At 45.7% G+C, this 144,179-nt stretch overlaps 5 protein-coding genes and 1 pseudogene across 5 annotated transcripts; 1 reads left to right on the forward strand and 5 right to left on the reverse strand.

Moving 5' to 3' along the window:
* Window positions 1–10,996: 10,996 nt before the first annotated feature.
* On the forward strand, window positions 10,997–36,461 carry LOC115332544 (annotated as a pseudogene).
* A 13,899-nt stretch (window positions 36,462–50,360) lies between these two features.
* On the reverse strand, window positions 50,361–51,512 carry LOC8050911 (prostaglandin reductase 3-like). Its single transcript, XM_002434956.5, has one exon. The coding sequence runs from the start codon at window positions 51,477–51,479 to the stop codon at window positions 50,433–50,435; it is 1,047 nt and encodes a 348-aa protein (XP_002435001.3). The 5' UTR covers window positions 51,480–51,512; the 3' UTR covers window positions 50,361–50,432.
* A 10,456-nt stretch (window positions 51,513–61,968) lies between these two features.
* On the reverse strand, window positions 61,969–63,487 carry LOC8050910 (prostaglandin reductase 3). Its single transcript, XM_002434955.4, has one exon. The coding sequence runs from the start codon at window positions 63,376–63,378 to the stop codon at window positions 62,341–62,343; it is 1,038 nt and encodes a 345-aa protein (XP_002435000.3). The 5' UTR covers window positions 63,379–63,487; the 3' UTR covers window positions 61,969–62,340.
* A 21,141-nt stretch (window positions 63,488–84,628) lies between these two features.
* On the reverse strand, window positions 84,629–87,320 carry LOC121838486. Its single transcript, XM_042294762.1, has 3 exons — window positions 86,915–87,320; window positions 84,768–86,221; window positions 84,629–84,661 (listed from the first exon to the last, which is right to left on the reverse strand). The coding sequence occupies exons 1-3, from the start codon at window positions 87,318–87,320 to the stop codon at window positions 84,629–84,631; spliced, it is 1,893 nt and encodes a 630-aa protein (XP_042150696.1).
* Window positions 87,321–87,831: 511 nt separating this feature from the next.
* LOC115328914 lies at window positions 87,832–89,510 on the reverse strand. The gene has a single exon (XM_029990366.2). The coding sequence runs from the start codon at window positions 89,275–89,277 to the stop codon at window positions 87,862–87,864; it is 1,416 nt and encodes a 471-aa protein (XP_029846226.2). The 5' UTR covers window positions 89,278–89,510; the 3' UTR covers window positions 87,832–87,861.
* A 16,830-nt stretch (window positions 89,511–106,340) lies between these two features.
* On the reverse strand, window positions 106,341–107,955 carry LOC115333180 (prostaglandin reductase 3). Its single transcript, XM_029995803.3, has one exon. The coding sequence runs from the start codon at window positions 107,731–107,733 to the stop codon at window positions 106,696–106,698; it is 1,038 nt and encodes a 345-aa protein (XP_029851663.2). The 5' UTR covers window positions 107,734–107,955; the 3' UTR covers window positions 106,341–106,695.
* Window positions 107,956–144,179: the final 36,224 nt, after the last annotated feature.

Raw genomic sequence — 144,179 nt, forward strand, 5'->3', positions numbered from 1 at the left:
ATACGAATCAGCGCACACTAAGCTCATGAAGAGAGAAATTATTGCCCGTTCCTTGAGCGATGCACTAGAAAAGTCTTGCGACATAGCAAGGGTGATTTTCAACAATCAAATACAAGATCTTACATACGTTCGCACCCCATGTAATAAACTTTGTTGAGAGTTGAAATAATGTACTCGTCTGTGTTTCGCCCTCTCTCTGTTTTATACTTTCTGTTATCTAGAAGATTTTAGAGCTTCAGGATACCCAACATCAGACATGACCAACGTTGTCGAGAGGATGTTGAAAACATGTAAATAAATAAATTGAAAACAAAGAAGGATCCGATCTGTTATGATTCACTAAGTTCACCGAGTGCCGCACAAATCAAAACAAGCAGCCGCAAAATTGGACGCCCCAATTCTACTTACAGCACTATACAATCTTAGGCGATAATGTCCCGAGATCAATAAACAACAGGACGGTCATGACCAGTCTAAGATGAACAATTGACGAAAGTTCATTGGCTGTCGCAGCGGCATCATATGCGAAATACTATTATCCTGTGGGGCCGTGTAAGTGGAAAAGTCTAGGATATGCATTAATATAAAATACAGGAGCATACGCACTGTCCCTTAAATCATAACAGGCACGGGTCCTCTAGAAAAAAAAAAACATGCGAGAGACTGAGGTTTCACCCCACATTTGCCGACACAAAGTACCAAAGCAGTTTAGAGACCAAAAACTAGAGATCTATGAAGATAAAGTAACATCATCTGTACGGAAAACTTGCATAAGTTCATCATCAATATCTTTGTCGGCGAAAGAACTAAAATTGTTTATTTTTTGTCGCTGAACTACCTTCATCTTCCGTTTCATTTAGCGTAAATATTGTACCCTGAATTTCCTTCATTTTTATATTTATATTTTGAATGCAGCCTGTCATTTATGTCAATCAGTATATTCGTGAGTCTATTAAAGTTAATGAACATGCTAAAAAATACTGTACTTAATTTTACATTTCTATCATTACAATGAAATTAAATATAACCTTAACATATTTCTACTCTTTCACACCTCTTTAATTTAACGTTATTTTTAAGTATAGCGCGTCTCCTGTCCCTGTCTTTTCCTTTTCCTTGTCCTTGGTACTTCATTGTTTATGAGGGTCAGTAGAAAATTACATTCCTTAGGTATCATCACAGGCTACAGGCCCTAAAACACAGCCTAATGCGCGCTAACACGTTACCCGGGAAAGAAAACAAAGCACGCCTGATGCGAATGAACGCTGCTAATTTCACAGGCCAGAACGCAGTTTTCTGAACGGTCTATATAGCACGACGCAGACGCATTGAGACTGGAATTGTATCGAACCCACTTGATTTCCAAGTCCGGATATAGAGCGTCTTCACAGACGTCTAGTCTATATGTGTCTCCTTTATCAAGCTCAGCACTCTTGGAAAACGAAACTCGAAATGTCAGATATGTCGGAAAATTACGCTATTTTTGGTACAGAGAACCGCACACTTCGAAGACTGTTCGAACGAGGAATGGTCCATCTGCTATGCTAATTCGGGGCACTTCAAATAGAATCTTTTTTTTTTTGTACGAGCAGGACTTAAGCTGTATTTTTTTTTTTTCAATTCGTATTTCTTGCCACTGTTTGCCTCTTGTTTCGTAACCACATTACTCTGAGATAAATGAGCTGTCGGTTTGAGCAAATGCCACAGCAAATTACACAACGCCTTTTGTCCGGCAAGAACACGAGCCTTTACGGATACGCAAAGCAGAATATTTCTTTTTGTTTCGGTTTACACCATTCTAGGCTCATTGCGTACATTTTGTGACTACAATAAAAGAAATATCCACTTTATCTTAGCGATGGATACCCACAACTCAGTGAAGTAACCAAAAGGACGGGCCCTGATTTTGCAACCTCAGCTGGGGGTATTGTTCATCATTAATCCATACCAGCTTGGTTGTCGCATTACATTATCTTCACTTCATCTTGGCCGTTCCCCTGAGTTCCCTCTAAAGAAGCGATCTTTTAGGGGGTTGTTTGATTTTCCAGTGAGAATCTCGCTCATTTAATTTTCTTGTTTTTATATGCTACTTCTGTTCTTAATATTAATACCGAGGTTTCTTTTTGTTTACTTTCCCGGACAAGCTTCACTTCCTTATGGAAATGACGCAATTGCGGAAAGACACGCGTCCATAGATCTGGCAGCACTGCATCATATAAAAGCTCCAGAAAACATTATATATATATATATATATATATATATATATATATATATATATATATATATATATATATATATATATATATATATATATATATATATATATATATATATATATATATATATATATGAGAAGAAAAAAACCCTTAGTGAAAAACAGCAACAACGGACGATTCAATCTTCAAGGTTTCGGCCGGAGTCCGGCCTTCGTCAGGAGGACCTCATATATATATATATATATATATATATATATATATATATTTTTTTCTTCTTTTTTTTCAGTGGGATAGAAGCATCAGTTTGCATCACTTTCCGCAACCTATATTCTAAACTTTCTAAACGGTTCGGAACACTCTTGATGTATACTATGACAGGTATTGATAAACAAAGAAAACATCAAGCTGATTTTTAAGCAAAGAAAAAAAATATTTGCTCTATAATTCAACGCCAGACGATTCCCCGTATTTGCTGACACTTCTCGGCTCTCTTGCGTTCTAAAGAAATCAAAATTCGTGTGTCAAATAAACTTATGTCAGCCTTACAACCTTCCCTGATACCATCGTTCCCGTTGTTTAAAAAGTTATTCAAAATATTAAAAGATCAGTCGGCACGCATGTCAGGCGTCCATTGTGCTTCTAAATAAAATTATCAAAAGATTTTTTTTTAGAGCGCAAAAGAAGGCACTCGTTTAAAGTTTACGTGGGTGGAACTAAAAAAGAGAAAACATTTTCGTTCAAAACTTTAATTGGTGTTCGATGTGTTCGAACGCCCTTTAGCCCGTTGCCTTGAATGCATAGTCACTGAAAGTCACTGAAAAAAACTAGCGCCTGTCCTGTTTACTTCTTGTCCTTGTTTCTGTTGCGCTATTTTATATGTTTTACTAAGACGAACCAACTAGCCCAACAACGTACCTTACTCACTGAAAGTTGTTCACGAGAATAGTACCCTTGCGCAAGGTGCCTCCTTTTGAAATACGCGGTTGCATCTTTAAAAATTACAGGAACATCCATTGGTGGATTCTTAGGGAATTCATTAAATTATCCATGTGAAACGTCACACACGTCCGGCTTTGGGAGTCGCTAACGCTGACCCCTTCATTTTTTGGGGGGCTTTCTCTTTTGCTTACTCTGTATCGGTTGTCTATTTTAGCCTCGATACGTAGTCAGTGTTTGCGTTTTCCAAAGGGGGTGTGTGTGGCGGTTCCCAGGGGTCATACTAACGCATTCCTAAAAAGTCCACCAATAGAACTTCCTGTCATTTTTTTTTTTATCCCTTTTCCGTACTTTTCCTGTCTGAGCATGTCGACCCACTTGGATACGGTTGTTCATGTCACTCGTGGAAGGAACCACATTCCTACCAATCGTGGAAGCAACCGAGCCCCGTGATCTCTCCTAACATTTAATTTTCCGGCCCGCCATATTTCTTTTCGCCTCGATCACAACTGCAAATTGGAACCCATTTTTGTTTAAAAACCAACACATTTAAACGCTCTCTCCTTGCATTATTCATTCATTCATTCGTTTATTTTCTGTTCTCATGAACAGCTTGACGCCTTGGTAATGATGCACCACAAATGTGCATAGGTTAGTTACAAGAGTCTTAAAAGCTGCGAAGTTTGGGTTAAAAGCATCAATATCTGTTTCCTTGAGGGTATTGTAGAGGTGTTGAATACGGGTGATGGGACTGTTTTGGATGATATGTTTAACATGGAAAGTCGGAGAAACCCGCAAAACTTGACTCGAAACGTGAATATTAATAGAAGATGTGAGATCTGGGCATTCAAGTAATCCATTAATATATTTGTACAGGAAAAAAAAAAAGATTACGCTCGCGTCGGCTGGAACTCAAAGTAGGACATTTGCATCGTTCCATCAGTCTCGCATAAGAATAACAAACAGTAAGACCAATGTAACGATCGTAAACAATTAAAAAAAACACTTTTGAACATTTTAATCATCTCTCGGCTCGTAGAACTAACACAATTCCAGACTGCAGAGGAGAACTCCAGCTTGGTCCGGATTAACGAGAAATATAACCGTAGAATACAGGTTGATGTGGAGAACTCACGCGTGATTGTAGACATTACTCCCAGCTTACGCAACGAGTCATTTATAAGGTTGTTAACATGCAAAGTATAACGAAGCATCTATGTATACACCAAGATCACGCGTGCACTCGGCTTTTCGCAGAGGATCATTGCCAATCTGGTAACAAAAAGTTTATTTTTTCTACCTTTCTACACGAAGACATAATAACGGTTTTAGAAGGATTGAGCGTTAGCATGTTCTGACAACACCAATTGCACGTACGCCTAACATTTTCAATAAGAATTTCACGGTCTTCCAAGCATATGATCTGTCTAAACAACTTGACATCATCTGCATATTGCAAGATGATCAAATTGTGAACAATTGAGCTTAAATCATTAATAAAAACATCGAAAAAGATTAGCGCAAGTATGGAGCCTTGGGGAACACCCGAACAAGAAACATAAGGCCGGGAGTGATGTCCAAGAACACGAAAAACATTGTGTCTATTAGAAAAATAATCTAGAAACAGGGAACAAAGGGAGGTACTCACGCCATAGGATTCTATTTTGTGTACAAGGAGCGAATGGTTTACCATATCAAAAACTTGCATATTATGCATATCAGATTGTAATACCTGCCCTCAAGCTTGGTAACTAATAGTTACAAATGTTTTTCGAACAAGACTTTTAATATGTTCAAACACTGCTTACATAATGATGTTTCCTAATTCTTTCTTTCCCTTTTTTTCGCACTGTAGTTTAAAATACGGTAAATCAAATTTGACACCTCTTTTCATGTAATGCCTTCCTCAAGAGGCCCTTAATGTGATAAAATGAAATGAATTGAAACATCACTCGTGGAGGGAACCGCATTCATCTTTTTAACTACGCATACATCACAGCCCACGCACCGCCACTACTGAAACGCAGAGCGATGAACAACCGGCGACGTTAGAGCGGTAACTGAGCGCGCCCGCATTCAACCGTGCCGCGGCGCTTCCTCTTTGGCTACGAGCCAGCTGTGCGCGTGACTTAGACGAAAACGAAATGGCTCATTTTGATGAGAACCCGGCGGTGTCTGTCAGTTTGCCAGCGCCCGGGAGAGAGGGAGACGTTGACGCGTGCTGACGACAGCGCTTCTGACTGGGAGAGCGCCTTTATAGCGCGCGACCCTAGAGCACTGAAGTTAGAGCGCGCGACACGAGGGCGCTGCGAGAGTAGCGCGCTTGACACTAGAGCTCATGTCACGAGAGCGCATGACCAGTTGAGCGCGCACACGAGAGCTCACTCCAGTTGAGCGAACATCGCCGAATGGGTTATGTACCCGCGGCTCCACAGGCAGAACAAAGTTGTACGACTTATCGGAACGGAGCATTAGTCATTTTTCATTGATTGAATGTGCATTTAATTTTTTAAAAAAAGATAAAACGGGTACGACTCTTTCTGGCCAATTGTTTACTGACATCGAAGAGAAAAGGGGGCGGGGGGGTAGAGCATATAAGTACCAGGAATGTCTGCAGTTGGGTGAAGCAGCGAGTGTAAGCTTTCTTCACGGTGCTGCGGTGCGCCTCTCTGATATATAATACAGAGTTTACCTTTTGCTACATATGGTTCATTCCTGACAGATATTTGACTCCGACAAACATGGAGGCTATTTGAACGTCCCGCACATAAGTTTAAGTCGTACTGTCACGTGCATGACCATAAGGAGGAAAGTTCCTCGCTAAAAGGTATCAGTAAAAAAAAGTCATCGAAGGAATGTTCACCGCATATTTGTCAAATGCAGAGCATTTAAGCCTTTTGAAGGATACGAAAAAGCCTCCCCTGCAAATTTGTAAAATATATTTGAGATTTTTTTTTCCAAAATCTTAATTCGTTGAGACGTCGGGCACGTTGAGGACGTGTCAACAACACAAGGGGCTTCTGTTGTTGATTGAAAACAACATTAAAGGTACACTAACAGGGTATTTAAGCTCGCTAAGATTTTTATTTCTAGATAACATATGAGAACCCAACTACCCAGAACACAATTGGTGGCTCAAAATTCGTTTTCTTTTCTCCCGAAAACCACCGATCGAGAACAGGCCAGTTTGAGTCGCGCTCACTCTCTTCCTCGTGGTCACGTGCCGTTTCAATTGTTTAGACACAACCACCGAAGATAATCAAAGTCGTAGGCCATCGAAGGCTCACACTCAGTACTAAAAATAGACAGAAAATATTACACCTATTTTTCTTTCTGTACCATGGCCGGCGTACGGAGAGTATTTTGCTGTGGCGTAGGCAGTTACTAACAACTTCACCGAAGGAAACGGCATTCTGTTGCCTCAACGCCTACCTGGCAATCGAAGACCTGTTCCTGCGACACAACACAGCAGTCCCATCCAGCGCGCCAGATGAGCGCCTGTTCAGCAGGGGCACGGACCTGTTCCTTATCAAACAAGGGAAACTTCCAGACACTCATTTCGAGAAGCAACTGCTGCTAAGTTACAATATAAATAAGAAGCATACTTTTTAATTTTATGCAATAGATGTTGGTGAAAAGCGTTTTCTAGTTTTTGATAAATTTTTTTTTGTTATAAAAAAGTAACTGAAAAGTAACGTCGTTACTTTTTTAAACGTAACCGTAACTATAACGAGTAACTCTTTTGTTGCGGTAACTGTAACAGTAACTTCCCTACTTTTTTGTGAAAGTAACTGTAACTGTAACGAATTACTTTTTTTTTAAGTAACTTACCTAAGACTGCATATATCCCTGTGTCGTCATTATCAAGTCCATTAGGCCAAAAGAAAATCGAAGTGTCACAGACGTCGGCGCATTCCGGCATCCTTTGTACACTCAACCGCAATGTTTCGAGATAGCGAGTGTGAGGAAAGATAAAGGTTGTTCAGCTGATTCGGGATTCCTTTCAAGAGACATTTAATATATTTGGTTCCTTTCTGTTCTCTTTCATAGCCCAACGAGCAGCGCCTTGGCAAACCATAATTAAAACAAAACAAAAAAAAAAACATAAAAGTTTAAGCAGAAAAAAGTTGTTTTGCGTCTTCATTCAAGTTTTTCGGCCCTATCTGCCTCTGGTGTTGCAACCACATCCCGCTTTGATAAATGAGGTGTCCGTTGAAACAGAGGTGGCCAGCAATTACACAACGTCTTTTGCCCGGCAACAGCACGGGTCTTCGCAGATGCGCAAAGCAGAATATATATCTTTATTTAGTTGACACCATTCCTGGATCACTACCTACATATTTCGAGTACAATAAAAGCAAGCTTCACTTTATGTTAGCGATGGATATCCACAATTCGATCAGGTAACCAATGGGCCGGGCCTTTATATTGCAAACTCGGTCTCGGGTATTGTTCAGCATAGTAAGAAGAATAGTATAGAATAGTATAAAGAATAGCAGCATAGTATAAAGAATGAAGTAACAGATCTCGAGTGTCTTTTTAGCCAGTTTTCAATTAAATTCAATATAATTATGTTTACCGAGACATGGTATACTGAGCAAGAAGATGTTTTTAGGCTGCCATCTTATAACCACTACTGTTTAAATCGTGTTTCTAATCGTGGCGGAGGTGTATGTTTGTTGATAGAAGAAAGCATCAAAACCGAATTATTATCTACTTTTTGTACTATGACAAAGGATTATGAAGTGTTATCTTTGGTGGCAGAAAATATGCTTATATCTGTGGTTTACCGTCCACCGGATGGCAATATTAATACTTTTCTTGCATATTTTTAGGGGCTTTTGGGATTCGGTAGTGATAATAACTTGAAGGTAATCATTGGAGGAGATTTAAATATTAATATGCTACTTGATACTACGCCTAGAACTGAATTTGAAATATTACTTACAACGTATGGATATGCTAACATAATAACTCTACCAACAAGAATTACAGTGCACACGAAAACTCTTATTGACCTTTTTATTACAAACATTGATCACGTATGTCTGAAAGCTGGTATAGTTACCAACCATATAAGCGATCACCTACCTATATTCCTATGCGTAAATGATAGTCTTTCTCACAAAAAAATGCAGTCATTTAGGCACTTTCAGCATATCACCCCTTATAATCTGGACATGTTTCGTAATGATATTGAAAATGCTGACTGGAACAATGTTTTTGCTGCAACAGACCCTGATGTAGCCTACGACACGTTCCTAGAGAGTTTTAAACGCCTCTATATAAAAAATTTTCCTTACAAAAAAACGAAAAAATCACGTAGAATTTGGAAACCATGGATTACACCAAGTCTTTTATTGAAAATTAATGAAAAAAACAAGTTATTGCAAAGATTTAACAAATCAAGAAATCAAGATGATTTGACAAAGTTTAAAGCTTATCGCAACCAGTTAACGAAGGAACTAAGAACCGCTAGGGAACGGTATTATCACAATAGTTTTAGATCGTCAGCTGGACGTATTGATGTTATTTGGAAAAAAGTAAACTCAATTAGAAAAAATAATCAGAACCATGACAACATAGATAGATTGCATATTAACGGCGAAGAAGTTAAAGGTACTGCTTTAGCTAATGTATTTAATGATTACTTTGTAAATCTAGTTTCTCTAGCTCACGACAATAAGGCTTGCGAGTATATTAAATATAGAAACTTAAATTCCATATTCTTAGATCCCGTTAGCGATTCCGAGGTCTTTAATGTATTTATGAACTTAAATAATACATGCAGTAGAGATGCAGATGATATTCAAATTAGACCCGTAAAATATGTATTAGACTTAGTCGTGCATTGTTTAACTCATATATTTAACTTGTGTTTATCTGCAGGTATATTTCCAAAACGTATGCAGATTGCCAAAGTTTCTGTACTGCATAAGAAAGGTGATAAGAATGACATTAATAACTATAGACCTGTTTCAATACTTCCCGTGTTTTCAAAAGGGCTTGAAAAACTTATTCATGTCAGATTGTCAATTTTTTTCGAAAAGTATGAACTGATTACAAGGTCGCAGTTTGGATTCCAAAAACATTGTTATACGGAACTTGCCTTACTTGAAGAAAAAGAATTTATCTTACGCAACTTAGAGGACAAGAAACTTGTTTTAGGGGTTTATATTGATTTTACTAAAGCTTTCGATTATTTAAACCACGAATTGTTATTACAAAAACTCGAATTTTATGGTGTTCGGGGGCAAGCCTTGCATCTACTACGGTCCTATCTCGAAAATCGGAAACAATATGTGTGTTGCGGTAACTTTTGTTCTAATGTAAAACAAATTTCCTCAGGGGTACCACAGGGAAGTATTTTAGGTCCATTTCTTTTTAATGTCTATGTAAATGATATAGTAAATATTGACCAGTCTATTAAAATTGTAATGTATGCAGACGATATAACACTTCTCTATGCTTCTGATAATGCAGAAGAGCTCGTGTCAAAAATTAATTTAGTATTTGATAAAATATCATCATGGACCAACAGGAACGCTCTAAAAATAAATACTAGCAAAACTAAAGCTGTTATATTTCGGACAAAACATAAAGTTATTCCATCAATATGTAGGATAACCTTAAACTCAGTAGACATCGAATTGGTAGAGAATTTTAAAACACTTGGTGTAGTATTTTCTCATAATATGACCTGGGACCATCATATTGCGTATCTAAATAAAAAGCTATCTAAGGTTGTAGGGCTGATATGCAGGCACCGGTATATACTTCCAACATCGATTAAACTTTTGTTATATAAATCGTTATTCTATTCTCATTTGAATTACTGTTCTTTAGTCTGGAGCACAACTACAATAACAAACTTGGAGAAAGTACACTTAATTCAAAAAAGAATACTAAGAACTATTGCAAACGCACCCTATTTGTCGCATACAGAAAACTTATTCAAAATTTATAATATACTTAGTATCAAAAATATGTATAGCTATAGACTATCCACAAGCCTTAAAAACGAATTGCAACATAACACCTCTTCCTTGGTAACATTGTCAAATTTACAAAAACATGTTTTAACGTATCAAACTCGTAACCCCGATTATTGGCAAATACCAACGTGTCGATTGAATGTTGGCAAAGAAATGTTAGCCTACCGAGTCCCAAGACTTCTCAATTCACTAATTTTACACAATATTGATATAGATAAATTGAGTTTAAATGCATTACGTTCTGTCATGTATACCTTTGATGTAGTCTACTGATATTTGGTTTTGTATATCTTCGATGTTGTATCTCTCTGTTCTCGGTAAGTTGTTAATAATTCCCTTCATGTCCATGTATTTGTATTTATTATGTAAACGTAGATTTTGTACATTGATATGCTTTAAGGATTAACTAGGTAATTGATATCCGTTAAATGTGCTTATTCTTTGATTGAATGCCTTTGTATTTTATTTTGTTCCCTCTGACTGCTGCTGAATGTAACTGGGGCCGAGAGCTTGTCAAGCCGTCTATCGCGGCTTTTATTCTCGGCCCCATCATTACCTGTAATGGGAAATGAGAAATAAAGCTTATTATTATTATTATGAATCCGTACGAGCTTGACTGCCACTGGACTTTAGCTTTAGATCATCTCGGCTGTTCGCTTGACTTCTTTCTAGAAGAGGCGATCTGTTTCGTGATTGTTTTGCTTTCAAATGGGAACTGCTCGAGCGTTGCATTTACTTCTTTTGGTTGCAGCTTTCGTTCTAAGTATTAAATGTATATTAAACCAAAATTTCGAGCTCTAGCGATAGGTAGCAAGCTACAAACCCCAAATTATCACTCATACCGGCAAGATGGAACGCTCACCCCTTCTACTGTTCCAGGTGCTGCTCTCTTTCGCCACGCCAGGCGACCACATCACGCTTGGCGCCAACGGAACGGCCTCTTCTTCCCTCGCTTTCTTCACCACCGTCACGACAACACAACAGCCAGTTCTGGACCAATGGATAACCCTGCCCTGGCAACCTGGATCGTCTTCAACCGGCGGGACCCTATATAAGGAAGCCGGCAACGATTTCTTCTCGGGGCATGACACCGGCAAGATGGAACGCTCACCCCTTCTACTGTTCCAGGTGATGCTCTCTTTCGGCATGTCAGGCGACCACATCACGCTTGGCGCCAACGGAACGGCCTCTTCTTCCCTCGCTTTCTTCACCACCGTCACGACAACACAACAACCATTGCTGGACCAATGGATAACCCTGCTCTGGCAACCTGAATCGTCTTCAACCGGCGGGACCCTATATAAGAAAGCCGTCAACGATTTCTTCTCGGGGCATGACACCGGCAAGGTGGAACGCTCACCCCTTCTACTGTTCCAGGTTAGTTATATGAACACGCGCTTTTGTAACCGTTCCTCCGTAGTGACGGTGTCATGCCCCTTCGACACTCTAGGTTTTTGTAAGCGTGTCCGCTTGTTGTTTGAATCATTCTTCGCCTCTTGCTTGTCTCGTTCCCGACTGCTGGTAGCAGGCGACGTTGCATCCAACCCTGGCCCCTGGCCCGGTGATTCTGAGAATTTACAAACGCAAATACTTGATACCGTTAACAGAATAGAGGAAGGGCAAAAGGGAATTCTTTCAGATATGAAAGCCGTGAAAGAACAGCAGAAGAACGCGGACGAACAGATAAAACAGATATCTGCAAAAGTGACCGCGCTGGAGGCCGAACTTACAAAATACAGATCCTTGCGCAAAGACTCCTCCTCCAGCGAAAATTCGGTCAAGTTATCAGAAAAATTAAATGGTATGGCATCTAAATGCGACGGCGCCGAAAACCGATCTCGCCGTTCTAACCTGCTGTTTTATGGAATCATAGACGAACCAAGCGAAACGTGGGCTGCATCAGAGAGGAAAGTTCTAGAATTCTGTAATCACCAATTTGGCATCAGCATTAACCCCGATAATATTGAAAGAGCCTATCGCTTTGGAAGGCATACCACCGAGAAAAAACGCCCCATAGTTGTAAAGCTTTCTAGATTTAAGGACAAAGATAGTATTTTCTCTCCTCCGGTCTTAAATTGAAAGGCACGCCCTCTTCTGTAGGAGAGGACTTTTCTATACCTGTCCGCAATGCAAGAAGAAAACTAATCGAGAACGCCAAGACAAAAAATGTTCCTTTTAGATTAACCTTCGAAAAACTGAATATTGATAACATTACATATGTCTACCACTCTGAATCGAACTCTGTGATACCATTATCAAGATAGCAAAGGGTAAACAATCCTACAAAACTGCCTTGCAGTATATCGGCCCCTTCTTGCAATGCCACTAACACCCTTTCACTTTCAATATCATTTACAAATATACGAAGTGTAATTCCAAAATGCGATATATTATCATCCTTCCTTTACGATAATGACTCTGATGTCGTCATCCTTACGGAGACATGGCTAAAACCAGAGATTCAAAATAAAGAAGACTGACTAACAGTTCTAACTTTAACTTATACCGTCGCGATAGATTAAACAAAAGAGGAGGTGGAGTGATGATCGCAGTCAAAAAAGAAATTCCATCATACGTCATTCCAATTGATGGCGATATCGAAAGAGCTTAGATTGGTATTTATTACTCGTTCCAAAAGAATATCCTGGGCGTTTGTTATCGCCCTCCTGACAGTACTTCCGAGTTCATTAATATTTTTCATTACCAACTTTGGTCCATACGCAAAGATTTCCCAAATGCAAACGTATTTTTACTTGGCGACTTTAACTTCCCACTAATATATTGGTCCACACTTACTTCACAGGATGGGAAGGAAAGAAACTTTTTGGACGTCTGCCAAAACTTCGACTTAGAACAAATAACTAATAATCCCACAAATGGGGATAACATTTTGGATTTAGTCCTTACATCTACTCCCGAATTCGTAACATCTGTATCTTTTCATAGCGGGTTCAGTGACCACAAACTAATAAACATTGACATCACCGTTCATACCGAGAGAAAACAGTCACGGCCAAGATAATCCGTGACTATAATAAAGCCAACTTTGCTTCAGTAAACGATGCTCTTTCCCTTTTTTATGAATTTTACGTTGATCGCTTTAATACTAGAACAGTCGAGGAAAATTGGCGCCTTTTTAAAACTAAACTATCTCAAATCACTGATAATTTTGTTCCACTAGTTCACATTCGCTCTAACAGTAATCCACCATGGTTTAACAAAACGATAAAGGCATTAGGCAATAAAAAGAAAAGACTATCGCTTTGCAAAAAAATTGCAATGCTCCCATGGCCTGGGTATAGTATGCTCAATGTGAAATTTGAATACAATTCTTCCATTGCCTTAGCTAAGCAAAAGTACTTTGGTTGCGACTTGCCCTCTCTTCTAACAAATAATACAAACAATTTTGGAAAGTAATATCACCACAGGAATCTCAATCATCAACAACCTTATCAGATGAAGCGGGGAAGCCAGTCCGTGATGCCCACTGTCCTACAGTCTTTAACGATTTCTTCACATGTATATTTACTACGGAAGACCTATGCAACATTCAATCTGTAACTAACCTTGATTATTCATATATGTCCCCCATTGTAATCACAAGTCTCGGCATCAATAAACTCATAGATAACCTTAATATCTCTACGTCATCGGGCGCCGACAACATATGTTCAAAGATCTTAAAAAACACCACTGCCATTTCATCTGACATACTGTGCCTATTGTTTCAACAATCATTGTGATCTTGTTGCATTTCCACTGACTGGAAACTTGGGAAGATCGTTCCTATTTTTAAATCTGGCTCAAAATCGTCCGTAACTAACTATCGCCTTATATCCCTAACCAGTGTAGTGTCAAAATTGTTGGAGCGCATAGTATTCTCCCATTCCGTGCCCCATCGTGAAAATAACAACTTTTTTTTATAAATATCAGTATGGATTTCGCAAAGGATACTCGTGTGAGGCGCAGTTACTTGAATTCACCCATGACATTCACACCAATATGGATTCTGGCTCTCAAACCGACGCTATCTTCTTAGACTTTTCAAAGGCATTTGATCGCGTTCCCCACTGTCGCCTAATATCCAAACTCTTCGCTCTTAATTTAGATTCGCTAACACTTTCCTGGATCCGTAACTTTTTAACCAATAGACAACAATTTACCGTAACAGGCGATTTTCGATCTTGTACTACTGATGTAACCTCTGGAGTCCCATAGGGCACAGTTCTCGGGCCCCTTCTTTTTCTTATCTATATTAACGATCTTCCAACCACTGTGTCATCTACCATACGACTTTTTGCTGACGACCGTGTGTTGTACAGAAACATTAACAATTCAAATGACCCTGATGTCCTTCAGAATGATATTAATATAATTTTTGACTGGTGTACCACATGGCAAATGCAATTTAACATTTCTAAATGTAATCTGCTTTCTTTCACTAGAAAGCGTTCAGTCTCGTCTTTCACATATTTCTTAAATAATGTTCCCCTCCCTTCTGTCCTTTCTTACAAGAACCTCGGTGCACATCTTACCTCCAATCTCTCGTGGATCACTCATATTAACACAATTTTTGCTGACTCCTCACGCACTCTTGGCTACTTAAAACCAAACTAAAGGCCGCACCCGCCCATTTACGTCATCTAGCTTATAATACTTACGTTCGCCCTAAACTCGAATACGCCTCGCCTATTTGGAACCCCCATCAGAAGTACCTAATTAATCAACTAGAATCTGTCCAAAACCGTGCCGCTCGGTTTATATCATCATCTTATTCTCGGTTTGTTAGCGTCTCGCTCATTAAACAGCACAAATCTATTCACCCCCTCGAAACTCGCCGCCTAATCTCACTACTTTATCTGCTACATCGGCTGCATTTTAATCCCGGTCAACCAGGCTCATTGCTTCTAGAACCACCGAATAGAGTATCTCATCGTCAAAATAATAGGAAAAACTGCAAACACATCTTTGGCTCCACAGCCGCATTAATAACTCGGCACTTCCTAACGCAATCAAGAACTGGAACGGTCTTCCCGAAGCCATCGTCAACATATCTGATAAAAAGATGTTTCGCGATGCCCTCTGCAATCATTTTCCCCCCATGATCCCCGCTGCATCTTGAATTTTTTTCCGTTTTTTTCTTCTATTTCCTTTTTTACTCTGTCATTTCTGCGTCAAAGTGCATTTTTTGTATTGCAATCGTTTGGAATAATTTAGTTTGAATTATTGCTTTTTTGGGTTCTTGTCGCGCATGCTAGCTTTATAACTTCATTTTCACATCCGTTTTCTTTTATCTACATACTTTCGCTTTGCATTTGCTTTCTTTCTCTGTAATCCAAGAGTTTTTTTTTCCTCGGAACGTGTGTGTGTGTGTGCGTGTGTGTGTCTGTGTGTGTTTTATTTTTTATTTTTTTACTTTGTTGCTATTCTTTTGCTCTGATTGATACTTACCTTGAATGTACCCCCCCTCATGTAATGCCCTTAATTGGGCCTTTGAGGTACCATGAGTAAATGAATAAATAAATAAATAAATTCCCCGAACGGATGGCCGTAATTTCGGAAAATAATTAAGTGCGCCTCTGAGCACGGTTGGCGAGGCCGACGAGCCGTGTGACGAATGATTCTATACCCTCTTCTCTTTGCTTCGTCCAGTCGAGATGGTGAACCGAAGCGAGGAGGAGATGACCAAGGCCGCTTTCCTACATTCTCAACAGCACCAGGGGGATTGTGACGTCATAGCCCTCGCTTGTTTGCGGCCTTTTTTTAAAAACAAAATACGGCCATCCATTTGAGATATTGAGTTATGAGTAATGTTTTGGATTTCCTGACGTCTCGTTCAATGTTTCTGTGGCGTTACTTTCCGAAATTCATATTTCGCTTCAAGCAATTTTTTTTACTCTTTTGGATATAATTCTCTTTTTTATTTTTTTTTTATTTAGCTGACGCTATCGCGGAAAGACATGTTTATAAACACGGAAACGCCCCCTCAAATAAAAGATCCAGAAACAATTGCAGTTTTTTTCCGCAGTAAAAGGAAAGCATTAGTTAGCATCACATTTCCGCAACCTACTTTCTAAAACCTTTATAATCGGCTACTAACTTCATTCAGGTTTTACTGGTGGAAGGTGTTGCTGGACAAATCAAACACCACAATTATTCATGTGGCTAACATAGAAAAAAATGCTCAATGAGCCGACGTTGGCCGATTCCCCAAAATCGCTGGTACTACTCGGGTCTTCTACACACAAGAGATCTCATTTAGCATATGAACGAAGGAGCCTTACAGCCCTTCGTAAAATCCACCTTCGCGAAATCCACCTGAATAGTTTTTTTTAATATAAATTACAACAACAAAAATATGTCCTGTCAGTAAAGGCTATCATCAACTGTACCTTTAAAACAATTTACCAAAAACTTTATTTATTTATTTATTTATTTTTTTTTTGGGGGGGGGGGGGGGGAGGGGGGGGTAGAGAGTAACGGAGTGCACTTGAAGCTCGACGCTGTACTCGTGGACAACTTTATAGTCGGCATTTCAGAAGTGAATAGGGCTGCAGCACATCTCTGATCGGCGTTTAGTGTGCTCGAGCGCAGACTCTTGCCCTCATAGCTCTGACTGCATAGCCCCAGACAGTATTGCGTACGGAAGCAAGTGCAAGCGCTGTGCATTTGCGTTATAGTTGCGTGCTCCGCACGCGCGTCGTCGCTATGCGCCAATCGAAGACTGCAGGTTTGGGCATTGCGCATGCTCAGGGTGAAACACGCAACGATAACGCAAATACACTGCGCTTGCGTTTGCTCGTATTTGCAATACTAAAAGTCAGTATTATTTCACCAATTACCAGCGCCAATGAAACGTGCTGCCGCATTCAGCAGACGTGCAAGCGGGTAGGCGTGCCTTCGAAAAGATAAGGCTGAAAACGGCAAAAGGACGGTGCACAAAAATTAAAAAAGAATGAATATTTCGGGAAGTTTAATAAAAAAACAAAGAAACGAAAAGTGTGTTTTTTTTTATTTCTTCATTTTCTTTTAAACGTATCGTGTCTGTCCACACGTTGCATCCTCCATCTTGAGTTTTAGAAATGTTTAAATTTAACCAGCTCGCCTGCCTCATTAAGTTACCTTCAAATGTTTCTTTTGTATTTTTTTTTTGTTGGGGGCTTTCAGTCCGGAAGGATTGGTGGCAACTTTGGAAGTTTTTCCGATCGTCAAGAGACGCGGAATAAAAAGAAAAAAAAAAGCCTCGTAATTTTACATGGACTTCTCTGATTAGCAACAAGATTTTGTTGATTTTAGAATTTTTATTTTATAATTTGTTATTTAAAAATGCTGTAATTGGCACCAGTGATGATCATTTCCACACTTTTGATTGCCATACTTGTTCGCGCGTTGGAAATAGAATAGTAAGCAACAGATAGTACTAGACGTTGAAAAATTGAATACTAAAATATCTGAATTATTAATGCAGCAATGCGTAATGCGGCAATAATTAATGCGGCAATATAGGCCTCCCAATGGTCTCCACAATCACAAAATACGTTTTTCAGCCATAATAGCTCTTTACGGAAACGTCTCATTTCTTTTTAGCACATGCAGAATTCCGACATTGTTCTCAAGATAGTCCAAGAGTCAAACACTGGATTTAATTCAAAGTACTATGCGTCAAGGGTTGCTTTGAAACAAACAAACAAAAAAAAACATACACGCACACACGCGCGCGCACACACGCGCGCGCACACACGCACGCACGCACACACTCACACACAGATACACACACACACACAGTTCTGCACACAATGATTCTTGGGAGAGTGACGTAGTTGTCCGCGTCACGCAATCACTTGCGTCGTTGGCCCATAAACCAGGTAAATGCTGACGAGAGAGTGACGCCATGGTTAAAACGATGACGTCACTTTATCAAGCGGCCTTGTTACAAGATGGTGCAACGCTCCTTTTGAGAGCAAATTTTAAATTAGGCGAAAGCTGATCGACCCGTATCTCCAGAAACCAATTTATTTTCTCAAATTCTTGATATTGGTATGGCATCCAGTAGTAATTACCGTCAATGCTGTAATTCCAACATAACCTCTTAAACCAATAATAAAAAGGGATTCTTAGATTTTAGTTAATTCGTGAACTTACAATGAGGACCCCTCTCATCTAATATCCTCCGAGTCTGATATATACACGGTGAAGACAGGACTCGTTCAAATCTCACCCCCTATTAAAAGAAACTAAAAATCTGTTCAAATCAAAATTATACTTTCTGAATGCCGGAAGAATATCCCTTCCCGCACACGCCCTCAAAATAAAGAACGGCAAAAACGTCTTTCGATAGTCTGTGTCCCTCTTATCAATGAGTCTAGGGCTCCGTGTTTTCGGATAAATCCGAAAAACTCCGGAAAACACCCGCCCGTAAAATTTTGGTCCATTCCGATTTATCCGATAAACTCCGAGTATTTATGTGTCAGTGCATTTTTTTTACAGTTTTATCAGCACAGTGTCAATGATCCTGGTAAAATTCCACCATAAGTATCTTTCAGATCTCGGACCGTTGTCAGAAAGGGTATTGCCGCTGGTCTCTTCAAGGTTGGTTCAGGGCAACAGGCCGTTCGTTGTACATTCGGGTCACGACAAAAGCCACTTTTTCGGTTTCCGGTTTGGGCCATGCGATTTGTGTTTTAGAGCAAGGAAAGGGTGTGTCCCCGAAGGAAAAATTCATCAATGTAACCCTGTTTGGCAGTCAATGTTTTTTAGTGGACCGCTGACTGTGCCTAACTGTACGTCAAACATGTCTGATTGGCCAACAAGTTACCCTGACCGACAGTCAAACTCCAGTCAGACTCCACTTGTCGGCTTTCTGATGGTTTCCTGGTGGCGGTCGGCCGCCGCGAAATGCCATCAAGATGTCTTGATGGCGATTCTGATTGTACACATCGCGACACTGTTAGCGCCAACACGACATCGGTGCATTTTCGCATTTTACTTCTAAATAGTATTAGCGAGCACGAAATTTTATCGCTTACATTATAGAACTAAATGAGCTCTTTCCGTAGGAATAGCAACTTGGCAGACATTTCTTGGTTTCAAAGAAAAGAACTGGAAAAACCGGAGATCGCTTGTTCGCGCTAACAGTGTCGCGCTCTGTACATCGATTGGCTCTGACTGTACGTCAAAAAGCTTTGACGTGCAGACAGACATTCGGTCAAAGGACGTAAAGTTCGTTCGGATACCACTATTTCGTCAAATCTATGAATACGAAAAATAGTCTATGCACAAGAAAACGATTTCGGGACGTGAGCCCATAAAACCGCTGATGTTAGAGATATGACACACAGCCGACCAACAACCTTGATCAGAAGCCCGCCGAAACGCCGAAAACGCCACTTCGCTGACTTCGGTTCCCCCATAGAGGCTTCGCCGAGCTTTCATGAACGATCGCTCTCGACTCGTTTTGTTCGCCCGCTTGCTCCAACCTGTCGATCCTGCCCGGGCTCTACAGTGTTTTATGTTTTAGTAGAATTTCTACTCGACAAGACCCAGCCAGTTGTGAGTTCCGACGATGTAAGGGACTTCAGCGGTGTAGTTGAAGACGACAAGGTGTACCAGGTCTACTGGGCCGGAGACGTGCGAACAAAACAATCGTTCTACGGCGTGAAAGTACTCTACATGGCAGGTGAGTAGAACTGAAGTACGGCTAGTGATGTACGAGTGCTTTGCATAACATGCTGAAGTCGTAACTGCATTTGCAACTGAAGCATCTCGTATAAAACGGATGGTGAAATCGAGTTCTCTAAGAAACGGCGTAGCATAACGGTTACGGTGTCCGATTTGTACGCAAGTGGTCGCGGGTTCGATCCACAGTAATCCTGTTTTTTTTTTTTTTCTTTTTTTTTTTTCTCTCGAACATTTTGTTTTATCGAGGCATTTGGCGATATTTATGAGTGCGTATAGCTTTACTCTTCTATAAATGCTGCACTTGTTGATGAAATTCCCTTGGCATTGCCAGTTCGACGTCATCTGATGGACCATCAGATGACGTCTGATGGTCCATCACGTTCCACCAAGGCTGCTGACTGGCAATCAGCGTCCCAAATTACGTACCTTGGTGGAATTTTCAATAGGGTTTTAGTAACAGTGAAACCTATGGACCATAGGGATTGTATAAAATTGGGAAGAGGGGCAGTTCAAACAATCTATTACCCCCTTAACCACTCCACCTAACGCGGCCGTGGGCTAGATTGATGAAATAGGATGGGGTGACTACGAGCTTTCTAGCGACTACCTCCGGGAGTTTATTGATTTTAAGGTATCGGCGTTTATCGAAGTGACACTTGTGTGTGACTTTTGTCGTGGATAAACAGCGCTACGTCCCTGTCACTTCTTTGTCTGGTCCTCGTCTTTTCGCACTTTTTTTTAAATACGATGAATAAATTAGTATTGCCAATGGCAATGACACCAAAGCCAAATTCAACTGAAAATATTTCAATTGATACAAGCGCGTCTTCTTTTTTTATCTGGCATACGTTTACATTCGGTTATTATTTATTTATTTATTTTTAATAGGAAACACAGCGAAATTAAACTCCGAATTTCGGAAAATTGGGAATCAAAAAAATATAAACTCCATAAAATCCGAAAAACACCCTCCGAATTTGACGAAAAATAAACTCTGAAAACACGGATCCCTATCAGTGACCCATCTTCCTGGAGACATTTTTTTCTCACTTTCATCTTTCCATAGAGGCTACCATTCACGAATCACCACCCGTTCGACTCAAAATCATCACAAGATAAAACTTCCAAGCTCCGAAAAAACTAAGCGATAAAAAAAACAACTAATAAACGTATGAGGTTTTTCCGAAATCATGGGTTGAGCCTCGCCTCACAGCCAACAAGAGGTGGGGAAAGGAGGGGGGAGATTGGGGAAAGCGTCAGAAGCAGATCGAATAAATCCGGGGATACCACAATCCCAGCGAAGACGGACGAGATCGGAGGAATTCAACGACCGTTTGGAGGGAAGCCAAGGGTCGAAAAGAACTCCGTGAAGTCGTTGGCCTCCTTTAAGCAAACGGATTTGCATTAGGCTGCGTCTGTCATCTCAACGGGACGTACTGCATTTGATCGCTGCTGCGTTGAGGCTTCCCTTTCACCCAAGGATATACTGAAGAATAGGAAGCAAACGAAAACACTGGGTACTCTAGAGTCCCCTCGGAACATGGGTCCCACATCAATTCCTTATCGCGTTTCGGAATGAAGAAACGCTGTCGTCAAGGGAAGGGCATGTAACCTAACATATTCTATTTATTTATGTTACCGGTATTGAAAGCGCGTTTGTTGTTTTTATGCAGTAGAAACAAAATTATGAGGACATTTTTTACAGCGCATAAACTGATCACCAGAGATAAGATATTTTCTAAGTTCACTGACCCGAAGAAAAGTCTTGTTACTTTTTGTACAGAACTTGAAGTAAACTTGCTTTGAACGTAATTAACGTAAGCATATGTGTTCTTTAAAATATGAGCTTTAAAGAAACCTGGATAGGAAAGTACTATTGGTAAGCAAGCCTGGGGCTTTGCTTCGTGAAGTTATGTGAAAAAAAACGACATAAGTTCTTTGGTGTTTATTCATTTCTTTTCAAATATCGTCGTATTTTGAAAATTTCCTTCGGGCGGGTTTTAGAAAATTTTTATTATCGGTGAAAGAAAATCAAATTAAACATTCAGATAATAACTCTTAGAGGAAACGGTTCCAACAAAAACACTCCTGATTAGAGCAGAATGTTTTAGAAATCGGTGTTTTCGGTATTAACCTATTTTGTGTTTTCTTTTTTTTTATTTCAACGGTAGTTTATTTGTGTTTATCGGCTTTACACGGTTTATACATTGAAAATTGAAGTTTTTTTTTTATCGTTTTTTTTATGTAACCGATTTAGATATTTTGACCTTCAATTGCGCAAAGAACTAACCCCCCCCCCCCCCCCCCCCCCCCTTCCCTTTATTTTCCGTTTTGTGCGCTGCTGAAGAAGGGTTTGCGACTCGAGAAATCGCAATGGTGAGAGGTGCCAGTGAGCAAAGTGACCGGGTTTCGGTTGTCTCCGCTTAACATCACACGATTAACAGCGACGCGACTGGGTAACCCCGTTCGAAACGCGTTTCCTTACCTGCCCGGGAGGTTTACTTCTGCAATAAGTGCGGGACGTGAAAAGCTCGTGGCGTGTTTTTATGAGCTACTTCTCTCGCCCCGAAAGCAGTGGCTTGTTCAGATGGACGCTAAACAGCTGACTGCTTTTATTGGAATGACTACCTGCAGGCACTAGGCGTCCGCCAGTAGCCTGTTGTTAATGCCTATCCTAAACTTATGTCAAGTATTTTCGGTCGAAATATGGCAGCGTTCTGTGTAAAGACAAATCGTAAACGTAGCCTCCTCGTTAAGACGTATTGGATTCGATTCGTCCGATTTTGGACCGCCATATTACGGTGCAGACGAGGTAAGAACTTTTCTCTCCTGCCTTTATGAATGAAAATTTCTCCCTTTCCGAAGAAACAGGTTACAAGATCGCTTTCTATTTTAAAGGCACAATGAAGACGATTTTATTTAATTTTTTTTTTAAATGGTGTTTTAACGCTTCTTGGGAACATAGCATGCCGCCCAATTTTTTGTAGACATTTATAACGCGTATTTATGTGCCGACGAAAGAAGTAAAGAAACCGAAACTGAACCATCTCCAGTCTCGTTTCTGGGCCTCCGAAAACGGAGGTGACGTAGGGAGTGACGTCAAGTGTGAATAGTCGGTATCGGTAGTATTTAGGAGATCGAGACTCTGGTTACCGCGGTGGGTTATAGCAGCGCGGTGGCGCGGTCGTTGCGCCGACTCTGTCAACATGGACGAATGCCGCTCTCGCGAGCGAGTTCGAGCTTCCGTTCAGTGACCGAACACCAACGGAACGGGAGTACGTGTGTGGCGGCCTCTGCCATCACCCGACGGAGACCGCCCAGCCGGCAGCGAGCGGCCCGCATGCCGAAGGACGGACGCGGGGGAGAGGCCGAAGGGAAAGCGGCAGCGATCTCGCCGTTCCGGGACCCGGTTCCTCCGCGGACGTCCTCTTTTTGTCGTCAAAGAACACGAACAGCTACCCACACGTGAAAACTAGCGTCGCCCGAACGAATACTGGTCTTCAGTCGACCGTTAGAACAGCCATCTACAGCTACCATTTTGCAAAATCATTCGAGTACCGTGTTCTTTTTTTAATTTTATTTTGTTGGCCCATAGTTGCTCGTCGCCGGTTTCGCGTCCAGCGTAGCAAAGGAAAAAACAATGATGCTGCTTTATTTACGGTTTAGTAATCATTTCCCATCCGATTTATACTTTTGATGGTTATTCAAGCGGAAATTAGAACAGTACTTCTAAAAATCGCGAACTAAAACATGACCGAGGGCACGTTTCTCGTTTCGACCAATCGCTGACGCGTCTCTTGTGACGTCGCGATCCTTGGCCCGGATCGGTCACGTAAACTCCGCTTCTCCTGGCTTCTCCCGCAACTCTTGAGACGTCGCCCCAGTCGATCCCGGTACGATTATTAGCGCGACTGTTTAATTGATTTGCGCGGCACACAAGCGACGGTTTCGGCTGAAATTTTGGCAACGTGGCTGGAGACGTGCCTGGAACCCAGTTCAATCGCCAAAAAGATCTCCGAAATTGCCTTCATTGTCCCTTTAGCGAGGAATATATAAATACACTATTTTTCAAAGAAAGTGGAGTGATTGTCTCCTTTGTTTCAAAGCTTTGGTCTTTATAATAAAGATGATAAAAAATAGGTACAGTAAAACAAAAATTTAAATATCCGGAAAGAATGGACACAAAAGGGGAATAAAGACAGACGCTACACCTGTGGTGTCTGTGTTCCGTCTCCTTTCATATTTATTCGTTCAGGATGTTTAGCTGCACTAAGTTACACGCTCCTTTTCAATGTAGATTTTAGAAGTAGGTTTGAGAAATATCATTAATAAGTGGTGCAAAATTAAACTTTTGCATTTTTCAAATTGTTGCGCTAGCTTTCTCACCGCATATGCAGAAGGGCAAAACCTAGCTGTTAATAAAACATAAAAAAAAAAAAATTTTAACAATTGTTTTGTTAATTCTTTTTTTTTTAGGCTGCGGAACGCAATAATGAAGCGGCTCACTCTGTAAAATGAGGATTGTGGTGTTTTAAGTGACTTTTTATTTAGCCTATCAATTGTAAAATGTTTTTAATTAGTAAAAACATAAATTCCATAATGTAAAAAAATAAATAAACGGTTTGGGATGTTTAGGGTAAACACTCCTCACTGGCCACTAGTTGTAATAAAGGGTTGCAATTACAACATTAACTTGTTTGCCGCCCTCCACGCTAGACGGTTCGTAAGCGAGTGTCGCCGAGAGGTCGATAAGAAACCCGGGTGCTTCGCGCCTCACCCGGGGAAGCGGCGCCATCTGCCAGGCGATATTGTAACGTTTTCTCTTCTTTAAAATGACTATCCTACAGCAAAGTCTCGCGGCGTTCAAGTGAGTGAGCGAGTGTCGTGGGACAAGATTTTTTTAGCGATATAATTTAAAGTGGTCTCACGCTCATATAGTTTCTTCTTACGCCCAAATAAGAACATAGCCACTTTTAGCATTGTCATCCTTAATTCACTCTTATGATAAAATGTTGATCATTAAAAATTAGAAACTATAAATAAACCGGAAGTGTACAGGGGCTACCCAAACGATGGGGCCAATGAGCTTTTTTACCAATCAAAATAGGGCGAATGTATTGAAAAAGTTAGCGCGAACTAATGTCTGAAAGAGGAAAGAAACTTACTCCTCACTCATGCCCTTTTCCTCGAAATCTTTTTGTTTTTTTGTTTTAATTGGGTTGGGCGTGACACGTGGCCGTTACCTTTCATCTGATGAATTGCGTGCAGTGGGAGCAAAAACACAGGCGAGAGCATGGCTTTCATATTGGCTTTCCTATCACGAGTATTCGTGAAAAGAAAGCAAACCTGAAATATGTGCCCGCGCCTAAGCCTACGCCTTTGTTAAACACAACTCCTGAGATAATGAATAGAAAGTTTAAGTAGAGCGTACGCTAAGGATTGCGGCCTTGCGGCCGCGTGCTCAATCCATGTTCAAAGCGACGGCCCAGGCTCCGGCTAGCAACGCCAGTCCTTGTCTCCGATCTACTAAAACTGTTTATTTACATGCGGGAAAAGGTGCCTTACATCATGTACCTGCTGTCACCACTAGCTGCAATAGGCGGGTAACCTAAATACATTTTTGAAGTGCATGTCGATGCCCCAAAAAGCTCGGGACATCATTCGAATTTCTTGTTTTTAATAATCTGCGCTCAGCGGAATCGGGGGAAGCCCATCTTCACACTCGTGCGGCTTACACTGTGCTCGCTTTACTACATTTTCCAATGGAGGCGTCTTCGCGTGCTTTTGAACTCGAAAAAAGGTGCAAACGTGCTAATTTCTTTGCGTTAAAAAACAATGCTGTCTTCATATTAAGAAACAAATATATATATATATATATATATATATATATTTATCCAGTCCTCCGCTTGCAGTACCAAACAATCACGGCCCGGCACGCATGGGCGCGTTTTGCTCTAGCTTTCGGCATATCGATACATTATAGAGCGCTCAACCCGAGATAGAGTTTCCTATTCACTTCCCAAAGCCAGTGAGGCTGTGGTGCCATCCCATGGCGACGTTACGAACTTTGGTTAGTCCAAACCAACGTTACTAAAACATCTCACTCGGGAAACAACCCGAGGATTGTGCTTTCAAAAAATTGCTCCGATCCGTACTCCAGACCGGAACTAGACGCAATTGCAACGCCGCCATTTCTCTGCAGCGGACACTCCGAGAATAGACCGATGTCACCAAGCGAACTGCGCAGGCGCGCGCATTCCGGAAGTGGTGCCGCCGCCATGCTACTTGTAGTCATCCCTTCCCAGCTGCGTATTCGGAGACGCTTCCCGGCCATAGAGTTATTATAATGTACGCTAGAGGTTCAACTGGCGCTAGTGTCTATGCGACTTCCGTGACGCAAATTGAAGCAGACAGCAACCAGTCTACTTTTCCAGTCTTCCTGTGTATTCCTATGGGAAAGCGCGCGTGCATTTTGTCTCTTCGCCGAAAAATAACACGGAACACTTTGGTTATTTGGGTCGTACCGAATAGTATGTACCTTGATTAACACTGTAAAAGTGTAATTGCTTTAGTTAGCGCATTTTTCTTCATCAGTGACCGATGTTTAACTTCGCTACATTTCAGTCCCAAACGTGTGTTTCGCAGCAGGTGTGTAAAAACAAGCGACGATTCGAAGAAAAATTACAATCGAAAGGAATGTAGAGTGTGTTCAAGGCTCGCCAGCAATCCGGTGACGCTTATATATATTGATAATATGCCAGTCCTGTCACTATATAAAAATGACCCCGTCGTGCATGGGCAGATAAAAACATTCAAAACGTAGAGAATAAAGTCCGTGGGCTATAAAGGTTGTCTCTTCGTATTGTTTTCTCTGCCGGGCAGCTTTTATCGGGCACTTGGGCTCAAAGATTTCGAGCGTGCGAGTGATATTTTGAACGTTGAACAGGCAACTTCGCGCAGAGCAAAAAGAATAAAACGGTACTTACTTATTTAAAATAGGAATAGATTACGTGGCCTTCAATTAATTTTGATCGTATATGCACGTGTAGTTACTGATCCGGTGTTACTGCGTAGTTCTTGCCGTCTTTCTTAATTTCCAGATGTTCTTCATTCGTTTGGCACGTATATCCCCCAAGCTGAAAAGCGCCGACGTCGTGTTCGTGCTAACAGTGTCCGACAGTGCACATAAATACACGTACGAAGCTGTTTTAGCACCGTTTTTATTGCGATGAATTTGAGAGAAAAACACCGTAACTGACCAGTTATTTTGTCGGCCTGACTGAGAAATGTTCCAAGCTACCTAGTACGTACGAATTATTCGGGATATTTGCTCTTATGATCAAGCGCAGAGAGAAAATGCACTCACTTTTTCCCATAGAAATGCATTACCGGAAGTCAATTTTCGACTGGTTGCTGTCTGCTTCAATTTGCGTCAGCACACTAGCGCCATTTGAACCTCTAGCGTACATTATAATAACTCTATGTTCCCGGCTACATACGGCTGCGCGTACGTATATCATCATAGATTATCATTTGGCACGCCCCTTGATTCTCTTGCATGTTTTTACTTCATAAGATTTTGTTGTTTGTGATGCCTTACTTTCCACAGCAAGTGCAGAAAAGCAGTTTCAGTCGTCTTATCGCTTTAGAATCGCTTTGTCGTCTGCTTCGTCGTCGTCTGTTTCTTCGCCTTCGTGGACCCACTGCCGTTCACGGGGTAATCCCACTGCGGCCGTGGAAAAAACAAAACAAAAAAACAACGGCGCCACTACTCGAGCATTCCGACTCATCGGACGTCTCAATTACCTTGCAAACGAGTGAACATCTAGTGCAATAGCAAAGAACAAGAAAATTCGAGGGACCATCGGCTCGGTGTAGCACCACGGAACAGCATCAAATGTGATGAAAAACTGATATTGGTGGTGCTCAGTCTTGTGCATAACGTTTAATCAGCCATCAAGTAAGAGGAGTTAAATAGACTTTCTCGGTGAGCGATAGTTTTCTAAAAGTTGTTTCATTCTGGTTGACAGCCTGTGCGACAGAATACAGATGAACAGCGGGAGAAGCCTGCACACAAAGAACTGATCTACAGAAAGACCATGCCTGACGAGCCGTAATAATTGGCATCTATCAAAAAGAAGCAACCATGCCAGATACCTGAAAGATTGGGGTGGAGATGATTTTTCGTGCACAGTTTCTACTCAGTTTTATTTTGTTTGCGCAAGATCCGAACGCTGACAGTCGCCCGACGAGGGAAGCTTTTTTCTGCGGTCTCGACTGGTGCTAATGCAGAATGGATCGGTAACACCAGCTTAATAGACCACCACAAAATGGATGAGGTTCGTTTGTTACATTTTTGGCGGTAAGTACGTGTTGCACTAAATTGCATAATGTAATTTTTGTCGCGTTGGTATGAAAAAAAAAAAAAAAAAAGGCTGCTTCCGAAAAAAAGTTGTTTTGTATCAAGTGGTGCATATCGGGAATCGTTACTCTTTTTTAGTGATTGTCCTGATATTTTGAAGCAGAGTTGTGCTTGAAACATGTCGTCGCAATAACATTTATAACCACCAAAATATACCGAGTAAGAAGTGTATTAAAAACGGCCTCCGCGAAGCAGTGCGGAGGTCCTATTTGAGATAGACCAACGAATAGGCCGCTACAGAGTAAATGGTCAGAGAGATTACAGCTTACGGAACACTTCGGCACGCTCTATGTCTCGTGCCCTGTAATCTTACATATTGTAGCTGACGTGCAATAATTGTATATAAATTATGAAGCAAATCGCGAAACAAATCGTAAAACGCTATTTTCCCTGCCGCTCTGTCCGGCTCTGTCGACCTTTCTTTGCCATGCTTCTTTCTTGCGGGAAGACATAATATCCGAGGCCTTTTTGCCTGGTGCTGTTATTATAGCTCCGTGGCATACAACATGTAAAGCCACCGATCGAAAACCATGAGTCAACGCCTGGCTAAATGTCTCGTCCTAACCCGACGCCGGGCGTACAATGCGCGCCGACGCGGCCGGAAAACTGGGGAGAACTACAGGTACCAGAATGCACCGCGGCAGCGGTGGCGTCGCGCAACTCCTCGTGAGATCGGTCTATTGCACGGCTGCACGACGTACCGGTCCAGTCGAGTCACGCAAGGGCCGGTTGCGCCATCTCGCAGCGCCATCTCGCAATAGCTGCATAAAGCAACTTACGTGTTTCGTACTTGAAAAACCTAGAGCCAAGGAGCTAAAAAAGACAGGAACAACACAGTCTCAGATGTTCTTGTCCTTTTTAGCTCTTTGTCTTTTTTTTTTACTCTGATTCGTTATCAGCTTGCCTGCGTTTTTACTCTTATTCTTTATTACATGTTTCGACTCGCCGCTAAAGGGCGGCACTGTTATCGTATCTAGTTGGGTTTAGGTGGACACGAGCGGTCCGGGTTTCAAATCTGAGTTTCCCAACGTACTGTTCTACTAACGCTGGTTCAAACCAGTCCAAGTTCAGCGCATATGTATCAGGGCACTAATGCTGACGCATTAAAATTGATGCAGAAATTGCTGCTGTCGCTATGCTGATTCAAGACGAAATGCGTTAGCATTTAGCGCAGGGGTTCCGACTCATCGAAAGTTGGAAATTCCAATCTCGCAGCGCTCCTCATATTGTTGTATGAGAACCAAGGCCCAGGCGCCGTTGGTTTCAAATGGACCCACCACAATTTCTCTCGATCGGCGCCTACGGCCTGCATACTGGTTGCCGTGCGTTCGCGAAATGTAGAACTTAAGCTGAATTATGACGAGCAGAAAGATTTTTGAATCTTAGGGCATTGTGTTCTCCGCTTAGATAGGTGTAGTTGCATTATTGTTTTTAAGGGGAGCGCACTTTCAAAGTGGCCGGCGTGAGCTACTGAATGACAAGAAACAGGACGACCAAGCCCGCCCGTGCGCGCTTCCGAGTGATTTGGGAGATGCACGACGGAGCTCGCGCGGGCCTACCAACACATGCGCGGTAAGCCGCGCCTGATGTTGTTGCGTCCGTCTCGTCCCCTGCAAGAGCGAGGGCACGGCAACACGGAAAGTAACAGCACGGCTAAACCCTTGTTGTTCATACAGATGGTGCTGTGGTTTTTCGTCGACTCATCACCGATCATATCAGCCACGCAAGCGCAAGTGAGCAAAGATCCAGGAGTGGCACAACTCGGCTGGGATTGGTCCTTCCACCAACCACGAGCGACGACGTCAACCGAAGATATGCTATTTAAGGACTGGCTAGGCGCTACACCCTTCAGAGGGGACGGCAACACGGAAAACAACAGCATGGCTAAACCCTTGTTGTTCATACAGGTTAGTCCTCTACCATACCTATATTTTTGCAAAAGTGATTTTAGATGTCTGATTATCCTGCCGTGCCCTCAGAAGTCTTCCGAGATTGTTATAGAGTGTTGGACTGTGGTTTTATTGCTGCTTTCGGGCGACATTGAGACCAATGCGGGACCGGACAGTGCACAGGAGGATGATCTTTTGGCAAAAGTATACGCCACCGTACAAAATCTCCAGACCGGACAACACACGATCCTGGGTGCAAAAAAGAACTGAAGAAAAGGCAGAAAAAGACAAACGTATCGAAAGCCTAAAGCAGCGTGATTTAAAACTTCAAAGCTCAACCAGCGCACCAGAAACCAATATCAGCAAACAAGTTTCCACTTTGGAAAATGGATCACACGAACAAGTTTCTACTTTGCAAAATGAAATATCTGGTCTGAAGATAAGATATTGTCACGGGTGGTGACTAATAAACAAGAAATAAACAGGAATAAATAAACGTTTAATGTGGCGAACTTGTGCCAAAAATTAAAGGGTACAAAAGAAAGATAACAACAGAGCGTCGCGGGCTTCGAAGGCGGCGAAGCAGCACCATCAAACGCTGAGGCGAGACTGACTCGACAAGGTCGCGGGCGGACTCAGGTCGCGCAGATCAAATCTTCTGTTTTTCAAAATCAATGACACCGAAAAAAAAACGTGGGCAGAATCCGAGGAACATGTACGAAAGCTTTACCTTGATAGACTAGGGCTGGAAATCCAGTCATCTGAAATCGAACGGGCTCATCGCCTTGGCCGTTTTGGTTCAGATAAGAAACGCCCCATTATTGTGAAATTTTGTTTCTTCAGACAGAAATTAACTGTCTTATCGTAGGCCCATAAGCTAAACGATAGCGGCTTATCTATCAGCGAGGATTATCCACTTGATGTTCGTTTTGCTCGAAGAAGACTTCTGGATATTAGGAAAGGGCAAACACACCGTTTTAAACTACGGTACGATAGGCCGATCATCGGCGACTGGGCTTACGTATATGATACTTCTACTGATAAGGTTAAATTGCTTGACCAACAAGTGAAAACTCAGCTACAAATCCTACATGATGCCAGCTCAAAATATTGAATGTAAATCTAAGAAGCCCTGTGAATAGAACAGAAGATCTTCAGCATATGATACTTCTCGATGGACCGGACATCATCGTACTAACAGAAACATGGTTACACTCTAGCATAATAACTTAAAAACGTATACCAGCCGAATACGTAACCACACGGAAAGACAGGTTGACTAGAGGAGGAGGGGTTACGATTGCTCTAAAGAATAACATATCATGTCTTCAGCTCGACGAGCAGGGGTCAGCAGAAATACTTTGGTGTAAAACAACGATTGATAATACATCCCTTTTAATAAGCGCTGTTAACAAACGCCCTGGCTGTCACTTTTCCTTTTTGGAAGATCGGAAAAGCTATATGGGCGGAGCCATATGCACAGTAACGACAAAATTATACTTGCCGGAGATTTCAACCTCCCCATATAGACTCGAAATGCTTATCGGAAGGATCACCGGACCGTGAAAGCTCGGAGTGTTTATAAGATATTGCGTTTATATTCGACTTAGAAAGGCTCCTTTTATCACCCACAAGAATTCAAGGGGAGTCGGAATCAGTCCTCGATCTTACTTTTGCTAGCCATTAACTTTCGAATTCGTGTGCGGTTTCTATTAAAGAATGAATAAGCGACCACAAAAGCGTACTTCTTACACTTCCATTCAAACCGGTCTCGTATACACCGGCAAATAAACAAAACGTATTTGATTTTGACAAGGCAGATGATAAGTCCATCCTTGACGTTCTCGGGGAAAATTACGAGGGGTTTGTCTCATTCTCCTGTATCTCTCACGCAAATTTAAACACACCATGGGGTAAATTCAAAGACATTGCAGACGAGTGCATTAACCGTTTTGTTCCTGAAAGGTTTATAAACCCAGGCAAGACGAGTCCTTGGATTTCTCGAGAAATGATACAGTTGGGCAGAAAAATTAATAGACTGAGGAAAGCTTCCAAAAAGGCGCACTCAAACCAACCGTCTTACATTCTCCAACGTCTTCTCGTGGAACATAAGGGTAAAATTAAACATGCTAAATTTCATTACCATTGTACAACCCTCGTCAATTTCATAAAAACGCCACCTGCGAAATTCTGAGTCACATTTCGCCAAAACGTGTCTCCCTAAATATCTTTTTCGTCGACGGTATTCTTACTCAGGATAGCAACACGATAGAAGCAGGGTTTAATAGGTACTTTGCTTCCGTCTTTTTGATCAATAATGGTGAAGCTCCTATTATTTTACACTGTAATCATCACGCTGCTCTGAGTGATGTTGTCATATCAGAAGGTGTTTTGAAATTATTAATCAGTCTCGATTGCAATAAAACTCAGGGACCCGATATGCTACGGAATGCATTCTTGAAGCCGTATGCTCCATAAATAGCGAAATATTTGTGTATCATTTTTGAAAAATCTCCCTCAAATGCAGATTTACCAAGTGACTGGAGAATAGCTAAAATACAACCAATTCACAAAAAGGGCAAAGAAACTGATCAGCGAAACTATCGTCCTATTTCAATAACATCTCAGTGCTGCAAAATACTCGAACATATAATTGGAAAACATATCACTAGCTTTCTAGACCAACATCAAATACTAAGTCCGTGCCAACACGGATGTAGAGGGGGCTACTTGACAACCACGCAACTCTTACGTACTGTCCATGATTTTGCTTCCGTGCTCAATAAAAACAAACAGGTTGATGTTATATTTTTAGATCTGACTAAGGCATTTGATGCTGTGTCGCATACTAAGCTATTACAGAACCTTCATACTATTTTAAAAAAATGACCACATCCTAAACTGGCTACACGCATTTCTGAAAAATAGGCTGCAATTTGTTTTCTTTTGCGATTCTGCTTCGAATAAATGCAATGTTACATCCGCTGTACCGCAAGGTTCCAGTCTTTCGATCACCGCTATTATTTTTGCTGTTTATTAACGACTTATGTTCAAATATTGATGCAAATATAAAATTGTTTGCTGATGATTGTATTCTATATATCATTGATTCCCCTGATAACCAGATCAAACTAGGCACGTGTCTTTCAAAAGTTGCCTCCTGGTGCAGGACTTGGCAAACGAATTTGGACCCCTCTAAGTGTGTAACTATGTCCAGAACACTAAAGAAGCACCCTTACCTTTCTAGCTACAGCGTAGACGAAAATACACTTAACAACATCTCAGAGTGCAAGTGTTTGGGAACTACCATTTTGAATAACTTGCCCTGGAGCTCCCACATTGCTTGCTACCTCCTAAGCTACATGCAAACTCTGGCAACTAAAACGCACACTTAATTTCGCAACCACTGAAGTTCAAGTACTAGCATATAAAACGTTAATTAGGCTAATACAGAAGTACGCACAAGTCGTCTGGGACCCCTACACAGTAGCCAATATAGAAAAATTGGAAATGGTGCAGAGAAAGGCCCTGAGATTTATTTTTAATAAATATGGGCGGTGCGATTCGCCGACATTATTCATGAAACAAACAGACCTCACTCCTTTCTCCCAACGCGCGATAATTGACAGGCTGAAAACGTTCGTTCAGATCATCACGGACAGCCTTCTCATCAACACAGACAACATGTTTAGCAATTCTCTACCAGAACTAACACTAGAGCTTCACACCCAAGATACATAAACAATTTCCAGGTCCGTATAAATTGCTTTAAAAATTCGCTTTTCCCCGAGATTGGAATAGCCTTCACCCAATCATCACTAATTCAGATTCACTTTAAAACTTCCTGCACCGGCTGGTTACCTTATAGCGAGGGACTTGCTCATTATGTCGAAATGTGTTCATTTATATATATTAGATGCGGAGCATCCCTTGCTCGGGTTTATGTTCCGCGGCGTCGTAGTCCGCACTCACACTACGCATGTGCAACTCTCCTCCTTCCCTCTCCCCAACAGCTGCGCGTTACTCTCTCCGCTCACTCTCTCTACCAGCTGCGTGCACTTCGCGTGCGTTCGCTTCTACTCACACCGCGCGCATGCGCAACTCTTCTCCTCTAGTCTCCTCTCCTTCAAGTGTGAATATAAGCAGCGGTAGAGCGCTGCGCGCGTTCAGTTCACCGCTGTTGACTCCACTCCGTTCTTCCGATAAGTGTGATGGAAGCAACAGTCCCGTCGGTTACTGGGTTGGCGCAAGCAAGCGTCAGCACCACCCCACAAACTAATAGCAACGCTACGTCCACTGAAGACAAAGCTGCGCAGCGAAGGGCACGCGACGCTGAGCGCAAACGCTTGAAGCGAGCGGCAGACCCTGAACTATACGGCAATGAGAAGCGGCGTCCATTCGTCAACGTCGAGCGGCGGATGGTGAACTACGATAACGTGAAGCAGCGGCGGTTCGAGAACGTCGAGCAGCAGAACCTGAGGTTCGGGACCGTGAAGTTCAAAGTAAACGTACGAAGCGAGCGGCGGAACCCGACCTTCGAGAACGGAAATCCGCGTTGGTTCGTGAACGTCGAGCAGCAGAACCTGAGGTTCGGGACCGTGAAGTTCAACAACGTTACTAACACCGTTAATAACACCATTAATAACGATCCGCGATGCTCCGCATCACCCCATGGTTCCCCTCGGGAAGATGGTGTAATTTTTTTTTTGTAACCCTCTCCTACGACGCCCCTATGTCTGGCGTAGTAGTATTGTGAAATAAATAATAAATTAAATAAATTAAAGTAACGAGGAAACGAATGGAGCTAAGGAGCACGGCGGGAACCACGCCGCTGTCTCGCGAAACCATTTCCGTCCAGTCCAAAGCACGATCGTCCAAACGAAAAACCGCTGCATCCACTAGATCAATAAATGATGACACTTTTAGAGAGGCCATTGAACAGTCAGGAGAATCTTGGATAGGCAAACTCGGTGAATTTACTGTCACTTTTCGGTGTGCTGTCAAGTGCGTGGAAGAACGCACGACACATCTACCAGTGGTTTGCTATACGCGGGATTCACTATTGACAGTGAGTACCGTCAGAACGCAGGACTCCGTGCCTCATTTTGTGTGCACTTCTTGGTTTAATAAAACACTTCGTATATGAAACATCCACGAAAAGTACTATTCAATATGTGTTTTCCCAAGCCAGTGTTTGTCATTTGATTATCATTCGAGAAGAAGAGCGTATATATATTTTTAAACCTTCTTTTCAAAAGAACATGTCACAAACTGAATAGTTGTTTTGTTCTAATTCAAACAGGTTTACTGGATCACTGATTTCCATACAAAAAAAAAAACAAAAAAACATTCCATACTAAGCCTTATCGAAGCCACCCAGAATGAGGTTCTCGTAATCCCTTACAATAAGTTTAATTTTTGGGGGGTTAGCCATTTTTAGAATACTTTGTCGCTTCTTGAACTTCTTCAGTAGGTATGCGTCAGGTTGAGGAAATCAAATGCTACGGCATGGGAACCGAATACCCTGGCGTGCCTAGCAACATCAGACAAAATTTAAAAAAAAATATAATTTGGGAGCAAGGATATTATGTGACGTATATCAGTTCTTCTTTTTGTACATTGTGTGCCTTTTGTTGCTCGTTGAAACGAGTCACCTACGTTTATTTCCCCCAAGCTGTACCAATTATTCGCGCCTTTAGCTGCCCTTTCATTGCTAGTGCCCTGCGCGGTGTCTATGCATACCCCATGATTGGCGTGTCCCTCCTTGCGGTCCGGTGCGCCGTTAACACCCCTTGGAACACTTGCGATCTGTACGAGGGCATCGCCCCATCATCACTATCTTTACTCCGAAGCCAGGTGAAGAGGGCACAGTGAGCCGACCCATGAGACACAAGTGGCTGTCAGCGGCCCCACTTCTCATCTCGTCTAAGCATCCGTCGCACCTCAGGTCACTGACCGACGCAAGTGTTCCATCAAGCACTCTGACATCGCGGGTCAGACGAACGAAGACAGATTAAAAACAAAAAACAAGGAACCCATCTGCCTTCATCTTCGGCTGGTATCTATTTGCACAAAGTATTTGTCGCGTCATATAAGTGAAGCTAGTTTTTTTTTTCTTTTTTTTAATTTTCCAGCATGTGGGATCTGCTCGAAGGAGCTTTCGATCCCGGTTTATTTCTTGGTGGCCTTCGCTTACTCCAGTGTTTCGTTTATACGGCCAGGCGCATCGCTCTCTCTCCAGCAAGAAAATGAAGTTCTGACGGCGGTCAAGGGCCAGTGGAGATCTTTCCTCTTGGGGTCGCTCAACGGTCACGTGACCAGCTGAGAAGGAACGCGAACGGAAGGCGTTATATACACCGTTTCGCATTAAGTCTTACTGCAGCCGACGCTACAATCCAATGAAGCAGCTTCAAAAGTGCGTTGTCCCGGCGCTTATTTTTATGGCTTACTATTATCGGTATAACCCAATCGCGAAGGCAAAAACTTTAGAGATATCGGTGTTTTCGCAATGCGTGACTTATGCAGTCGGTTATAACAAACGCTCAACCTCCAGGAGCGCCGTGTTGATGTACTTTTGTTGCCGTTTGGTCGGCTCGTTCGGGTCAGAACTAAAGGTTAAGGGAGTAGAGGTAGAAGCGTTGAAGCCGGATGCCGGCTTTAACCAAATTAAGATTCCGTTTCGGGTAATGTTTGCAAGTTAAACAGATGGGCTAGCCAGATTTTGACTTTGTTTTCACCACGTTAGAGCCAACCTGAAACAGGGCCGAAAACTATTCGGGACAAATGAAATAGGGTCAATACGCGAGAGGCCGAACTGCTTCAGATCTAGCTTTCATCCTTGGGCAGCCGTTTAAGTGGATAATTAGCGTAACCCTGAATGATTAAAACTGCATTTTAAGGAGCTTTAGTTATGCCAGGGTGTGTCGTGAAAAAAGTATTATACACCCCCTCTGAACGGCCACCAGTCTCAGATTCGATCATCTGGAACACAAACATCGTCGCGGACAAATATCTTTTCGCTGTACTTGAACGCAAAATCATAACTCCTCAAGCTAAGATATTGAGCGACATGAACAGTAATGTAGATGGTTGAACGTGTTGGTTATTAATTTACGATCTGGGAGCTGGCTTGCGCTTCTTTCACCCACCACCCTCCCTCTCTACCTCCCCGACGCCTCCCGTCGAGCTTCAGGAGGCGAAGTCGAGCCAGTAAACGTTTTGTTGAAAGTCGAAAGCCTGTCTTGTCTCTTTGTCTTAAATGTCCCTCTTTCCTTATCGTAAATTAACAGTATATATGTCTCTCTCTCTATATATATAAATATATGGATTATGGGTGTTTTTATTTTCAATCATGTTTTATGTTAGATTTATTTTTGGACTTGAATGTTAGTGCAACCAGCGAACGAGGAAAACTCATTGGCTATCTTCTCCTTGCCGTTTAACCTTTTGTGCAAAGACTATGCGTGTATTTTTTTTTATGTTTTCGTTTTTGTGTTATACCACAGCTATATGGTTATTCGAAGTCCTTCAGAGTTTATTTCCATAAATAATCGACCAATCAGCTTTGGGATCTCGACACTGCACGGGTCCCTCGGCGTAAACTGAATTGCCTGATTTCCAAAGGAGAGCTACAAACAGAGTCCAAGGTGTGGCAGATTTTTTTTCTAGATGATTTCCCAGGAGAGAGAGAGAGACGTTCGTTATAATAAGCTAAGTCTAACGATTGGGGTTATCTTGTTCAATAAATTTATTTACAGCTCAAGCCATTAGCTAATGCAAATGGTGTTTTATACTGTGTCCTTACAGCCGTACATCAGCGGCGGTACAGAACACGTAGAAAACAAGATCTCTTTGAGTGCATTAATAATACAAAACAAGCAAGCTTTTGAGATTTTGTTTGAGCTACGCGAAGCCATGTTTTTTCCTATGCTTTTTTGTTGTCGCTGAGTATCTAAGTTATAAATATCAACCTTCTTTTATTGTTTGGAAAGTTGCGGGCTTTCGTAATCAAGTTATGCCGTCAAAAACGCTCAAGAAGACAGCATAAACCACACAGTACTATCGTCTTTGTTTTCAAACTGCGTGATATTTATAAGTTCTTTGCATTAGCCGAAAACAACCATACCTGTTGCGTTTTCTCATAGAAGTCACTTTACTAATACTATGAACCATTTAGCTTCCATACACACGCTAAAAGAAATGCAATTAGTATTAACACTGATCTGGCAATTAAACTCTTGACATTTATATAAACTGCTTAGAGTTGCAGAAATAGCATTTTGCGTTCACCTTTGATTTGTGCTGCTGAAAGGGGGAATTGAATGTGAACCAGTAATATATAAGGAGAAATTACAAAAAAAAAAAAAAAATCTGAGGATACCTAAGCACTTTTTATGAGTAGTGAATGCGAAAACATGAATGTCGTTCTTCCGCTTCCTTAGTCCGTCTGCGATGTACTGGCGTGGACGGCCACCTTTGCTACTGCTGAGTTTGCGGCTGGCGGCCAAGCGCGCGCTCCCGAGAAAGCGGCCGTCAGTGGCTATCTAAAAGACGTTTTGCTCAGCCAATAAAAAACTAGCGTTTCATTCGCGTTATTTTTACTTTATTTTTCCGGTTACAGACGCCGCCGGCTTCCCTCCATGGTGTCGTGAATTCCTTCGCATTAATAAGATATTTGTAATTTAGAACATAAAAAAAAAATAGCGGAACTCGTGGCACTTTTTTTTTTTCTTTAGTGACGTTGTAATAGGCGGTCCTTGCTAAAGCTTTCTTGCACACGAACGTCGCAACATCCGGAAAAGTGCTACATCCGACGTCCTCGGCATGAATAAATAGCGGGAATTCGGTCTCGACGATTCAAATATTTTATGAGGGTGTTCGCCGCATTTAAGCTTGCGCGGAACACGCACACACACAAACGTACTCGTGTTGTCCTGAGAGATTTCGGCGCTCTTCACGTGGAGGTGAAAGTTAGCACTTCGACGGAAGGAAAGCGAAGTGGAATGCTCTCAACTCCTGCTACATTATGGAGGGAACCAAACGTGGCCGAATTCGGAACGTGAGCACCGTAATCCTTTTTCGGTATCGTCTTCATGCAGCTTTTGGAAAATAAGAAGAAAGCAAAAAATTACAAGCTGCCTTTTGACTTTCGAGACAGGCTGAAATTTGAACTAAAGACTCCTCGTGGGTTCTAGAAATTTCAAGTCATACACCCTTCCTGCACTGATCATACCCATGAAAAGTGTTGAGTCACTGGGGTGTGCACGTATGCGCAGAGTTGTCGTTCTTTTTTTTTTTTTTGTTTTGTTTTTGCCAAGTGGTTTATGGAAGGATTACGATTTGAAGGGATGCTCCTAAACAAATTCCAAAGGTCGTTTTGGCGCTCGCCAGAAGCTTGTTTCTGTAGCACTCGTCTTCAACTGCAATCAGGACGAAGAGAGTTGCTAAACTGTACTTAATACCAGGATGAGAACTGAAGAGAGACCCTTCAGTTTTCCCGTCTCCAGCGCGTGCTTTAAATTTTCAGTAACGCTTCGGTGCCTCATGAACCTCAAGCATGCAGAACGGGCAGCCAAAGCATGACCAAAGGCAACGAGTGAATGTTTGCCACCTGGCGTCCGAAAATGACGTTCTGGCGCGCTCATTCGCTTTCTGGCTTTAGTCATTGTGAAGCAGAGACGACTCCCGACCTCTATTTCGTGTTACTAGTTGCGTGCAGTGCATGGGAGGGCAACAGGCAAGGGTAAAAAATGCCCGCACTAGGAAGGCTGGGAAGGAGGAGAGAAACCTCCTCATTTCTCTAGCTTTCCTAGTCCTCTCCCTTTCTATCCTTGCTCTCCGTTGCACTCCTTCTCGTTCTTCCTCTTTTCGTCTGGTGTTGCCTTTGCCCGCGCTGCATACAACTGGGGGCACGGAGTATGCGTCCGCATTAACCAAAATCTTATCGACCACTATCTGAATTATCCACCCGGAAGCGGCATCAAGGTGGATACGTAACATTCTTCGTCGCGAAGCACGACGGAATTGTCGCTGCTGTGGAACAGGTGCTCCTCGTGAAGGCTGTCAAGCAACTTCGGCTTCTCCGGCTATCGCACCTCGTTCCGTCAAAATGTCTCGTTCGTCCAGTTGGGGTATCCGTACGATGCCAGACGCAAGTCTCGGACGCGTGTGATCACTGCGTTTTCAAATGCGGTCCCTCGATTTTCATCTGATGACGTTATAGAAGCGTCATACTGTTGGCTGCGTGATCCTCGGGATAACACAGCGAAGGATGCCGACCGGAAAGAGACGCCTGTTCTGACGTTGGTCGCAGTGGAGTCAGATTAGTGAGCGGAATCTAAAGCAGACATGTGATGGGACGTCTACTACCGAAAACCTTGTGTCCACTCGTCACTTCTGCCAGGAGGCCTACGACCAACTACAAGGGATGCGATAATCCGACAGCATGAGACGCCGGTTGCTCTAACGCAAATTGTTGCCACATTGGAACCACTTCCGATGGACAATAAACGGAACTGCCATTAGAGAGTTTTAGGGGATTGTGTTTTCACACCCGATACGGTACGATGAGCACTCCGGTACGAACTACAGATATTCGAGCCTTCTGCAGTAGCGCATGTGTAGTGCGCACCGGAGCGCCCATCGTACCGCATCCTATCTGCAAACACCGTTCCCTAAAACTCTATACTAGAGAGTTTTAGGGAACCGCGTAATTCAATACGGTTCGATGAGCCCTCCGTTACGAACTGCGCGCATGGGAGTCGTCTGAGGTTCCGCTTGCGTATTTCATACCGAACGGTCAATGGTACCGTATCGGATGTGCAAAAGCAGTTCCCTAAAACTCCCTAATAAATAGTTTTAGGGAAGTGCCTTTGCGCATCCGATACGGTACAATGGGCGCACCGGTACGAACTGCGCAAATGCGAGTCATCTGGGGTTGCGAATGCGCAGTTCCCACCGGAGGGACCATCGTACCGTATCGGACGTGCGAAAACGGTTCCCTAAAATTCCCTGCAGACACATTCCAAACACCGAAAACATGGTCACTGTGGCTCTGGGGAGATTGCGTGCTGCATGACGAATTTAGGCCCGTTCTCTGAAAGCGCCAGGAAATACACACTACATAAATTCGTAGACGGAACTAAACTGCAGAGTTAGTTTTTACCTCTTCCAATCCCCGGTCAGAGAAGACACGCTATGCAGAAGAATAGAGTATCAATACCATCGATATTTTAGTTGTTTTAATAACTAGCACTAGATCCAGCTTCTCGAGGAACTTCACCTTGCTTGACTCTTGTTCTTAGATCCTGAAAACATCTAGAAGGAAAGACATTACATTTAAAATCCCTTTCTCCTTATGAGAGAGAAATATCTATCCTATTTCTGGTGAGAAACTCCCGGACGCACTAGAGTCGGGTAAGGACGCAAGAAAAGCAGTTGAAGAAAGGAAGAGAAGGAGAGTGGGTTTCGATTTTTAGCTAGAAACAAACAAGTTTGTGCCGCGAGCCTTCAGAACGCTCATACACGGAAGTGCATTTTGTTTCTCAGACGAGTTTATTTTCATACATACAATTTCAAATCTGATAAACAGCGCGATCACTCCACTCTGCAGGACCGGTGGCAAAGCTCTCAGCTCTACCTACGCTTCGTCGTGCAGTTTCACGTACAGCTTCCAGCAGCGATCACAGAAGCCGGTACTCCCCTTCGCGAGGCGCCACTCAAGGAATGTAACGTCCGGAATGTAACGTCACTCCTCTTCTTGCACGAAAGCTTCCCCTACCTCTCCCATGCCAGTCTAACCAACCAAATCAATCGCATCGAAAAAGCAGGTTACCCGCGTGACCTCATTGCAACCACCTTAAATGCCTTAATCTCAAGCTTCCCCCAACCGCAAAAAGCGACCCCGGCAAAAATTAATAAAAACAAAATTGCGGTCACGCCGTATCACCGCAGCACTTCACACCGCCTCAGGGCAGTCGCCAAAAGGTGCGACGTCGATGTCGTATTTTCGTGCCATTTTAAGCGGGGTTCTAAGTGCCGTCATGTTAATTAAAACCCGCCCTCCCAGTCAGGATGTACAAAAAAGCACGGTACTAGCTTCGTTCACTGTGAGGTGGGGAACGTTTACACTATACCATTGTCTTGTGGCGCGGAATATACTTGCCAGACAGGGCGCTCCGTGAATGGATAGAGATGTCGGTGGGAGGGACAGGGAGGCACAACACCCAATTTCCATCAAGAACAGGGCTTGCTCCTAATGTCGCCCTAGGTTCACTTAGGCAAGTATCTTAGGTTCAAACCGAGGTCCCTACGGCCGTGAGGTAATTAAGGCCTAAGCGATAATGCACAGATCCTGAAATGTCTCGGCGCCTTCGCTTGCTCTTTCCATAAAGGAGGCAGCCTGCCACCGCCCGCAGTTGCTGGCATTGACTAGAACCCCGCGGGCCTGGGTCGTCCCGTGACGTCGCTCCAGGCGGATTCGCTTCTTTCCAGCTTTCCTTCCCGCCTTTCGTCTTCAGCGCTAGTTATTTTCCTGTCATTTTCTCGCCATTTTCCACCCCCTACCACCCCTCACCTTTCCTTGTTCCCGCTTTTCGCCCTCCTCCTCTCCGTCTGGGTATCCTGGGCCGGGTGCCGGCGCTTAATACATCTATTTGTGAGGAAAGTCAAAAGATGTGCTGTTTTCTCCTTCCCTATGTCTATCCTTTCGGTTTAAATTAACTTCATCAACGCGCTCACGTCAAACTACATCCAACTACAGTCTTTTTGCACTCTATTTGGGATAATGGTTTGCGACATTTTATTTGTAGAGTACGATGCGCTCTTTGTACATTTAGATGTGGCATGTTAATACGCATCAATATGTATAAATCGATCAGTGCTACCAGGAAAAGTTTTACCTTGGTTCACCCCAACATAACGTGTGTGGTGTACAATGTCCTCCACTAGCGTGACGCCGCGGTCAAGGCTCTTTTGTGTAAAGTCCTGCACACAGTTGAGAGACCCGAACTTTTATCTCAAATACTTTTTATATACAAATCTCAGGTCCCGTTTTTTTTTTTTCTTTTTTGGTAGAAACCGACAGGTCCGGCCGTGGTGAATGAACCGGGATTCATTTAGAAATAATGAAGGCGAAGTGTGTAGGGACCCGAAGCGTTTCTAAAAACACGCACAGCTTCTAATTTTAGACCCCTACTGCCGACCATCTCCTTAGCCCAGTAACATGCTTCTTTCATAGTTTTCTTTTGTCTGTTTTTCTTTCGCTGTTTTTTTTTTTTTTAATTCCTTGCTTTTGGGAAGTTTTCAGAAAGGATTCCTTAGGATTCCATTGACACAAACTTAATTAAGTTTAAATTTGTATCGAGAGCTCTAGATGATTTCCCCGACAAAGACACTTTTGTCGGTAACTGTATTCTGCAATTGAAAAAAAATGTCGCATTAGTGATTTTATAATCGTCGACATCGAAACAAAGGAACCAGTTAGGTTTTGCTCTTTGACGCTTGTTATTGCTGAAGTATTTAACATAATTAAAGCGGGCATCAAGAACATTCCAAAGTTCAATTTTAAAGTAAACGTTATACTACAATGGAAGTGAAATGCTGCACCTTAAATTTAACACTTCAAGAGCAACCCGTCCTGACGGCATTCCTGCTTTGGTTCTTAAAACCGCGCTTCAATACTGCCATGTTTCCGACAGGTTATCTTTACTTTGAGTTTATTCGAGTATAAACTTCCCAATGATTGGAAGGCGGAGCTAGTTCTTCTTTAGACAAGCGGTAGAAAAGATGGCGCCAGTAATTATCGGCCCATCTCATTGACCTATATGGTATGTAAATTTTTTGAGCACGTAGGTTCTAGTGGTGTTGTTGCACGTCTAGTGGCGTATAGTTGCTTCAGCAATGGTCAATACGGTTTTCGGTACTGTGCATCATGCACATCATTGATGGCTGAATTTCATCGTGACATTGAACTTGAAATTGAGCCCGGCAAAGAGGTTGACTGTGTTTTTTCTAGATATGTGCAAGGCTTTTGATAAAATGGATCACTGTCTGTTACTGAAGAAGTTTTGTTTTGAATATTGATCCTGATGTTTTTTTTTCTGGATTGGCCACAACTTTTCTTTGGCAAAACTCCTAATTGAGTTTCTAATGTATTTTTGTACAAAGTGCATTATAAGCTTTATTGAAACTCACTTGTACTTTTTATAAGAGTTGTGATAGAAAACACCTTGTAATTTTGAATGGTCATTTATGAAATACTTTGACCACTACATCTGGAGCTCCGTGAGGCTTAGTCTTGAGTCCGTTTTTTTTTTTTGTTTTTTTTCTGGTGCATATAAATGATGTTCGTTTAAATATTTCTTTGCGTCTTAAACTATTTGCAGACGATGTTGTTCTTTCCAGAACAATCAATAATGATAAACCTTTTTTAAAAACTTCGATTTGATATAAACCAAGTATCAAACTGGTGCAGTGACTGCCGCACGAAACTGAATGCAAGTAAATATAAAAAGGTAAGTGTTTCAAGATAAACAAGTTTACAGAAGACATGCGCTACATTATTAACAACGACCAGATTAACATAATTAATTCAATTCGTTATCTCAATGTTACTTTTTCAAGTCACTTGTCATGAAACAATCTGCCAGTGCGATTGCAAAGAAGCAAACGGCATGTTGGGATTCTTCTTTTGGAATTTCCAGCCCTGCCCTTCAAAACTAATTGAAAGACTGGGTTTTGTTTTTCTTCAGAAGTTCAGTCTTTGAGTATGCGTGCAAAGCCTGGTTCCCAAGAACAAAATGTCTCCCCGATAAACCAGAACGAGTGTAAAGTCGCTGCGCAAGAATTGATCGGTTTTGTGGGAAGCATGAGGTTCCCTCTATCCCTATCCAGGCCTAGCTTCAAGCAGGCCGTGGGAGTCGTCGTCACCAATGGCCTCGGCCTCCCGGATACAAGGAACCACGAGGCCGAATTCCCCGAAGGGGCCGGCTCTTCCTTGCCCATTTTGGTGAACGCGCCTTCGGCACACCCTTGAGAGTTATAATTAGGGTATGTATTTTCCGGTTTTAACCGAAAAACACCGATAAACATCCGTCGGTGACGAAAATACAAAATCGGTTAAAACCGAAAAGCACCGGTGGTTGGATATTTTCGCCTTGGTTAAAACCGAAAAACACCGGTTGTTGCACGTTTCCGACCTAGCGAAACCCTCTCCCCGTAGAGGTTCGTCAAACGTGTTATCTCGTGGATCCTGCATTCTTGCAGCTTGCACGTGGCGTCAGTTCGCCCTCCTTTCTGGGGGCAAAAGCGTCCAGTTAACGCAGTGGAAGCTAAGCTCTCACACGCCTTACCCCCATTGTGTCGCCCCTGGCTCCCTTTTATGGAAAAATTAACGCAGTGGAGGGTACGCTTTCACGTGCCCTTTCTCCATTGTGTCTGGGCAAGTAATGTCGGTGCAAGCCATGTATTCAGAGGTTGCTGTGGTTCCTGGAAGACACTGCCAACATCCGTGTCGTACGGGGCTACTGACCTTTCAGAACTGAGATGCGTTCCTTGTTATCTGTTTAGTTTCCATGGGCTTTTGGGGAAAATGGAAAAAGGGTTTTGTTGGCGGGGGAGTTTTTCGGCTGTATATAAGAGGACCGTTCTGTAAAAAAATTTACAGACGTGTTTGAGAAAGCGCGTCCGTCCCGCGTCTGCGAGTTTTCTCAACGTGAGACTTGCTTCCCTTCGTCGTCACGCGAAGTAGAAGGCCACCAGGATGGGAAGTAAGCGGAAAGCTCAGGATGACTGCGCTACAGATTTCATGGATGAATCGTCGTTCTGGTTCCGCGTGCCAATTTTTAATCCGTGCATAAACGTGGAGCTGCCAGAGGGATTTGTGCCTTATGAAAGTATCTATCGGCTGGTACTCCGACTCGAGAGCTAGCTGACTGACTTAGAATCAGTTTTTTTGTTACCGCCAGTATGATGTGACTAGCACCGTTGATCCAGTGTTATTTAGGAAACTTCATTTACCTGACTGGCCACTACTGTCCCAAGCCTCGCTGGAGATTTTGGGATTTCCTGTGTCCAGCATAAATGTGGAGCGTCCGTTTTCAAAATTACGGGTTGTGAACCGCAAGGAAGGTGCTGCCATGACGGATGCAAGCCTCTTGAAGTATGCTTGCATCTACTATAATAACCAGGTGTGCGAAATATACGCTTCCTTGAGAAGTGTATGAAATATGTGAATAAAATTGGATCTCTCTGTTTGTGATCAATCACATTTTTTTCCACCGATAATCACCGATTTTAGCCACGTCGTGAAATGTTCCACCGAAATACACCGGTGTTTCGAAAATAAATGAACACCGAAAAACATCCGCCGATTTTTCTCACAAATAAACACCGGAAAGTACACACCCTAGTTATAATGGATGCGACTTCTAGCGGCCTCGCCGGGTGCGTCCATTCTCCGAGGCTACATAAGCTGGCCCCGACGGAGTGCCAGGGGCTCTCGTCGGCGGAGGCCCTGGCTCTACTGAGCTCGGTTTTTCTTTGTAGGCCTCCGACTTTCCGTGAATCTGCCTAATGCGGCAGCGCGGTAAACCGACCGGGTGATACTGACAATTGAGCCAGCACCCAGACTTTTCATGTCTAAGAGCGAAGCGTGTTGGCATTTCAGTCAATAAACACGTCTTTATCCGAACCCAAGGGACCTTCTGGGTTTCTAAGTGGTACTCCCACAAAGGGGAATCCCACAGTGTCCAAGCGTGTGAAAGTAGAGAGACGCCGCGCTTATGCGTGCCAAGGAAGCTTTGATCACGCCATGAAACTGGCGAAACTTGCTTTCGACGAGTTCTGCATTTTTCTGCGGCGCTGCCATAAATATTTTTACGTGTTCTCAACGCCAAGTCTCACCGTTTTCACAAAGATGTAGGAAACTTCTTGCAGATGACGATGAGCGAGTTGAATATGTGTCTTCATCTCCCTACGACAGCCCCGGAAACGCTCCAAAAATGCGATTTTGCTGCATACAAGATGATTATCCGGTGACCGCGCTCGCGCTGCAGCGACCGAACGGGGATGCGCGATGCAGGAAATTGGCACATAAAACAGTGCACTACATGTTTATTTAAATTTTCTCTTACTGTTAAGATATTTTCCACTTGCATTGTCAACACTAATTCTTGTCTTCCGTAAACTATAGAGTACAAGAAACAAACATTTCTTAAGGGACTCCTCCATCGAGGAGTTCCTAACGAAATGTTTCCAGTGGCAGAACACGGATGCCGTGCGCAGTTAAATCCATGTACTTGAGCGTTCGGACAAAAATACAGTTTACTGGCCACAGTACAAAAATATTATTTGTTGCTAGCTGCGGTTTTACATTCAGCACTTGCAGTGCAATTAAAAAAAAAAAGGTTTCACCGAAGGCTTCGATCATTGGCATTTATATCACACTTTAGGCACATCCTGCCCTCTCTAGAGAAAAATCTAATAGGTATAATAATTTTTTTTGCACTATAAACGCATGTGATAATAAGATTGCACAAGAGAATACAATTACCTTCTGAAAGATATAAAAACGATGTAAGACTATTGAAAGATGTATGCGCTTATAAGATCTTTTTTCTTCATTTGCGTTTATTGGACAAAAATATTTATGATACATATAAGCGTTTTTACTGGGGCTGGGTGCAAACAATATATTGACATATAAAAGGAATCGGCAACGAGAAAATAATTAAATAGTCGTCCAGTCGTTTTCGGGTAACTATAATGACATACTTATAGAAAAGAAAAACGGACCGCAAATATTCTGAACAAAAGCAAAACGTCTCGCAAAGAAAAAAAAACATTGTACCTGGACACATTTTTGGTCACTAGAGGAAACCACAATCTCACTCAGTGCATATTGCAGTCACAGTTGCGGAGCAGTACGCGAAAATAATTATCTCCCGTCACGTAAAATAAAAAACCTTAGCACCATTTGTCCTAGAAAGGAATGGTTTCATCTTATACCGCCATTACGTACAAATCGGAAAAAAAATGGTACGAGGAGAGAGCTCCTAGCTCGAACTCCAAATGCAATCAACGGAAACTCTACGCAGCCTCTGCAGGTTGCGGCGCGGTCCGCACAGCACTTCCAAATCTACCAAATTTGTCAACCCGAACTAAAAACAAACAAACAGCTGTAGCCTACGTAAACATAGCTAAGCCCCTACACTATCCCACAGCTTAACTAACTTTTCGTTATCCCTATTGTGAAACAAGAAAACCTATTGAATTCTATCTGGATTCCAGGTTTTTCTGAAATTATTCCGTTCCCTGCAATCGGATATCAGTTTTCCAGAAAAAAAGTCATGTTATGTTTTAAATTCCATAATACAGATTGCGAAAGTTTTTATTGGGTTTTGAGGTAGGATACCCGTACCAATCTCCGGTTTACTCCTCACCCTCTCGGTCACTGCACTCTATAGTTGATTGCTGCACCGGTAGTGCTGGATGGCACACCGACGATATACCTCGCAAACTGGGCTGTTCATTAAACATTCAAGAAAAAAGGTTCGGGTGCGGTGGCCCAGTCACACTGCCAGATTTCGGCGCATTTGTCGAAGTTGACAACAAAACCCGTTTCCTATGAAAGAATTAAACAATAATCACTCCCTCGCGCAAGCTGCCTTGGTCAACACAAAAACAGCAAGTTCGTCCGCATATGAAACAAATTTTATTTCGCAAAAGTGGAGACTAAATTGATCACAATGCAAGACAAGCACAGAGCTAAACTCACTTCTGCAACGCGTCACCTAATAAAGTCATACGTGTTGAAAATCCGCACATATTAGTCTCGCGCAGCGCTCGCTCAATGGAAAAATTTGCGTTAATGCCGAGTTGTCCCAACGGCGTGTCCGTTAGAGTAACTCTCCTACCGAACATTGAGGTGTGTACACCCACGCGCGAGCGCGACAATCCGCCGCAATCGGCGCCTGCAAAATCACTGTTCTCTGGTGAAGCCAAGAAAAACTATTCCGTTTACCTTTGGAGTTGAAAAATCACGAAATACCCGAAAGAGAATAGAATGAAAAGTTGCAGATCTAAATAATCTACGTTTGTATTTAAGTATGTCGCAGACCTCCAGCGCCCTGCTAACACCTTATGGGTCCTCTACGCCAAATAATAAACAAACGCGCCCCAAGGTTATCTGCCCGAATTGCCTAGCTCTTTCCTTTGTTCGGAATTTGAGGCACTACTGTGACAGAGGCTGACGAAAATACAATATAGTGAAGCCTAACTCTTACACTTGTTTAGGTATTGGAGACCAAAGGAGCTAGATGGCCACCAAAGTTCAGCGCAGGGGGGCAGACATGGGCCCGCGGGTGCCAAAGAGAAGATAGAAAAACGAGGCAGAGCTTGGGCGGCTAGCTCAAGGACAGGAGTCTCGCACAAAACGGCAAATGGATGAGGCACTACCTTCCCATCGTCCAAATGTGAGACAGAGAATCCCTCCATACCTTGCGTTCTGTGATATTTCTTGTGGCGTTCTGAAGTGAGGCTTGATCGGAAATCCTATGAAGCACGCACCGACAACTAGTATTATTACTTCTTTTTTATTTGCGGGACCATCATTTGCGCAGAAAGTTCGCTTTTCCAATTCATGCACATTCACCATAGGTATTAGTTTTCTTAAAATATTCCAAACACAGTGAATACTAAATAGAGGATATAAAACAATCAAGCTGGATCAACCACCACAAGCGCAGAATATCTTGATTAGTCTCGCAGGCATGAATTAAAAAAACACTGCAGCTCTAATATTCAATGAAGTATACTGCATATAATTTTAGTACCAGTGGGCTTCCTTTCTTGCGTGCGTGTTTATATATGTGCGTCCGGTACTAGAGGGTTTCACCGAATTCCAAGAGAAACAACTGCCATAGGTGTAATCATTGCGAGAAAAATAGAGATATGCCCTAATTTCAAGAGCTCACAAAACGTATACTGTCTGCCGTTTATACCTTTCAGCAGACGAGCACACGCTTCTTTTCAGAGAGGTTACTGACCTTAATACCGCTTGCACAGTCGCTTGTGAAGAAACAATTAAGTCAAATAAAAGTTTAAACTTAAATCGCATCACGCTGTATAGATGTAGATAACGCATACATTCGTGAAAATACTTCAGTATGAAAAATTTCGATTGCACTTCTCATTTTCCATAATATATTTTTGGCCACACCCAAAAAATACCTGAGTTGTTCGCTGAACTGCTGCAGATTCTAAAAAGGACAAAGTTCCATAGCAGGGGTTCCAAAGCCTAGGCTGATTCGTCTATCTTCACGACAACCTTGCCCACGCTCTTTCCGGAGTGAAGATACTCGACACCTCGAACGCAGCCGTCCAGGCCTTTAAACTCGCCTCCGTCTGCGTTGAGCCCGAAGTCCACCTTCGGAACGATCGTGCCATCCTGCAGCATTGTCTGTAGCCTCGCCACATACTTTGAAAACAGATGAGTGTATTGTGGAAGAAAAAATCCGCTCAAACTGGCTGAACGAATCAGCAGCTTTTGAGGCAGGTCCGTGAGGTCTACATCAGGGAAGGCCTTGTCGCTACCCTGGAACCCAGTAATGGCACCCACCACCACGAGTCTTCCCTTGATGCTCAGACGCTCCAGGAGGACTTCGAACGTCTTGCCTCCGATGGTCTCCCAGACTACGTCCACACCATTCGGGTAGCACTTGTCCAGCTCAGCGCCTAGGTCTTGCGTCCTGTAATTGATGACTTTGTCGCAGCCGATGCTCTTTAGGTACAATTCTTTCTCTTGCGAGGAACAAGTGCCGATGACATGGCATTTTGCACCCTTGGCCCACTGCACAGCGAGGTGACCTAGTCCGCCGGCGGCTGCGGTTATCAAGACTGCTTCACCACCTTTTATCCTGCCTTGCTCGTCCAAGCCTATCGCAGCCGTCAATCCGCTTATTAGAAGCGGTATAACTTCGGGCACTGCTCGTGGAATTGGAAACACCTCCGACGCTGGAATGCGTTGATACTCGGAGAAAGCCCCAAACCCTGGGATGTTGATGGTTGCCACCGCACTGCCGATGCTCAGATGCTTGACTCCGTCGCCGACGGCTACCACTTCTGCCACAGATTCGATGCCGACGCTGAAAGGAGGTTTCTCATTCCAGCACCTTGTTGCTGTGGTGTTCACGTCCGAGGCGTTTATACCGGCGTACTTGGTCTTCAGGAAAACTTCATCGCGCTCCAGTTCGGGCATTGGCTCTATAATCACGGACACGGCTTCTCTGAAGCTGGGAGTAGCGCTGACGCAAGCAAGTTTCTTGTACTCTTTCGGAAGACTCATTGGGAGCGCTCTTGCTTTTACCACGTCTACCAAACTTTCTCTACGTGCTGTGAAAATATATTGAGTTGAGGAAACAGCGTAAGGCGGCGGCCCGAAGCACGGCAGCAGCAAAAAAAAGAACAAGCTTTCTAGATCTTGTCCGCCGCCCAGCAGAACTGTCCGCAACCCACTGCGAGCCACGTAACTCTGCAGGCAAGGCGAACGGTGCTCATGCGAAACCACGGATTCGCCGTTGTGGAGAGAGTTGCGATGGAGGAAGACCGGTTCCACGAAACATCTTTATTGACGACTGCAGCGGCGACGCAGCGGAGATATAAAAATAACGCGTTCACGTGTCAGCTTCACGCACGGTTGCGCAAAGGGAAAAATAAAGCAACGTTGGAGGCGGACCGTGAACAATGTAATGGCGACGAGGTCATACAAAGGTAGAAAGACGTAATCATTGCTAGCTGCGGTACAGCCTTTCCCCTTATGATGAGGCACGGCGGAGGCTACGAGCTATCCCAGCCAATCCCACACCCAGTCACTGTCACTTGACTACTGGGAGAGGAGTAACGACCCGCAAAGACCGTAGTCATACTTTCACACAGCTGGATTTACTGGGATGGTTCGTAAACTATAGTGCTTTATCTACTCGTGTATGATACACGCACTGCTGGTGAACCAAGTCCCGCTCGTTTACCTTCCGGCATACCTGACACATATATAGCAAAATATTGCTCTGGAAGTAGAAAACACTCGGCGAATAATAATATCAGGATAAAAAGCGATTCTTCCCGCAAATGCAGTCTGCGCACGCAGCCGCACTGCATGAAGACGCTATCTTTGCTCCTTAGGTCACACCGTCTCTTCTGCTGTTCGTGATGATTGCCTATCCAAGCGTGGAACGGAAAGTAGTTCCAAGTTTTGTTGATAGGCAGTGCTTCTTTACTCGAGCAAATGAATAGAAAATACAACGCTTTATATTACGAAACACATAAAAACAAATTGGCAGCGAGCTTTACCTTCAAAGTGTTTAAGAAATAGTTATTTTATTTTACGAGAAGACTATCTACAGTCTTGTAGAATATAAATCAAGTCACGTCGTGTCACGTGACATCAAGTTTCCCTCTAAATTTAGCGGGGAAACTACAGTGGTGTATGGTTAACCTGACGTCAGGTAACATGACATAAATTTTCCCGCAAAATTTAGCGGAAAAATTTATTTGGCGTATGGGTCACGTGACATCAGATCACGTGACATCAATATCCCCCCCAAACTTGGCGGGGCAACTGAATTGGTGCGTAGGTTATGTTACGTGACTTTTTCCGCTAAATTTAGCGGGGAAATTGAACTCGTGTACAGCTCACATCCCATCGATTGCCCCGCTAAATGTTTGCTGGAAGTCCAGAAGCGGACGGACGGACAGAGAAATGTTCGGGTGGGGGGAGAAGCGTTCTAAACCATTTCATGATTTAAAATCTTCGGCAGTGAACTGGGCTTGGAGACAAGCGCAAATTAAATTTGTGAATGAAGCCTTTCTTTAGATACGTCTAAAATTTGTAGTCACTTTCAGCCTAAGGAACGCAGGCCACGGCGAGTTCGGAGCATCTTAATGTCACTTGGCAGCCAACGACAATAGCCGATAGGAACTCCGAAGAAACCAATGACAGGGCATGAAAGCGTGAGCACAATAGGCCCTACCATGCGTTCCTCAAGCGGTCAGTGACTGCAGACGACACGTTTCCGACACTGATAATGCACCTACTCGCTGTTCAATGTTGGCGCTACTCGCAACGTTTTGTTTCTTCGGTTAATCTGGCATCGCTCAAAGGAGATCATAGAACAAGGGCGATCACCATACATCGGAAATTATGTAGCAAATGTGAGGTCTATACTTTAGTAGAGAGTAGAAACAATAAACGCGGCTTACCATAGCAAAACTTGCGGTATATAATGTCCCGTACCACGGTGATACCGCCTAACACGGGACAACGTGCTTACTCAAAATTTTAAATGATCTTTGTAAAAAAAATTTCTAAAGATTATTGAAGCAATATTGATAGGCAATAAATTCCATTCCTCAGCTGTATATCACAATACAAAACATTACTTGCATTTGTCGTACTATACATATAGCTAATATCGTGTTAATGCGATGAAATGTTTATCTGGCAAAAAAAAATAAAAAAATCGACGTCAACGAGTTTTTTTTTTTTTTTAAACCTGGTGTGCCGGCTCAAAATCTCTGCTAAATTCCCGAGCGCATGGAGAGCCGCTGGCGGTCTGTGGCCGGCTCTAGGATATCCACCGTCCCGATAACAGAAAAAAAACCTTCCTTGACAGATGTTTTTTTTTAATCAATATTTACGCCGTTATACCTAGACTTGGGAAGTAATTCGTTACTTTTTAAAGTAATTTTTAGGTGCCAAGTTACTTTTTGGCGGCAGTTATTTCTAGTGTAATTTCGTTACAAAAGATTGGTAAAGTATTACCTTATTTCCACGTTACTTTTTTTTTTTAACTCGAACATAATAAAAAAAAACTGGAGCAATATGAGCGCGCGATTCAGACGCATAGATATAGCAAGTTCAAACAATTTAAATAAAAACCATCGCGAAGAGGTGAGTAACAGAAAAAAAAAACTAATTTTTGTCTGAACGGTAACCAGAACAACTAGAAAGACATGAAAATACTATGTGAAAAGCAAAGATCAAGAAAACAATGCCGAGTAGTCCTAGCGCCTTTCCATCGCCTTACATCGCATATTTCTTCTGAGAAACCACGTCTTCGTGTTTATTTATTTTTTTACTTTTACAGCACACGAAAGGCCCGTTTCTAATGGGAGCTTTCGCAGATCGGTTTCTTACCTCCGCATCTCCTAGCCGTGGTAGATGCTGCTACTGAGCGTGCGCACCGCTAGCTTGGTCTGCAGAATTCCAGGGATCATTTCCGGTCGCTGTAAGCTAGCGGGATGGCAGGTGGCGGACGAGGACTACCATAATGCGGCTGTATGATAAATAAAAAGTAATGTTGTAGAACATTTTTGAAAGCATCAAAGTTGTTTCTATTGTTTTTCTAGATAAGCATACTGGAAAAGTATAACGTTAAAGTAATTTGTAACGCAACGAGTAAAGTAATCCGTTACTTCTCAGGGAAAGAAATTTGTAAGTGTAATCCATTACATTTAGGGCTTGGTGATTTGTAATTGCAATTCATGACATGTTTGAAGTAACGGGCAAAAGTCTGGTTGTACGCCATTTAGAGGGGGGGGGGGTGGGAATGTTGCCCCTTTATGGGTCATGCTCGGTGCTTGGCTAGCTAGCACTTTTCTTCAGCTCTCATTGATTGGAGAAAAGATTGACCTGTGATATTAGTAAAATTGTTTCGCCATGCCGTAATAGTATTTTTACGACCACTTTTTTATGTTTGACAAGCAAACTGCATCAATAAAGTCAATATTTGTTTTTGTTACACATCACAAGATCGTCTTTTCATTTTTAGTTTGAGACGACAACAAACATGAGAGCCGGCACTTTTGGCGAGCGTTTGACACACTGGTGCATTGTTGAGCTCCCCTGCTCTTAGGTTTTTAGGTGTGAGAGTAATTTCGCGTTCACCGAGGTGTTTAGTGGAAGTTATTCTGAACCGACTAAGTTTGCACCAAGATATCCCTTTAAAGTACACGCCTTTGAAAGTGCGGTGTTGGTGCTTGTTTTCGTAGCGCGACGGGCTTAAGCATTGGGTCCGACGTCAACTACTTTGCTCGATCTAGCTTGATTTGTTCGTTAGCACCTTTAAATGCTGAATTAATGTGTCGCTTTCCGTGACACCTGCTAAGGTACTCTGAGCATCATGCAATGGTTGTGTTTGCGACCAGGGTTTCAGCAGTAAAAGGTAACGTACCCAAGTAAGAATTTGCGAGCCATTTGGCTGAAAGAAATCGGGTGTTCAGCTCGCGTCCGGTTTGTTCAGGACGTGTTTCCTTTATTTTGCTTCGGAAGGCACATGATTTTGAAATGTTTTAGCACTTCACCTGGTTTTCTAAAGTCAATATTTTTAGGTCGTGTTTTAATGAATCGTCATGCAGCTAGCCCAACTTTATCGGCTACGCTATGCAAGAAAACAACAACAAAACAGCTGAAATGACTGCATATTCACTTTGTTAATTTCATTTGTTTATTTCGGTTTCTTTTTACCGCACATCCACAAACACTGGCAGACGCTTGTACTAGACGGTGGCTCGCGAATGAAGGAACGCTATGCGGGACGCAAGTTCGTCTGCTTCTTTTGAGAGGTTTGCGGTGACGTCAGAAAGATGCCGAGCTCTGAATGGCTCTGATTGAAGGACAGTGAGTAGACCTCAAGGCAGCTTGCTTTGACGTCTACCCACTATCCTTCAATCAGAGCCATTTAGAGCTCGGCGTCTTTCTGACGTCACCATAACCTCTGCAAGAGAAACAGACGATCTTGAGCTCCGCGTAACGCCGTTTCATGGTCGCGTCTGGCGATCGTCGGAGACGGGTTTAGACGGGGTGGAAATAGCAGACGGACGCAAGCGACGGCGGACGCGGACGCGCCCCTTTCATGGCCGCCTCTTACGGGAGTTCTATTGTTGGTTGTAGATTGCGTACTAAGAGCACACGACGCCGTATACGCTGCCGCGTGCCTGCCCGCAAGACTAAAGCGTGACCCGCGTGGAACGTTGTTGTGCGCGATTCGCGCGCGTCGGCGGCGACGGGGTGCCATTTCTTTCGTACGCGCGCGCGCTCGGTTTCGTCGACGTGCCTGTTCCCCCCCCCCCCCCCCCCTGCCCCCTCCCCCGGCCCCCCCCCCCCCCCCCCCCCCCCCGTCGGAGGGTCAGAAAAACAAAAACGCCCGCATGGCGCCGACGTCAGAAGTAGGCGTCTGCTATCACCATTGAAATCCGTGTAAACAGTCACGTCATTTTAAGGCGTCCGCTTTTCACGCCTTGTGCAATCATTGTGGCTCTGTTTCTTGGAAATACTTCGCTGGGCATCATGGTGTGCAAGACTGCGTTCAATGTAGTGTTCACTTCCTTTCTGTTTCTTTCGCAAAAATGCTCCAAAAGTCGAAAGACGTGGTAATTATATTACAGACAGACTTGACATAACATAAAAATACAATTTCATGAAAGTTTCGCCTACAATGTGAGAGCATCTTCGTTAAGTACATCAGCAATGTATATCTAGACACAGTCCTATGTATTAGGGGGGGGGGGGGGGGGGGAAGGGGGGCTCATGATGTCTTCTGCTTTCTAATGAACCACGATTCTAGCAGTTTTTAACGACTGTGCCTCTTCTCCTTCGCCGAGGTCGTTGTGGCCGCGAAGTAAAAAAAAAAAAAAAAAGAAATAACTCATTGTCTAAGTGTAGTTTACTAGATGGTCCACCAGCTCAGTTTTCAGGCGCGTCGCGCGTGCTATGCCTAGATGACGTCACGCTTGTGTTCTTTAAATGTGTTGCCCCACAGGACGCACCGAGGTGGCCAATCTTGCATCTGCGCCTGCTTCAGCACATGCATGCTTCGAAGCAAAAGCAACCTTTTCCTCCGCTCCATAAAGAGGCTGCCGCGAGTTGCAAATCACTGGAAAAATCCCAGGCAAAACTGCGAACGAGTCAATGTTAGAACGAGCCAGCTTACTACAGGGTGAAACAAGGAGACGCCAGGCTCTTTAAATCGACCGGAAAATTCGGTTTCTTAACCTATCGCACTACGACTTTGTGCAGCGTTACCAACAGATGGTGCATTTTTTTGTTTTTTTTTGTAAAATTTGCAAAAAGCGAACTTACCTGAGGAAAAAGTAAAGAAAGAAAAAGACCTAGCTCCTATGGAAACGCAGCGACGCCACCGGTCTGCAAACAACACGGCGCCGTTTCGCACGGGAGACAAGAGATGGCGCAAGCGGTCGCGACGCCAACTGCCGCCAGCGAACAAGCAGACGACGCAGATGCGGCCTTTTTGCAGACAAGGAACTGCAGTTCCTTGCTGTTACCGCGCCTGTCTTTTTTGTTTCCGCGACTGCCGCCGCCTGCGGAACGCCCGCCACTTTTGAGTCGAAAAGATCGCCTGCTAGAAAGGCCTGCTCTCGGCGCCGTATGCTCGATCGTTGGCGGCGTTTGTTGCGCCATCTCTTGTCTCCCGTGCGAAACGACACCGTGTTGTTTGCAGACCGGTGGCGTCGCTGCGTTTCTATAGGAGCTAAGCCTTTTTCTTTCTTTACTTTTTCCTCAGGTAAGTTCGCTCTTCGCAATTTTTTCAAAAAAGAAATGCAACATCTGTGGGCAACGCTGCACAAAGTCGTAGCGCGATAGGTTAAGAAACCGAATTTTGCGGTCGATTTGAAGAGCCTGGCGTTTCGTTGTTTTACCCTGTAGAATACTCAGTTGTGAAACTGCCGTAACAGCCTACAATAGAAAGTGACTCCGGTCAGTGCACGAGAACTAAACAAACGCGATCTCAACGCCGCCATTTCTCCCGCAGCTGCCGCTTGGAGAACTGAACGGCTGCACCCATCGTTGGCGACGCTAAAGTATAGCATTTGATACCGTCCGCTGTTACTGTTAACTGTCTGCTAGCGCCACCTGCACCGCCTTCTAAAATGGTGTAGGAAGGACAGCAGTGGATTCTTTGTGGGATATTAAATACCAATGGTGCTGTGAGCTGTCATCAAGTTCGGATGTCTTGTTCTCGCGCTCTGCCCTCGTAACAATTGGTGGCGAGGAAGAGAAGAAAAAAGAATGACAACGTTCGGCCGGATTGAAGCCTTCGGGGGGGGGGGGGGGGGGGGGGGGGGTTTGGCGGGGGCGACGAGTGGCCTGCCTACGGGGAACGACTTCATGAATTTTCCAACGCCAACGACGTCGCTGCTGCGAAAAATTATTCGAGTTTCTTGAGCTGCTGCGGCCAAAGGACGTACAACTTACTTCGTAACCCGGTGAAGCCCCTGACTCCGCAGGACAAGTCACTCACCGAGACTTTACTCGGGAAGCATCACGCTTTTACACCTTCAGCCGTAGTTCAGCGTTTCCAATTCAAGACCAGGGTACCTTCCGAAGCGGAATCTGTAGTAGCCAATAAGCGCCTAGGGCGTAGTGACGTCACTGTATGCCTTATCGATATGTAGTTATCGGCAAGCCAGCCGAGACAAGCAGAATAAACGTGTCAGCACGTACGACTGCTCGCCTGCCTGACTTAGTCATAACAAGTGGCGACGAAGATGGGACGACAAAACTCGACGCACAGGGGCGCTTCCTTCCACGGACGAAGCTTCAGCGATGGCAAAGATGTGGGAATTTGACGCCTTCCTGGAAGATGGGGACGAAGACTTCAATTCCTACGTGGAAAGGTTCGGGCACTACTACTGCCCGGTAGCCAAGGTGGAAGGCGAGGCACTTAAGCAGTCGGCGTTTATCACAGCCACCGGGAAAAAATCCTACAAGACGCTAAAAGAGCTTCCTCTACCTGCGAAACCGGAAGAGACGACGTACGCAGATTTCGTAAAGGTACTCAGCGACCACTACAAGCCGACAAGCCAGATCATAGCGGAACGCTTCAAGTTCAACCGCCGGTACCAGTTGGAAGGAGAGGCAGTCGCTAAGTTTGCGGTGGAGTTGAAGCACATGGCCACAAGGTGCGAGTTTGGAATATTTCTCGTCGACACACTGCGAGACCGTTTTGTCGTAGGGGTGCGGAGCCCGGCCATCCAAACTGGACTACTAAAAAAAAAAAAAAAAACTCACATTCCACTTGGCGTGTGGTTTTGCAAAGGGTGTCTAGCTGCCGAACGAGGATCGCGGGGGTTTCAGCCAACCTCAGCGTCGGACCCTCACATGCACGCTATGAAGAAAGCCAGCGGACGGCCAGCTTCGGTAAGTGAAACGTCAAGCGCACCTAAGAAGAAATGCACTCAATGTGGCGAAGACCATGACGCAGCTTCGTACGGTTTCCGGAGGGCAAAGTGCTATCCGTGCAAGCGGTTCGGGCACCTGGCGCGAGAATGCCGAGCAAAGCAATCGACGGATGGACTGTTCACAACCTGTGTGAGCAAGAAGACAACAATCCGGAACTGCAACTATACAACGTGTACCACATGAGTCCTGAAAATCGGCCATTTGAAGAGGGAAGTACGACTAGAAAAACAAGCGGTGAAGACGCAAGTCGATACCAGAGTGGCTGTCTCATTCATATAAAAAAAGAACTTGTTCAAGCAGCTCGTAAAACCTCCGCCACTCAGAAAATGCGCAGTGAGGCTCAGGGCGTACTGGAGAGCACCACTCCAAGTTCAGGCACAAGCGGAAGTCTCGGTGGAGTTCAACGGGAAGCGCAAGGTACTTCCGATCATCGTGGCAACCGAAAGCGACCCAGCGTTATTAGGAAGAGACTGAATTGACAGCCTTGGCGTCAACTTGACGAAAATCCAGAGAGTTCAGAAAGTGCAGTCAGAGCCCACACCGGAGAGCATCACGAAAATGTACGAGAGCGTGTTTTCTTCAGGTCTGGGGCTAATAAAAGGCCACCAAGCGATGCTCGTTCTAAAAGATGGATGTCTACCAGTGCTTTGCAAGGCATGGTCTGTGCCTTATGCCCTTCGTGAAGCGGTGGAACTTGAGTTAAAGAAGCTAGTAGCTGACGGCGTTTTGGTATCCGTCACGCAGAGCGACTGGGCCACACCATTGGTGGTTGTTCCTAAGCCAGACAACAAGGTCAGACTATGCGGGGATTATAAAGTGACAGTAAATCCATGCACAAAACTGATCACTACCCGCTCTCGACTCTCGATGACTTAATTACAGTACTAGCCGGAGGAATGTTCAACAATTTATGTGTTTTTGAATCAGCTAGAACTAATATGCTTGTGCTTGTTACCTGCTGTATTTTGATTATTGTTTTTTTGTAAAATAAGTTGCAAACCACTCCTACCATGGTGGGAAAACAGCTCAGAAAATACGGGCTAGGAAGAGAAAAAAACACGACAGGCTAATGCTGTGCTCGCAACTGAAGAATTTTAATAAAGGAAACAAAGACAGGATAAAACATATCTGAAACGATTGCACAAAAACAAAGGACGACTCTCGCCACCCGTGAAGCGTGTCAATAAACTACCCGTTTGCTATGTGACTCATTTTTTGCCGCAGGAAGGAAATCTCTTTGGATATAAAGCGCCAATGACGGTTTACTAAAAACTGTCATTTGTGCTATCAGCAAACAAGATTTCCTTCCTGCGGCAACAAATGAGTCACATAGTGAAAGGTAGTTTATTGACACGCTTCACGGGTGGCGAAAGTCGTCCATTGTTTTCATGCAATATTTTATGATACGTCTTTTCTATCTTTGTTTTCTTTATTAAAATTCTTCAGTTGCGAGTACAGCATTGTCCTGTCGTGTTTGTTGCTTTTCGTAGTCCGTGGTTTCTGAGCTGTTTTTCCCACCATGTATAACGTCAACCAACTGGCCCAGTTCACCACCTCATTACAGCCCAACCACGCCTCCTGAAATAAGGAGAGAGAGGAATCAATAACATGAAAAAATAAAAAAAAAATATAACTATCCAATAGTGTTTCTTGAACACTTTACAAATTCTATAGTATTTCCAGAACCTTAATTTGCGAGAAAAGCTATCACCAGTTTTTTTTTTTTTATGGACATTAATGACAAGGGGTAGTCTATGTTACCCTGGTATACAAATATTCTAATAAAATGCCAGGTTCACTGAAAAAAAAAAAAACTGGAACAAAACAGGCAATTTGTCCATCCTTACAGGTTACATTCAAGGAAACATTTATCGCGCATTTATGCTGCATTAAAATGTAATGATGTACAGTGCTAATCACGCTTGTCTATAACGCGCGAGCGTGCGGCTTTCTCCGAGGAGTGCTAAACTGGTGGCATTCGCGGAAACTAAGCCAGTCACGAGGCGGAACGTAGAACGGCCCGCTCGAAGGGTGTCCTGCCCACTCTATCAGCTGGCGGCGAACACGGAAGGCTGCTCGCAGCACGCTTCACGCTCGCTTCTGACCGCTTATCTGACCGTTTAGCACTTATGCGCTGTTATGAGCATATCAACAGTGTTCTTTTTTCCGCATGCGGTCTTTCTTTTTCCAATTCCCCAAGACGTGTTTCGCATCTGCACATACCATATCGTTATTTTGATGGCGACATCGTTCATACACCCTCAAGCTTTAGTTTGTTTATTGTTCGAGCAATGATATTTGCAAAAGCGTGCGAGCAGCCTTCCGCTTTCGCCGCCAGCTGATAGAGCGGCAGGACACCCCTCGAGCGGGCCGTTCCATGTTGCGCCAAGTGACTAGCTGAGTTTCCGCGAATGCCACCAGTCTGCCGCTCCCCAGAGAAAGCCGCACGCTCGCGCGTTATAGGCAAGTCTAATTAGCACTGTAGATTGCATATAGTTCACGTGCGAGAGCCCGTGCGTGTCTGCGTAAATTCATGTCAGAATTGCTTACATGATACTAAGACAAAAACGGTATCCAGCATTAAGGATTTTTGATAAACGAATGATGCCCTTAGATTGTTTTCATAATAACTTCTCTTGTTTACGTAATTAAATAAACCAGCACGCGCTTCACTGCGGAAAAAGTTCGTTGTTCTCGATATTACGACAAAAGAAAAAGACTTAGTGAAATACAATATAAAAAGCACACACTTGAACGTTCATCACTATGCACAAAACTGAACACGACATCAGTTCGTCGTGTTAATAACTATACATTTTTTCAACTGAAGATATGTTTTATGTTGAGTTTCAACTGAAGATATGTTTTATCTTGAGTTAGTGTTGAGTTAGCAAAACCTCGAACCATAGAGACAATCCGGTGTGATGTTGTAATAAAACTGCACGAATTAATCGATCTTCACAACTACCTTGCCGATACTTTTCCCGGAGTGAAGATACTCGACGCCTCGAATGCAGCCTTCAAGCCCCTTTAACTCGCCACCATCATCATTGATCCCAAAGTCCACCTTCGGAACAATCTTGCCAACTTGCAGCATATTGTTCAGCCTCGCCATATACTCCGGATACATATGATAGTAATGCGACATAAAAAATCCGCTCACACTGGCTGAACGAATCAGAAGCCTGGAGGGCAGATCTGTGAGGTCCACATCAGGGAAAGCATTGTCACTGCTCTGGTATCCCGTAATGGCGCCTACTACTACTAGTCTTCCCCTGATGCTCAAATGATTCAAGAGGACTTCGAACGTCTTGCCTCCGATGGTTTCCCAGACGACGTCTACCCCCTTCGGGTAGCTTTTATCCAGCTCCGCCCCTAGGTCGTGAGTCTTGTAATTGATGACTTTGTCGCAACCGATGCTTTTCAGGAACTCCTCCTTGTCTGGAGAAGAGCATGTGGCGATGACGTGGCATTTTGCTGCTTTAGCCCACTGCACGGCGATATGACCTAGCCCGCCTGCGGCGGCGGTGATCAAGACCGTTTCGCCCTCTTTTATTCTGCCTTGTTCGTCCAAGCCGATTGCAGCAGTCAGTCCACTTATAAGAAGAGGTATGCTGTCGGGCACTGCTTGCGGAATCGGAAGAACTTTTGACGCTGGAACACATTGGTACTCCGAGAAAGCTCCAAAACCAGGGAAGTTGATTGTTGCCACTGCACTACCGACGCTGAGGTATGTGACGTCATCGCCGACTGCAACCACTTCGGCCACGGACTCGACGCCGACGTTAAAAGGCGGTGTTGCTGCCCAGTACCTTGCCGCGGTGATGTTCACGTCCGAAGCGTTGATACCGACGTACTTGGTTTTCAGGAAGACTTCATCGCGTTCCAGTTTAGTTGTACGTTCCGTGACGACGGACACGGCTTCTCTGAAGTTGGGAGTTACTTTGACGCAAACCAGCTTTCTGTATTCCCTCGGGAGATTCATTGGGAGACTTGTTGCTTCTACCGCACTCTAACAAATCTCAGCGTTTGTTGGAAGCTGATATGTTGGTTTTGAGCAAAGAGCCAAAGAGCGCGTCAGCAGCTAATGATAACGGGAGCAGCTAGAGGCATAGCCAGAGATATGAGTTGAACGGCGGCTTGTGACAATTTCTCACAGTAGTGCAGCGATGGAAACTGTTGCATGCAGATTATAACCAATAGAGGGGCGCCACGTTAAAACCAACGTACAGCCATATATATGTTTTTTTTTTACATTTGCCCATAGAGCTTTTGGTATTACGCAATAGTTAAACTAGACATTATAAACAATACCCTTGGTCGGGAAATAAATCTGTCTAGCGAGCACACAATAAATTTAAAACGAGCCGTCGTTTTTTTTTTTGCTTTTCTTTCTAATATTTATCAATAAAAATTCTGAAAATTTTCTTTTTTTATCTGCTTCACTCGAAACGAATTCACGATCGCGTTTACATTGTCCGCGCTGGTAGCATCTTTTTTTTTTTTAATTTCTTCAGAATATTTTGCGTCGCTCGGAGGGCTTTACCGCAGGAGTACGATCTATTTGCATAACATTGTAGAAGTAAATAGAAATCTCTTTGCGCCCACACGTATGCAATTCATGAACTTTACAACCAGGGAAAGAGACAGTATATTCTGTCCCATTACACGTGAAAATAAAGAATTGTAACACGCTATAAAATTATCAAAATATTAAAGTCGTTCGTAGAATTGAAACAATATTACTGCGTGAAAGAATCCTATGAACACATTAAAAAAGGCTGACTATCAGTATTTTGTATGCATTTTAAAGTAATTTGTTACATTTTATTTTAATGGTATGCATTGTCTCATGTTATTTATTACACTGTGGCTACCATTACGTCTGGACGGAGCACTGAAACGCGTATACCTAACGCTCCCCCCCACTTTCCTCTTTCTCCCCCGTAAACCTAGAAAAGACGGAGATTTGGACGTAACTTGGTTTAAGTCGAACGTAACGCTAGACACTTCGTATTTTATTAACGCAAGTGTCTTCTCGTCCCTATTATGCTTACACGCAAGGTATAGCTTGCCTAATGCGATCATTGCGGTCACACGCTATAAAATTATTAAAGTATTCAAGTCGTTCATAGGACTGAAACAATATTACTGCGTGGAAGAATCCTATAAAAACATTAGAAAAAGGCTGATTACCAGTATCTTGTAGGCATTTTAAAGTATTTTTTACATCTTATTTTAATGATAGGCATTGTCTCATGTTATTTATTAACGCAATTGTCTTCTGGTCCCCCTTTACGGTTACCACCTTCCCTTATGCGAGCATTGCGGGCCACGCTCAATCTTCGAGAGAAACTTCGCGATTGCGTGACGAATGTGGTACAATTAATTAATGCAACTACATTATGAAACAAGAGAAACAGCGGAGTTATGAAACACCAGGCAGAAAATATATGTCGGGCGTCAGGAAGGTCATACATGTCTGTTGAACATAAATTTTCAATGGTGCACAGCTTTCTCGAGAAAAGGCAGAACTGGCAGGGTTAAGGAAGCTTTTTACTTGTGTTCCCGATGAATAAATAAAATAGGAATAGTATGTGGTATGATAATACTAGTGTGTGTGACAATCATCCGTTCGCAGGTCCAATTGTTTTAAATTGATAATTTGAAGAAATTCAGTACGCGATAAAATCTTTATTGAAAGAATTCGTACCTTCACGACCTTTCATTAACGACCTTCACAACTCTGGCCGCTATGCGTCATGACAATATAAATAAATTTCGTCGGTTCATACAAAGGTTTCTGTGTTTTAATATAAATCAGAGACAAACCCATAAATACCTGCTGGTAAATGTTTCGCAAATTCGGCGGAATACGAAGAGTGACGTAGAGTCCGATATCCGACTCTACCATACTCTCAACAGGCTGCCAAGTCATTCGTTCTTCTTAAATGTCTCTCCAGCATTGGAACACTGACAAGTTCGGTAATGGCGGACGTAATTTCAGGAAAACAGTTAATTGTTGCTGTGTTTGTGTGTTTTATAACGAGAGAAATAAATTAAGGGCTTAGTTTCGCTAGCTTCTATACAATGTCGAAGTTTGAATTCTGCCACCTAAAGTAAGGTGCCTAAAAACGCGTTGTCGACTGGTGCGATTAGCGTCCCTCTCGCCCATACATCGAAGACAGCCCCAAAGTGGCAACAGGTGCCCTCAGAGAACTCAAAGTGTCACGTTGTCGCATATCCCGATTCTTGGGGCTGGTGCTGGAGGTCCCGGAAAAAAAGTAGAAGCGAACACGAGTGTCGCTGTCGTCGCGGCGCCCCAGATTCTAACTGTCAATGTGTCTGTAAACGGTTAAGCGGGGAGCGAGCTGCGGCAGAATAGGCGTCTGGCCCATTCACGACCGCCGGTTTGACACCACCAGGACTATAGCGAACGACAACATCATGACACGTCTATTATATCATCAGATGTAAATCGTGAGACCGCTCTTTACGACGCGGGGATGACATGGTCTAAGGCGCGCCTAAGGAACCATACTTGAGTTTCCTGCAGAGAGAAGGGCGCAGTGTCATGTAGATGCAGCAATTTCGGGGAATTTAAGTTAACATTGTGTTCACACAATGAATGCTTTTTTTTTTTTCTTATACGCTTAAATGTGTCTTTACATATCTTTATAGTTCCTGAAATTGTAGCAATCACGAAACCAATTAATCTGATGAATTCTTAATTTATAAGAATTTGGAACTCAAGCGAAGCGGACCCTGAACAAACAAGATTAAAAAAAAAAATAGAACTGCGAGTAGCTATCTCCAGTTTTCACTCTAATGAGCTCCAGAATACTAAATACGAGTTATTGCATACAAACACACTTGGAATAAATGTTAAAAAAATATATAGATTGTGTCTTGCATTAGGGCATTTACTGAATATCACTGTTGTTAGTCAATGAGACAACTCGCAATATTATTAAAAACGCTTAATACTAGCCCGTACCTTGTGCTTCCGATGGTGTTTCTTTGTAAACAAAACAATTGTCCCCGAAGGAAGCAGACGGATTGCGCGCATGTCAGACTGCAGTGAGGCAACACATACAGCAACCCCCGATCTGTTGAGTAGCGTCCAAGTCCTGTGGCAGGCACTATGCACTGAAGAACATTTTCGACGGAACTATGTTTGGTTGGGGAAAGATTAGGTTTAGACGGAAGAGCTCCAACCAAAATACAGAAGAAACGGTTTAGCCCGACGTTTCAAAACCTGCTCGGTTTCTTCATCAGGGGTGACAAAATCGCGAGGAGTACCAGCTGTTTTTATCTTGTGCTCAGTTGTTTTCCACTCGAAGTTTCTTTGAGTTTAATACAGATGATTTCTTGTTTGTTGCCGTCGTTAGGTGGCGCAATCAATGGGCATACACCGTTGGCAAAGCACCCAGGGATCTGTTTATGTTTCCTGGTACGTGTTGGATGTCCCAAGACTCCGGGAAAAGCCTTTTTCGAAATTGTGACTCAGCTTCAATCACTTGAGCGTCCGCAAAGTCAATTGAATGGTCTTTAGCATCGCTGTGTTCCGCGACAGCGCTGCGCTCGAGGTCGAACTTGAGTACGTCGTTCTTATACTGTGTGATGCGCTGTGAAAAGTTTTTCGTTTCGCCGATGTAAATAGCGGGGCACTTGGCACATGGGATCTTGTAGGCAACTCGCTGTGCTCTTGTTTTTGGGAGGTGATCATTGGGTTGCGGCAAGAATCGTCCTAGTGTGGACACAGGCTTGTGGGACGCCTGGACGCATTCTTTCCTTAGCACTTGCGCCAGGGCTTCGCTGGTCCCGCCTATGGACGCTTTGCAGCAGCTGTGCATGGACGCCGCCATAACTGACCTTCAGTTTTTGTTTCCTATTATTTCGTTTATTTCACTTCCTCATTACCATAGCAGGCTGCAGGTTATTTCCACATTAGATTTAACTGTGTCCTTTTCTAAAGCATCGGCCTTTGTAGAGGATCGTCAACTACCGGTTCAGTTGCTCGGCATCTCGGTAAGACAAGAGAAGGTCAGCAATGGCGGCTGTAATTTGGCGCGTGCGTAAAGCGTCTATACAAAGGGGACGCTGATGCGCGTGATGGGCCGAGGGTGCGTGTGCTGTGATGTCTTTTTGTTTTGGCACGTGTGACCATTGCGACGGGTGATGCGCTCAACAAATCTGTTGCTGTAGCCATTGTTCTTCAGATGAGCAATGATGGTCTGCTTTTCTCTTCTTCTGTCGGTCCCTGATGAGCAGATTGTCATTGCTCAGGATAGAAGTGTGGAGACTAGGGATGCCCTGAACCACCCTAGGTTCGAATTCAAAAGGTTCGATATTTTCGAACCAAACTGATGTTCGATTTCGAAAAGTTTCGATATTTTCGACCGTAGGGAGGTTTGAATTCGAAAAATTCGTAACTTTCCAAAATCGTGGAGTTTCGAATTCGAAAAGGTCAAAGCTTTCACGGTTTCTAAAAGTTCGGGCTTGATTATTTCGAATATTTGTGTACTTTAGGTTTGATAAATCGAAGATTTCGAACTTTCCCAATTTGAAATTCGAGAGATTCGAATGTTTAGAATTTCCTTGGATCTAAAATTCGAAAACTTCGAACGTTTCGAATTTTTGAAAACGTGAGGTTCGATAAATTCGAAGATTTCGAATTTCTTTCTACATAAAGTTCGAAAAGGTCGAAGGTTTCGATTCTCTTTTAATGCTAAATTCGAAAAAAAAAAACTTCGAAGGTTTTCGATTTTTTTGAAGTCCAAGTGCGCAAAGTTCGAAGTCCGGTTTTCATGTTCCGCCACAGTTTCAGTTTCAAATAACGTTTTCAAGCCTCACTGGTTTTCACGAAATCAGGTTTAGAAAAGTTCGGGTGTGATATTTAGACTGCACGAAGTTGGTCAGGCAATTAAATGAGACGACGAGTGCCCCGGATGTGCTGGAATATTTGCCTTTGCAGTGACGTGTAACGTAACAACAGATCAGTAATTGTGATAGCCAGCCCGGGGTGGTCATTAACGTGCATTACGAAGTAGTGATCCTACGAACGCACTGTTTAACGATACTCATCCAGTTCGAAACGGCCAGGGGCAGGCAGGTGGTTGAGGTTCAGAAAAACCTTGAGGTGATCTGGCAAACTGTCCCCCTACCCCCTTGTATGCTGGTAGTAATCCGATCGAACGCCGCCCGAGTGACGCTGGCATATATTAAGTTTAGTTTGTACATGATGCAAAATCCTGAGACTGGGAATGAAATTTAAAAGAAAAAGTGTAAGAAGACAGAAAAAAGGGGACAGGACAACGTCTCAAACTTAGCTCAGGACAACGTCTCAAACTCAACTCAGCTGATAGCTCAGCTCAGGAATAACGTCTCAAACTTAACTGAGTTTGAGACTTTTTCCTGTCCCCTTTTTTCTTTTTTCTTACATTATTTCTTTGGAATTTCATTCCCAGTCTCGGGATTTTGCATCATGATCAAGATACACCAACTCGCCTGCACCTTGACAATTTTTTTGTTTGTAATTGCTTTGGAGGTTTATTTTCTGGGGCGGAAGAAACATCGAGCAAAAAGCACAGAAGCTGACGCAACTTTAGGTCGAAGGGCGTTCTACCATACCAGTGGCGTCGGAAGAGGAAGAGCGGCGGGGGGGGGGGGGGGGGGGGGAGGGAAGGGAAGGGGGGGGAGCTCCAGTCTCTCCCCTGCCCCCCTCCCAGATATTTCGGACTTTAAAGAAAACAATATGGGGAAAAGAGGGCATGGTCGAGCTTATTTTAATCGGAATTTATTTATGCATATATATAGACTGTCGCTCTTCCCTGTATAAAAGATCGCGTAGATGGTGATTGTCAAGGCCGGTTCTCACATGCGGCAAAGCGCTGATGTGACGCTGCTCACGTGGCGTCAGGTACTTATCGTATGCCATGAGCAACAGTGTTGACTGTGCGATACAAAGCTGGTGAACGCTCCCGTCGGCACGTGCTTAGCACGAGGTCAGCGCTATGCTTGTAGCGCTCTGCTGCATGTCTGAACTAGGGTACCTAGTGTGAACAAGCTTTTAGTAACTCGTTGTCAGGAGGCTCTACTCTGCTCGTCACATGCTCGGTGGCTCGAAAGTTCAAAGCTATGTCTTTTCGACCTAAATAACTGTGCCATGGGTAAAAAATAATCAATAAATAAACATAACAATAAATGCAAAAATATATAGCTGGAGAGAAAAAAAAAAGTATCAAGAACCCGCCAAAAGTGTTTTATTCTTGCATATTCAGAGGCCCAGAACTATGAAACAAGTTTCTCCTACCAAAATGTGTACAGGCTAAAAGAAACGCGTTCGAAAAATGCAAAAATAAGAAGAAAAAAAATTTTTTTTTTTATGACGCGCTGAGCTTGAACAATTTTAGAAATCTTCCTTCATGAGTTAATTTATTCCTCAACGTGAAAAAACAATAAATACATTATTTTGTATTCTGCAGATGGTAATGATATGTACTATCTCTGGTGTTAATTTAAATGCGACACCCAAAAAATGTAGGCGAAAAAAATTACCGAGTTTAGGGCATAATTGCCCGTAGGTACATGTTTAGATATTTATTCGAAACTCGTCTTGAACAACAATAATCATATCTTAATACGACACTCACCTAGGCTATATATAGATAATGCTTGAAAAGTTTAATATCTCTACCATAAATAGCTTCGGTTATAGAGCGCTTCAAATATGGCACAAAAGACAATTGTCAATAACCCGCCGCCCTTCCTCGCTCCTTCGGGAATCTATTTTTCTGATACCAAGCATGCCAGATGATTGAAATAAACGGCATTGTCTTTCGCAAGGAATGCGGCACCCCATGTAAAATTGCGAAAAAAGAATTACGACTGTACCTCGCTGCTTGAATCCAAATGAAACCGCCCGCCGGTCTTTCGAAGTTCGACGACTTCGAACTTTTACCCTAAAAGTTCGAAGTTCGTCGAACTTTTCACTTTTCAGGAATCGAGAGTTCGACAATTTTCGGATTTTTTAGATTCATAAGTTCGAAAGTTCGAAATTATCGAATTTCTTAGCGTAGGAAGGTCGAAATTTCGAAAAGCTTCGACCTTTTTAGTGCAAGAAAGTCGAAAGTTCGAAAACCATCGATTTTTTGCTCTATCAAGTTGGAAAGTTCGACAAGCATCACATTTTGCAGCGTAAAAAGTTCGAAAATTCGAAAAGCGTCGAACTTCTTAGTTTAATAAGTTCGAATATTCGACTTCCGTCGAATTTCTCGATTTTGAAAGTGCGAAAGTTCGAAATCTTTCAAACTTTTCGAACCGCTTGATTCGATCATCGAAACTTCGATTCGAAAAAAGTTCGCGGCACCCCTAGTGGAGACCACTGACATCTTGTGACCCTTTGGATGGTTCGAGTCGAACTGAAGGTAGCGCCCGGTGTGTGTTTGTTTCCTATACACAGCGAACTTAAGTCCTTTCCCTTGCTTTTTCACCAATGGATCTAGAGACGGTAACGTGTTATTCCTTTCGCATTCGACGGCGAATTGAAAGGGAGGTTCAATGGAATTGAAAACACACGCAGTTTGAGCAATGTTATTCAATGATTACACGTGATGTCAAATTCTGCACTCCATCTATAGAGGAAATGACTAAGCTATATATCATTCACTCCCAGAAACGACTGCTTAATACCTGTTAAATATATTCGAACTATCGATTCTTGAATACTGCATTTCGTGCATTAGACAACTTTTGAGATGAAGCTTTCTGGCAAGACTGGTTAAATCAGTTTCGCCTGTTTCAATTGGCGGTGAGGCAAAAAAAATTGGAATCGTCTCATTTTTGCCCACAAGCGATCAAATTAATTCATAAAGATACGGTGCATGATTAATAGTCCTGCTTCGTCGCGCGATATTTGGTTGTCGACATTCTTTTTAAATTAACATTTCTGTGCAGTGTGCCTGAAGATTGGTGGACACTTGACTGTACTACACTCCAATGTGTTTCCGTGCTTTAGTTTGAATTCACGGCAGCTCCAATTAAAATCACTCCGTTCTACGAACCACACTTCACGGATATAGAGATCGGAAGTACCATTTTTGACATTAAACACGACATTTTCAACGCGACACTGCAGCACGACGTTACCTGGTGTAATCATAAACTCCATGGAAATCCTCCTAGTAAGAAGGCTGTAAAGCTAAAACCTGTGACGGTCCCGTACCGAAGGCCACCGTTGGCCTTCGGTACGGGACGTCACAGGGACGTCACAGGCACTCCTTCACAGTTGGTGAACGAGTGCTGCCGGAGCTTTCAAGTGGGAATCGTATTTGGTCTGTCAGCAGCACCACAGCCTCCTCTATACTCACAACGCATGGCAATTCGAGGACGGATAACAGATTTCGAGTGCGAGAATCCGGAAGCACAGAGCACCGAGGAGCCATTGCTCGGGAGACCTGGACGTCAGCGCAGAACTTTTGCAGCAGCGAGGATCCGAAACACACTTGTTCGATCTGAAGAAGTGCGTTTCGGCGTCTTGGCGCAGCAAGGAGCAAGCCATATGGCTCTCCTCTCATCCGTTGTCTGCCTCTCCACCTTCTTCATTTCGGCGGCCGCTTCACGCGTCACGAACTGCCTGGCTTTGCCAGTACGTATAGGAGGCTATGGCAGCACTCGTTGGCAATCTTTGCCCTGCAGTGACCTCTGGTGGGTGACGTAAAATGATCTATCGCAAGTGCCTCGCTAATCAGGCGAGGTTGCTCAATGAAACTTGGCTTATATTTGTTTTCAGTGAATGGTCATTTTCTGGCCTCCTCATTTTGCCGTATTCCTCCTAAGCTTGCTGTGATAGGCTCTATGGATGCTCCGTGGGAAAGAAGATGCACTGGTATATTTGGGGGATTTTTCGATGCATTTGAATACGCAGTCTTATCAAACTTCGTTTCAGTTTAAGTACAAACGCAGGCGACAATACGGGCTGATGTCGAAACCGAGCAATCAAGGTGTTTGTCGTATTTTCGTACGTTTTCCCTCATGATAATCAAACGAGGCCCAGAGGCTTGCGCTGTTTAGGCTGCTTGACTCCTCTCGTTAGCTCGTAGCGTTGGCTGCGCTTTGACTTAAGCTGTAACGTAAAAAAGGCATGAGTATCAAACAACACAATGCGTTAGTTACAATCGTAGATAATTCGGAATACGGACTGAATGTCGGCACGCACGCTAAGGACGGATTCGCGTTTCTGGGAGCAGTGGTGGCGACTTCAATTGAGCTATCCTGTAAACACTTTTGTACAGTCATGCTCAAAATGAATGCCAACAACTTAGCTGCGATCAAGTGATTGTTGTGTTGCCGTTACCGGCGAGTGTGAAAACGTTATACGGCGTCCACGTGGTAATGATGTGCGTGTTCACCGTGGCTTGTGTTCTATCAATGCTAATATTTTTATTATATATGACTACCTTCATTGCCTATAAATAAAAGGATGCCGGAAAATAATAATAAAAAAACAGCCAAATATCATCTGCGAGTGCTTCGCACGCCAATTTTACTTTTCGTTCCTTCGTGCTTTTGCTATTCTAAGTTTCCTGAGACCGCATTTTATGAAGTGCGGCAGTTCTAAAATCGCGCCTTCCGCCAATTGGACCCGCGCGGCGTCACGTCTGGTGAGGGACGGAGATAGCCGCGACGATGAAAATCAACCATTATACACTTTTCTCACAAGGGCGCAGCCATCTTGAATGTCGTCACTTCTGGTATAAGGCAGAATGTCGTTTTTACCGCATATATACATACCGCATACATAAACGCATATATACCGCATATTTACCGCACAAATAAAAAGTCGTTTATTTGTGCGGTAAATACCGCATATATACATACCGCAGACATAAACGCATATATACCGCATATTTACCGCACAATAAAAAGCCGCCTTCAGAACCGCTCAAGCCCCATCGTGTTCAGCGCATTCAAGGAGATGGTGGCCGGTGTCGGCTTAATCGCTGCAAGGCCTCGCAGTCGGGGTCCGCGTCCCACCGCATGTTGTGCCTGGGCACCGGAATTATGGCACTGTGGGTCCTGAGATGGTGGATGGCGGCCGCTGTCCGGACTTGTTCCTTGCGCCTCTTCGTCCGTCCGACTTCAGAAGCATCCAGCGAGCGAAAAATACGCCGCAGACGCCCGCGCGACGTCATCATGGACGAAACCGTGACTGTGCTCGAGATTTCTCAACGGCGGCGGGTGCTGCTTGCGGGTTCATGGTTTTCATTAAACGTGCCTACTAAGACTGCGCATGCGTTCGTGAGGTGCACCTGCTCGGTTTTATTAGCTGAAATACCGTACATCAGGGGGGGGGGGGGGGGGTCACGTGACCTTGTGTGTCACGTGACCTCTGAGGGTCACGTGACCTTGGGGTGACCTTGGGGTTGACCTTGGGGAGGTCACGTGACCTCGCGGTTACCCCGACGGCGACGCCGACGCCGCTCAAGCCGGAAACGGGCGCCTAAGAGCTGCGCTCTAAAAATAAGAAATGGCTGCGGTCTGAGCAAGCCGAAAGAGCGTTTAACGAAAGCAAGACGTTGCTGACTCAGGACAGTGTGTTGACCTTCTACGACTCGGCGAAACCGATGGGGATCATAAGCGATGCCTCCCCGTACGGGGTAGGAGCGGTTTTGTTTCACGTGATAAACGGAGAGGAAAAGCCAATCGCGTACGCTTCGCGCACCCTGAGTAAAGCTGAAAGCTCATACGCCCATATAGGAGGTATTCACTGGACGCCATATTTGAGGGCGCTGTTTAGAGCGCATGCTCAGAACGAGCTCACATTAATAGCCTGCTAAGACTGGCAACCTTGATGGTGCTAAATGCACGCTCCAAAAAGGACTGCGGAAGCTCGGCGTCAGCACGAGCTCAGCAGCAGCGCATACGGATATGGGCGCCAGTGAATACTCCCTATAGAGAACGAAGCGGTCTCGATTATCTTCGGAGTAAAACAGTTTCACAAGTACCTCTATGGAAGTGAATCCACGATTTATTCCGACCATCTTCCGCTAGCGGGCCTGCTTGGCCACACGAAGCCCGTACCAGAAATGGCCGCCGCGCGCATGCAACGGAGGATGCAGCTGCTCGCCGCTTATCGCTACAAATGGTTATACAGAAAAGGAGCGCATGTCGCAAACGCTGACGCGCTATCGCCGATTGCCGCTTCCAAACGACGCAGACAGAAGTGACTGTGTGCAGTTCTTCTCAGCAGTGCAAGGAATTCTCTTGTCAGCAGATAAGATTTGCACAGAAACGCGGAAAGACGTTATCTTGTCGAAAGTATTCTGTTTTGTATTGAACGGATGGCCTGCCAAATTGTCGGACGACCAAGCTGGCACAATTTTTTCTGCCTAAAGATGAGCTCTCTGTAGATTGTGATTGCCTCACATGGGGAAACAGAGTAATCGTCCCTGAGTGACTGCAGTCTGTAGTGTTGAACCTCTTGCACGAAGGGCACCCGGGAGCTACACGTATGAAAATGCCATCCAGAAGTCATGCTTCGTGGCCCAAGTTGGGCGAACGTATTGAAGAGGCAGTAACATGCTGCGCAACTTGTCAGCTCACTCCCAGAATACGTTCTCGCGCGCACCATCTTTATCGTGGGGCTGGCCAACCAAACGATGGCAAAGAGTTTATCTAGATTTTGCATACTTCAAGGGAGACTGGTTTTTGGTTCTTGTGGACGCACATTCAAAGTGGATGGATGTCATGCACATGAAGACAACCGCCGCCTCACCGACTGGGGAAGAGTCGCGCACCGTGTTTGCAACTTTTGGCCTTCCGGAGAAAATTGTGACGGACAATGGTCCCTAGTTTATGTCTAGTGAATTCCCAATTTTTCTTCAGGCAAATGCTGTGCAGCACATCAGGACGCCACCCTACCATCCGGCTTCCAATGGCGACGCAGAACGACTTTTCCAGATTGTGAAGCGAAACCTCATCCGCCAGCTTCAAGACGAGCGGCGCACGCGACAGTCTCGAACAGTACAACATCGACTGGACCAGTTCCTGTTTACGTATCGTAACACGCCATGTCCAACCACGGGTGAGACGCCAGCCAAACTCTTCTTGTCATGGCAGCCACGCACACGGTTAAGCATCCTTCATCCAGACTTAGCAAAGCGAGTAGATGCAAGTGTCAGTCAACGGCAACCCCAAGGAAAGAATTCACGGAGAGAATTTGAAGCAGGCGACAAGGTTCGAGTAAAAGGAAACAGACCAGAAGACCCGCTTTGGTTAGAAGGCACCGTTCTACGGCGTGTCAGCCTCTCGACGTATATAGTCAAGGTGCTGGGGCAGAAACGGTTCCTGCATGCAGTCGATATTGCTGTTCACGCAGTTCCCAACGTTATTCCCAGGGCGTTCAGGTTGCTAGAGGAGCCCGCGACGGCTAAGCCACCAGTCCCCAACCCAGCTGGAGCAGAGCCTCAGCCATCATCCCCCAATCAAACAGAAGCAGGACCTCAAGAAACGGGTAGTCCTGATAGCCTGCCCATGACGCCTGCGTCTGAACTTACACCGGCTAGTATCAGCGAAACGGACGACGTTCAAGCAAGCGCTTCAGAACCACAGTTTCGGCGCAGCACACGTACCCGGAATCCACCCAAGAGATGGGGTTATAATAAAAAATAAAAGGGGAGGACTGTAGTAGCCAATAAGCGCCTAGGACGTAGTGACGTCACTATCTGCTTTATCGATATATAGTTATCTGCAAGCCAGCCGAGACAAGCAGAATAAACGTGTCAGCACGTACGACTGCTCGGCTGCAGCGATTTCATTGTAGCGCTGAAAGGCTTATCAGAGAATGCTACGCGACAGAATTGTTTGTGGCAATAACAACGCTACGATTCAGACCCGGCTGCCGGCGAACTCTGCCAAGCTGGTGCAAGATTGTTGTCTACACATAAGGTTGGAGATACAGCCCAAAATACCAGCTGTTATCGCTGCGGAGGCAGAAGCCACCTTGCATTTTATTGCAGACATATTGATTCGACTTGTCATTACTGTAACAAGAAAGGTCACCTGTTGGCGGTGTGAAACTCAGGAAGAACGGGAATCCACCCAAATCAAAGGCTTCGTGGACGCCTCGTTGAGGCCATCAAAGACCGACGTCGTCGGCTCAGTTGAACACAGTCCACGACGAAGGTGACACATCTCAAGACCCAAGTCAGTTCGTGCAAGCGACGGCGTACGACATGTGACACCTTGGAGGATCGACCACGATACCATATTTTGTGATCTCCGTTGAAGTCATCGGGAAATCAATTTTGGTCAGAAGTTTGCAGTCCGCGTTCAACAGTGCAATTGGGAGCCAGGCCCCGGCTCACCAGGGCTTCCCCTTCCTTGGGGAGAATTCGACCAAGCCGGAAGTATGCCGAAAGTCACTGTTCCTCAAAGAAAACCCATAAAACGTCATAAAATAAGCCGCAATAAACAAGCAAAAAGGTCTTAGAAAATTCTGTTTGAAGACCGTCTGGTCCGAGCACCGAGCCTGATTTCATCCGGGGAAGGGCATGTTGAAGCTCCGTCGGGGTAGGGGCACCTTCTAAGGTGGAACCAAAGTTGCCGGGAATTATTGGGAGCTCATAAAGAAATATGTGGCCGATTCGATTTAGGACGCCTCATCTTCTGTTAGCGCGAGAGCCGTGAAGTGGGAGGCGAAGGTTGGAACGTGCGTGTCGAGGGAACAGGGGCCGGGCGCCACAGAAACGCGCTAGAAACAGGCCGCTGAACCCGCCGGGATGCGTCGTTGGACAACGGTTCATCTCAGAAATCGTGGTAGCCGTTGTAATGATGCGGATCAGGTACTGGTAGCGTTGCTGAAATTGTGCAAAGTACGTTTGTATAAGAGAGGTGGCAGCACCACCCAAGGGAAAGTGCGTATGCCGAGAATCGTATTCTGAAGAAGCGCTCGACGGTCCGCTTTAAGATATTGACCCTGCATGGCGCATAAATCCCGCCATCTGGCTGGCCTTGAGATAGTCTCATGGGGCGGGAGTCAGATGCATTCCAACAACAGTCTGTTTTATTAGGTCGGACAGCGTCCTCTTGGCGGATTCATCGGACAAATCTCGAATGTCGAAGACGCCAAGGACACATGCCGCTCTCTTTTGGTAAAGAAAGAGCGACGATTACGGGGCTGTGATCCGACACGCAAAGCGGAGTCGGCAGAAACACCTACTCGGTCTATGACGCCACCAGCGTGCTCAACCGACGCGGCACGCAAACGCTATCTAAGCGGCAGCTGGTCCTGCCGTTGCTTTATGCGGATTGAAAAGTTGCGCTATGAAGGAAAGTCCGCGCATTCTCAAGCTCGAAATGACGCAGCCGTCTCTGCAGTTCCTGTGCATGCAAACTAATCGTCCAGTTCATGGTCTCCGGATGTCGGTCATCTTGTCAAAAACGCAATTAAGATCCCCCATGATGAAGGAAGGACACGCATCGAGTAGATGAACATCAATGTTGTTAAAAAATGCAAAAATGCGTGGTTCACGCGGGCATAAAAGTTAATAGGCCTGTACTTTATGCCCTGAAGAACAAAATCGAAGCGAATCACCCGTCCCTCCGTGTTGAACAAATAAGAACCACCACGCAGCAGTTCATGATTCAAAACACAACACCTATCTACGCCGCACAAACACTGTGATACGATAAAAAAGACTTCACAGAAAAAGCAATTTCAAATTCTGCCATTTCACATCGGTTGGGAAAATTTGTTTCCTGGAGGCAGAGGATATCATCAGCTTCTTGTCAGGCAAAGTACAACATCTACGTCTCCCTCGCCCAGTCGCAGAAGCCAGCAACGTTAAAAGGAATATTTCAATTACTAGCAAGAAAAATAAATAAATAAATTAAGGCTCCTATCTAAACTGTCAGGTAGTTACAGAGCAAAGCTGTGGTATCACCTGCAACGAATTCCAACTGCACTAAACACCCTTTCTATGGCAAACGCCACCGGGTGGTGCTCCCCTCTTTGACGTCATAGGGAACTTTGGTTTATAAGAAGAATGAACAAAGCCTACCTTAATACCGCTGCTTCAAGTGTAAATGAAACAATTAACATCATATCCTCTACGTCAAGGCCAAAGAAAGAAGGAGTGCGATCTCAGTTCAAATGTTTCGAGTATTCTTGTAAACCAACTTGCCTCCTCTAAGATGTGATATTGCCGCGCGCAGGGTCACGGACTTGTAGAAAGTTCTCGTTCATTCTTGCTGCGGACATAACTATCGTTCATGCTTGTTTTTGTTGTTCTAGAAAGTGCTTGTTCATTCTCTCCCCGAGCGCGCTACGCTCGAACCTTCTCCGCCGAATCTTCGAGATAGTGACTCACTCTAGATAAGAGGCCGCCAACGACCTTGTCGAGTCAGTTTTCACCCAGCGTTCGACTCTGCTGCTACGCCAACTTCGACGCCCGCGACGCTCCGTTATTATCTTTTGTACCCTTTTATTTTTGGCGCAAGTTCGCCACATTAAACGTTTATTCCTTTCTGTTTATTATTGTTTATTGGCCACCACCCGTGACATTTTGGTGGAGGTGCGGGGTACCGCATGCCCGTGCAGCGTTCCCCTCCCAGGACCCGCAGCGCAAGCCCGACTCCAAGCTCGCTGAGAAGACCACTCAGCGCGGAATCTGAAACTCGGACCAGCCGCCGCACCAAGGGAGAGGATCGGGAGTACGGTTTGCTGCTGGACAAACCCAAGCCGAAGAAGACGACGATGGACAACCAGTCGCAGGCCCCCGCCGCTCCTGCCGTGGTCTACCTACCCGTCGCTCCTCGGACACCGGCTCCCTTCCACGGCCAAAGCCACGAAGACATCGACGACTGGGTCCAACAGTACGAACGAGTGGCCCGTCATAACGGGTGGACACCGGAACAGTGTCTGCAAACCGCTTACTTCGCCTTGGAAGCCACCGCCCGGAACTGGTTCGAGAACCACGAAGCTTCGATCACTTCCTGGGAGCAACTCAAGGCTGAGTTGCGAAGAACGTTCACGAACCAACAACGAAGAGAACGCGCGGAAGAGCTTCTTCAAGCGAGGATTCAAGGCCCTAACGAGAGCGTCGTTAGCTTCGTGGAAGATGTCCTGCGACTGAGCAACCGCGCCGATCCCGAAGCATCCGAAGCAAAGAAGCTCAGAGTCTTGATGCGTGGTGTCAAGGAAAACATTTTCGGTGGTCTCGTGCGGAGCCCGCCTACCACCGTCGAAGGCTTCATGACGGAGGCCACCAACATCGAACGTGCCCTTCAAGCACGAGCCACCCACTATCACCGAGTTCCCGGCATCGGTTCCTTTTCGCCTTCCGGCTGCAACACCACGGACATCCGCGAGATGATCCGAGACGTCGTCCGGGAAGAGATCAAGAAACTTCTACCTGCCACCGCAAGCCCAGCTTCGCCCTCAATCGCCGAGATTGTCAGGGAAGAAGTCCAGCAAGCGCTGCAGCCTGAAGTTCTCGTCAGCACCGCTCCGGAACCACCGACGTTGAGTTACGCCGCAGTGGCCCGACGGCCACCGCCTCCTCGTCGCACCTATGTCACGCCACCCCGACGTCAGACTCCTGCGCCGCAGCACGACCGACGCCACGACGACCAGGTCCAGTACGCCCGCCCGGAGCCTCGCGCAGCCCGCTAGACCGACGTGTGGCGAACGCCCGACCGACGCCCTCTGTGCTTTCATTGCGGGGAAGCGGACCACACCTACCGCCGATGCCCATACCGACGACTCGGGCTACGCGGGTTCCACCCGAACGACCCGCGCCCCCATCATGGTGAACGCACTCGGGAGATCGACGAGTACCTGCGACGACCCCAGTCCCCCGAGCCTGCGTCCCGCCGAGTGTTCCGGTCGCCGTCGCCGCGACGTCCAGCTTCGCCGATGCACCGACCCCGACGTGAAAGCCTGTCGCCCCTTGCTCCTCGCCGGGGAAACTAGGCGCGGCAACCCCTGGAGGAGGAGTTGCCGAAGACGACCGACGCCAAGATCCTCCACGAACGTCGGGGGGCCCCCACTCGAACGCTACCAGAGACCAAAACGACGTCGCTGCAGTGGTGTCCAATAACCTAAACGTCGTCATCGACGGTCACGACGCATCTGCACTCGTGGACACCGGAGCAGACTACTCAGTCTTGAGTGGGAGGCTCTCCCGCCGCCTTCGAAAAGTCACGATGCCGTGGGATGGACCTCAAATACGAACCGCCGGAGGGCACCTCATCACACCCATCGGGAGATGCACTGCTCGCGTCGAGATCCGCGGTGAAACGTGCCCTGTGAAATTTGTCATTCTACAAGACTGTTCCAGAGACGTCATTCTCGGCATGGACTTTTTGTGTGAATACGGCGCCGTCATCGACCTTGGAGAAAACAGATTGATGCTGCGGGCACCTGTTCCGCCTTCAGAGAAAGTCCAAACTGCGTCAGCCGCCGTCCGAGTCGCTGCCGACCACGTGAATCTGCCGCCGCGATCAAGTGTTGTCGTACCTGTCGTGACCGATGCAGCTACCCGTAGCGAAGTTCTTCTGGAAGGTAACCTCCAGTTGCTCCTGGGAAGAGGAATAGGCGTCGCACGAGGAGTAGCTGAACTTCAGGATGGCCGCACTGTGGTCCTCGTGACCAACTTCCGGAATGAAACGCAACACCTCACAAAAGGTGCAGCCGTTGGCCACGTCGAGGATCTCCGAAACTCCGCCGAAATCGCCGCCATTACTGATAAATCCTCGCCACCTCAACAAGACGGTACGTCGCCAGCGCAACTCGACATCGACCCTAAGCTTCCGGACCCGAAACGACGGCAGCTGATTAACCTCCTCGCCGAATACCGTGACTGCTTTGCGACGTCGTCGAAGGTACGCCAAACAGCCGTTGCGAAGCACCGCCTCATTACCGAGGACGACGCGCGCCCTGTGCATCGATCACCGTACAGAGTCTCCGTTAAAGAAAGGGAGGTGATCCAGGAGCAAGTCCAAGAGATGCTGAACGACGACATAATCCAGCCATCAAGCAGTCCGTGGGCCTCTCCAGTCGTACTGGTTAAGAAGAAGGACGGAGCGCTTCGGTTCTGCGTGGACTACCGGCAGCTGAACGCGGTGACGAAGAAAGACGTCTACCCACTCCCCCGAATCGACGACGCGTTAGACCTGCTGCGCCACTCTCGATACTTCTCATCGATGGACCTGAAGAGCGGCTACTGGCAGATCGAAGTCGACGAACGGGACCGAGAGAAGACAGCTTTCGTCACGCCGGATGGGCTGTACGAGTTCAAGGTAATGCCCTTCGGACTATGTACGGTGCCAGCAACTTTCCAGCGTGTTATGGACACCGTACTGGCAGGACTGAAGTGGCAGAGCTGTCTGGTCTACCTCGATGACGTCGTGGTGTTTTCCAGCGACTTCGACGAGCACTTGCGACGACTCCGAGCTGTTCTTCAAGCCATACGGACCGCTGGACTCACCCTCAAGCCGTCAAAGTGTCGGTTCGCCTATAACGAACTGAAGTTTCTAGGTCACGTGGTTAGCAACGAAGGCGTGCGCCCAGACCCTGGGAAGACTCGCGCCGTCGCGTCATTTCCAGTGCCGAAAGACAAAAAGGCCGTGCGAAGATTCCTTGGACTTTGCGCCTACTATCGTCGCTTCGTTCGGGATTTCGCACGGATTTCCGCACCGCTCACAAACCTCACGAAGGACGCCGAGAGGTTCGAATGGGCCGAGGAACAGCAGCAGGCATTCGACGAGCTGAAGCGACGACTCCAGACGCCTCCGGTTCTTGGACATTTCGATCAGGATGCGGACACCGAGATTCACACTGACGCAAGTAACGCAGGACTTGGCGCGGTACTTGTTCAAGTACAAGAAGGCACCGAACGAGTCATCGCCTACGCAAGTCGGACACTGTCCAAGGCAGAGAGAAATTACTCCACGACTGAGAAAGAATGCCTTGCGGTCGTCTGGGCAATCACGAAGTTTCGTCCGTACTTGTACGGAAGCCCGTTCCGCGTAGTCACGGACCACCACTCGCTCTGCTGGCTTGCGAACATCAAGGACCCGTCAGGACGCCTCGCTCGATGGAGCCTCCGGCTACAAGAGTTCAACATGACTGTGGTTTACAAGTCAGGACACAAGCACAGCGACGCTGACTGCCTGTCCAGGGCCCCGGTCGAAACACCTTCCGGCAGCGGCGACGACCATGATGACGAGTGCTTTCTAGGGGCAGTGAACACCGATGACATGGCACGACGTCAACGAGACGATCCGGAGCTGCGAGCCTTAATCGAGCACCTGGAAGGGCGCGGCCGTACCGTACCCCGTGTTTTCTCACGAGCCGTGCCGACCTTCGCCATTCGACAAGGTGTACTCTACAAAGAGAACTTCGGGGACAACAACTCGCTGTGGCTGCTGGTAATCCCGACCGACCTTCGAGGGGAGATCTTTCAAGCATGTCACGACGACCTGACGGCTGGACACCTTGGATACAGCAGGACGCTCGCCCGGATTCGTGACAAGTACTACTGGCCGAGACTCCCGAAAACAGTCCACCTGTACACACGGTCATGCCATGAGTGCCAACGACGTAAGAGGCCTCCGACGAAGCCAGCAGGACTCCTGCAGCCGATACCTGCCCCCACTAGGCCTTTCCAGCAAGTCGGAATGGATTTGCTTGGGCCGTTCCCAGCATCGACGCAAGGAAATCGGTGGATTATCGTCGCGACCGATTATCTTACACGATACGCCGAGACGAAAGCCCTGCCATCGGGAACAGCCGTGGAAGTCGCCAAGTTTTTCGTCGAGTCCATTCTCCTTCGACACGGCGCACCTGAAGTACTGATTACAGATCGCGGCTCATCCTTCATGGCCCAGCTGACGCAAGAAGTCCTTCGTCTCAGCCACACCAGCCATCGTCGCACCACGGCGTACCACCCGCAGACCAACGGGCTGACGGAGAGACTCAACAAAACCATCGCCGACATGATTTCCATGTACGTCGACGTAGAGCACAAGACATGGGACGAGGTGCTGCCGTACGTCACGTTTGCGTACAACACAGCGGTTCAAGAAACCACGGGAATGACACCGTTTCAACTGGTACACGGCCGGACGGTTACCACGACGCTCGACGCCATGCTGCCTCACGTGCAAACCGGTGATGGCAACGACGACGCTCAACTCATCTCCCAGCGCGCGGAGGAAGCTCGTCAACTGGCAAGAGTCAAGATTCAAGACCAAGAGCGAGTCGACGCACGCCGGTATAACCTTCGTCGCCGGGACGTCCACTTTCAACCCGGAGACCGGGTATGGGTTTGGACACCAATACGTCGTCGCGGTCTCAGCGAAAAACACCTGAAACGCTATTTCGGACCCTACAAGATCATCCGACGCCTCGGCGATCTGAACTACGAAGTTCTACCCGACGGAACGCGCAAATCTGCAAGACGTCAGCCGCGACCCGAGGTGGTGCACGTCGTCCGGCTGAAGCCGTATTACGAACGATAGAACTTTCCACTCTCGTCGACGGGTGAACTGTGAACTGTGAACTGCGACTCGGGGGGGGGGGGGGGGGGGGGTGTCGTGATGTGGGGAAGGCAGGGTTAGCTTTGCCAAAAGTGCAAGCGTTGTTCCGCCCTGGGATAGGAGGAGGGGAAAAGATGGGACTTAGGTGAGTAGGGGGGGGAGGGGGGGGAGGCAAAATAAACCAGCAGCATTCATGTCTCAGTGAGCCAGTTAGCGAGTCCGGGCTGGGCTAGTGGCACTTAGCGGAAGAGCAGGAGGGCGTCATAGTTGCTCTGCTAGACCGGTCTCTCGTAGGAAACCCAGTAGGAGGGACTGTATGATCCGTCTTCTATGCCTGGGACCTTCAGGGAAAACTACGTCTGATGCTGTCATCGGTCGGATGTATTGTGAGGATAGGGCGGAGAGAAACGTCCTTCGAGCTTCCTCGTGAAGAGGGCAGCCCCAGACTATGTGAACCTCGTCCTCTGTGACCGCACACCGCTGACAGAGCGGAGTGTCTCTGCGTCCAAACCGGTGGAGGAGCTTCCCTGTGTATGCGCTCCCTGTTCTAAGTCGGAAGAGCAGCGTCGCGTCGGACCGTTTTAACCCCTGGGTCAGGCAAGGTGGCCGCTTTGAGCTGCTCCAGGGGGAAATATCCGAGAAGAAAGCCTGGATGGCTTGCTGGTAGCGCTTGGGATTAGGAGGCGCCCTTAGTGTAGGAGAGAGGTCGTGGGCACGTAAGGCTATGCGGTCCACAATCTCGTTTCCGCGGAGGCCCACATGGGATGGGACCCACTGGAGCGAGATGGAGTGTCCATGTTCTTCAAGCTGGCGGACTACCCGTCTCACCTCGTTGGCAGTGGGGCATGGACCAGGTTTGCGTATGCGCTGAATTCCTCCACGTGAGTCCGTGAGGACAACGATTTGTTGTGGAGGCAGCGACTTCGTCGCAGTCAGGGCTTCTGCGATCGCCAGCAGCTCGGCGGTCGTGGACGACACCATGTGAGTAGTGCGGGCGCTCCAGTCTTTTTGTAAGTCCGGGATGCGGTAGGCTGCCGTGCTGCTTTGCCGAGACCTGTCCACCGAACCGTCCGTGTATATGTGTAGATGCCGAGGGTACCTTGCTGCTAGCTGTTCTTGTGCAGCTGCTTTGAGAACCAGAGGGGGCGTGTTGGCCTTCTTGCGGACGCCGGGTAGGAGTTCGGCTAACTGCAGGCCTGCCTCCCAAGGGGGTGTCCTGCCGTGCGGGTTGATTATCTGGGGGGGTTCCCATCCAAGTGCGGCAAGGGTCTTGGTGGCGAGGCTGAGTTTGGATTGAGTTCGGGTCCTGAGCCTCTTGATCAGGGACTGGCCAGGATGAGTCTCCCCTAGACGAATGACTTGCAGCAAAAGGCGTTGGGAGGCTTGGAGGTGCAAAGGAAGCGACCGGGCCTCCTCATACACCCTCTCGTTTTTGGCGCTTCTGGGAACGCCTAGCGATGTTCGCAGGCCCGCACGGTGTAGCCGTTCGAGTTTGTCGGCCTGACTGGGGAGGAGGTCCATGTATGGTAAGCTATACATGAGTCGGCTCACCACCAAAGAAGAATGAAGGGTCAGCATGGATCGGGGAGAGTTGCCCCAGTTCTGCCCTCCGACCCGGCGCACAGCGTTCCGGGAAGAGATGGTGGAAGCCGTGACGGCCTTTATCTGGTCGTGCCACTTGCAGCGGTTCTGAAGAGTAATGCCGAGGAAGCGGTGCTTTGATACAAGGCGCAGGGGCTGCGAGTTCAGTTGGAGCTTGACCTCCCGCAACCGGCGGTTCCTTCCTGGGAAGACCATGGCTGCTGCCTTGTGACCGGAAATTGAAAGACCTTGGTTCTCGAGGAAGGCCTGGATCTTGTTTATGGCGGATTGCATTATGGCTCTCAAGGTTGGGTGTCGGAAGCCAGAGACCCAGATGCATAAGTCGTCCGCGTACATAGAAATGCCAATCGGGATCCTTGAGTTGGGAAGAGCGGCTGGGAGGCCCGCATTGGCGATGTTAAAGAGTAGAGGCGACAGGACGCTGCCCTGGGGTAGACCGCGTTGCACCGGTCTTGACTGGCTGAGTGAGTTGCTCAGTTTGACTTGGATTGATCTGTCCGAAAGAAAACCCTCGAGGAAGCCCTGAACTCTTCCCGTGATACCCCAAGAGGTTAGTTGGGCCAGGACTGATGCCGGTTCCACATTGTCGAATGCAGCCTGAATATCGAAGAATGCCGCCACGGTAGACTTACGGCTAGCTGCTGCATGCTGCACTGCACTGACAATGTCCAGGATACTGTCTTGTGCGGAGAGACGGGACCTGAACCCAGTTATATTTGACGGGAGTAGGTTGTGTTCCTCCAGCCACCAGATCAAGCGGGCGTGTACCAGCCGCTCGAAGAGCTTGGCAACGCATGAGGTGAGGGACACCGGCCGGTAGGACGATAAGTCTCCTGCTGGTTTGCCACTCTTGAGTACAGGGACCACCCATGCCAGTCGCCAAACCGCTGGAGATTCTGATGAGGCCCAGATATCATTGAACGACGAAAGAAGTTCCTGTAAACGTGAATCTGGCAGGTTCTGTAACATTTGCGTCGTGACCCCGTCTGGTCCCGGTGCCCCTCGTCTCTTGGAGGCTCTCAGTGCGGATCTGAGTTCGGATTCCGTAAAAGGGGCATCCATGCAGAAAGGTGTTTTATCCGCATGGCAGCGCGGCTTTGGCTGGGAAACGGCCGCGGCATAGAGAGTAGCAAAGTCTTCGGCCAGGGCCGCTTGTAGCTTTCCCGTGCATAGGGCCAGAGAAGCGAATGGGAGGCTGTACATTCTTTTCCCGGACAGACTGTCCATAAGCCTCCAGATACGCCGGGCTGGTGTGGTTGCATCCACCGAAGAGCAGATCAAATCCCACTGCCGCTTGAAGCATTTTTTGGCATAGCGTCGTAGGGCAGCGTCAATCCTGTTAAAGAGGGTCTTAAAGGTCACGCCACCCTTACGTTGCAGAAGTCTCTGGGCCCTCCGTCTTGCTGCACACAGGTTTAGAAGGGTCAGGTCGGGTGCAGGGAAGGATGTAGGTACGGATGCCTTGATTGTGGCTTCTTTCGCCGCGTCGCTGATGGCCTCCAGGAGGGGTCGTGCAGATCGCCCTAGGTTGTCTCGGAACCGGTCCCAGTGAATAACGGAGATCTCGTGGACCCCAGGACGTTGTAGGCCTATGATGTCGATGAAGACTGGGAGGTGATCACTGCCCATGGTGTCGGCTGCAACCCGCCAAGACAGTGGGATCTCCGGTGAATGGGCTGTGACGTCGATGGCACTGAAAGTGCAGGGTGGCCGGAAAAATGTCGGGGAGCCGTCGTTGGCCACAACAAGGTTGTGTTCTCCAAACTGTTCTGCCAGCATCCTGCCTCTTGCATCTTCTCTGGTGTCACCCCATAGAGCATGATGAGCGTTCCAGTCCCCACAGATCACAACCGGATCGGTGATCCTGGTGCGCAGGGAATCCACCAAGCCGGCGACCTCCACAGCGCCCCCTCCTGGGCGGACATAAATTGAGATAATAGTGAGGCGCCGCCCGGCGATCTCAGCACGCACCGCAACGAGGTCCCGGTTAACAGTGCAGAGGTCAGAGACATCCACGACATGGTGAGGGATAGCTTTTTGGATATAAATTGCAGCGCTGCCGTTTGGAAAGCTTGGTATGGACGGGTTTTTATAAGCAAAATACCCAGGGATGCTGCGATTTCCTGGGAGACCAGCTTCGCAAAGAGCTAAAATGGGTATCTTCCATTGTTGAAGGTAGAGGGACAACTCTGCCAGTCTGGTCAGCAGACCTGCACAGTTCCACTGTAGAGCCACAGGGGTCTGTCGTCGCCCTCTAGCAGGGGACTGATGCACTGAGGGAGACATCAGCGGGGCTAAGGGTACCGCTGTCAGTCGAGCTTCAGAGCAGCGCCCCTATGATGCCCTCGAGCGCTAGGACGGCTTCCAGGAACTTACGGAACGAGGATGTTGGCAGGATGTGGATTAGGTCACGCACGGCGCCAAAGATCATGGTTACAATGGACTTGAAGGGATGCGGCGAGAAGGGGGCGGCGGCTTCGGTGTGGCCTGAAGATGGCGGCACAGGTGCGCCTTGTCGAGAAGCTCGGGTGTCGCGGCCTTTGGATGGTTTCGAGCTTTTGACAGTTTCTGCCCAGGTCTGTTTTACCGTGGTGCTGGAGGCTGAGAGGCTGGTGCCGGGAGTGGCATCAGTTTCTTGGCAGGTAGGGGATGATACCGCCGGTGCATGAGTGTCAGTCGGGGAAGGACGCGCGTCTTGGGGTACATTCTTGTCTGAGGGGGTGCTACCCTGCTCACTGCGTGAATTCTTGTCTGACTTGGCTGACGAGGAGTTGCGGAGTGCTTCGCGAGCATCCCGGAACGTTGCGTTGTTTTCTGAGCGGTAACGCGAGATGGCGACCTCTCGACATCGGGTTGGGCAGGACGAGGACGTGGCCTCATGGCTCTGACGACAGTTGATGCACTTTGGTTCGAGTGATTCGCTCCCGCCGTCGTGTGAGGCGCCGCATCGTGCGCATGCCTGGGGACGATTGCAGACCGCGGATATATGGCCGTAACGGAGGCACCGCCGACACTGCAGGGCTTTTACCTTGAAAGGCAGGACCGGAGTTCGAACTAGTCCGTAGAGGAGGGAGTCGGGCCGCGTCTTCCCGAGGAAGACAATCTTCACGAGTTTAGACTTCTCCCCAAGTCGCCGCACGTCCCAGATCTTGACTGGAGCCCGTATCTGGTTCCGGATGTCAGCGTCAGAAAGGCCGAGTTCCACGTCCCTGATAAGCCCGATGCAGGTGTTCGGGGGACTGGGGAGGAATGCTCGGACAGGAGTGGTGCAGAGTACCTTGAGGTCCAGGAGTACTCCCTTGAGCTTGGGTGTCCGTGCTTCAACCGCGATTAAGTTCCTTGCCTTGTTGACGCGGACTTCTTTGACGGCACCTGGCGCAGCACATTCGACGTATTCTGTAAGCTTGGATGGACTGAGCGACGCAACCGAGTCGGAGTTGGTGGGGGCGAACAAGACGGTGAACCCCTCTTCAAGTAGCCTGTGGCTAGTAGTCCCGGACGTGCCCGAGCCGCCACTTTTCCGTCGGCGCTTTTTGCCTCGCGATTCAGTCCAGTCTTGGGACCCTTCAGAGTCGTCCATATCGGAGATGCCTTCCTTGAAGGTAGAGTCGTCCTCCGAAGATTCGGCTACCTCATGAGCTTGTCGGGGAGACGGACGAGTCCCCGACGGCACGTGCTCCGGCTCCAGGTGGTAGGTGGGCCTGTCAACTTGGGATGAAGGTTGGCCAGCAGACATTCCGTCGTCGGCAAGGGGCTGAGGTTGGCTCTGCACGAGCCCCCCGCGGCGCTTGCTTGCGGTAGACCGGGCCACCGGGCGATGTTCGGCGTCTCCCAGAAGGCCCCAGAAAAAAAGGCTGAAGTTCAACGCTCGTACTGGCGAGGTTTTCGGCGTTAGATGTGACAGCAGGAACAACACAGCGTGCTTCGAGACGACAGCGGACGCAGCTCAGCGGCAACCGTCCACTTCGGACGCCGAAGAAAGAATCCAACTGCGACTCGCGATTCTGCTGCCTTTTTGTTTTGGATTTCTTTTTGTTTGTTGTTCTTCGTTTTGTGCTGCATCGGGACGATGCACTTTTTAAAGGGGGGGATAATGCCGCGCGCAGGGTCACGGACTTGTAGAAAGTTCTCGTTCATTCTTGCTGCGGACATAACTATCGTTCATGCTTGTTTTTGTTGTTCTAGAAAGTGCTTGTTCATTCTCTCCCCGAGCGCGCTACGCTCGAACCTTCTCCGCCGAATCTTCGAGATAGTGACTAACTCTAGATAAGAGGCCGCCCGCGACCTTGTCGAGTCAGTTTTCGCCCAGCGTTCGACTCTGCTGCTACGCCGACTTCGACGCCCGCGACGCTCCGTTATTATGTTTTGTACCCTTTTATTTTTGGCACAAGTTCGCCACATTAAACGTTTATTCCTTCCTGTTTATTATTGTTTATTGGCCACCACCCGTGACAATATTGTAGAACCGAAGGACCTTGTTAAATGCCCAAACTTGGTGTTCGTGTAGCCTTTAGGCTTTCTAGCAGCGTTGATATAGGCAATCTAAAAGGCTTGCATAGATTCTGCAACCGTAATTCGGTTGCAGCATCTATGCTGCAAGCGGCCGTTCATGCTTGTGAACAGCAAAAGGGTCTGCACCACATGATTAAGGAAAGAAAAGTTAATGCACTGCACCAAAACCTTTTTGATACCTACACGACTTCGTACGCTGCCCTTGCCGCGGCAGCTTATGCAACTGCATTTTCTACCGCTAAACGCATGCGGGGAGCGCTACGTGCATCGCATCGTTTGAGTGGCTAGTGACGTCACTCCAAACTTCGTACCCTGCCGTTGCCGCTGCACCTTATGCAACAGCACTCTTCACCGCGAAACGCATGCGGGGAGCACTACGTGATTACCATTTATCACGGGGCTTTAACACTTCTTTTGCGGTTTTCTTATTGAAATAACTGTAAAAACCACATAATAGAAGATAAGGCGCGCGTGGACGGTGCTCATGTGCTGGCATGGGTTTTCTCTCGGTTATTTTATTTGCCGTCTGCCCTTCTTTCAAAAAACGTAAAAAAAAAAAAAAAAACGATGAAAGGGTCATATACAGTTTTGCTGTAAAATAAAACCTTAGTGTGTACCATCTACTCCCTAAATGTCCTCAGCCGAGCTGAAAGAGGTGTCAATCTGAGCCCGATAGTGGCTTCTTCGGACGACCACCAGAGTTGTCTCGGCTTCGATTGGAACAAGAGCCGCTGCTTCAGATGACGCGCTTGGCGTCTTGGGCCTAAATCCGGCGTGTGTTTGTCGGATTTAAGTTTTCCGAGGGGGTCGTGATATCCAAAGGGTCCGAGGGTCGGAACTGTTGGTCGAGTCTTTGGTGCCTGCCATCATTGGCGCCACAGAGGTACTTGGGGATACCAAAAGAAGATAAGAAGAGGTCCTCCGCCGCAGGCGACTGCTCCTCTATTATGACGAGGCGCTCGTTGTCGCTAGGAACTTCGGGGTCTTCCGTCACCTCGCTCCACGAGTTCACTCTAAGAAGTAGGGGCTGTAGACAGGTACTCCCCTTGTCTCATATGTAACTCTCCAAAACTTCATTTCGTCGTTCTGTCCACTGACGTCGAGCTGGCATACCAACCTTTACAAGCGGCTTGATAGCTGTTGGATATAACGTACTAAATAGCTGACGTGCGTACAGGCTAAAAAAAAAAGAAATACACCGAGGTTTTGCAGCTGCGCCAAAAAGACCTTGATTGTCTTATACCCCTGTTACACGGGCACACTTAACCGCGGTTAACTCAGCTTTAACTGCGGTTACGTGGCAGCACAGATGCCGCACTATACCCTCTTACAGCTATTTCAGAAGAAGTGAAGAGAGCGCGTGCACTGCTTTGATGGGTGCTCAAGATGCTCAAGCGCACGTTCGCCCATAGCTCCGACTGCATCGCCGTAGAATGTTGTCGGCAAGTATTGTGCGCTATTTGGGGTTTAGCGTAACTGCAGTTAAGTGTGCCCGTGTAACAAGGGTATTAATGTTGCCTTTATGAGTACGTTAGCTATTTTAATAAGTTGTACCGGTCGTCTATCAAGCCGCCCGTAAAACGTGGTATCACCAGCTCGACGTCAGTAGGCAGAACGAAAAAATGTAGATTTGGGGAGTTACATATCGGTCATGGGAAGTACCCGTGTACACCCCCTTTTTCTTAGAGTGTTCTGAGATTCGCAGCTGACCGACTAGGCACCGGTGCGACTAGTTGTTTCTTAGGGGACACCGCACCCGCCGCGTCCGGCAGCGGAGTCGGGCGGTCGTCCCTCTGACAGATCGGACAGGGAGTTCTCCGGGTTCACGTCGGCTTGGGGCTTGGTTAGGGCTATGGCCGCTTCATTCTTGGCAGCTGGGTCAGGGGGAGTAACCTCGTGTGCTGGGGAGAACGCAGAAAAGTCAGACGAGGCTGTTCCAGCGACCATAGATGAGTAGCTCCACCGAGCCACGCAGTCCACATTCGCGTGATAGCCGCCGCACAGGTGGCAGTCGGACGTGCAATCGTCCGTGGCGTGTCCAAAGACAGCGCACCGGTCGCAGTGCTCTCTTGTGCGATAGGCTCGAATGTGTCCTTCCTGTCGGCACCGCGGGCACACCCGCTTGACAGCCGTGTAGTCGAAGGTACGAAGAAAGTTACGGGACCGGATCCGACTCCTTCATTTCGATTCTCACAGATCTTGCCCCGGACTTCATGGTGTGTGTGCTGCGGTACTTTGCATGCTTGATTTTCACGACATCCAGGTGAGCGGATAGGGCTTGGACCAGCACGTCGTTGCGGACATAGGTGGGCAGAAACATCTAAGTGACGTTCGTCAACTGCGGTCGAGCTTGGAGGATTGGGACTTAGGTAGTGGCGATGGTGACGACGCCGGCTTCGTTGAGTTAGGCGGCAGCTGAATGGCAGTTAATAAGGATTTCAAATATCCGCGAACCAAGGTGCTGCCCTGAATATACTTCAGGAAGTCTGACCATGCCGACGACCGCATAGGTGAGATCGTCCGCCGAGGTTCTCAAAGGCACGAAAACACCGAAGGCTCAAGCCTGCGGCGGGGATGGTGGTGCAGCATCGACGCAGCAGCCATGATGCTGCGCCTCTCAAAACGCTGATGAAACGGACGGACCATGAAATACCAGGCCCGAGAAAAAGGTCGGATATTAATCTGCTAACCGCCGTCTTCCTAGCAGACGCGCCGCGATTAATTACCGAAATTAGCACGCGCCCACCTGCCACGTGGACAGTGGCGTACCAACTTGTTTTTGAGTGGGGGGGCAAACCCGACCCTCTCCCCCCCCCCCCCCTTAATCGAAAATTCGGCGCAACTTTTGTCGAAGTTTTCTAAAGATGTGGCAATGATTCGGCAAAATTACAACGTTACCAGACTTAACATTGATATTTTGTTTTTTCTAACGAAAAAAATTTTGCTTCTTCTTCTTAATATAAATACAACTTGTAGTGCCTATTGAAACAGTTATGATTAAATAAGGTGATATTCTACAAGATAATTGTATCGATGTCGCTTTTGTGTGTTTACTGGCAATTTTAGTGTTTGCTTGCAGAAAGTGGCGTGACAACGAGGTTGGGTAGTAGCCGGAGCAGTCACGAATCACACTACGAGAGTTTTGATTTTGAGGCTTCATCAGCGCACGCCGGCAAGTGTGTTTACATTGTTAAAATAAAGACAATCACTGCGTTCTTACTTTCTCTGGGAGTCACCGTTTCGTGCGCGAAAACGGATGCAACGGTTGTTTAGCCTTCACCAGAAGAGATAACAATACTGTAAATATGCATGTTTTTCGATTTGAGTCACTTGACGTCTGCTTTGCATGAAAGTGCGCGTTCCATATTCGCAACGTGCCGTTTTTAACCTTTAAAATTCCGGTTTCTGGTGTTAGGACACACACGGACGTTTAGGAAGATGGGGAAAGTTAGGAATGTCGGATGTGCAACGTCGAGCATGATAGTTCTGTGTTTAACGAATACTTTTCATCAGTGTTTACTAAGGAGTGCTTGGACTTCGTCCCCACTCTCCCTGAAGAGCTTTACGAGCGCATGCATCCTATTAACGTTAACTCCGCTGGTATTAAAACATTGATTGATAAACTAAAACTTACTTCGTCCGCTGGAACCGATAACATCAACCCTAAAATTTAAAAAAAACACCCGTGTTATTTCTAGTGAGTATTTGAAACTCATCTTCATTCAGTCCTCATCTCAAAGCTGCCTTCCATCTGACCAAAAGGTGGGAAGGGTAATTCCCAGTCTTTAAACAGGGCAGCCGCTCTTCCGCATCTAATTATCGCCCTAATTCATTGACTTCAATTTCTTGCAAACTACTTGAGCATATCCTCTACTCCAATATCATGAGGCACCTATCATCCCATTTCTTTTCTTTAAACAGCAGCACGGTTTTCAAAAGGTACTTTCCTGCGAAACGCAACTCTGCGACTTCATCCATGACTTGCACACTAACCTTGAATGTCACGTCCAAACTGACGCAGTTTTTTTTTTTTTTCCAAAGCGTTCGGCCGTGTCCTCCATCAACGCCTTCTTTCTAAGCTATCATCTTTTTGCCTCGACCAATAACCGTTTGCATGGATTCGTGACTTTCTTTTTTCCCGTGTACAGGTCACGTCCATGATGATCATGAATCTTCCTTAATAAATGTATCTCCTGGTGTTCCCCTGGGGTTCGTACTTGGGCGCTTACTCTTTTTAATATTTATTAATGACATTCCCATTGGGATTTCTTCAAAAAAACGCTTTTTCGCCGACGACTGTGTCATCCATAACAAAGTAACTTGTGTGCAAAATAATAACCAGCTTCAGGAAGATCTAGATAAAATTAACAATTGGTGCAAAGAGTGGATTATGTCACCAAGCAAGTATAAACGCAAACTAATCCACTTCACCAAGAAAAAAAGCACTCTGTCATTTAATTACTTCTTGGACTCCGATCTGATTGAGACCGCTACTGTGTATAAATACCTTGGTGTAAGACTAACATCATACCTTCCTTGGAATAACCACATTGAAGTCATTACCGCCGATTCATCTGGAACTCTTGGACTAAGCAGACGTAACTTAAAAAAATCGCTCCACCCTTTGTCCCTAAGCTAACCTTTAACACGTACGTCAGACCAAAAATAGAATATGCTTCAACCATCTGGAATACCCATCGACTGTGCCTCATCAATACGCTGTAGAGGCAGTTCAGAACAGAGCTGCTCGCTTCATTTCATCCACTTATGACTTTTCTTTCAGTGTCTCGGCGCTAAAAACTGAACTAACCATGTCCTCTTTGCAGCTTCGCAGGAAAGTCTCTCAGCTGTGCCTTATTCACAAAATCTACTACCACATTCCCGACCTCAAAACCACTTTGTTATTACCCCTCGACCGAACATCTTCTCGCCTCAACAACGTCTGCACCATCAAACACACTTCTGGCTCTACGAACGCTTTCAATTGGTCATTCCTTTCTCAAGCCATCAGCGACTGGAACAGTCCCCCATCCTCCATTGTCATCATCTTGGACCCTGCTGATTTCTCCTCTGCAGTAAAACTACACCTTTCTTGGCCCATGTGATGGTGTGCGGGGCTAGGCAGATCAGTGAAAACACTTACGCAGAGCGCTTGCCAGGCCAGACTTGTACACGTAGTTCAACTACTTTACTCAAGTTACTGTAGTTTAACTACTTTTCTGGGTAGTTTAGTAACTTTTAATTACATTTCTATTCTAGTAATCAGTAGTTTACTTCAACTACTTTTCCGAGTGACTTCCACTCAAATTACAAATTACTTTCTAATTTTAGTGGTTGTTTTGCCTATCAACAGAGAACAGAGGTCGGAAGGCCAGCTGATATTTGCAGAGGGGGAAGCATGCGGAGTAGAAAAGGGGGGGATGGGAAGGAAGAAAGTGATTTAGATAGTCCAAAAAAACCCAAAATTTTAACGAGCCCCCCCACTGCAACAACACTGCTACGAGGCGCGGGGAGCGAACAGACACGACGCAAGAGAGGTCGAGTAACTGTGGGATTAGCTCCGAATAGTGGCGTTTCTTTGTGTTCCGAAGCTCAAGGAGACTTGACGCATTTGAAGAAAGGGCTTGTCCCCGCTTCTCTCCAAAGTAGGAATTCTTGCCCACTACAGGAGGTGCACGCACTGCTCCTTTTACGGTGCAGGCGATAGAACCCCTAACAACGACGCTCACGCCGGATGGGCTGCTCGTGTATCACTCGAAGCGCGTTAACCCTCCCCCGCGCCTGCGTTCACGCCGCTTTGCGGTGACGGTGTGCGGCTGCTAATTACAAATCTATTAACCCACCTAGTCCCCCCACCCCCCGTACACGCCGCTTTGCGGCGTCCGGTCGGCAACCCAAGCCCCGCTGCCCCCCATGCACTTCCGTAAATAGAGTCGATACGATTTAGTTTAGCGATGTTTCGTCAACAACATTCGTTTTTTTAGTGTTAATGGTAAAAAAGAAATGTAAATATCGCCAAATGCCTCGACAAAACAAAATGTTCGAGAAAAAAAATAAAAAGAAGTAAGCCGGCCCAAACCATAAATAGAACCCGGGTCTGACACGTATGAGGCAGATATCTCACCACTAAGTTACGCTACCTCTTCGGAAACTCGCATTGCATCCGCTGCCTATGTTGACGGCGGCAGCGCCTATCTCCAAGCAAGCAAGCAAAACTTTATTTTGTGTAAGGGCCTACGTCCTGGTCTGGACAGCCCGTCCGGCCCATGTCTCGCGGATGGATTCCGTTAGGTTACCGTGTAGCCTTGTTCGTGGGGCAAGGCTCCACAAACCAGCCAATCCGGCGTGCGTGAGCACCGTTGCTAGGGTTTGTATCGCCTGCGCGTTAAAATATGCCCGCGCGGGTCGGGGGGCAGTGCCCTTGGTATTCCTTGGGCGCCGCCGGCCTGTGTCTGCTCTGCCCAGTGGCGGCCGTTTCAGGGGGGGCAAAACGCATGCCTTGCCCCCCCACTCTGAGAACTGGGGGGGGGGGGGGGGGGCAAGTGCCCCCCTTGCCCCCCCCGGTTGGTACGCCCATGCACGTGGAATCAGTGGTGAGACATGGTTTTATCAAAACAATATTATTTCTGTCGCTAAACCTTGTAAACTTAACTTTTATAAAGACATTACGCTCCTGGCATTCTGTACAAATCTCGAATAAATATTCATTGAAAAAGAGCTTTTTCCGTTTGTTCTTACGCAAAAAACAAGATTTCTTGAAACTCAAAACGACAAAGTAAAAAAAAAAAAGAATTGAGCCGCCATCTTGGCGCCTTGAGCCTAAGACTTTCGGTACTCTCCAGTAGCCATGTAAAGCAACTTTTATGTTTTCACTCGCAGCTAAAGTGCGGCGCTCTTATCTTATTTAGATTGGTTTCAGTGGACGCCAGCGGTTCATGTTTCAAGAGTGAGTTTCCCAACTGCGTATTTCAGTAACGTTGGAACGAGCGTTCGAGTCCACGAGTAAAACAAGTGCGCACTACACACCACTGATGACTAAGCGACTGACTCAGCATGCAGTTTCGCACACTGGTATATTTTAGCACTGTTTAGGAAGCTTTATTTACTGCTTGAACATAAAACACCGGTCTTCTATGAGGTGAATGTTTGTTTTTATTGATTAGTTAATTTACATATTGCTCCGTAATATCTGCGTTAATAGTATATGCACGTGCCGCAGCTTGAGCAGTCAAGCTATATCGAGAACGCGACGACAGCGGGGACTGTCCATCGTTCCATGTGTGTGCGTCCACGTCCGCGCTAGGGCTCGCGCTCGTAGCGCGTCGGGTTATCGCGTGCAAGAAAACGCTCCGTGCGAGTCAGGCTTAACACACGGCGTAGGCGGCAGAATAGATGGAGATCCCCACCCCTGCCCGTTTCGATCTGGATGAGCATCGTACCGGCGTGCGGTCGTGTATCACTACTGCGTGGTGCACGTTAAAGACCCCAGGCTAGCGGCTGTACCGCACTGGCTAAATTGCTCATCTACAGCTGGGAGACTCGTCGCCCTTGAAGGCAGACCAAGTTCTAGGCTGTATAAACACACACACAACCCAATTATTTTATACATGGAGGTAGGCGGCTTCAGGAAGTGACTTGCCTCCACCAGAGGTAACGTTACTAGAACAACTCAGTTGGGAAACTGCCATAAAGCCTGCTTTGAAAAGTTGGATTCGATCCGTACTCGAGAACCAAACTAATGGCGATCGCAACGCCGCCGTTTCTCCCGCAGCGGCTGCTCTGGGAACTGCACGTCTGCACGTATCGGTTCAGGTCGAGTCGCGCAAGGGCCGGTGGTGACATCCCGCAGTGCGATTTTGGAGTAGCAACATAAACGAACTCTCATGTTTTGACTAAACGCTAGGTGGCGCTGTTATCGTATTTAGTTTGTTCTCGGTGGACGCGAGCGGTTCGGGTTTCAAGGTCGAGTTTCCCAACTGAGTCTTTTAATAACGTTGATTAAAGGTGAAGCCAGAAGTGTACAGGCACACGCCCCAACGATGACCGAAACCCGGAAACGCAATTGGTCAGCTCTTCGTTCAATCGCATCTCTTGGTTTTGGTCATTGTTGGGGGCATGTTCCTCTACACTTTTGGATTCACCTATGGCGGCGTGAAGCCGCCTCCTGAAGCTGCCCACCATCTTGGCAGAATACACCTTTCCAACAAACACTCGACCCCAGGGGCAGCAAACCGTTTTCGAGCCCAGTTACTGGGTTTGAGGCTAGACTCTCACCGGCGTCCCTGCTAACCCTAACCGAGTGGACTGTGATCTCGATAGGCGCAGACTGCGCAGGCGCAGTTTCCAACACTGCTGGCGGATAGGTTGTCGTCTTTTCCTACTGTATTTTGTGTTTCATGGTGCATGTAGTTTACCGAGGACATTGACAAAGCATTGTACCACATTTGAAAAAAACAAAAAGCAATAGAAAATCCATAAAATTTTCTTGTTGGGTACGCACGCGACAGAATTAATGCGACTTAAATGTATAGTACTTGTTTTTGTGTTTTTTTTTTTTACGGTAAGTTTGGAAGGCTCCGAGCGATTCGCCATATGACAAACGACAAAGCGCTTAGCTGTCAAAAATAAATTACAACAGAAGAAAGCCGAAAGCCATGCATTTTTCACGCTCACAAATAACGTGTTTACCGATGGACAGGACGCGGACATACAATTCAGAACGTTTTAACATTCGAGGATTGTATTGTACGAACCACGCGATGCAGTGTTATCCAAAAAGAATTTATTTGAGAAAGATCTCAAATAACACACTCACAGTCGACGACAGTCACATCATGACCGGACAGAATCCACGATGACTTCGTTTTGGGGCACGTTTTGGGGAGAACTTTTTTTTTTCACAACAGCACCAAGTCGAAGGAACGAATGCGACTGACCCGTTTCCCACCCCAACCCGGGCAACTATTTTTGGAGATGACCGAGGATTCTACGCGGATTATCTCTGGGAGAGGGGAGAACAATGTTCGCAAAATTGCGTCGAGGGTCGTTCGACGTCCTTCACCTCCTTCGTTTCCCGTGAATGACGAGCAGAAAAGCTTGAATGGCAGGCACTTACCAGCCTTATTTCTCGCAATGGAAGATAACAAAAAAAGGGTACCCAGCACGCATAAAAAAAAAATTAAGTGGAAACTTTCAAGAGGGTGAGAAAACGTCGGATGCAAAACCGCTAAAACGTAGGTAGAGAACTGCGCTGAGCGGGTCTTCACAGTCCCAGAGAGTGGCAGAAAATTTCTAGCTGATAGAGAGCGCGAGAGTCGCACCAGCCGCATCAGCATCAGCAACATGGCGGTGGCCTAGAAGCGTTTTTTGGAAAGGTGCATAGAACGCGCGAGACGTCGCGACCATACAGTTATTATAATCTACGCTAGAAGTTCAACTGGCGCTAGTGTCTACCCGACTTCCGTGACGCAAATTAAAGCAGACAGCAACCAGTCTACTTTTGCGGTGCTCCTGTGCATTCCTATGGGAAAACGCGCGTGCATTTTGCCTCTTCGGCGAAAATTAACACGTAACACTTTGGTTATTTGGGTCGTACCGATTAGTATAAGCCTTGATTAACACTGTAAAAGTGTATTTGCTTTAGTCAGCGCATTTTTCTTCATCGGTGAACGATGCTTAACTTTGCTACATTTCAGTCCAGAACGTGTGTTCCGCAGCAGGTGTGTAAAAACAAGCGATAATTCAAAGCGAAATTGCAATGAATGGAATATAGAGTGTGTTCAAGGTTCTGGTGACGCTTATATATTGATAATATGCCAGTCCTGTCACTATATGAAAATAAACCCGTCGTGCATTAGCGGATAAAAACATTCAATCCGTAGAGAATAAAGTCCCTGGGCTATAAAGGGGGTCTCTTCGTATTGCTTTCTCTGCCGGGCAGCTTTTATCGGGCACCTGGGCTGAAAGATTTCGAGCGTGCGGGTGATATTTGGAACGTAGAACGAACATCTTCGCTCAGCAGAAGGAATAAAGGGTGCTTACTTATTTAAAATCGGAATAGATTACGTGGCGTTCAATTTATTTTGATCGTACATGTACAAGTAGTTACTGATCCAGTGTTACTGCGTAGTTCTTGCCGTCTCCCTTAATTTCCAGATGTTCTTCATTCGTTTGGCACGTGTATACTTCATGCTGAAAAGCGCCGACGTCGTGTTCGCGCTAACAGTGTCCGACAGTGCACATAAATACACGTACGAAGCCGTTTTAGCACCGTTTTTAATGCGATGAATTTGAAAGAAAAACGCCGTAACTGTACAATTCTTTCATCGGCCTGACTGAGAAATGTTCCAAACTACCTAGTACGTACGAATTATTTGGGATATTTGCTCTTATGATCGGGCGCAGAGAGAAAATGCACTCACTTTTTTGCATAGGAATGCGTTATCGGAAGTCAGTTTTGGACTGGTTGCTGTCTGCTTCAATTTGCGTCAGCACACTAGCGCCACTTGAACCTCTAGCGTACATTATAATAACTCTATGGTCGCGACAGGAAGGCATTAGGCTAGCAAACATGCATAGCCGAGCAGCCAAGCCAATCCAGAAGTAATGGCAGCGCCACCATTTCGTGGGTGGGACTTTGGGAGGGTGGTGAACTCCACCAGAATTGCTCATAACGTGGTAAATATGGCGAATATTTTTTTTCGGGGACATTTTTGGAATGTATATACGTGTCACAGTTTACCACTTTAAATTTCTTCTTTTTTTATTTCAGCGTTTTTTTTTGTTTTTTTTTTAAACAAAGATTATTTTAGCAGGACGGATTTGCTGGTCGCCGTTCTTTATTATCGTATCCTTGTATTTGGTCAATGACCCCCCAAACTTAGAGTCATGTCCAGGAAACGAAAGACTCCACCGTCTCAACTACACAGAACTTCGCTTATTTCGGGGGCTCGTTGAGAGTTTCTGAATCACTTTCTCCAACTCGTGGGTTTTTTCGTCTCGCATCTATATAACATACGTGGTTTCTTGAAAGAGGGATCATTGTCGTGTGAATAGGCTACAAAATAGTCTATTCCACGCTAAAAGAAACGTCTGTATGTGCTGAATAGATTATTTGGGATTCGGGATCATCTTAAAGCAAACTCGTGTAGTTGTTTGAAGGTGTCTTCGGCGTAGACGCGCAGTGTATACATGCCCCATTATGAACCGTGCGAACCATGCTTAATCTTTTAGATACATTTTGTTATTGAAAGGCGAATAATGGACAAGCACCCCTTATCTACGGTTCTAGGAGTACTGCTACTGTCTGATAAGGGACGGTGATATCGTTCAGAAACAACGGCCGTGATTCCCCCAGAAAAAAAAAAAACAGCGTTGGTGGCCTTCAGACTAAGCAGAAGAGATTAGATTGACATTAGCCGAGTGTATGCACATTTTCGGCCTCATTTGTTTAGTGAAGCAAGTGTGTTCCAAGCAAATAGATAAATGGTAACCTTAATAGTAATGTTTCCATACTGAACTAGCATTACGTCATTATATATATATATATATAATATATCTTGAAGTATATTCAAGATAGCGCTAAGCCTTGAAGAGGTTCCGCTGCCCTTTGAGAAACTGCACATCAACTGTTTTGTTTTTTATTATTACATTTCTTGCTTTAACTTTTCTACCCCAGCCTCAGTGTGTAACATTATTTTAAAAATTCATAAAATTCGTAACAGTATATGGGATGACAAAGACGACGCCTGCCACAACCCTGTAGCATGGTTTACATATTAGCAAAAAATAGATTAAGAAAGCCTCGAAATAATTGCATAGGCAATTACTCCTTATGTTAGAACACATCATGAAAGGCCGGACGTTGTGATATCACTATAAAATGGGTGAATTCAGTTTATACGTAGAATTTTGTGTTTTTGGATACGGCAGAATGAACACAAAAACGTAGTTGTCGAGAAAGTTCAGTTTTTTCTGCTTTATACGAAAAAAAAACATTATTATTCAAAATCAGTGTATAAATTTTTTGCTATATTAATTTAGTTTTTAGTTAAAAATTCAAATCAGTAATGGTAATCCAATTTTTTTTTAAAGTCGAGCCAGGAATTAAGAAAAAACAACAACAAAAAAAATAATTGTTAGCGCGATTTCACGACATCTGCTCAATGTTGCTAAATATTTTAGTAACGACTGAACCCAACTGAGCCTGGGAATATTTGATCCACTCTTTCGGTTCCTAGTTTTGAACATATCACCGGTACCTTATAAAGGTAGAAGGATGAATGTATCTGTATAAGTAGGGGTTATGATTTCTTACGTTCCAATAACTATTTCTCACAAATAAATTTAACTGTATTTCAGAGTCGTTTTTATGTTTGACTGGATTGGTCAAGTTATTAGTGAAAAATAGTGCAGTTTTTATAATAAACTGGTATATAATCTGCATTGAAGAGAAATTAGAACTTCACAGAATTAAGTTGCGGTAAACACAGGGTTATTTTTTAATGAAACATTAGCTGGAAGGACATCCCCCAGGATTTCATCACAAATAAGTATATAAACACTGAACCTATTATTAGGTAATTATATCGCAGTCTAAGTGTAATGTTCGTTCTTCATACATCGTTCTGACAGCTGACAGAACATATTGCTAACTACACCAACCACAATGTGCAGCCTAAAACAACATTCAATACCCTTTCATGGCACTGACCTACCAATAACACATTATTCACCGTGGTCATTTGACTCAGTGTCAGTTTTCTTTATACATGTCTCGCCAAAGTTTTGATATGTAGACATTAATTTCGATATTTTTAATATTATACCTGAAACTTAGAAAAAAAACTAGTTGGATTTTTATTGCTTCAAAAGTAAAGTATATTAAGTGTTTTTGTACTGAAAACACGGTTCGGCCCGAATACCACTATCATAATTAATTGCAAACCTCCTTTCTCACCCAAAAACAGAATAGTTCCGCGTGTGCAGAGAAGTCGTTAAAAGCAATGCACGTTTCAAATATATATATATATTTTTTTTTTGTCGTGACAGCTTGGTGAAATTCGAGTACAGAAATGAATTCGCGGGAAGTCGATTAGTTGGAAAAATAGAGCATAATCATTCTCTATATTCTGCATATATCAGGAAGAACTGTTCAGCTGTCATACTCCATGTTGTGCTGTCATGCCCTGTGCCGAAATCTTGTCGGAGCGAGGATTTTTTAGACGAATGGTCACAAGCATCGCGAATAATGGTGGGCATGGCAGAACAACACGGAGCATGACGGCTAAATGATTATGCCTGATCATATAGCTGTAGCTGACACCCGCTGGACACGATCCTGCATCTGGCCCTTGTTCAACTTCACAAATGCGGCGTCAAGACCTTGCGTCACCATTCGCCCATCACCCGGATGCACCCGGACCTCGTGGCTTCGTGGCGTCACCTTCATTCCCGTTGCCAGCGCCTTCTCCTACAAAAGCCTCACTCATCCAGTCTCGCCAGTGAGCATGGCAGCGCAACACGAAGTATGGTGGTGTCAGGTCCTTTATGGTAAAAAGAAAGGAAACTGAGATGTCATTCTGATTTTTGACATCAAAGAAATATATTTGCACCCAGTTGCTGTTCTACTTTCCGAATCCCCGTAAAGAAAAAAAAAGGAAACTTATTAGCAAATAAATAAAAGAAAATGGCGTACATCCAAAGTTCGACTTGCCGAGGTTGGCACTGCTTTACACTGGTGGTAGAAGCCGGTCTCGTTTTGCTCCAGCTGCCGGCGTACCGATGGTGACCAGTCAACCGGTTGTTGGGATGGCTTTGCCGGTTCGCTCTTAAGCCAGGCTTGCCATTCAGAGTTGACGGTGAGGACAGGTCTGCAGACTCCTATGAATGACAGCTTCGCCAGTGTCTTTTGGAGCCAAGCTTTTCCGAATGTGTTCGCTCTCCGCCCTGAATCTCCCTGTTCTCCTCCACTTCTTTTTCTTCCCATTTTCTCCTTGTCTCCTTCCATTTCCTTCCTCTCTTTGTCGCCGTATTGATCACATTGTTGCAGACGGCTAAACAGTTCTTTCTGACCACGCAGGTTAGTATAAACTATCTGGACTACCGTGATTTTAAAAGTAACGATGTCCGTCTCATTCTGATGCCACGCCCAGCACATTCTTTAAAAAAAAATTGGGTTGTGTGTGTGTTTATACAGCCTAGAACTTGGTCTGCCTCACAGGGGCGACGAGTCTCCCAGCTGTAGATGAGAAATTTAGCCAGTGCGGTACAGCCGCTAGCCTGGGGTCTTTAACGTGCATCACGCAGTAGTGATACACGACCGCACGCCGGTACGATGCTCATCCAGATCGAAACGGGCAGGGGTGGGGCTCGAACCCAGGATCCCTGGGTTCTGCAGCGCGAGCTTTCGCTCCACGTGCTCCGAGCTGGTGTGCGCTAGACCACTCGGCCACCGATCCCCCAGCACATTCTTTAGTATCCAAGCAGATTGTGTCCATTCAGTGCAGCTTCTTGTTACTCTTAGCGGGGGACGTTAGGGGTAACCCAGGACCCAAATACGGAAGCCATAAAGGATGTCCTGAGAGGTCAGAAGGATGTTGCCAAGAACGTAAAAGAAGTGCGGAGGGAACAGCTAAGCCTAAAGGAGACGTTTAACGGCATAAACAAATGGGTTTCTACTATCGAAACTACCATTGACGAAGTTAGGAGAACGGCGAAATCTCTTGAAATCGTGAGACTAGAAATGGTGAGCTATCTAACATCGTTTTCCACTTAACATCAACAATTGCGCAACTGGAAATAAGGTTGACGACCTCGAAAACCGTAGCCCACGCAACAATGTAGTAGTTTACGTCATACCCAGAGACCCTCGGGAGAACAGTGAAGATAGTCTTTGCATTACACTGTGTTTTTCACATGTTCAACCATTTATGTGTTTTTGGATCAGCTAGAACTAATATGCTCGTGCTTGTTACCTGATGTATTTTGTTTATTGTTTTGTGTAAAATAAGTTGTAAACCGCTCCTACCATGGGGGAGAAAACAGCTAAAAAACACGGGCTAGGAAGAGGAACAAACACGACAGGACAATGCTGTACTTGCAACTGAAGAATTTTAATAAAAGAAACAAAGACAGAAAAAATATATCGTAAACGATTGCACACAAACAAAGGACCACTCTTGCCAACCGTGAAGCCTGTCAATAAACTACCCGTTCACTGTGTGACTCATTTTTTGCCGCAGGAAGGAAATCTCCATGCCTGACAGCGCCAATGACGGTTCACTAACAACCGTCATTGGCGCTATCAGCCAAAGATATTTCCTTCCTGCGGCAACAAATGAGTAACATAGTGAAAGATAGTTTATTGACACGCTTCGCGGGTGGCGAGAGTTGTCCTCTGTTTTTCCGCAATCTTTTAAGATATGTTTTTTCTGTCTTAGTTTCCTTTATTAAAATTCTTCAGTTGCGAGTACAACATTGTCCTGTCGTGTTTGTTCCTTTTCGTAGTCCGTGGTTTCTGAGCTGTTTTTCCCACCATGTATAACGTCAACCAACTGGCCCAGTTCACCATCTTATTACACTCCTACCACGCCTTCCGAAATAAGTAGAGAGTGAAATCAATAAAATGAAAAATAATAGAAATAAATTTAAATATCCAATAGTCTTTCTTGAACACTGTACAATTCCTATAGTATTTCCAGCACCTAAATTTGCGAGAAAATCTATCACCAGTTTTTTTATAGACATTAGTGATAAAGGGTGGTCTATGTTTCCCTGATATATAAATATTCTAATAAGATACCAGGTTCACAGAAAAAACAGGAACAAAACAGGCAATTCGTTCATACTGGCAGGTCACATTTAAGGAAATATTTTTCGCGCATTTATGCTGCATTAAAATGCAATGATGTACAGTCTCCGGCAATATGAAAGACCCGCTGGGAGCGTGTGGCCGAGGCGGTGGCTGGCGGGGGCGCTGCGAGCGCTCCGGGCAATTCCATTCTGCTTCGAGGGAAGGACGCTCACTCGGGGCTCAGCACAATCTGTAGGCGCGTTTCGCTTTAGCTGGGCCCGAGTGAGCGTCCTTCCCTCGAAGCAGAATGGAATTGCCCGGAGCGTTCCCAGCGCCCCCGCCGGCCACCGCCTCGGCCACGCGCTCCCAGTGGGTTTTTCATATTGCCCGAGACTGTACATTGCGTATAGTTCACGTGCGGGAGCCGGTGCGCGTTTGCGTAAATTCATGTCAGAATTGCTTACATGATACTAAGTCAAAAAAAGGTATCCAACTTTAAGGATTGTGAAAAAACCAGTTATGCCCTTAGTTTACTTTCATAATAACTTCTGTTGTTTACGCATATAAACCAAACAGCATGCGCTTCGCTGCAAAGAAAGTTCGTTGTTCTCGATATTAAGACAAAATAAAACACCTACTGAAACACAATATAACGCTGACGCTTGATGTCCATCACCATGCACAAAACTGAACACGTCATGAGTTCGTCGTTTTGATGATTACCCGACATTTTTTTCAACTGAAAATATAATTTATCACCCCAGAGAAGTACGCATACTCAGTGTCGAGCTAAGAAAACCTCGGAACAGAGAGACTGTCCGGTGTGACGTAGTAATAAAACTGCACAAGTTAATCGAGCTTCACAACTACCTTGCCGATACTTTTCCCGGAGTGAAGATACTCGACGCCTCGAACACAGCCTTCAAGCCCCTTTAACTCGCCACCGTCATTGTTGATCCCAAAGTCCACCTTCGGAACAATCTTGCCATCCTGCAACATATTATTGAGCCTCGCCATATACTCCGGGTACAAATGATAGTATTGCGTCATAAAAAATCCGCTCACACTGGCTGACCGAATCAGAAGCCTGGAGGGCAGATCTGGGAGGTCCACATCAGGGAAACCATTGTCACTGTTCAGGTATCCCGTAATGGCGCCTACTACTACTAGTCTTCCCCTGATGCTCAAATGATTCAAGAGAACTTCGAACGTCTTGCCTCCGATGGTTTCCCAGACGACGTCTACCCCCTTCGGGTAGCTTTTATCCAGCTCCGCCCCTAGGTCGTGAGTCTTGTAATTGATGACTTTGTCACAACCGATGCTTTTTAGGAACTCCTCCTTGTCTGGAGAAGAGCATGTGCCGATGACGTGGCATTTTGCTGCTTTGGCCCACTGCACGGCGATGTGACCTAGCCCGCCTGCGGCGGCGGTGATCAAGACCGTTTCGCCCTCTTTTATTCTGCCTTGCTCGTCCAAGCCGATTGCAGCAGTCAGTCCACTTATTAGAAGAGGTATGCTGTCGGGCACTGCTCGCGGAATCGGAAGAACTTTTGACGCTGGAACACATTGGTACTCCGAGAAAGCTCCAAAACCAGGGAAGTTGATTGTTGCCACTGCACTGCCGACGCTGAGGTGTGTGACGTCATCGCCGACTGCAACCACTTCGGCCACGGACTCGACGCCGACGTTAAAAGGCGGTGTTGCTGCCCAGTACCTTGCCGCGGTGTTGTTCACGTCCGAAGCGTTGATACCGACGTACTTGGTTTTCAGGAAGACTTCATCGCGTTCCAGTTTAGGAGTCCGTTCCGTGACGACGGACACGGCTTCTCTGAAGTGGGGAGTTATCTTGACGCAAACCAGCCTTCTGTATTCCCTCGGGAGATCCATGGCGAGACTTGATGCTTCTACCGCACACTAACAAATCTCAGCGTTCGTTGGAAGCTGATTAGCTGCTTTTGAGCAAACAGCCTGAGCCAACGACAAAGAGCACGTCAGCAGCTATTGATAACGGGAGCAGCTAGGGGCATAGCCATCGATATGAGTTGAACGGCGGCACGTGTCAGTTTCCCAGAGTAGTGCAGCGATGGAAACCGCTGCATGGAGATTATAACCGATAGAGGTCCGACACAATAAAACCAACGTACAGCCATATATTTTTGACATTTGCAAGTAGAGCTTTTGGTATTATGCAATAGTTTAAGTAGACAAAATAAACAAAATCCTTGGTCGGGAAATAAATATGTCTAGCGAGCACATATTGAGTTTACGAACAAGCCTTCGTTTTGTTTTGTTTTCAAATATCTATTAATAAGGAATCTGGAAGTTTTTTTTTTTCTGCTTTACTCGAAACGAATTCACGATCGCGTTTACATTAACCGCGCAGGCAACACCTTTTTTTTTAATTTCTTCAGAATATTTTTGCGTTGCTCAGAGGACGTTAATTACCGCACGAGTATGATCCATTGGCATAACATTGTTGAAGTAAATAGAAATCTGTGTGCGCCCTCACGTATGCAATTCACGAACTTTACAGCCAGGAAAAGAGACAGAAATTGTGTCCCATTACACGTGAAAATAAAGAATTGTCACACGCTATAAAATTATCAAAGTATTCAAGTCGTTCATAGGACTGAAACAATATTACTGCGTGGAAGAATTCTATGAACCCATTAGAAGAAGGCTGATTACCAGTATCTTGTAGGCCTTTTAAAGTATTTTTTTAATCTTATTTTAATTATAGGCATTGTCTCATGTTATTTATTAACGCAATTGTCTTCTGGTGCCCCTTTACGTTTACCACCTTCCCTTATGCGAGCATTGCGGGCCACGCTCAATCTTCGAGAGAAACTTCCCGATTGCGTGACGAATGTGGTACAATTAATTAATGCAACTACATTATGAAACAAGAGAAATAGCGGAGTAATGAAGCACCAGGCAGAAAATATATGTCGGGCGTCAGGAAGGTCATACATGTCTGTTGAACATAAATGTTCAATGGTGCACAGCTTTCTCGAGAAAACGCAGAACTGGCAGGGTTAAGGAAGTTTTTTGCTAGTGTTCGCGACGAATAAATAAAATAAGAATAGTATGTGGTATGATAATACTAGTGTGTGTGACAATCATCCATTTGCAGGTCCAATCGTTTCAATTTGATAATTTTAAGAAACCCAGTCCGCGATAAAATCTTTATTGATCGAATTGGTACCTTAATGAACGACCTTCACAACTCTGGCCGCTATGCGTCAAGACAATATGAATTTCATCGGTTCATACAAAGGTTTTTGTATTTTAATATAAATCAGAGACAAGCACATAAATACCTGCCGGTAAATATTTCGCAAATCGGCGAAATACAAAGAGGGACGTAGAGTCGGATATCCGACTCTACCATGCTCTCAACAGGCTGCCAAGTCATTCGTTCTTCTTAAATGTCTCTCCAGCATTGGAACACTGACAAGTTCGGTAATGGCGGATGTAATTTCAGAAAAACAGTGAATTGTTGCTGTGTGTGTGTGTGTTTTTTTTTTTTTTTTTCATGAGAGAAATAAATGAAAAGCTTAGTTTCGCTAGCTTCTACACAGTGTCGAAGTTTGAACTCTGCCACCCAAAGTAAGGTGCCTAAAACGCGTGGTCGAATGGTACAATTAGCGTCATTGTCGCCCATACATCAAAGACAGACCCAAAGTGGCAACAGATGTCCTTGCAGCTGGGGCTGGAGGTCCCGGAAAAAAAAGTACAAGCGAACACGAGTGTCGCTGTCGCCGCGTCGCCCCAAATTCTCACTGTCAATGTTTCTGTAAACAGTCAAGCGGGGAGCGAGCTGCGGCAGAATACGCATCTGGCCCATTCACGACCGCCGGTTTGACACCAACAGGCCGCTAAACTCGTCAAGCACAACTTTGTGCCCGAAGTTTGCGGAACGTGCTAATTGCACACTCGCGACGCTGACGTCGCGCCGAGCGAGGTGTCAATCATTCGAACGCTCATTTCTTTGAGAGAGGCAGAATGTAGCAAAGTTCATCGAGGCGCGCGTGCAGGGCGTGAGGGGCGCGAGGAGCCCGCTGATTGAACGGCTTCGCCGATGACGTAGCGCCCCTTTGTCCCTACATCCCTACGCCAAGCTAAAATTAATGCTTTACAGATTGTCCCTAGGTGACCTGCTGACGTTCAAACTCCCTCCGAAGTTTGCGTAAAAAAGAAACCTTGTTTGTCGAAGTTGTCGCTGACGTCAAAGTGACATTTCCGAACTTTGCGAGAGCCGTGGATTGAGCTCGAGATTTTCGCTTCGGATCGAGGCGAAGTTAAACTTTGTGAACATGGCGGTGCCGTACGCTGCGGCCGAGCTTATCTTCCGTCACCGTCGGCGTCGCTACTGAGACCACCGGGGATGCCTTTCAGCTCTCCGACGACGACCTTCGGCGACAGTACCGGCTATCGAAAGCCGTTGTGCGTTGACTCTGCGACGAGCTTCGTTCGGTGCCCGGACTTCGAGGCGGCGGACAATCGCGTCTACCATGACCGTGGAACAAGTTCTCTGCGCGCTCCGGTTCTTCGGAACTGGTAGCTTTCAAGGCATGGTGGCGACTGACGAGAACTTGTCAGTCTCCCACATGACTGTGAGCCGGGCTGTCAGAGTTTCTGCGGCTGCCATCGTTTTTTGTTTGTTTTTCTGTAATATCCGAAGAGGTACTAATAAGCTGGTATATAATTAAGAATGTTGGGAAACAAACAAGAAACGGGGTACTTCTTGGGTAGGATCAAGTATCCCGGCAGCCGGCAGAATTATTTCCCCGAAATTCTACTGGCAGTCGTCGCTCATTGGTGGTCAAATCAGTTCATTGAACGACGTGTCATCGACAGATCGTTTCATCGGCACGCGATGTAATCACATGAAAGAGATTTTCTTCCGTTAGAGGTATATACCAATTAAACATTTTCACACCTTTAAACATGTAAGTGGGGTGTCCCATAACTAACACCCTAATAAATGTAGCGATGGACCTTATAAAAGAAATGTAAACCTCACACCTCTAAAAATGTGGGATTTTTTAAACACGTTTCTTAAAACGTGTGTTAATGCACTACACCTTTTTTATAAAGATGTAAAACTACAATACCCCTTCTCATCAGGCTATACATTTAAGTTGTGTGTACTATAACTAACACCCTAGTAAGAGTAGCAATAGACCTTATAAAAAATCAAAACCTCACACCTTTAAACGTGTGTGATTTTTTCAAACACGTTTAATGAAACGTGTGATAATGCACTACACCTTTTTATAAAGATGTAAAACTACAATACCCCTTCTCGTCAGGCACGTAGCCAGGGGGGGGGGGGGGCATACGGCCCGCCCCCCCCCCCCCCCCTTCCGAAATCTTCCATTTTGCTGGGGCCTCCTCTCCCCCCTCCCCCTCACAGAGCACTTTGTCATATTGCCGCGCGCAGGGTCACGGACTTGTAGAAAGTTCTCGTTCATTCTTGCTGCGGCCATAACTATCGTTCATCCTTGTTTTTGTTGTTCTGGAAAGTGCTTGTTCATTCTCGCCCCGAGCGCGCTACGCTCGAACCTTCTCCGCCGAATCTTCGAGACAGTGACTCACTCTAGATAAGAGGCCGCCCGCGACCTTGTCGAGTCAGTTTTCGCCCCAGCGCTCGACTCTGCTGTCTCGCCGACCTCGACGCTCGCGACGCTTTGTTATTATTTTCTATTCTCTTTTTGTTTTGGCACAAGTTCGCCACATTAAACGTTTAGTTCTTCCTGTTTATTTATTGTTATTCTGGTCACCACCCGTGACATTTTGGTGGAGGTGCTGGGTAACCGCATGCCCGTGCAGCGCTCCCCTCCGAGTTCTCGGAGTGCAAGTCCGAACACAAGCCCCCAAGAACCCAACGAGGACCAGACCGAGACCCGATTAAGTCGCCGGAACCTTGGCCTACCCCCGGAGTTAGGACCCTTGCCACCCAGGACCAGGCAAACAAGGAGGACGACGATGGCCAACCAGTCGGAGACCCCGGCCGCTCCAGCCGTCGTTTACCTGCCCGTCGTACCGCGGACGGCTGCTCCATTCCACGGCGAGCAATACGAAGACGTCGAAGACTGGATTGACCAGTATGAACGCGTTGCCCGCCACAATTGCTGGACCGACGAGCAGCGCCTGAACAACGTCTATTTTTCGCTTGAGGGTACCGCCAAGCACTGGTACGAGAATCATGAGTCCTCTTTGACGTCGTGGGACATGTTCAAGACCGATCTCAAGGCTACGTTCAGCAACCACCACCGCCGAGAGAGAGCCGAGGACCTACTGCGAACCAGAACCCAGGGCCCCAACGAGAGCGTCACCGGCTTCGTCGAGGATGTTCTTCGCCTGAGCGCCCGCGCCGATCCTCAGGCTACAGAGGAGAAGAAGCTGCGACACCTGATGAGGGGTGTGAAAAGCGAGATATTCGGAGGTCTCATTCGCAATCCCCCGACAACTGTGGACGGGTTCGTCACGGAGGCGACGAGTATGGAACGTGCCCTACTAGCACGCGCCAGGCACTACGAGCGACACCCTGGCGTGACTACTCTGGCGACATCCGGATACAACCTTGGTACCGACCTCCCAGGCATCCGTGACATCATCCGTGAAGTCGTCCGGGAAGAAATCCGCAAGATGCTCCCCGCTATGGATCGCCCGTCCTCCCTGTCGCTCGCCGAGGTCGTGCGAGATGAAGTTCATCGGGCCTTCCAACCTGAGGTTCCGATCAACATGTCGACGCCAGAGGAGCCGACTTTGAGCTACGCCGCCATGGCCCGACGACCGCCGCAAGCTAACCGCCAGGCCACGGCGCCACCCCGACGAGACCCTCCGATGCTACAGTATCCTCGACGCCAGGAAGGGCAAGTCCAGGACGTCCGCCCGGAGCAACTCTCGTCGAGGAAGACCGACGTGTGGCGAACGACCGACCGACGCCCGCTCTGCTACCACTGCGGGGAACCCGACCATGTGTACCGCCGATGCCCATACCGACGACTCGGGCTGCGCGGGTTCCACCCAAACGACCCGCGCCCCCGGTATGGTGAACGCCCTCGGGAGATCGACGAGTACCTACGACGACCCCAGTCCACCGAGCCTGCGTCCCGCCGAGAGTTCCGGTCGCCATCGCCGCGACGTCCAGCTTCGCCGATGCACCGACCCCGACGTGAAAGCCTGTCACCCCTCGCTCCTCGCCGGGGAAACTAGGCGCGGCAACCCCTGGAGGTGGAGTTGCCGAAGACGACCGACGTAAAGAGCCTCCAAGAACGACGGAGCGCTCCCACTCCCCCGACGCCACGCATCGCTACGACGCCCCTGCAACGGTGTCCAACAACCTAAACGTCGTCATTGACGGCCACGACGCATCGGCACTCGTGGACACCGGAGCAGACTACTCAGTCTTGAGTGGGAGGCTCTCCCGCCGCCTTCGAAAAGTCATGACGCCGTGGGAAGGACCCCAAATACGAACCGCCGGAGGACATCTCATCACACCAGTCGGGAGATGCACTGCTCGCGTCGAGATCCACGGTGAAACGTGCCCTGTCAGGTTCGTCATTCTGCAAGACTGTTCGAGGGACGTTATCCTCGGAATGGACTTTCTCTGCGAGTATGGCGCCGTCATCGACCTCGGAACAAACCAGCTGACGCTACGAAAACCTGCTCCACCATCGGAGGAACCCCAAGCGACGTCACCCACGGTCCGAGTCCTCGCAAACCACGTAAACCTACCACCGCGGTCGAGTGTTTTCGTACTTGTCGGGATCGATGAAGCTTCCTATGGCGAAGTTCTTCTCGAGGGAAACCTCCAATTGCTCCTGGGAAGAGGCATAGGCGTCGCAAGGGGAGTAGCTGAACTTCAGGATGGGCGGACTGTGGCCCTCGTGACGAACTTCCGAAACGAAACGCAACACCTCACGAAAGGTGCAGCCGTGGGCCACGTCGAGGAACTCCGAAACCCCGCCGAAATCACCGCGATTACTGACGAATTCTCGCCGTCCCAGCAAGACAGTACGTCGCCAGCGCAGCTCGACATTGACCCTAAGCTTCCAGACCCTAAACGACGTCAGCTGGTTAACCTCCTCGCCGAATACCGCGACTGCTTTGCGACGTCGTCGAAGGTGCGCCAGACCGCGGTTGCCAAGCACCGCATCGTTACCGAGGACGACGCGCGCCCTGTGCACCGATCACCGTACAGAGTCTCCGCTAAGGAAAGGGAGGTGATCCAGCAGCAAGTTCAAGAGATGCTGAATGACGACATAATCCAACCTTCAAGCAGTCCATGGGCCTCTCCAGTCGTGCTGGTTAAGAAGAAGGACGGAACTCTTCGGTTCTGCGTGGACTACCGGCAGCTCAACACGGTTACGAAGAAAGACGTCTACCCACTGCCCCGCATCGACGACACTCTAGACCGGCTGCGCCACTCTCGATACTTTTCATCGATGGACCTGAAGAGCGGCTACTGGGAAATCGAGGTCGACGAACGGGACCGAGAGAAGACAGCCTTCGTCACGCCGGATGGACTGTACGAGTTCAAGGTGATGCCCTTCGGACTATGCACGGCACCAGCAACTTTCCAGCGTGTCATGGACACCGTACTGGCAGGGCTGAAGTGGCAGAGCTGTCTCGTCTACCTGGACGACGTCGTAGTATTTTCAGCTGACTTCGACGAGCACTTGCGACGACTCCGCACGGTTCTCCATGCCATACAGACCGCCGGGCTCACTCTCAAGCCGTCAAAGTGCCGGTTCGCCTATGACGAACTGAAGTTCTTAGGTCACGTGGTTAGTAACGAAGGCATTCGTCCAGACCCAGAGAAGACTCGCGCGGTCGCAGCATTTCCAGTGCCAAGAGACAAGAAGGCCGTGCGAAGGTTCCTTGGGCTATGTGCCTACTATCGGCGCTTCGTTCGAGATTTCGCAAGGATTTCCGCACCGCTCACAAACCTCACGAAGGACGCCGAGAATTTCGAATGGGCCGAGGAGCAGCAGCAGGCATTCGACGAGCTGAAGCGACGACTGCAGACGCCTCCTGTTCTTGGACATTTCGACCAGGATGCGGAAACCGAGATTCACACGGACGCAAGTAACACAGGACTTGGCGCGGTACTGGTTCAAGTTCAAGAAGGCACCGAGCGAGTCATCGCCTACGCAAGTCGGACATTGTCCAAGGCGGAGCGAAATTACTCCACGATTGAAAAAGAATGCCTTGCGGTCGTCTGGGCAATCACGAAGTTCCGCCCGTACTTGTACGGGAGCCCGTTCCGTGTAGTCACGGACCACCATTCGCTCTGCTGGCTTGCTAACCTGAAGGACCCGTCAGGACGTCTTGCTCGATGGAGCCTCCGACTACAAGAGTTTAACATGAGAGTGGTCTACAAGTCCGGCCGGAAGCACAGCGACGCCGACTGCTTGTCCAGAGCCCCCGTCGAAACCCCTTCCGGCTGCAGCGACGACACTGACGACGAGAGCTTCCTAGGAGCTGTAAACGCCGGCGACATGGCACGACGTCAACGGGACGATCCTGAGCTGCGCGCATTAATCGAGCACCTGGAAGGGGGTGGGGGTACCGTGCCACGTGTTTTCTCACGAGTACTGCCGACCTTCGCCATTCGACAAGGTGTACTCTACAAAGAGAACTTCGGCGACAACAGCACACCGTGGTTGCTGGTAATCCCGACCGACCTTCGGGAGGAGATCTTTCAAGCATGTCACGACGACCCGACGTCGGGACACCTCGGTTACAGCCGAACACTGGCCCGTATTCGTGAAAAGTATTACTGGCCAAAGCTCCCCAAAGCCGTCCACCTCTACACCCGATCGTGCCACGAGTGCCAGCGACGTAAGAAACCGCCAACGAAACCGGCCGGTCTCCTGCAGCCGATTGCTCCTCCGACCGCACCGTTCCAGCAGATCGGAATGGACCTACTTGGCCCCTTTCCGCCGTCAACATCGGGAAACCGCTGGATAATCGTCGCCACAGATTATCTCACGCGGTACGCCGAAACGAAAGCCCTCCCTTCAGGGACTGCTGTGGAAGTCGCCAAGTTTTTCATCGAGTCCATCGTCCTCCGGTATGGCGCCCCCGAAGTCCTGATCACAGACCGAGGGTCATCGTTCATGGCACAGCTGACCCAAGAAATCCTGCGTCTCAGCCACACCAGCCATCGTCGCACCACGGCGTACCACCCGCAGACCAACGGGCTCACGGAAAGACTCAACAAGACCATCGCCGACATGATTTCCATGTACGTCGACGTGGAGCACAAGACATGGGACGAGGTGCTGCCGTACGTCACCTTTGCCTACAACACGGCCGTACAAGAGACCACCGGAGTGACACCCTTTCAACTGGTGCATGGGCGCAGGGTAACGACAATGCTGGACGCTATGTTGCCCCATGAACCGGCTGTCGACGTAATCGACGACGCCCAGGTGGTTGCCCAAAGGGCAGAAGAAGTCCGTCAGCTCGCCAGACTCCGGATTAAAGCCCAACAACGCGTCGACACTGGCCGCTACAACCTTCGCCGTCGGGACGTCCACTTCCAGCCCGGAGACAGGGTTTGGGTCTGGACTCCCATTCGTCGCCCTGGTCTCAGCGAGAAGCTTCTCAAACGCTACTTCGGACCCTACAAAATCATCCGACGCCTCGGCGACCTGAACTACGAAGTTTTACCCGACGGAACGCGCCCATCTGCAAGACGCCCGCCACGACCCGAGGTGGTGCACGTCGTCCGGCTGAAGCCGTATTACGAACGATAGAACTTCCCACTCTCGTCGACGGGTGAACTGTGAACTGTGAACTGCGACTCGCGATTCTGCTGCCTTTTTGTTTTGGATTTGTTCTTCGTTTTGTGCTGCATCGGGACGATGCACTTTTTAAAGGGGGGGGGGGATAATGCCGCGCGCAGGGTCACGGACTTGTAGAAAGTTCTCGTTCATTCTTGCTGCGGCCATAACTATCGTTCATCCTTGTTTTTGTTGTTCTGGAAAGTGCTTGTTCATTCTCGCCCCGAGCGCGCTACGCTCGAACCTTCTCCGCCGAATCTTCGAGACAGTGACTCACTCTAGATAAGAGGCCGCCCGCGACCTTGTCGAGTCAGTTTTCGCCCCAGCGCTCGACTCTGCTGTCTCGCCGACCTCGACGCTCGCGACGCTTTGTTATTATTTTCTATTCTCTTTTTGTTTTGGCACAAGTTCGCCACATTAAACGTTTAGTTCTTCCTGTTTATTTATTGTTATTCTGGTCACCACCCGTGACAATATGCGCCCCCCCCCGCCCCCCCCCCCCCCCTTATACAAAATTCTGGCTACCTGCCTGCTTCTCGTCAAGGCGTAATTACCACAGTACATTTCTTTTGTGGGGTGAACACAGTGGCCCGGGACCCAATAATATGACTGAACAAATAAATTACACAAACGAGTCGCCGAAACAGCACGTTGCTTCTTGGCGAGTGTCGAGGCAATTTCGGCCGAAAACCAGCTTCAATATTGGCGAGATGTACGGTTTTGCACCTCGTCCCGACATCCGGCAGGTATAAATTTACCGATGCAAATAAACGATTTATGTCTAATAGCACTGGCACCACTGATTTCTTAGGAGGCTAGATCGCAGATTGAGGCCTGTATTGCTGGGGTCGGAGCGGCACCACCGGCAGTCATCGCTTGACACGATCTTATGCATGCTATAGGAGAAACGGGAAAACTCAATTTTATTACAGTAGTAGGTTGTTCTCTACCACGAAACTTCTATCGTGTTTCCGCAAATAACAGTTAATATTGTGGGCAAGAATATTAAACGCGTTAGAACACCCATCTTGTTTAACTAAATGTTGTGTGGTTGAGGGCCGAGGGCGACTTTGTTGGGCGTTAACTGTGATGTGTTTAATGAGACAATGGCTACCGAGAGTTTTTGTGGAGTCATCCGTGATTTCGGAGTCATCAAAGCGCAGCAAACGATAAGTTAGAAGGCCTTTACTGGGGACATTCGCATGGTTTTAACCGCTTGTACACAGTACTTCATGGTGAAAGCTTTTTTTTTTAACTGCTGTGAGGGCTTCCATGACAAAGTGAAACTCGGAGCGTGCCGTTCAGTCGCTGAACGTGCCATTTATTTACCAACCGAAGCAGGCGACGTCGGTAAAGTCAATGGTGCTCCAGGCGATATTTTTTTTAATCGATGTTCAAACGCTTGACGAATGTCTATTTGACCTCCAAGAACCCGACATAATCATCGCAGCACGTCATAAAAAGCTCGCCCTCGAGCACCGCGTACAAGCTTCCAATTTTTGCGTGTTTCTCCCTTAGACTTGCGTGTATTGCATCATGGTGTAATAGGCCAAAACAACAAGGAAAAAACGAAGGGAGAACTAGACAGGACGCGGCGTATTGCCTGTCATCAAGCAATGGCCGCCGATGAGGCCAGTGACGAGCTCCCTGTTTGGGAGCCACTTGCACTGTGAGAGTTCTAATACATTACACCCGCGAAGTGCTGCACGGAGAACAGGCCCCGAACGAACTTGCCGAATGTAGGCTGATGCTGTCGCTATAGATGTTGTAGAAAAGTACCGACTTCAAACCGAAACTAGCGCCTTTTTGTTCGACGTGATGGGTGGTAATGCGAGAGTGCAGCCGCTGCCATCGTTTATCTAAAAACGTTGGTTGCTGCAGCGTGGAACTTACATTTGCGATGACTTCCAATTAAGCAAATCGGCTGTCAGAGATATCTACAGACGGCGTAAGTTTCAGAAACCAGCTGACTACAAAACGGCATACACTTGAGAAAATTGATGGCACTGTACGCGCAAGAGCTTGCTTCGTTTTAAGCATTGTATTATAAGTGAACCACTGAAAGGATACGGCTTAAGTCCAGTTCTTTGGAACCTCTAGCAATACGTTTCGTAAGGCTTGTTATTTCCCTGGTGAGGGCATTGAGAACGAGAGCTTTCTCAAAACAAAATATGACGGGGCAAGATAGCTGCCGTTCAAATATGACTTTGCTTGAGTCTCAGGCAATGAATCCATGTTTAGCCCTCCCGGACGCTGAGTGAATCCGTCAGAGGTTTCTGCTGTGGAAGCTTCGTCGAAAAATGTTCCACCTTTCACCCATACACAAATTACGCTAGATCTCGCGGCCTCTGTGGTTGTCCTGGGCCTTTCATTACACACTGCTAGGTTTCAGCGTCTGTACGGCTACAAAACGACTCAAATTTTGCAAACAAAACACGGGCCGTCGATTGCTCCCTTAGTGAAATATCAGACGCTTACATTTCAAGCTCGCGTTTAAGTTTGTGGCCCGCGGAACGCGATTTCGAGCAGAAAACCAACTTTTTCTTTCAGTTCCGCTGTGCGAATGCCGCATCGTAGCAGACGAACTCTCGTCGTCTGCTCTCGCTCTTTGCCTGGGCGAGGCATGACGGGATTGTCGGCGCTAGAGAGCTCAAAGACAACGTACAGTCAGCGGCTTGAACGCTCGCCTCCCCGCGCTGTCTCGTGCTCTCGTGCCCCGCCCAGGGATCGCGGGGGATTTTTCGTCAAAAGTTGCGAAGTTGAGCGGGCGCGGGGAGGAGAAAAATTTGCGGCGTTCTTTTGGTCACTCCCCCCGCTACGTCAAAAAGCGAAGAATGTTTTGCTCCACGAGTTTAGCTACAACATCATGACACGTCTATTATATCATCAGATGTAAATCGTGAGACCGCTCCTTACGATGCGGTAATGACACAAGGTCGAAGGCCCGTCTCAGGAACCATACTTGAGTTTCCTGCAGAGAGAAGGACGCAGTGTCATGTAGATGCAGCGATGTGATGTCGGAGAATTTAAGGCAATATTTTGTTCATGCGATGAATGCGTTTTTTTATACGCTTAGATGTGTCTTTACATATTTTTATAGTTCCTCAAATGGTAGGAATAACGAAACAAATTAATCTGATGGATTCTTAATTGAAAAGAATTTGGAACTCAAGCGAAGTGGGCCTGTACGCACGAATTTAATTGGAAAAAATAGAACTGCAAGAAGACATATTACCAGATTTCACTGTAATGTGCTCCAGAACACTAAATACGAGTCATTAAAAAAAAAACTTGAAATCAAATAAATGTTAAAAGATATATAGATTGTGTCTTGCATTACGGCTTTTACTGAATATCACTGTTGTTACTCAATGAGACAGCTCACATTATTATTAAAAACACTTAATACTAAGCCCTACTTTGTGCTTCCGATGGTGTTTCTTCGTAAACAAAACAATTGTCCTCGAAGGAAGCAAACGGATTGCGGGCATGTCAGAATGCAATGAGGCAACACATACAGCAACCCCCGATCTGTAAAGTAGCGTCTACGTCCTGTGGCAAGCACTACGCATTAAAGACAATTTTCGACAGAACTCTGTGTGGTTGGAGAAAAATTAGGTTATGACGGAAGAGCTCCAACTAAAATACAAAAAAAAAAGCAAAAAAACGTTCAGCCCGATGTTTAAAAACCTGCCCGGTTTCTTCATCAGGGGTGACGAAATTGCGAGGAGTAGCAGCAGTTTTCATCTTCTTCTTAGTTGTTTTCCACTTGAATTTTCTTCGTTTTTAATACAGATGGTTTCTTGTTTGTTGCCGTCGTTAGGTGGCGCAATCCATGGGCATACACCGTTGGCAAATCACACAGGGACCTGTTTATGTTTCCTGGTACGTGTTGGATTTCCCAAGACTCAAGGAAATGCCTTTCTTGAAATTGTGGCTCAGTTCCAATCAATTTCGCGTCCGCGAAGTCAACTGAATGGTCGTTAGCATCGCTGTGTTACGCGACAGCGCTGCGCTCGCGGTCGAACTTGAGTACGTCGTTCTTATACCGTGTGATGCGCTGAGAAAAGTTTTTTGTTTCGCCGATGTAAGGAGCGGGGCACTTTGCCCTTGGGATCTTGTAGACCACTCCCTGTGCTCTTGTTTTTGGGAGGTGATCTTTGGGTCGGCGGTAAGAATCGTATTAGCGGAAAACAAACAGCGCAAGGATAAGGACAGAGTAGAAGGCGGTAGACAAACACACCGCCTTCTACTCTGTCCTTGTCCTTGCGCTGTTTGTTTTCCGCTAATATGAATGACCAACTAGCCCAATCGTCAACACAACGGTAAGAATCGTCCTAGTGTGGACACAGGCTTGTGGGACGCCTGGACACATTCTTTCCTTAGCACACGCGCCAGTGCTTCGCTGGTCCCGCCTATAGCCAGCCGGCAACAGCCAGGCGGCGCCAGTAGAGCGAGAGCCCAAGGTTATACCCTCTCTCGTTGTAAGTTGGCAAAAGGTGAACGATAAGCCCTACATTGCATGTCGAAGTCTTCGAAATGAGGGACGTATACCAGCGCAACGCACGGATAGTGGAGCATGACGCAGCGAAAAGCCTGATACTTCTTCGGAGTCGAGGCGCGCTCCGGTGATACGCAGCCACATTCCCAAATGGCACGCCAGGGCCGTAGCTTCTGCTGTACTGGTACGTTACGCGATCACGGCTGCCTGGGATACCCAGTATTTCTTTCTTCAGACACTAGGCTAAGCGGCGGCACCAGAGAAAAAGCTCATGTTTGAACAATGCAGCCGCACTCCCAGGGGTACCCAATATGTTTTGCTTCAGTCGCTAGATGGCGCCAAACCAAACAGCATTGCAGGTTGCCTATATATAGGGGACGCTGATGGGCGTGATGGACCGAGGGTGCGTGTGCTGTGATGAATTTTTTGTTATGACACGTGTGACCATTGCGACGGGCGATAAGCTCAACAAAGCTGTTGCTGTAGCCATTGTTCTTGAGACCAGCAATGATGGTCTGCTTTTATTTTCTTCTGTTGGTCCCTGACAGGCAGATGGTCATTGGTCTGGATAGAAGTGTGGAAACCACTTACACCTTGCGACTTTTTGGATGGTTCGAGTCGAACTGAAGGTAGTGCCCGGTGTGTGTTGGTTTCCTATACACAGCGAACTTACGTTATTTCCCTTGGTTTTTCACAAATGCATCTAGATACCGTAACGTGTTATCCTTTTCGCATTCAAGGTGAATTGAAAGGAAGGCTCTATGGAATTGAAAACACACGCAATTTGTGCAATGTTATTCAATGATTACTCGTGATGTCGAATTCTGCGATCAATTTATAGAGGAAATAACTCTATAAATTAATAACATATCATTCACTGTCACTTATTAATAATAACATCATTCACTGTCGGAAAAGACTGCTAAATACCTGTTAAATATATTCGAACTATTGATTCTTGAATACGGCATGTCATGCATTAGAGAACTCTTGAGATAAAGCTTTCTGGCAAGATTGGTTAAATCAGTTTCGCCTGTTTGAATTGGCGGCGAGGAAATAAAATTGCAATCGGTTCATTTTTGCCCACAAGCGATCAAATTAAGTCATAAAGATAGGGTGCATGATTAATAGTCCTGCTTCGCCACGCAATATTTGGTAGTCGGCCTTTTTTTAATTAAAATTTCTGTGCTGTGTGCCTGAACATTGATGGACACTTGACTGTACTACACTCCAATGTGTTTCCGTGCTTTCGTTTGAATTCACGGTACCTTGAATTAAAATTGCTTTGCTCTACGAACCAGACTGCACGGATATAGAGATCGGAAGTATCACTTTTGACATTAAACACGACATTTTCAACGCGACACTGCAGCACGACCTGACCTGGTGTAATAATAAACTCCGTGGAAATCCTTCTGGTAAGAAGGCGGTAAAGCTAAAACCTGTGGCCTCCGGTACCGAAGGCCATCGTTGGCCTTCGGTACGGGACGTTGCAGGGATGTCACAGGCACTCGTTCACAGTTGGTGAACTAGTGCTGCCTGAGCTTTCAAGTGGGAATCGTATTTGGTCAGTGAATAGCACCATAGTTTCCTTTATGCTCACAACGCCTGGCAGTTCGACGACGGATCACAGATTTGGAGTGCGAGAATCCGGAAGCACAGAGCATCGAGGAGCCATTTCTCGGGAGACCTGGACGTCAGCGCACAACTTTTGTAGCAGCGAGGATCCGAAACACACTTGTTCGATCTGGAGAAGTGTGTTTCGGCGTCTCGCCACAGCAAGGAGCAAACCACATGGCTGTCCTCTCATCCGTTGTCTGCCTCTCCACCTCCATTTCGGCGCCCACTTTTCGTCACGAACTGCCCGGCTTTGCCAGTACGTATAGGTGGCTATGGAAGCACTCGTTGGCAATCTGTGCCCTGCTGTGACCTCTGGTGGGCGACGTAAATTATCTATCGCAACTGCCTCGTTAATCAGGCGAGGTTGTTCAATGAAAGTTCGCTTGTGTTCGTTTTCAGTGAATGGTCATTTTCTGGCCTCCTCATTTTGCCGTATTCCTCCTAAGCTTGCAGTGATTGGCTCTATAGATGCTCCGTGGGAAAGTAGAAGCACGGGTATGTTTGGGGAACTTTATAATGCAATTGAATACGCAGTATTATCAAACTTCGTTTCAGTTTAAGTACATAAGCCGTCTACAATACGGGCTGATGTCGAAAGCGCGCAATCAATGTGTTCGGCTTATTTTGTTACGTTTTCTCCCATGACAATCAAAAGAGGCCCAGCGGCTTGCTCTGTTAACGCTGCTTGACTCCTCCCTTTAGCTCGTAGCGCCGGCTGCGCTTTGATTTAAGCCAAAATATAAAATACGCATGAGTATCAAACAGCGCAATACTTTAGTTGTAATCGTAGATAATCCGGATTACGGACTGAATGTCGGCACGCATGCTAAGGACGGATTCGCATTTTAGGGAGAAGTGGTTACGACTTCAACTCAGCTATCCTGTAAACACTTAAGTACAGTCATGCTCAAAATAAATGCCAACAGCGCAGCTGCGATCGAGTGATTGTTACGTTGTCGTTTACCGGCGAGTGCAAAAGCGTTATACGGCGTCCATGTGTAATGATTTGCTTACACCGTGGCTTGTGTGTTATCAATGCTAATATTGTTTTATGATTTATGAGTACCTTCGTTGATAAATAAAAGGTTGCCGGAAACTAATAAAAAAAAGCCAAATAATATCTGCGAGTGCTTCGCACGCAAATATTACTTTTCGTTCCTTCGTGCTGTTGTTATTCTGAAGTTTCCTGCGACAGCGTTTTATGAAGTGCGGCAGTTCGAAAACCGCGCCTTCCGCCAATTGGACGCGCGCGGCGCCACCTCTGGTGAGGGACGGAGACAGCCGCGACGATGAAAATCAACCATCATACACCTTTTCCACAAGGGTGCGGCTATCTTGAATGTCGTGACTTCTCGTATGGGGTAAAGTGTCGTTTTACAGCATATATACATGCCGCATATATAAACGCATATATACCGCATATTTAGCGCATATATAAAAAGTCGTTTTATTGCACGGATACAAGCGATGCAAAATTACAGACCCATTGGGTTATGGATGCATGCGCCACGCACGCGTCTATAGCGAATGACTAGCAGATTTTCACCGAGGTAATAAACGCCGCAATGCTATGTATTCTTGGCGGATAAGTTCCAACGAGTTACATTACGGGGTCCTTCAGGCTACGGACGGCACGCACCCGATATTTAGTATTTCTTTTGCCCGTGAGTGTACACGTGCAGCAAACCCAACAGAGCATAAAACTTTAAAAAAAGGCGAACTCGCGATTTGGGAAAACAAAGTTATATATAAGCTGTAAATACTAAAACTGTTTTTTTAACGCGTATTAGAAACTTATGTACTAGCGATTACGAATGAAATGCAAAAAGTGAAGCGCGTGACTTACAATACACGCTACGCTATCTAGAGGCAATAGGCAATGTGCAAAGTAGCAGCGACCCTAGCGGATCAGGTGCACTCTGGGAGCTGAAGACTGCCGCCGGGACGTTTCCGTTTCGGTTTGGCCGAGCTTCTCCTATGTCGTCTGCTATCTTCTCCGCACCGCCATTGCTCACGTCGTAGTGGATTGTTGCACACTTACGCGCGATGAAGTAAGTACTTTTTCTCGTCGCTACATTTCATACACAGCGAAAAACAAACAATTACATTTTTGCTGACACGGAGAGCAAGCGAAAGCGCAACAAAACCGAAGTCAAGTGAACGCAGATAGACGTACGCCGAACGCCGTGCCAACTCGCTGCGTGCATTTTTTTCAACCTCGGAAACAGCCACTGAGGCTAGTACTACAGTTTTATAACACTTGATTCGTCGATCGCTATTTTCAATGCTAAGGCGGTACATGACAAACCTCGCTGTGTAAGAATGCTTTCAAGCACCGGCCTACACCCCTTGCTACGTCACTGTAAGGAAAGTGGCCCCGGAATGACTAAAACACACTCGCGGATTTAGGTGTGCCCATATATTTGAATGTGCAGGTTCCTTAGGCCTACGTCTTTTAGCCCCAACGCTTTGTGTTTCATGGAGTTTGAGATTATTACATATTTAATCAGCAGCCGTTTCAGTCCTGCGACTTCAAACTCGTCACAGCCGCACTCGTACTTTTGCCGAGGTGTCACTGACGAAAGCTGTTGTCCTGAAGTGCAATACTCTTCGACTTAATTTGCTGCGGTTTGTTTACGCGAGCATTTCTGGACAATGGTAGTGTTGTACATTATATCAGTGTTGGGTAAACTACACCTAAAATGTTCTTAATATGAAATACAGAGCAAATGATAAGGTATGTTTTTCAAGTAAACTAGTCAGTACACAGGGCACCATGTACTAAAAGTAAAGTACTTTATACAGAATTTACTATCAAAGTAAAGTACAAGTACATTTTAACACAATCTTTCATGAAGCCATTTCATTCCCTTATGCATATTTTTATTGTTTCAAACGGCGGCGAACATTGTATGAAGTTAAGTTGTGATATAATTGTTGATTTATTCTCGCTGACGAACTGTTAACCCAATCAGCTTAAAAAAAAAAAAAACACTTATTTGTATCGCTCTTATAGCCGCCATTGCTTAACTCAGAAAAATGAAAAGATGGCGCATCGAAAGACGATGGGGTGTTTTCACGTAACAATGGGCCTTTCTATTTCTGTTTTCTTAATTTGGGGAACTATTTTGAGCTCGGGAGCTGTACCTTTCATGGTAAGTACTAGACAGTAATACTCTAATGAAGATGCAAGTACACACTCAGAAAATGTACTACAACTAAAGCTCAAGTTCTCTAAAAATACTTGTGTTTAAATAGTAGAACTTTAAGTAAAATGTATTAAAATACTGCCCAAAATTGCGTTATAGGCACTAAACTAATTTCGCTCGTCAAAAATATAGTATTCAAAAAGTATGAACATTAAAATACGCAACGTTAAATATTTTTTTTTTTTTAGATGGGAGTATTTTGTATTTTTCAATCTATTTGAAGAATATATTTTTATCAGCAAAAACACCTTTCATTCATTCATATTTTTGTATATTTTGTGTGCTGACGACCAACTTGACGCCGTAAAAATGATGCACAACAGATTGATCACAGGTTAGTTACAAAGACCACCAAAGTTGTGTTAAGAGCATCAATACCCAGGCAGCACACCAATGTTGGACCTACATTGGGCCAACAATGGCAAACGCTGGCTCCGGAGGTTGGTCCAACATTGGTATTCTGGCCGAGCGCAACTTCTTCCAAAGTTGGCCCAGCCATTGGCACCAACGTTGGGCCATCGTTCAACCAATGTTCCAGCCATCATTGGCACCAACGTTGGGCCATCGTTCAACCAACCTTCCAGCCGTCATTGGCGCCAACGTTGGGCCATCGTTCAACCAATGATCCAGCCATCATTGGCACCTTTTTTAGGCCATCGTTAAACCAATATTTCAGCCATCGTTGGCATCCACACTATGTCGACATAGTGTGGATGCCAACGATGGCTGAAATATTGGTTTAACGATGGCCTAAAAAAGGTGCCAATGATGGTTAATGATGGATAAGAAACAGGCCAGGGGTTCTTAAAACCCAATGTTGGAATAACCAGGATTTAAACACATTGCCATCATTGCATGGCCAGCATTAAAGATATGGCATTAACACTGGGACATGCCAATGAATTAGCTTGACTGCAGATAACGGCCTATTCAATGATTGAACTTGTATACCAATGATGGCATAGCCATTGAATTAGTGTGAAAGCCAAAATTGGCATAGCCAGTGATCATTGGCTATGCCAATTTTGGCTTTCACACTAATTCAATGGCTATGCCATCATTGGTATACAAGTTCAATCATTGAATAGGCCGTTATCTGCAGTCAAGCTGATTCATTGGCATGTCCCAGTGTTAATGCCATATCTTTAATGCTGGCCATGCAATGATGGCAATGTGTTTAAATCCTGGTTATTCCAACATTGGGTTTTAAGAACCCCTGGCCTGTTTCTTATTAGCAGCCCACTGCAAGAAAAACATTCTGGGCACAAATGGCAGGGTCCTCCTATGCTTTGTCTGTGCACTATTTTATCTGGCGAGCAAATGACTAATTCAAGATCAATTAATACTTTTTTCGGAACTTTTATTGAAAGGGGCTAGGGAGGAAGCTCAGCGGGGAGCCTATGCCTGGTCCTGGGGAAGGTCCTGGGGCGAGTCCTGGGGCTGGGGAGCCATTACGGCTTCCGAACGCCTCTTCCTGCAGCCTCCCCTGTCGCAAGACCCTGGCAGCTACTTCAGCACATTTTTAAGCTGCCGATTCTTCAATTGTTAGCTTCGCACTGATGGCATCTACGAAAAGATCCAAAGGTCAAAGATCAACGCTTTCAAACCCACATTGGTCTTAGTAAAGCACACTCCCAAGCAGCACTTCAACAAATGTTAAGGTTTGAGTGTCCCCTAAAAAGTCCCTCGCTCACGACTTTTCAGTCCTTGCGGCGTAGCACCCGTGGTAGCCGATGATCAGGGGTCTACGACGTCAGGGCCGAGGTCCGGACGTAGTGACGAGGCAGTTGACCGATGGCCGAAGGCTTGAACCAGGCCCCCTACGCCGGTGGCAGCCTATGACCAGGTGTCCGCCAAGGTCTGGGCCGAAGGACGTAGCGACGAGGCAGTTGGGCGTTGGCCGAAGGCTTGAGTCAGGCTCAGAACATCTGTGGCACGGAGTGGCAGCGGGTGTTCAACTGCGCCACGCATGCAGTCTTGTCTACCTCCGGAAGGTTGGCGCCCGGACTGCGTGAGAAGTGGGTTGTGGGTCGGGCCTCTTGACGTCTGGTCACGCCGACGGAGGTCCGGCCTGGTCGCGTCTGCACCGTCCTTTGTCAACCGCCCGAATCCCCTCTCGCGCTCCTCGCATGCCCCCACCTCGTCGTCTTCTTTCTCGTCCTCTTCGGCTGGTCGCGGGATCGCTCATCACACCAGACTAAAGCCTGGTTCAGACAGTTGCATTTGACTGCGTTTTACTGCGTTGCGGCAGCGAGAAACCAGGACATTCCTGCTGCTTATATCGCGTGCCAAGATGATTCCTTGAATTGGATTCCACGCTTCATACGAAGCACAGATGTGCCGGTGACTCGCTTTCGGTACTCGACGCAACGCAGTCAAACGCACTCAAACGCAAGTGTCTGAACCAACGTTGGTAGGCCACTGGCTAAGACAGGCAATTGGTGGCCAGCTTAAACCAATCGATTGCCAACTTTGGTAACTCGTTGGCTCTATTACAGCTTATATTTCTGAGGGCGTTGTCACTACCGTAGTCAGTACTGCAGTTGCCGTATTTTGTACGCACTTTGAAGTCATTTTTGGGCAAGCAGGCATAATGCTCAGCGTCTTCTGTTATAGACCTTTCCAATGTTTACAAATCCACAGCTCAGCGTGCAATCTCCACAGCTCAGCGCGCGCGTGTGCGTCGCTTCGGAAAGCGAGCAAATCACGCGCGATATGCACGAACACTGAAAATGAAACCGGCCAGCAGCCCTTTTCTGGAAAGGTCTATATGTTGTGTGATAACCTTTCTTTGCAGATTGAAATGCGCATCAGCTTTATGTCACCTCCTACCTCAAACATAGGGTGTTCGAGATGTTAATTCAACGCAATTTTTCATTCGTGAAGACATGTAATTGCTTAATCAGTCGCTGGATATTTGTTTAAGGTTTTATTTTTTTGCTAAAATTATTAGTGCTTTTTATTTATTTTTTTAATTTTGTCCGGTTCAGTCTGAATTATAGGCCGCGTTTTGCGGCTCAGCAAAGCGGGTTGACTTGAGATTTTCAAGATCACATACAGCTGACAATACACCCGTGTCCTAGGTTGGGGAGGCGGGTGGAAATTTTGGGGTTGAACCCTGCCTGCCTCCCCTCCCTCCCTCCCCCCCCCCCCCTCTTTGGAAAGGTTTCCCGGCTGCGTCGCTAAATGGGCATAAGAAAAGAGGCACTGTGCTTTTTGCCGTATAAACATATACACAAATCGAAGGAAGCGTGCATTTTGTATTTTGTGTGGAATTTACTAAGCATAACTATCAGTTTTGGGAAGACGCGTGTTAGTTATAGTCGGTGACAGGTGGTAGAAGCTCCTCCCGTCTCTTTCCATATTTGTAGATCGAAAGATCAGGAGGAGTCGACCTCCTCCCCAGCGTTTATTTTTAACCTATCACCGAACACGGTTTTTTTCTGCGTGGAAGTTCAAACTTGCTACAGCTCGCAATGCATACAGCGTTCTAATTCAGTTGCTAACTTGCTCTGCGTGTGAAAACAGAAGAATCGTTCCCCCCGGAGGCATAGCTAGAGATTGTTCTCAGCGTGCGCGATCAGCACATTAAAAGAATGAAGCCGATTATATATAACATTGGTAAGCCACTGGCTAAGACAGGCCAATGTTGCCCAGCCTAAGTCAATCCATTACCAATGTCGGTAATTGATTGGCCTAAGCTGGCCAACATTGGCCTGTCTTAGCCAATCGATTACCAATGATGGCAACTCATTGGCTAACATAGACCAATGTTGGCCAGCCTAAGCCAATTGATTACCAATGTTCGTAACCAATTGGCTAAGACAGGCCAATGTTGGCCAACCTAAGCCAACCAATAGCCAACGCTGCTAAGCCGTTGGCTGAGGTTGGCCAATGTTGGCCAGTCTAAACCAATCGATTGCCAACGTTGGTAAGCCATTGGCTGAGGTAGGCCAATGTTGGCCGGCCTAAGCCAATCGATTACCAACTTTGGTGAGCCGTTGGTCAAGTCGGCCAGTATATTCCAGTGTGCCACCGATATTGGTTCTACTATGGCCACATTGGTCCAATATTGGACCATTGTTTGCCAATTAAATACCAATGTTGGCCCAACGTCGTGTGCTGTCTGGGTATCTGCTATGCCGAAGGCGTTATACAAATGTTGAATAGGGGTCATTGGACATGGGATGATTTGATTATAATGGAAAGTAGAAGAAGTCCTAAAAAATCGAATCTGAACGTGAATATTAACAGCTAATGTGAAATCGCGACAATCAATTAATTGCTGTATACATTTAGAAAGGAAAGCTACAGCTCTGGCACGTCAACTAGAATTCAAAGTATTGCAATCGCATCGTTCTAGGAGTCTCAAATTAGACTAGTAAAATGTAGGACCAATATGACGATCATAGAAACTTCGAAAGAAACGCTTCAGAACATTTTCAATGCTTCCTTGACTCGTGTAACTGATACAGTTGCAGACAACAGAGGGAAATTTAAACTTGGACAGGATTAACGAGAGATATAATCGTAAAATAAATATTGACGGGGAGAACTCACGCGTTACTCTCGAGATAAAACTCAGTTTACGCAACCAGTCATTTTTTAAAAGGTTATTAACATGTACCGTCTAATAAAAGGAACAGTATATACGTACACCAATATCGTGTGTGCACTCAACTCTTTCGTAACGGAAATTTGCCGATCTGGTAGCCAAAGTTTATCTTTCCTACCTTTTCAGACAGAGACATAACAGTTTTAGAAGGATTGAACACCAACATGTTCTGACGACACCAATGACACCGATATAACATCGTCCACAAGCTCTTCGCCGTCATCCAAGGGTAAGGTCTGCCTATACAGCTTAATACCATTTGTATATTGCAAGATGACTAAATTACGAACACTTGAGGAGAGGTCATTAATAAAAACATTGAAAAATGTCGGCCCAGCCATAAACTTGAGCGGAACATTCGAAAGAGAAACGTAGGGCCAGGAGAGATATAGAAGAACATGTACAAAATTGTGTCTATCGGACAGATAATCAAGGTACAATGAACAAAGTGAGGTACTCATGCCATAGGATTCTAGCTTGTGTATGAGGACCGAATGAACAAAAATTGTGGAAAGCCTTTGAAATGTCAAAATATTCAGCGTCTACGAGCTCATGCTGGCACAGAGTGGGCGAAACGAAAGATAAAAGTGACTTCTCAATTTGTCTTTGTAAACCTTTTACGCACAAAGCCATGTTCTGAAAGGCTAATCTTATGCTTAAAAAAAAGCTTGAATTGTGATGGAATAAACAGTTTCGTAGACCCTTGCAGAAGAACAAAGCAACCACACGAGACTGTAATTTTTTTTACATTGTCCGTTCCGCCATTCTTATGAACGGGCACCATAAATGGCATTCTTCCAAAGGGAAGGTAAAGTTAGGCTCGGCCACGACAACTTTAAAACTATACCTTAAGACGGGTGCAAAAATAGAAGAGCATCCTCTAACAATGAAGCTTGGGATACCGCCAAATGCAATTGATGATTTTGGCTGGACTTTCCCGATAGGAAGTTCAATGTCAATATCTTTAAATTATAAGTTTAACAGGTGATATTTAGCAGTGTCACTATCGAAATCCACTTCGGGCGCAAGAATAAACACATGAATAATAACTCGCCAATGAAATTGTTTGCATCTTCAGGCTCACTCAGCAAAATGTTAGACAAGTCAGCTCAGTTTATTGCTGACGAAGAAGTCGTGGTACGGTCCTTAACATATCGCCAGAAACGCGTTGGTTCACGGTTTAAACTGGGCTATACTGAATCACGTTGCACTACAATAGGGAGTTTTCGTAGACCGCGCTGCCCCCTCCGCTAAGCGTTCCGCAACGAAGAAGTTGCTACTGCGCCTGCGCGCCGATAGCCTTGTCTGTGGAGTTCTCGCTATCGTAGCGGGTTGCGGAGGGCCTTGCGGGACGGCGAAAACGATCTACGAAAACTCCCTATTATCGTGCTTTAGCAATTTTCTAGCTAGAGCACGCGATTTAGAAAAATATCAGGTATCAAGAAGCCGAGAGTGCGCCCTCGTATTTCCTATGACAATGCAGTTTTGTTTCTTAAAACTGAATTCAGGTTCCCTGGAGTACCAGTGCAGATAACAACTTGTATAAGTGTCTTAGGAACAAAATGTCCATGTGCCAGTACGATATAGTTTGTAAACGCTTCAATGGCACTATTTGTATTGGTCATGCTTCAGTAACTGCAATGTAGCAAAACTACAATATTCCAAAAATATTCGCATGAGCACACCGACACAAATGAAGCCGAAGAGTAATGCCCTGCCCGACAATGACTTTGGTCAGTGACACCTCGTCAAAAGTACCAGTGCAACCCTATCGAGTGTGAGGTCTCGGGACGGGAAAAAGCTTGCCATAAACAATCTGATAACCCCAAACTTCATGAAACACGAAGTGGTGGGTCTAAAAGGTGTATGCCTAATGAACCTGCACATTTAACGATTTGTTTACACCAGCACCGGGACTGTGTTTGACCACTCTCGTTTCCAATTTCCTTATGGTAACGTAGCAAGAGGCGCATGTTTGCGATTAAAAGTATTCTCGTACAGCGGGGTTTGTCTTTTACCGAGCTAGCCTGATTAAAAAAAAAGTAATCAGCTAAGCAAGGGTGCCATAAAACTGCAGTACAAGTCGCAGTGACTCTTCTTCAGGATGCGAACAATTCCACGCAGTGAGCTGGCACGGCGTTCGGCGTACGTCGTGCTGCATTCACTTGACTCGCCGTCGCGGCGTTTTCGCTCGCTCCCCATGTAAGCAAAAATGTACGTCTGTCGTTTTTCCATGTCTCTGATATGAAGAGACGAGAAAAAAACGGTACATACTGCAACTCGCCTAAGTGTGGAGCAATCCATGACGGCTGGGGAAATGGCGGTGCAGAGACGATAGCAGGCGACAGATGCACAACCTGGCGAAACCAAAACCGAAACTACCCGTTGCCAGTCTTCTGCTCCTGGAGTGCGCCTGAACCGCTAGGGGCGCCGCTATTTTGCGTATTGCTCATGAAGGGCTGATAGGACTAGGGTATGAAAAGGGGAGTGCAAGTGTGCGCGTATACCTCGTTGTGCGCACTCGCGTAGCCCCTTTCCACTCCGCAGATTTTATCAATTCCTAGTTGCGTCTTGGTTGTGCAGCATGCATTGAAGGCCACGCACTCTGCTGTCAAGTCAAGAAAAAAGTGTCGGGAACTATTTTTGGAGGTTCGGACTTTCGTCATATTTTCAGTTCGTTTTCTTTTTAACACGCGTTTCTTATTTAGAGCGTAGTTGAGGGCGTCCTAGGTAAAACCCAGAGCATCATACGCTAAGGAACAGTGTAGCATATATGCTAATGCAGAGTGCAGGTGTCAATATATTGTCTAGAGTTGCATCGATTGTACATGTAGTACGGTGGTAAAACACACACGACTATACAAAATGCAGCATTTACTTATCAGTATTGGTTAAGAATTGAAAATAGGAGCTAGAGCTATACAGAATGCAGAATATATTGATTAGTATTTACTAATATTTAAAAATAAAAAAATGACAAAGGTTTTAGTTTAAAGTGCAGTATAATTGTATCCATGTCACCCCTTGTTTCTAAAAACATGTGCAAACGAATCTAATAAAACATTTTTTTTACTTACATGATTGTTTGCAACTTGAGACAGTGCAAAATTTAAAGTTGCATAATGGGCTGTAAAATAGTTTGTTGTTGGGCGAGTTGGTGAACGTTTTGACACATAATTTTGCGCACCAAAGACGGGCACAAGAGAGAGAGAGAAACAAAAGCGAGCGCTCGTGCTTGTTTCTCTTTCTTGTGTCCGTCTTTTTCGCGCAAAACCATGTATCCATTTGCATAATGGGACCAGAACGTGCGAAAGAGACGAATATTTCGGAATGGTCATTTTAAGGGATATTAATGTTTTGGTTGTGTCTCCTAATCACATGCATTTCGCTTTAGCAATGCGCTTCAAGAGGGAAGGCGTTCTGGTAAACTGTCAACTTCCGAGAACCCTTACAATCCAGATTCCCGAAGAGCTGCGCCATGATTTTTTTCCCAGTGATAAGTGTAAGAGCGCAGGGTCGCTTAGTCCGCGAGTCCCAAGAATCTCTAAACAAATAGCCAGGGTTTGCAACGAGAGAAAAAAAACAAAGATAGAATTTTCGGAGTTCGATGAAACAACTATTATTTCTCGGGCGGCAAAAAAAAGCTCACAAAAAAAAAAGAAAAAAAAAACTTACGAGAAAAAAGTTTATTGCGAAACTGTTCAATGCGGAGAAAAGCCCACCGCCCTTTTGACGGAGCATCAAAAATGCTCTCCTGCGAATCTTAAGAATAGAACATTCCCTCAAGTGAAATACGTTCACTAAACTTAAGTATTCTTGGGTGTCTTATGCGCATGCTGACATTCTGTACTTTAATTGCAAAATTTATTTTAAAATATAAAATAATCTTCTACCACGTATTGCGTTGCCGGAAGAAAATGAAGTAAAAATATTCAATGGAACACGGAATTAAAAATAACGGGGACTACCTTTTACCAGTGTAGAGGGCTGTAACTTGAGAAGTTTCTCAATATTTATTTATTAAATTAGCTTTTGTATACTATGCTGAAATCTCAATCACAATTCTCTCTATTTCACCCTTTGTTTAAGAAGCAGTGGATCAAATTCGTATGTCATCCGAACGGGGGAAAAAAAAAAAGTCGTATTTCCTCTACCCAGAGTTAAATATGGTAACACTCACGCCTAATGCTTTGACATAAAAGCGGAACAAAAGCTACAGCCAGGGTGAAAAAAAAATCGAGGTAATAATCAGACCGGTTTCACTGGAATGATTTAAACCAAACCTTTCCAGCAAAACAAATCCCAAAATAATTTTTATCTACCGACTGTTTATCATTTGACGTCTTCAATATGCTCAATAAAGCTCTATATCAAACTGAGCACGAGGGAAAGGGCAGTGGTCCCCAGACCGAATCGATCCGTCAAATTTTATTTCGAACTTTGACTTGGTTCGTAAATGACGTCATATCTTTTCGCAATTTATTCAGAACGGAACCGATAGAAAAAAAATATGGGAAAGCAATGTCGTATTGCAAGAAATAGAGATCGCGAAAAAAAAGTGAATAAAGCTTTTCATATAACAAAAATACCAAGCTGTTTTCGTGCTAGGATGGCACGCTTTTTAATCAAGAAGAATTTTTGAAATTGACGTAAATGCTTCGGTCCAAATTGCTTTCACCGATTGGAACATTGATCTAATAATCAATATCTGTATAGCTCCACCAATTTGAAATTATCAAATGTGTCCGATCTAAATAAAACAAAAAATACATATACCAACGTTGTTCCATATTTTTTATAGATTTTTTTTATTTCTTTTATTTCCACTGCAGCAAAGCTATCTGATGTGAAGTGTGTACGCTGCGTGAAACTGTCGACACAATGAAAACGTTTTTTTTTTCTTACATTTCAGTTCTTGCCATTCAAACTACTGCGCGGTGGAAATTAATTATTCGGCACAACCTAATGTAATAAATGTATGACGCTCATCAATCCCTTCTCTAAATAAACTGCGAAAAATCGCTTCGCGTGAACTCTGTTTGCACGTTGTGCCACTACCACCTACGTGAGAGGTGCCTGAAACATCGGTAACACTACTCATATCAAATCATAACGACCACTTCGAATAATAATTTATTTCGAAGTGACCCTTTCTGCGGGTATATCAAAATACTGGTGAGCTTTCCTCCGGAACAGCATGAAAGTGGATGAGCTTTTTTTTTATTTTTTTGAGCTTAACTCTCGTGAGCTTCTCTCCGGTGAGGTTTTCTCCGGGACTCAATTTTTCAGTCCTTCAATTTTTCTTCCTAGTTGAAATGATACTTGTGAGCCACTTATATGCTGCTAAACCGTGCACTACCCTATAAAACATGTGAGGCCAAACAAATATCTATTTTGCCGCAAATCTTTATGGGACCATATTTAGTATATGTATTCATATTTACCCTAATTAAGGAGACAATATTTAGTATATAGTCTCCTTAATATGGGCGCCCCCATTCCCCACAAAAAATCGTCCATAGTGTTAGTCGTCCATAATAACGAATAATAATAATAATAATAATAATTGTTTATTGCTACCATCATAGAAAAGTTTGGTATTGCGGATGCATCAAAGCCAACACGTGGCTTGTGCGACGCCATCCTCCAATAAAAAAAACGATATGTAGCATGGGTAGTTACTGAAAATACAATAATATAAACCAGACAAAAAAAATGTAAAAATAATTCGATGAAGTTAGTCACTCTAGTTATAACTTGAAGATCTCACGCGAAAAGATATTATGTAAAGACTAAAACGGAAATCAATAGCAATGTCAAAGCAAAATGAAATATCACAAAACTGGAAAATATGCACAAAAAAAAAATCACGGAAGGTCTTCTGTTAAAATGTCCTACAAACAGCAGAATATTCATTAGTGTTCCAGAAAGGCAGGCGCTTAATATTGGCACACATTACTTAGCAAAATGAGTCTGCGATAGTTCGCTACTAAAACGAAACCAATAGTTCGCTATTAAAACGAAATACCTCTAAGCATCTTTTTAACTTTGCCCAGGGATGTTTGGTTTAGAAGTTCAGGTGGTAAGTGAGAAAAAATATATGGCACATAAAACGCACGCGTACTTTCGCCATAACGAGTGCGGGAAAAAGGTATGTGAAAAGGGTGAGTATGTCGAAGATCACGTGTGGGTGGGCTTAAGATTTTGAAATCAGAATTCCGAAAGTGCCGCAATACCACTGAATGAACATAAAGGGTTTGGAAGTTGGGTAGTTGCAAATATTCGAAAAGATTAGCGTTGTCAGGTATTTTAAGTTTATAAAAGATACTTTTCAGGATAGCTTTCAGGATGCAGTCCACCTTGGTTTTCCAATAGTCAGAAGAATGGCCGAAAACGGTGATCGAGTAGCGAAGGACGCTATATGCAAGCGAATGGGCAATCATTCTTCGAACAGATACAGGAAAAAAATGTTTTGTATTATATAATAAGCAACTAATGCTTCTCAGTTTTTTACAGATGTATGTACAATGAACATTCCATTTCAGACCACTATCAAAATATATGCCTAGCTACTTCACGCTATCTGTATACTCAACCGGAATGCAGTTGCATTGATGGCAGAAAGAAGAGTGCAGAACTAATGGAATGTTGAGAGTGACTGTTTTGTGTGGATTATAGAAGCATACTAGTTTTGTCTTTTTAACATTAATATCAAGAAGGTTTTTTTTTAACCAGTCCATAATTGCTATTGCTTGAGATTGTAACTGGCTGATGGAATTGGCATAGTTGATGTGTTGGGTCATAATTAGTGTCGTCTGCGTATTGATATAGCTTACATCCCGGTAGCATGGTCATGGTCAGAACCCGCATCAACAAGCGACATGGTCTCAAACCACTTCCGTTTCACGACTAAAAAGTCTACTCTGCCTTACAAGTGACCAGAGTACACTCTTAGAAAAAAGGGTCAGTATAGTCCTCCCTAAAGGGAGGAACGCTCTTGACACATATGTTCCTTCAGAAAGGGAGAAACTTTCGTCCCTTAAGCAGGGGAGGAAAAGTTCCTCCGTCGACTGCATCTCATTATGGCGGCCACGAATCGAGCAAATCGAGCTCGGTAAGGCTTAACGAGAACACTAAGACTATTGCACGAAGCGAGAGGAGCAGGAAATAAAAAAACGTAACACGAGCTTTCCGCGAACTGTATTTATTTCCGAAGTTTCTTTACCCCTGCAGGTAAAGAAACTTACGTTTCGAAAGCATGCAGTCACTCAGTCTTCTCATCGTCAGCACTGCGATGTTCAACGGAGACAACCGGCACTCAGTTCGCGCACTTTATGTCCTACCTTTGCTATTCCTCGAGCCACAATTCCTTCGTCAACCGTTACGGAGGATTGAAAATCATTTGCCCGCAAAACCAAAAGCGGCTCTCACAAAAAAGCAAATCTGAAGCAACCTCTTGGCTTATCTCAGCACGGTAACACGAAATTATGGCGTAGCCGCGTAGCGTAAAAGGATGTTAAATCGCTTGCCACCAGATGGCAGGGTCAAGCAGAGTAATCGCACGTAGCTAGGCTAGGTGGCGCTAGGTACCGCCCAATTCATGTTTTACAAAAAAAATATATTTATATCTCCTTACGCCACTTGCGTTTCCTTTTCTTTGGAATCTCTAACACATGTAGACACGTTGCGCACACTACAAACATCAGGTCGACATTTATTGAACGCATACTCAGGCATCGCACATACAAACATCAATACAACAGCACACTACCCCGATCACTACTACCGAGCCCTGCGTTACCGTCTTTTATAGTGGTCGTTTTGAACGTACGGAATTTTTCGCTGACTCCCTAAGCAAAAAAAAAAAAATATTCCGAACATGCTCATTTTTTTCCAGCAATGTCATACATCTGAGGCTATTTTTAATGGCTCAGGGGATGAATCTCTTATTAAAAAGAAGACGCTCGATCATGCCATAATTATTTGAAAGCCAATAAATCGAGCCGCTCCAATGTGGTTCCAAGCCATGAGTTTGTTTTCCCGCATGGCCCTTCGTAGCCAATATTTGTATTGTAGTGTTCGTTTTTCTATTTGTGCTGTTCGCGCAAAGCTGCAATTGCCGTCTTGAATTAATCTCTGTAGAGCGGATATCCACTCAGCTGGAAGTGATGCTTCACGGGCACAGAAATCGCGTTTCGATCAACTTGAATGCAGTCAAAGCCGCGACTTGCGACAACTGTTAAGTGTACGGAGCTGCGCCGTTGCGAGCTCGAAAACTTCTAGCGCTCATCCCAGCGCGCCACTTAGAGGGCAGTTTCTACAGGAACCGTAATATATTTAAACAGTAAAATAAAGGATAGCGTTTTTTTAGTTTTTTTTTGATTTTGCCTGTCTTTTTTGTATGCTAAACTTCCATTATAAATATACGTACTTTCCGTCATACTTTCGTAGTGTTGTCTTTTCCCCAGAGCGCAATCGCTCTCGGGGACCGAGAGTCACATTGGCCACTGTACGATAGGAGCTTACCGTTCAGACCAGCGTTCCAACATGACTATCCACACGTCGATCGACTGCACATAATCCCTCAAGTGGTTTTAAACTCTTTAATGTAAAGTGGAATGTCATCCTGCGACACCCCGGCCCCTCCGATAACGGCCCGACCAGCGGCATCAATGCCCGACAGTTTACGTCATCTCATCTTGTTGTTACACCACTGATACGCGAACACGGTCACATCGGCGATAATTCCAGTCTTCTGTTCACAACCCACAACACTGCCAACACGATGTCGCTGACACGAAGAAATACAGAACCACGTTGACGATGTTGCTGACACGCAGAAGAATCACGTTGAACGCCGGTTGGCACTCGGCACGGGGCAACGGAACTCAGCACGGAAGGCACCCAGGCAGCCGGCAGGAGAACCTGCCTTCCTTGGACGCAGTTCCCGCGATTTCCATAACGTCAAAAACGTCGACACAGTTCCTCGTGGTTTCGCTGCTGTAGTTCCGCGTGTGTCCCGCAAATCGGAGACGGCCGTCTTACCCAGTGTATGTAGCGCTGCTGGCACTGCTCCGGAACTTCGCTGTTTCTAGCGGCTTCGTTAGATCGTTTGATTAAATTAGTGGTGAAAACGTCAATGCAACCGAAATGTTCTGCACCTTTGGACTAGAAGACGGGATTACAGGCGGCCTTCGCTGCCGCTGAAGCTGAATCAACTCAACATTAATTTATTAAACAACGTGCGCGAAAAACAAAACCGAAAGAAGATGGGTCGGGAGGGCGAAAGCTTTCTCCGGTCTGCCTGGAGGAGGAAAACGTCTCGGAGAATAATAAGGACTTTAATTTTCCTTTTATCGGTCTGGGTTTGTTTATGTGTGTTTTGGTAAACAAAAAGAAAAAAAAATTTACAAAAAGAAAAAAAAAAGACCCACTTTTTTGGGGATCGAATCGTTGACCGCTTGGTCAATAGCGCGATGTTCTACCCCTGCGCCAACTGAACAAGAAGGAACTCGCCCTCCTCCTTTCATCTGAACTTCCGTTCCTCCCTTCTCTGGGCAACTTGTCCGCAAGAAGGAGGAACAGTCGCTTTTGCTACCTTTCTCCTCCCTTTTTTCTTAGAGTGTAGTGTCCGGCCTTGTCTTTTTATGCCTATGACAGGCTTATAAGTAATTGCCTAAGAGGGCTTTAGCTGTGGACCACTTTAAGGACTAAAATACTTCCCTACTATCAAAACCTTGGCTTTGTGGGTTCTTCTCTTCTATTGCTTAACACAGTGACGAGGCAAACTCTGAGGTGGTCTAGCATTCTTCGTTGTTTCCGATCGTAGATCATACACGATTGCAAGCACCGATAGAGTGCAAGTGGTAATGATATTTTTTTTAAAGCAAAGAAACAAAACAAATTACTTTTTTTTTTCTTTTAAAGTGTTTTATTGCGCGCAGTTTTTGTCGCAAGTACCGCAACGAACGTCCGTTCCCACACCCCCGTTCATCAAATTTCAGTGAACTCCTTGGGTTCAATAATATCTGGGGTAATTTAAAAAAAACAAAAAAAAACAGTTTTTTTTTTTTTTAAACAAAGGTAATGGCTTTTATAAAAATGGGGCAAAAATGCCCTGCATTTGCCCAATTCGTCCCCCAAAATAGCTGCGAATAGACGATATGCGAAATAGCTTGGCGGCCTGGCAGCACTGTGCACGGGGCCATCTTTGTAGCCTCAAGTATCTTAAGTTTCGGTTTCTCAGCATTTCCCAGGAATGAAAACTCTGTTGCTAAGTGCGATTCAAAAACTTGTTCTTCTTTTTTTTAAATTTATGATTATCCAACGTGGACAAGGGACTAGGCCGTCAAGCCTTTGATCTTTGAGGACACTTTAAATTCTTTTTTTCGATGCGAATACGCATGAAGTTGAACTGTTTAGCGGTAGACTGCTCCACGCCAATACGTGCGACTCAAAGTTAGTATTTTCAAAGTTGATAGGACTCAAAGTCAGTAAAGTTCTTCATGGTCACATCAGGTCAATGGATTTAATACGATTCATTGACTTCCATGTTCCATCACGAGCCAGCCTGAATGTATTAACGCTTTATCCATTTTGCTCGTGTCTGTATCCCCTTTGTCACGGATTCAATTGGCTTTGAATAAGGAACATGACCTGGTTATTTTCATGTGTCTTCGGGAATTCACCTTGCTTGTTCGTGAATGAATGTCTTTCGCCTAGAATGCGACCTCTTCGTGGTATTCGTAGTGAGTATTTTAGTTTTTTCGGTATATGTATTTTAGTATTTCGTGCACCACAGTCGAGACTAAACGTTTTTTGTGGGCATAGAAAATCAAGAATTATTATTATTATTTCTTTTTTAGTTGTTACTGTCGAACGTTCTTTTTGTGTTTGAAAAGCTTTGCGCTTTTCTTAAAGGAAGCTGTGCTCTGGACAATAATTTTTAGGCGTTACAAAAGACCTGAAAATAGTTTCAGACAGTATTGACCTCAAGCACAGATTAGGGATGTTGCGCTATTAACGAAGATTTGTTCAACCCTGGTTGAATAAGTATTGACTTTCTCAAATCTACCCCCCGAGCTCCTTTGTACTAAACAATAATATTACCTCGGCTGCGAAAAAAAAAAAAAAAGGGAGATTGTGAAATAAAGTTGGCAACGTTCGCGTTGCTTCATTCGACGTCCGCAACGCAACATTTAGCCGCCGCCGACATCGAAGTTTTAGCCAATGCGATGAACCTAAGGCCACGTTTGGTGTAATCGAACGTGGTTTTCAATAAAAAAGACAGCAAAATCCCCTCTCTCCATGTGTTGAGCAAACAGACACGCCGTCATTGTCTGTTGTTTTGTATTCTACAGGGTGCGGCCGAAAAAACCTTCACATTTGGCACGCCTAGCAAAACTCGAATTTCAAAAATACATACCTGAAATTGGGCACACGAACGTCGTTTACTCCGAAGTTTTTTGCCTATTTCTTTCAGACGTGAACACGGGAGTAGCGAATTATTAAAAAGATAACAAAAATGGCAGACGTGCATTTCCTATGGCCTATACCCGCCCATTCGCCGTCCGCTATCTGGTTCGCGACGCCGCTCCCAGGTTGCGCACTGAACGCAAAAACGCGGGAAACGCCGCACGAAAGGCTGGTGTCGGGCGAAATAATCGAGATAAAAAATGATTTGAACGAAATATATGAACGATTGTTGAAATTACCTATTTCAAGTTAAGTTTTGGCAGATCGTCATGCGAGCAAGAAGACACCATGATGTGACGATGTCATTTATTTACAGCCTGAAATAGAAAGTGGTGCTGCTGCCGTTGCAGACAAGTTCGTTTTGAGTTATCATTTTATTCTGATTTTTACAGGGCCACTGTAACGCATAAAGAAATTGTTTTTTCGTACAGCTTGGGTATAATTAAAACGCATGTCGCAAGACATTTTTGTATAAAAAAATCATATTAATTGCAGCAATATTTATGGCGCTGGAGTAATTCCGTTGCGCCGGTGATAAAATGGATGGTATTTGAGAGAGATAGTCGTCTTTTTGCTGGTTTCTCATTTGTACTTCTATCAGCAGCCTCTGCTTTGCTCTCCGCGTGCGGCAAGCAGTACGAGAGAAAGTAAGATGGAAAATAATAGTTTAAATTCAGTCAGGAAGTGGAAGTTGTGCGTTCATTCAATTGTTTATTCTTGAAAAATACATCTTCTGATACGCCTCTTCTGTCACGGCGATTTTAAATAATGTTGATGCTTCAGCGGCCCTTTAACCGACTAGGGTTCGGCCGATTCGATGTGCCTGCCTTTTACAGACACGCAAAGCCGAAGTCGAGCTTCGTACGCCAGGAAAGCCCTTTCGCGCATCCCATCGTCGATCTCGAGGAACGCGCCCTCAAAATCCTTTTATAAATCCCCCTACGAAAAAGTCGCACATATTTAAGTCGGGCGATCGTGGATGCCAGTCCATATAATCTGATCCCCGACACATCCACCGCCGAGGGAACGTGTTATTGAGCCATACCCTCACGCTCTTTGCGTAATGTGGAGCCGCCCCATCCTGCATGAATATACAGTCTTCTTTTGTCATGTGGTACCTTTCAAGCTCAGGGAGAATTTCCGTTTTCAGCATGTCCAAGTAGGCGTTTGCGTTAATGGTGCCATCGAAAAAAAAGGGGCCCACTATGCCTTCACGCCAAATCCCACTCCACACTGTCACCCTCGGTGAATGGAGATGCCGTTCGTTCACGGCATGGGGGTTATCGCGAGCCCATATCCTGCTGTTCTGGCGGTTCACACGTCCATATGGGTGAAAGTTTGCTTCGTCACTAACTGAAAAAAATTGCAGGTACCCCGGTTTGCTCTTAATTTGCAACAACTCCGCCTTGCAAACTTCTAAACGTCGAACGTTGTCGCTGTCGTGCAAGGCTTGGAGAACTTGCATCTTGTACGGGCGCAAATTATTTTTCCGGAGAATCCGTCGTACGCTTTTTTCCGAAATTCCAAACAACCTGGCTGGTCGTCTTGTTGACAATTGCGGGTCGCTCTCGAAGACAGCAAGCACCGCTTCAATGAGCTCCTCATTTTTCAGCAGGCTCTCATGTTCACTGACTGGATTCTTCTTTTTAAAGTCTCCTCCACTCACAAAACGTTCTGCCCAAGTCAAAATAGTCGGGCGTGAAGGCGGGCGTTTATGAAATGCAGTAAGAAATTTTCGTTGCGCTGTGGCCAGCGAGTTCCGCTCCACGTACCTCTTGACTGCCTGGTCGCACTCACTTGCCGAGTATTGCGGCATCGCAGGAGGGAGCGGAAAATTGTTTTGATAATAACTGCAGAAGATAGCGCAACAAAAACAATAAATAGGAACAATCAAGATGCCTCAGCAGCGGCACTCTTGACTCCAAAGTTGAGCTTTCACCGGGAACGGACCCGCCAACAGATAAGCAGACGACAAAGAAAGACACACGTTCGTCTGCTTTAGAACATATTTTTATTAAACGAGGGCGTCCGCCAGTTTTTAAATTTCAAGTAAAAGGGAATAATCGTTCACATATTTCCATAAAATCGTTTTTATCGCTATTATCTCGCCC

This window comes from Ixodes scapularis, unplaced genomic scaffold (genome assembly GCF_016920785.2).
Source record: "Ixodes scapularis isolate PalLabHiFi unplaced genomic scaffold, ASM1692078v2 PGA_scaffold6__148_contigs__length_123643588, whole genome shotgun sequence".
Taxonomy (NCBI): Eukaryota; Metazoa; Arthropoda; class Arachnida; order Ixodida; family Ixodidae; genus Ixodes; species Ixodes scapularis.

What these genes read in the sequence shown, in the direction of transcription:
- LOC121838486 (XM_042294762.1), bottom strand. Translation starts at nt 87,320, where the DNA reads ATGCTGGCAGAACAGTTTGGAGAACACAACCTTGTTGTGGCCAACGAC. An exon ending in GGCCCAGAGACTTCTGCAAC is followed by an intron (nt 86,222 to 86,914) that starts GTAAGGGTGGCG and finishes TCTCCGCACAAG; the next exon opens with ACAGTATCCTGGACATTGTC. An exon ending in CATGCCCCACTGCCAACGAG is followed by an intron (nt 84,662 to 84,767) that starts GTGAGACGGGTA and finishes TGGACCGCATAG; the next exon opens with CCTTACGTGCCCACGACCTC.
- LOC115328914 (XM_029990366.2), bottom strand. Translation starts at nt 89,277, where the DNA reads ATGTCTGCTGGCCAACCTTCATCCCAAGTTGACAGGCCCACCTACCAC.
- LOC8050910 (XM_002434955.4), bottom strand. Translation starts at nt 63,378, where the DNA reads ATGAATCTCCCGAGGGAATACAGAAAGCTGGTTTGCGTCAAAGTAACT.
- LOC8050911 (XM_002434956.5), bottom strand. Translation starts at nt 51,479, where the DNA reads ATGAGTCTTCCGAAAGAGTACAAGAAACTTGCTTGCGTCAGCGCTACT.
- LOC115333180 (XM_029995803.3), bottom strand. Translation starts at nt 107,733, where the DNA reads ATGGATCTCCCGAGGGAATACAGAAGGCTGGTTTGCGTCAAGATAACT.